Source organism: Crinia signifera, chromosome 9 (genome assembly GCF_055691185.1).
Source record: "Crinia signifera chromosome 9, ASM5569118v1, whole genome shotgun sequence".
Taxonomy (NCBI): Eukaryota; Metazoa; Chordata; class Amphibia; order Anura; family Myobatrachidae; genus Crinia; species Crinia signifera.
In genome coordinates this window covers 164,779,398-164,923,576 of record NC_139225.1, presented here as the reverse complement: position 1 = coordinate 164,923,576, position 144,179 = coordinate 164,779,398, and the positions used below count along the sequence as shown (strand labels likewise).

At 48.5% G+C, this 144,179-nt stretch overlaps 1 long non-coding RNA gene across 2 annotated transcripts; it reads left to right on the top strand.

Annotated features, from left to right (window-relative positions):
• Positions 1–26,761: 26,761 nt before the first annotated feature.
• LOC146036785 (uncharacterized) lies at positions 26,762–75,449 on the top strand. Of its 2 annotated transcripts, none has more exons than XR_014460965.1 (3): positions 26,762–26,887; positions 47,226–47,361; positions 74,371–75,449. It is a non-coding gene; the product is annotated as an uncharacterized LOC146036785 (long non-coding RNA). The 2 variants fall into 2 exon arrangements; XR_014460966.1 differs by lacking the exon at positions 26,762–26,887 and adding an exon at positions 41,351–41,444.
• The last annotated feature ends 68,730 nt before the right edge of the window (positions 75,450–144,179 follow it).

Genomic DNA, 144,179 nt, shown 5'->3' with positions numbered 1-144,179 from the left:
CGCGGATACCTGTGAAGCCCGCGAGGGGACGCGGATACCTGTGAAGCCCGCGAGGGGACGCGGATACCTGTGAAGCCCGCGAGGGGACACGGATACCTGTGAAGTATCCGCGTCCCCTCGCCACGCTTCGGGCTCGCCACACTATTCTATTCTCGACTCCACGCCGACGTGGATAGTGGGGGTATGAAAAAGTCGGAGGACGCGTAACGCCGCCGCTCGCCACGCTTCGGGTTGACGTCAATACTGGGGTGGCGTTAACAATGGAGGCACATTTTAAACCATCAGGGGGGGTTTTCCTATATATCCTATGGGCCAACCATAAAAGCGGGAACGAAATCGGATCGCATCGCATCGTTCAATATCGTGTATGTGCATTTGTGGTATCCGATGCGATCCGATTTTTATACGGAGAATAGCATGGTGCGCTATTAACGTAGTGGGCGCCCAGATAGGAAACAAGTACCGGAAACACCGAATTCAGTTCTGCACAATCCATTTATCCGGGACTCTCCCAAATTAGGGGGTTTGCAAACCTTACAGACCCCCAACTGTGTTCTACACCCTGTATATCCATTCCTCCATCAGCAGATACATGACCCCACTACCAGGCTGACAACATACAGTATTGCTTCCTAAGTGTCAGATACATGATTCTGTTCTGTATATATTATAGGGCTGCAATGTCTAGGTCGGCCACTAACAGTTTACAGTGACTAGGTTGACACCTAAGAATGGTCGACATACTGTAGGTAACAAAAAGGCCGACTCATGGTAATGCAGATGCTGATTGGTAAATTCCCCCGAGATGTCAGAAGAATCTGTCCTAGTATTGGTCACATGGTTATTGTGGCTCAGCTTTGTGATGTCACCAGTTATTCCAGAAATGTGCAGAAATCCCTACACAGTAGGGAACGGTAAGGGGCACATCAATTAACAAATGTGTCCGGCCGCCCATAATGAGACATCCGCAATCGGGAACACAACGTTAACGATACATTGTCCACCCGATTTCCCCAGAAACATCAAATCAGGCCAAAATCGTGTAAGTGTGTACCCGGTGTGACTTCGGGGGCCTAATTCAGCACGCATCGCTAATTAGAGGCTTTACAAATCAAGCGATTTACATCTGACTGCGCAGAAAACACATTAGGGCCGAGTCACTCGCAGTAAACCGGAATCGGCCCCTGATACGACGGTCAGGGTTTGCGCTTGTATATTTGCGCAGGTGCACATCACGAATGCGAACGGCCGTTGCGATTTGCATTGTTGGAGCGGTGCAGGTCGGGGGCGTGTGGCGGCAGGCACGGGTGCCGAATGTACCCATGGGATTGTGTACCCATGGGATTGTGGGTGGGACAAGGTGTGGCAGGGCAGGCAGCTGATGTCACATGACACTTCCAGTCCGTGTCAGTCGCAGATTAGTGGCAGCCTCAGACCTACATTTGTCAGATGCAAACTCTTCACTGTTCTGGGATTTGCGCATGGATCTGCGTTCTTTCTGTCAGTCATCTGCTATATCGCTGCTTAGCGATCCATGCTGAATTACCCCCTCTGTTTCCCTGGTAATGTGCGACAATAACAGACACTACACTGTACGTAACATGTACGAGCTGTGTGGAACTGTAACCTACAGAGCAGCAGCCAGTTGTTGCCATGAGGAACCTGCGCACCCAAAGCCTCACATCACCCGTGTCAAACGCTGATAGGCACTGACATAGTAATAATATGACCTCAGGTACGCCAGATGTGCCACTGACACCCTCAGGAACGTGAGAAGACCTTCAACCCCGAGCTGTGAAGAATCTCACAAATATTCAGTGGGAATTTGTGCGAATGGAAATGTATTGACAAGTCTGATCGTTACCAGAGCGAAGATGCCATTAGCGCAGCGCATCATCTGGTTCTCATCTGAGAGTTATGAGGAACGATGATGGGAGAGATGAGGGGCTGTTACACAGAGAAGTCGCGTCCTCACCTCTCTGTGGCGCGGGGTCTCACGATGGAATCTGGCCTTCAGTGTTCCATCCGGAATTACGCCTAAAGGGTTTTTCCATCTTTACCATACCCAGAATGCACCAGGACCATGGTCAACCCAGCTCTATGTATTGGCTACACATGACGTTGCTCATGAACATCCAGCGCAGAAATAGCGACGCATGAACGGAACTCAAATCTGCAGCTTGGAGAGAGATAAAGTACCAGCCAATCACCGTAACTCACCTTCGCTCATCTCTAGCCTGTCTTTTATACTGACAAGATATCTGGCTAATAAATGTTCCATCACGGTGTATGGCTGCTGGTCATCTTAAATCGCCTTAAACGTACACATACAATGAGCCCCAGGTATTGCAGCGCAGCACAAGGGGATACTAAGCGCCTTACAGAGATTATATGGTTGTAAGTGTGGCGAGATGACCATTGGCAGTCCATGTACAGATGGAGCCGTCCTCATTAGCAATACATTTCTGGCGGCTGTCGTGCCGGCGCACGTGGACGCACGGGCATCTCACGTGCTCGCTTGTCGCACGAGCGTCTCAGATGCACACTAACCATATTGGCTGGTGATGCCCGCCAGCATGGCAAGATGAGAACTGCTGCATCTGTGCTTCGTGTTAATGCGGGCTGCTGAGGGACGGTATCTACTGTATATAAATGGGATGGAACCAAGTTCCACCACCTGTAACTACTTCTACCTCCACCACAACCCTTTACAGTAATTGCAACTGAAAGCCAGTGCCAGCAGCTTTAATAATCTGATACACCTAGGTATGCAATAAGTAGAGTAGTCCCAGTGATATGTATACCCAGGGCTTAAATTGGTCCTGGAGAGGTGATAGGACTCATTTCCCCTGCCACCGACCCCCACCCCATTAGTGCCCTACTTCCATTACTTTATAAACAAACAGTGGGCTCAGAAGGAAGGTGGTCACACAATAACAATTCAAATTACAATTAAATTTACACCACTGTAGCAGGATCATATATTCACATTACGCCCCATGTAGTGCCCCTTATTCATATTACTAACAAATATGAAAAAAATATTACTAAATATTACTAAAAAAAACATTAAGGATGACCAAAAAACCAAAGGGAAAAGATTTCCCGTCTCCAGGCCATTAAATCACTTCCGCCATATCCCACTGTCCTCAGTAATGACCCACTTCCTGCTTTACTATGTGATCTCAATCATAAGTAGTGGTGGCCATTTTGGGTGAGACAACATATCAAGTTGCCTGGAAACCCCCTCCTATTGGCAAGTATGGCACTGTTATATAATATGATCAGTAGAGCTGCCACCACACCATGCAGTGTAAGGGACAGAGCGGAGCTGCTGCACATGCCCAGTGTACCAGCTTCTTCTACCACATTTACTGTATGTGCGGATCTGAGCCCTCAAACATTGCACTGGACCAGAGAGCAGCTGCCAAGAGGAAGAGACTGGAGCCTCAACCTGAGGTGGGAGATTGTGAGCTTAGAAAGTGCAGTACTGGTTCTATTATGTTTGTGCATTTATTATGATAAGTTTAACCTCTTCCTGACCACTTATCTTATTTAAATGTGTGAAACAGCCTGTACTATAGACCATCATTCCATGCAGCATCCAGCATTTAAAAAGTAAAATTTTCAGGGCTGTTACAGCTCCCCCAGACTCCTGTACTGCCACTACCGTACGTACTCCAATGCGCTGCGTACCTCCCAACCGTCCCGATTACCGTGGGAACTTCCCAGTTTTCGGGGACGTTCCCGCATCCCTCCTGCGGCCGGCAGTGTTCTGCGGCAGGGGGAGGGGGCAGTTGGGAGCCCCCTGTCAGTTGCTGGCCAGCAGTAAATAGACACTGTGCGCATATGCACATTATCTATTCCCACAGCCAGAGGGGCTGGGGCCATGGCTAGGGGCTCACGGAGCCTCCGGGCCATGCCCCCACAGTGTCAAAACAGGGGGCGTGGCCTCACGGAATGACGTGATTATAGGCCATGACCCCTCCCAGCAAGCCATGCCCCCTAATTCCCCAAGTCCCTCCTTGCCATCCTTATTAGTTGGGAGGTATGGCGCTGCAGAGTGGGGGATTTTGGATTACATTTGGAAACCCCCCTCTAAAAATCCTGCGTTTGCCACTGAGCTCAGTGCTGAAGTTCCGGGGGTGGATAGCATGTGGAGCTACTGACGGATCACACTAACATTTTGGAGAAGGCCAGAAATCAAATCCATAGCTGCAGGGTGTGCAAAGCAGAGAAGGCCATATACAATACAATAGTATAACAATATCTTTTTAAAAAATAATTAAAAATCCAACAATAAATGTGTAAATGGAAAAACCATATAGAAGACAAATTCATTTAATTCATCATTATTTATAACAGGTTATCTTGTAGTACGTTAGCAGGTTTGAAAGAGAACTGGAAATGATAAAGAAACCAGTGTAAATGTGGCCCAGCCCCTTATTCCCCATTACCGCCCTATGACATCATCGCTCGCTACGCAGCGCCTTATCCACTCTAACGCCCTATTTAAAATCTTTTTATTTTGAATGGACATAAGATAAGAGTAACAGCAATCTGAAGCAGTAACAATACAAACCCAATACAACAACAGCAAACAGCTGGAAAATCACATGAAAGTCTATAAACAGGGTGGGATTTCCAGGGAAGAGCGGTAATCTCGGTGCAGTGGGGTAGACAGAACTTTGCAGCAGCTGTACATTATACGCCCCATATTCATTTCCCAGTGCACACTGTGTCCCCATAAGAATTTAAATAAATATGAAAGAATTTTTTTTTTTGTATACAATACAGTATGGCTAATTGGGATGTATATTACGGGAATGGATCATTTGGTCTACAACAAGATGTTAGACAAGCATTAGGTCAACACCATTAAGTCAACATGAGTTAAGGTCGACATGCACAAAGGTCGACATGACTAACGGTCGACAGGGTCATTAGGTCGACATGGGTAAGATCGACAGTGAAAAGTCGACATGTTTTTTTTATTATTTTTTTACCCTTATGTCGACACAGTAAACATAAACACTAAAACGTACCACCGCATCCCCACGCTGCGTTTGCGATGCTTCGGGTAGTGCCTGGCTGCGCTTGGCACACTACTTTATTTTACCACCATGCCCTAGTGGATGGTAGGGCATGACATGCTGCATGTCGGCACATGTCAACTAAAAAAACAGTAAAAAAAAACAGATGTCGACCTAATGACCCCGTCGACCTAATGACTCTGTCAACCTAACCCATGTCGACCTAAAGTCATGTCGATCTTACTGCATGTCGACCTAAAGTCATGTTGACCTTACTGCATGTCGACCTAGTGGTGTCAACCTACTTGGTGGTGACCCAATGACCGTATCCCTATATTACATACAGGTTTATGAGTGTCAGCTCCCGGATGCAGTACATGGTGCAGGTTACAGTAATGTCCTGATAATAACTCACATAGCAACTGAACTTGGGCTGTACAGAGGGAGGGCGGAGCCAGTGGAGCATACGCTCCGGGCGCTGTACAGATACACCCAGCTACAATCAGAGGCGTAGGGAGGGTGGAGCCAGTGGAGCATGCGCTCCAGGCGCTGTACAGATACACCCAGCTACAATCAGAGGCGTAGGGAATGCGGAGCCAGTGGAGCATACGCTACGGGCGCTGTACAGATACACCCAGCTACAATCAGAGGCGTAGGGAGGGCGAAGCCAGTGGAGCATACGCTCCGGGCGCTGTACAGATACACCCAGCTATAATCAGAGGCATAGGGATGGTGGAGCCAGTGGAGCATACGCTCCGGGCACTGTACAGATACACCCAGCTACAATCAGAGGGAAGGCGGAGCCAGTGGAGCATACGCTCCGGGCACTGTACAGATACACCCAGCTACAATCAGAGGCGTAGGGAGGGCGGAGCCAGTGGAGCATATGCTCCAGGCACTGTACAGATACACCCAGCTACAATCAGAGGCGTAGGGAGGGCGGAGCCAGTGGAGCATACGCTCCGGGCGCTGTACAGATACACCCAGCTACAATTAGAGGCGAGGCATAGGGAGGGCGGAGCCAGTGGAGCATACGCTCCGGGCGCTGTACAGATACACCCAGCTACAATCAGAGGCAGAGCGGAGCCAGTGGAGCATACGCTCTGGGCGCTGTACAGATACACCCTGCGACAATTAATTTAAAAGGTCTGTTGTAATTAATTTGTCTCTGTTCCCGGGGCAGTAACTCAGCGATCACTGGGAGAATGCTGTAATGTGCTCTGCAGCCACACAGCCATTTATTACTGTATTCCATGCCTCTACTCACTGGAGTCCAAAGCAAGATGAACTACTGTACACAGAAATACCTGTTACTACAATGGGTGTACAATGATACACCCAGCTACAATCAGAGGCGTAGGGAGGGCGGAGCCAGTGGAGCATGCGCTCCGGGCGCTGTACAGATACACCCAGCTACAATCAGAGGCGTAGGGAGGACGGAGCCAGTGGAGCATACGCTACGGGCGCTGTACAGATACACCCAGCTACAATCAGAGGCGTAGGGAGGGCGAAGCCAGTGGAGCATACGCTCCGGGCGCTGTACAGATACACCCAGCTATAATCAGAGGCATAGGGATGGCGGAGCCAGTGGAGCATACGCTCCGGGCACTGTACAGATACACCCAGCTACAATCAGAGGGAGGGCGGAGCCAGTGGAGCATACGCTCCGGGCACTGTACAGATACACCCAGCTACAATCAGAGGCGTAGGGAGGGCGGAGCCAGTGGAGCATATGCTCCAGGCACTGTACAGATACACCCAGCTACAATCAGAGGCGTAGGGAGGGTGGAGCCAGTGGAGCATACGCTCCGGGCGCTGTACAGATACACCCAGCTACAATTAGAGGCGAGGCATAGGGAGGGGGGAGCCAGTGGAGCATACGCTCCGGGCGCTGTACAGATACACCCAGCTACAATCAGAGGCAGAGGAAGGGCGGAGCCAGTGGAGCATACGCTCTGGGCGCTGTACAGATACACCCAGCGACAATTAATTTAAAAGGTCTGTTGTAATTAATTTGTCTCTGTTCCCGGGGCAGTGAGTCAGCGATCACTGGGAGAATGCTGTAATGTGCTCTGCAGCCACACAGCCATTTATTACTGTATTCCATGCCTCTACTCACTGGAGTCCAAAGCAAGATGAACTACTGTACACAGAAATACCTGTTACTACAATGCTGTATTACTTTTTAAAAGGGAAGAATACAAATAATGAATCTAGTCATTTGTCACCTAATACAATACCACAAACAAAAATGTTATCATGTCACTAGACTGGATAGGCTGCACTCTCAGTGATGTCACTTGCTCCTAGTGACTGGATAGGCTGCACCTTCAGTGATGTCACTGGTTCCTAGTGACTGGATAGGCTGCACTCTCAGTGATGTCACTGTCTGACTGCTAGTGACTGGATAGGCTGCGCTATCAGTGATGTAACTTGGCTTTATTTGAGGGAATATGGTGCACGTACATATTTTATGAGGGAAATTCGATAATTTCTCTCCGGGGCCTCCTTTTTGCCCTCTAATCTAATCTCATAAAAATTGTCACATTCAGGAGATTTACTTTACATAATACATAAAGTATCTGATGACATCTGTATGTAGCAAACTGCTACTGAATTTTCATTTCTATGACTAAAGCCAGTGAAACCATCACCCCTATTGGTAATCTGCACATGTACAAGTCCTGAAACTACAGTCACAGCATTAGGATAGGGGGGTGTCGGTTCGGTTTGCGGGGAAGTGTCATAGTGGTGCAATGGAGGATGGTCTGGTCCAGCCGCTACGACTCAAAACATGGAGGCCTGGCAACAGGCTTCACAGCTATACTGCGCAGCCAGTTGGGTTGTGCTTCGCCCAATGTGTAAAACCTCGTCTCAACCTGGTCAGTCCTGGTGCCTCTATGGGACAGCCAAAATATTTCCATCTCAGAAACTAGCATATGTGCACTGCAGTGGTGGCTCTTACCTTATTGGGGGCTGCCTCTGGCCACAGCAGGGGGGGTACCGCGATTCAGGCATCCCCCTCCCCCCGGCGCCTGTGCTTTGATGACAAGCGCCGGGACTGGTGCATGCGCAGTACAAACATATGTACTGTGCATGCGCCCAGCTTATATGGGCTGTTTGGGCAACTGCCCATGGAAGCAATCTTGGTCCCGGCGCCTGTACAATATAAGTTGCCGGCACCTGGACCAGCGCGTGCGCAGTGACGATATAGGTACTGTGCATGCGCAATCACCGTTGTTGCATGGCAGCCCGCAGAAAGGCATCCCGGAGGGAGGGAACACCACCCAATGGGACTGCCTTGGTGACTGGCAGCCCATAGGTAAAAACCGCCACTGGTGCACTGACAGAATGATGAATACTGGGGACAATGAAGAGGCAGTCCCATCCATTCCACTAGTACTGTCTTGTGATTGGACGACAATGAAGGCGGGTCCCTGGTGCTCCATTCTTTGATCATACATCAACAGAAACAAATTGAATCTATTGCTGTGAAATAAAAAAAAAACTATAAATTCTGCCTTTCTTTCAGATGTCCATCCCTTTCAATGGGGTTTCTACATGCAGAGGACACCCACTGAAAAGAGTGGACCATTTAAATGAATTGGTTAAAACAAGGTCACAATGTGCTGCCGTATATGGGAATGATTTGAAACGGAGCAATCCGCATGTAACAAAGTGCACCTTAGTGGTAATGCATGGAGGTGCAAATTGGCCGGGTGCGGAGATTAGAAAGGGGTGCATTGTGTAGTTGTGTAGTCACATTGCCCTTGGAAGTCAGACGCAGCTTGTGAACAGCCCTGTATAAAGGGCAGGTCTGTATTTAATCATGAACCAGACGATATTATTTATATACACGCAATATTTCTTAGTCAATACTGGGACCCGTCATTGTTTAAAACCAGATGTTTTGACAGGTAGAGAAAGTGGTTTGCGTTCTGAGAAATCAATAGCACCTGTCATTTGTCACACAACAGAGAACAGGTTAAATCCAAATTGGTTCAGCGTGTTCCCCAGAATGACCCGGGGCACTTACGCTGGCATTTACACCACTGCCCACGGATAAAGTCATTGAGCCTGACCTCTGACCCGCGAGGGCTTGTTCCTTAAAACTGAAATGTCAGCCTCTTACCAGAAAACATTTCCCCCTGTGGGGAAGGCTGTGCGTACGGATCGGTGATAAGGCGGCGTCGGTTACCATGTGGTTACCTTATAAGATCTATATCTCTGGGGCTTATTTACTGACGCAGCAACTACATATATGTATTACATATCCGACCACTGCAGAGGTGTCAGCCACACGACACCACTGGGTTTACTGGAAGTATTATTACACTAAAATATGGTTTAACTATTGTTACCACTGGGGGACTATAGCAACCAGCACACCCCTAATGATCTGAATGCTGGTACTTGTGGTTCTCCAGGTATTGGCATTCAGGAAAGACTTGCTGGGATCTGTAGTCCCCATGTGAAAATCTAAATTACTTTAAATTGGGATGCGGTCATTTGGTCTACAGCATTATGGTCGATAGATATTAGGTCGACACCATTAGGTCGACATTAGGTCTACATGGGTCTAGGTCGACATGGGAAATGGTCAACATGGTTCTAGGTCGAAAGATTATTAGTTTGACAGGTCATTAGTTCGACATTGTCTAGGTCGACAGTCATTAGACCGACATGAGGTTTTTCACTCTTTTTTGAGCCGACATGTGCCGACAGGCGGTATTTCATGCCCTACCATCCACTAGGACGTGGTGGGAGAATAAAATAGTGTGCCGAGCGCAGTGAGACACCGTGTCCGACGCATTGCGAGCGTAGACACTTTAAACTGTGTCCATGTCGACTGTGAAAAACAGTGAAAAACTTCATGTCGACCTTTTGACTGTCGACCTAGACAATGTCGAACTAATGACCTGTCGAACTAATTACCTTTCGACCTTTCCCCATGTCGACCTAATGACTGTCGACCATAATGCTGTAGACCAAATGATCCCAACCCCTTTAAATCTAACTTAAACTAAAAGCTATCAACCCAGCACCCTCCGCCCAGGGGGCAGGGAAGAGCCCCGTCCTTCAGTCCTGGGTACACTGGAGAGGGTGGACTTCTTTAATTGGGGTGCACCTCCCCCAGAATCTTTGGCCTTGGGTCACTAGTTGGGGGGTTTCATTCTTTGTACAGAGTGACTCTGTCACGTGTCCCCACCCCCCGCTGTGGCATTACCCTCCCCCCCCCCCCCCCCGATACTGATTTCCCCCCATATTTGTAGAACCAGTGAAGGCTGACCATTACACACATCATGTGACACAATGCCCGCTGCTCGGGGTATCCTCAATAACTGCACCCCTTACTCTGGGGACCCAATATCATTATACACCCCAAAAGCTGAGAGCGGGGGATTAATCTTCCATTATATTATTATATAAGAAGTTTTATCATTAGTATAATTCCTTTCTCTAAGATAAAACAGCATTTTCCACCTGAAATCCCGATGTTATATGACAGAGAACGCCGGATTTGGGGAGTAACTGGATTAGGATTAAGCCAAATGAAGTGTTCTCAGACCCTGCTGGAGCCTGTTCCTTTGGTCACCAAGATGCAGTAAATGTGACTCACAGATAATATATATTGTGTAATAACCGCACAAGGAACGTGAGGAACATCTCTGGGAGGGTTTAGTGCTGTGAAATGTGGATATTATTACACTGCCGGGAGATGGTATCAGTGCAATAAGCAGCGGATGCTGAGGGGTGCGCAGGATTAGGGGGCGCTAATCCACTGTGCGATCCTACAGATAGCATTGCAGAGGTCGCAGTGTGTTATCGCCATACATGGTGCTGCTGTGCTTCCATGGAAATCAGACTAATGCCGCTACTTGCAGCTTACAGGCTGATGCCTGAGATACAATGATCCGCGTGTAATAACATTACACATCCCCGTGACACATTGGGCCTTATTCTAGTTCACTCTTTGAGGCAAATTCCTTCTTAGCTGGACAAAACCATGTGCACTGCAGGGGGGCAGATGTAACAGGTGCAGAGAGATTTAGCTTTGGGTGAGTTATATTGTTTCCGTGCAGGGTAAATACTGGCTGCTTTATTTTTACACAGTAATATAGATCTCACTTTGAAGAAAAACCCCACCCAAATCTAATTCTCTCTGCACATGTTACATCTGCCCCACCTGCAGTGCACATGGTTTTGTCAAGCAAAGAAGGAATTTGCCTCTAAAGCTGTGTACACACGGGGGCAATAGGGGCTGAAATCGCTGGAAATATGGTCGCAGGCGACCATATTGCCAGTGATGGGAGTGTGCCTCCCGTTTTCAGCCTCGTTCTAATCGCTGGTCGCAGGAGCTTGCTCGCAGCTAATTACCTCTGCGGCACCGCCAGCAGAGGTTCCCTTTTATCATGGGATGAAAAGGAGAAACTGAGCAATATATCTCCCCGTGTGTACGGGGCTTGAGAGTGAACTAGAATAAGGCCCATTGTCCCACTCCTACATTACTGCACAGTGGCACCCACAACCCTTCCCAGCGCGCCTGCTCCAAGTGACTGCTTTGCCCCAGGCGCCGAAAAACCTAGTTTCAGCCCTGAATACAGGCTGCATTATTTTTACACTGCAATTTAGATTTTAGTTTCAACACAACCCACCCAAATCTAACTCTCTCTGCACATGTTACATCTACCCCATCTGCAGTGCAGCATGGTTTTGTCCATTTTGAGAACAAATTTGTACTGCGAACAGATCTGAATAAGGGCCCTTGCGCTGAGGATCACTTTTGCTTGAATGTGCATCTTCAGGGGCCTACGCACGGAGCGTGCACCAGCGATCAAGAGAGATGCGTCAGCACTGTGTCAGCGCTCTGTACTGAGCGATCTGGCAGGGTCAGCGTTCTCCGGTGAGAACACATTTACACTACATGCATTATAAATCTGGACAGGCGATAGCGTCACGTGTGGTTGCGCAGCGCTATCACTATAGCAGGGTTGCTGACTTTTGTAGTCTCCTCTCTGGGAGAAGCCCAGACAGGAGACTTTCAGTATGACTTCAGGGGGCGGTGCTTGAGTGTGTCATCATTAAGCCCCACCCCATGATGGTAAATGGCCTGATTTGCAAATCTCCTTGGAGGGGGCGGGGCCAAAATGATGCGTTATGACACTTTAGCCCTGCCCCCTCATCGGAGATCAGCAGATAGAGTTATTTAAATGCTGTGGTCAGGCAGAGGAAGCCGCGATCAGGGGGCAGAGCGGGGGTCCCCCAGATTCCAGGAGGGTTGCCCACCTTTCCGGGGGGCGGGAGGGGGACCCGATTTTCGGGACCCTCCCGGGCATTCCGGAAGGGTAGGCAACCCTGCACTATAGCCCCTACACACGGAGCGATTTTGGGTCATTTTCTAAGTGATACAGTCAGATCTAGATGATTGTAAAATGATGTAATCATTTAGGCCAGGCATGTCCAACGTTAGCCCTCCAGATGTTGTGAAACTACACATCCCAGCATGCTTTGCAATAGTTTTAGCATTCTCTAATAGCAAAACTTTGGGATGTGTAGTTTCACAACATCTGGAGGGCCAACGTTGGACATGCATGATTTAGATACTGACCCAAAATCACTCCGTATGTAGGGGCCATGAGTCGCACAAAGTAAACAATGAGATGACCGAAAACCACTTGTGGACACAACATTGATGCATCTGACACGTGACTCCGGTACATGTGTGTGTGACCGGGTCTGGTTCCGTAAGAGCTATGATGTCACAGCTGAGGGCAGGTTCTGATGTGCGTCATCTGCGACACTCTACATATATAAAACCAGTGGCACATTTTACCTATGTCGGGATTTCCGGTGCTGGTCCTTTGGCTGTGAGTCGGGATGCCAGTGTCGGTATTCTGAGTGCCGGCATCTCGATGGCCGGGATTGTAACCGCATCCTGCCTCGCTCCGCATGGTGTATTGAAGCTGTAGTGTAGGAGGACATGTATGTTATAACCAACCTTTATACTGGCTGTCAGTGCTGACGGACAAATCCCAAGCATTGGGAGTGCTCAGGAGTAATATCATGTATGTGATGCCGGGACACGTCTGGAACATGTCCCTGTGACACACACAATGCTGCTGCAACTGTATCAGTGTACCATCCAGCTCCCTGCCAGCGATACATTGTGTAACAGATCTGTGTCAGCACCGGGGGAAGAATGCAGCAAATTTCCTGTTACCAGACCCCCCCTTCGCCCCGGGTGACGCAGGCTGGGTTTAGGGAATAACACACGTCACAGAACAGCGCTCACGTATCAGACCTGCACACAACGAGGAAGCCATAACAAATCTAATAAGATGGGAGCTCTATTGAAGATGGGATGTTTCCCATAGCAACCAATCATGATACTGATTCAGGCCCTTTTTCCCCCATCTTTTGTATAAAGTATCCAGGTTCCGCTACGCCCAGGTGCCTGCTGGGTGATGTGAGGTGAGCTCAGGCTGCAGCTGACAATACAGGTGAGACATACAGTACTGCGCAGCCATCTACATGGGCTTTATCCGCCTCACATGCAGAACAGCTTCCATTACTTCCATCCCCGTCAACATTTCCAGCCAGATCTTTCCCTACGGGCGGATTCCGAGCAGCCTCCGACAACTACCTGGTGTCGTGTGTGTCGCTGCATCCAGCCGTCGGCGAATGCCGCCCACAGACACAATGAACCTTGTGGGAGACATGAAAGTGAATGTAAACAGTAAATGTAGACATTCTGCAACATAGCTAAAATATAAATTGCACCACAGGCAATTATGCAAGTTTTACTGGATACATTAAAAAGGCATTAAATGCACAGCTGTTTTAAGTGTCTTTTAAGCTGATAAATTAACTGTCTAATAAATTGTAAGATTTGTCAGCTAATAATGCTGCGTTATCTGAGGTAACATATGCCTTCCTAGTTCATGAAGCATTATTGGAAGTGCCAAGAGGAGATAATGTACATTTTACAGTGTTATGTCTTAAGTGGGACGGATCATTGGCCACGAGGAAGTGTCTTCATAAATCTCCCAGGCTTTGTTAATTGCACCCAATGAAGTGTCACTGTTATAACACAAGATGTGATAGAGAAAGCTGAACATAATGTCTTTCTGTTTTACAATTAACAGTTCACTAGGCAAATCGACCAAAAACAGCGTCATTTGTTGCACCCTTATTAACTTAATTTCCCCCACTCAAGGTCATAATTGGGAAGAGACCCGAAAACGTTGCACAGAGAGATAACCAAGGTGCGGAGCGGCAAATCTCAGCCCTAGACTGCTGTCAGACCGGCGGCAGCGATGGGACTTGTTCTGGGTGTTACATAGAGGACTTGGAAGGTAACACAGGAGGCACCCTTAGTTACAGCAAGGGGGTGATTCAGGTTGGTTTGCAACAGCAAACTCCTTCTTTAATGGCCAAAACATGTACACAGCAGGTGGGGCAGATGTAACAGGTGCAGAGATAGTTACATTTGGGTGAGTTATTTTGTTTCTGTGCAGAGTAAATATTGGCTGCTTCATTTTACAAAAAAAAAAAAAACATTTATTAGCAAGCTGCTCAATCAGATTGTGATGTCACTCAGTTGCTAAAAGGGAGGGGTAATTCTGGTTAGGAAAAAAACATCTTGTATCCCAATTGCACACTGAGTGAGAAATAACTACATAATATATATATATATATATATATATATATATATATATATATATATATATATATATTTGTAGAGGGCGGGCTGGCACTCCAACTGTGGGGGGGGGGGGCAAATACCTGGGTGCCTTCTGAAAACAGATTTGTAGACAAACAAGAGACAGGCAGCGGCACTCCAAGGGTTTTTCAAATGGTGTATTTCAAAAGGTCAGGAACCAACGTTTCGGGGTATCGAATCACCCCTTTGTCAAGGTACCTGACAAAGGGGTGATTCGATACCCCGAAACGTTGGTTCCTGACCTTTTGAAATACACCAATTGAAAAACCCTTGGAGTGCCGCTGCCTGTCTCTTGTTTATATATATATATAGATATATATCTATATATATAGATATATATATATCTATATATATATATATATATATATCTATATATATATATATATATATATATATATATATATATATATATATATATATATATATATATATTGGAAAAAGAGGATAGGGTTCAGCGACTGTATACCTCTACATAAACAGATTTAAAAAGAGAATAAAAAATATTTATTAAAAATGTGCACAGTAGCACAGCTCAGGATATAATACAAACATTGAAACATTATCATATAAAAAAATACATATTAAGATAAAAATAGCCTCTAAAACTTTTTTTTTCTTTAGAAAGATGTATAAGGAGAGTAACTTATCAAGTGGAGGAGTCAACAGGCAGTCCTGTATTATCTGATTATTATGTAGTTATTTCTCAACCAGAATTACCCCTCCCTTTTGCCACCTGAGTGACACACCTCTGATTGAGCAGCTTACCAACAAATGTGTTGTGTAGTTGAGAGAGGCATAGATGGGTCAGCATTAGGAGGGATTGCTGACACCTGAGTGCCATGTATCTAGTAGTAGTAGTACATTTATTTATAAGGCGCCACAAAGTGTCCGCAGCGCCGTACATAGCAAACAAAAAACAAATTACAAGGTAACGTACAGGGTGTGTTGAAAAATACAGTATAAATAGGGGTATAGCTGGTAGAACTAAAAGCAGCATCAGTGCTGAAGTAGGTGTGGAAATTGTCGAGGAGATTGAAGATAGAGTAGAGGAAGGGAAGAACAGGACAGGAGCACAGGTGAGGTAAAGAGGTAGGGTGAGTACGTGAGGAAGGAGGGCCCTGCTCATAAGAGTTAACAGACTAAAAGGAGGTGGGTGGACGAACGAAAAACAATAGGATAAGTAGGAATGGATGGATGGGTAGGGTAGACAGGATAGGAGGAGCGAAAGAGGTTAGGAGGAGGAGGATAGGCTAAACGGAAGAAGTGGGTTTTGAGGGAGCGCTTGAAGGAGGTAAGGGAATCAGAAAGCCTGATGGGTGGCGGGAGGTTGTTCCAGTGCAGGGGGGCAGCGCGAGAGAAGTCTTGGACACAGAAATGGGAGGAGGTGATTAGGTGAGAGGTCAGTCGGCGGCGGAGCGAAAAGGACGGGAGGGAGTGTGGATAGAGATCAGTGAAGAGGGGTAAGGAGCGGTGGAGGAGGAGAGAGCCTAGTAGGTGGTGGTGAGGAGTTTAAAGAGAACCCAGAAAGGAATGGGGAGCCAGTGAAGAGATAGACAGAGGGGGAGGCGGAGGTAGAGCGGCGGGAGAGGAAGATGAGCCTAGCAGCAGCGTTAAGAATGGATTGGAGAGGTGCGAGGCGGGTGAGAGGTAGCCCAGAGAGAAGGATGTTGCAGTAGTCAAGGCGGGAGATGACAAGAGAGTGAATGAGAATTTTGGTCGCGTCAGTGGAGAGGAATGGTCTGATGCGTGAGATGTTGCGTAGGTGAAAGCGGCAAGACTGAGAGAGCACGAATGTGAGGGGTGAAAGAGAGGGAGGAGTCAATGATGACACCGAGGCAGCGCGTTTGGTCGGTGGACGTGATCTCGGTTTCACCAATGCTGATGGAGATAGTGGGAGAAGAGGGGATGTTCGGGGGATGGAAGATTAGAAGTTCAGTTTTAGCCATGTTTAGTTTCAGGAAGCGTTGGGTCATCCAGGCTGAGACGGCCGTGAGGCATTCGGAGACCTTGGACAGGAGTGATGGGGATAGGTCGGGGGAGGAGAGATAGATTAGGGTATCATCAGCATAAAGGTGGTAATGGAAACCATAGGAGCAGATGAGGGTGCCCAGAGAGGTGGTGTAGAGGGAGCTTGGGAGGGACACTTGCCTCTCTGATAGGTTGGAGCTTGGTTGGGACACTTGCCTCTCTGATAGGTTGGAGCTTGGTTGGGACACTTGCCTCTTTGGTGTGGTGAATAGTGCACTACAGGTCCCAACTGGCCCATTTGCACCTACAGGGCACCTGTAAAAAAACTATTACAAATAATTAATAAGCACAATATTTTATTAAATACCCATTGGGAAACGGTGCTACTACCGTAAGAGAGGACCTCGTCCTAATTACAGGTCACTCGCGGGCATTGCAATGGGAATGAATAGGAGCAATCTGATTAATCACCATTACTTTTTTTCTTTTTTTAAATGAGAACCTTTTGCATTTCCCAAAGGGATATATTTAATGAAGGTTGATTTTGGAGGATTTTACAGGTACACCACCGGTTTTCCGGCATGATTGGTTCCAATGCCATGCCGGATTATCGATTTTGCCGGATTACAGAAGGATTTCTAGTTTTTACTAATTTTGCACCTTCAGTACATTTCTAAAGCAGTAAATAGTCAAATATATGCTACAGCATAATATTAATGAATGAATAAACACATTAGTGTATGCAAAACTGTTTATTACAGTGTACTACGTGCTGTATAAGCAAAACAGGTATCAGGTACATTTTGAACAAACATTAACAGTAAGTGCAGTATGAATGAAAGTCTTGCTGGGACCTTGGACGCCATATCAGCCCCACTGCTGCCTGCTGTGTCACCTGCGGGATCCTTGGAAGCTGTACCCAGTGGCACCTGTTTATGCTGTGTCTTCCGCCCATGTGCGGTACTTGCTGGGACCTTTGACGCCATATCAGCCCCACTGCTGCCTGCTGTGTAACCTGCGGGATCCTTGGAAGCTGTACCCAGTGGCACTTGCTCATGCTGTGTGTTCCGCCCATGTGCGGTACTTGCTGGGACCTTGGACGCCATATCAGCCCCACTGCTGCCTGCTGTGTCACCTGCGGGATCCTTGGAAGCTGAACCCAGTGGCACTTGCTCATGCTGTGTGTTCCGCCCATGTGCGGTACTTGCTGGGACCTTGGACGCCATATCAGCCCCACTGCTGCCTGCTGTGTCACCTGCAGTGTCCTTGGAAGCTGTACCCAGTGGCACTTGTTTATACTGTGTGTTCCGCCCATGTGCGGTACTTGCTGGGACCTTGGACGCCATATCAGCCCCACTGCTGCCTGCTGTGTCACCTGCGGGATCCTTGGAAGCTGTACCCAGTGGCACTGCTCACGCTGTGTGTTCCGCCCATGTGCGGTACTTGCTGGGACCTTGGATGCCATATCAGCCCCACTGCTGCCTGCTGTGTCACCTGCGGGATCCTTGGAAGCTGTACCCAGTGGCACTTGCTCATGCTATGTGTTCCGCCCATGTGCGGTACTTGCAGGGACCTTGGACGCCATATCAGCCCCACTGCTGCCTGCTGTGTCACCTGCGGTGTCCTTGGAAGCTGTACCCAGTGGCACTTGCTCATGCTGTGTGTTCCGCCCATGTGCGGTACTTGCTGGGACCTTAGACACCATGATGCTTCCTGTGTCACCTGCAGTGTCTGTGGAAGCTGTACCCAGTGGCACTGCTCATGCTGTGTGTTCCAACCATGTGCGGTACTTGCTGGGACCTTGGACGCCATATCAGCCCCACTGCTGCCTGCTGTGTCACCTGCGGGATCCTTGGAAGCTGTACCCAGTGGCACTTGCTCATGCTGTGTGTTCCGCCCATGTGCGGTACTTGCTGGGACCTTGGACGCCATATCAGCCCCACTGCTGCCTGCTGTGTCACCTGCGGGATCCTTGGAAGCTGTACCCAGTGGCACTTGCTCATTCTGTGTGTTCCGCCCATGTGCGGTACTTGCTTTGACCTTAGACACCATGATGCTTTCTGTGTCACCTGCAGTGTCCGTGGAAGCTGTACCCAGTGGCACCTGTTTATGCTGTCTTTATGTGCGGTACTTGCTGGGACCTTGGACGCCATATCAGCCCCACTGCTGCCTGCTGTGTCACCTGCGGGATCCTTGGAAGCTGTACCCAGTGGCACTTGCTCATGCTGTGTGTTCTGCCGATGTGCGGTACTTGCTGGGACCTTGGACGCCATATCAGCCCCACTGCTGCCTGCTGTGTCACCTGCGGGATCCTTGGAAGCTGTACCCAGTGGCACTTGCTCATGCTGTGTGTTCCGCCCATGTGCGGTACTTGCAGGGACCTTGGACGCCATATCAGCCCCACTGCTGCCTGCTGTGTCACCTGCGGTGTCCTTGGAAGCTGTACCCAGTGGCACTTGCTCATGCTGTGTGTTCCGCCCATGTGCGGTACTTGCTGGGACCTTAGACACCATGATGCTTCCTGTGTCACCTGCAGTGTCCGTGGAAGCTGTACCCAGTGGCACTGCTCATGCTGTGTGTTCCAACCATGTGCGGTACTTGCTGGGACCTTGGATGCCATATCAGCCCCACTGCTGCCTGCTGTATCACCTGCGGGATCCTTGGAAGCTGTACCCAGTGGCACTTGCTCATGCTGTGTGTTCCGCCCATGTACGGTACTTGCTGGGACCTTGGACGCCATATCAGCCCCACTGCTGCCTGCTGTGTCACCTGCAGTGTCCTTGGAAGCTGTACCCAGTGGCTCATGCTGTGTCTTCCGCAGATTTGCGGTACTTGCTTTGACCCCAGACGCCATGATGCTTCCTGTGTCACCTGCAGTGCCGCGGAAGCTGTACTTACTGACACTTGCGCCTATTGCGTATTACACCCATGCACAGAAAGTGTTCCGGATTAAAAGAGTTCCTAATCTGGACAATTTACAATTTTGCTTTGTCCGGATTAAAGGAGGTCACTAAACTCCTTTAATCCGGACAAATCAAAATTGTTCGGATTAAAAGAGGTTCCGGACCAACGGTTGCCGGAAAATTGGGGGTGTACCTGTACATGATTTTTTTTTTTTTTTATTGATGTTGATCATTTAAAAATGGCTCTTAATCAATTTTGGTTTTAATCAATTTTGGGCTTCCAGGGCCAAAACACATATTTACTGACAGAGTTTTATATAAATTTTTAAAAGTTAGTAAATGTGTGTACTAGCCTGGGAAGGCTAAAATTGATTAAGATCTATTTTTTAAATCAATTAACATTGAGAAATAATGATGGGCACCAAGGACGGTGTAATGGTTAGCATCACTGCTTCACACGCTGAGGACATGGGTACGATTCCCACCATGGCCCTAACTGTGTGGAGCTTGTATATTCTCAATGTGCCTTCGTGGATGTACTCCGGTTGCCTCCCACAATCCCAAAATATACCGGTAGGTTAATTGGCTCCTAAAAAATATATCCTTAAAATGTCTGTGTGTGTGTACATGGGGTAGGGAATATAGATTGTAAGCTCCACTGGGGCAGGGACTGATGTGACTGATCAAATATTTTCTGTACAGCGCTGCAGATTTTGAGTGCGCTATATAAGAAACTGTTAATAAATAAATAAAAATTATTAAAAATAAAATAAAAAATTGTCCAACATCGACCTTTAGTGTACCCCTTAGTCTCCTCATTAGTGACCCTGTTTGTTTCTGGGACCTTCCAGAACCTGCAGAAGAATAATGGGAGCCGGTATTGGGACTAAAGGAAAGAATGGAGCCTGCAACTGAAATTAATTCAGAATTTGGTTATGAGGAACAAACAGGATGAATATAGAGGGCGAAATTTACTAGGATGCGATTTTATTGCATTTTCTGAAATCGCACTTTTTAAAATCTCAGCATTTTTTGAAGCTAATTTGCATATTTAATGAGATGCAAATTCGCAGCAAAAAGTGCACCCCCCCACAAATCGCATCCTATAAAATGTGCGATTTTCGGGAAAACGTATTAAATGTCCCCATACTGTCAGTAATATATATATGTGTGTGTGTGTGTGTGTCTATGGCCAGTTGTATAGATACAGTGATGAATGCTTCATGCCGCTGTCACTCACTGAGGCTTATGTATGGGAGTATAATGCAGCCCCCCCCTGTTGCAGCACTTTATAATGCAGCCCCCCCCCCCCCCCCGTTGCGGCACATCAGACTGACATGTTGATGTAACCGGCCGAAGGAAAATCCTACACTCCGTCTTTTCTTCATCAGACGATAAGGTTAGAACAACAGGGATTTTTCTGGTTGTCGGAGAGGTAGGGGGAGCAGAGGAAAGGAGGAATCCTATATATAGTGCATTAATTTCCCTCTTTGAAGCCCACTGGGATTGGATTATTCCTCGGCTTTGATATGTAAATGGGCAGATTGTTTTCCTGCAGGGGACACGGGAGCCCGTCCAAGGAACACAACATATCTGCCCTGTAAGGATAGAGGCTCGCTGCCTCCAGGAGGCCCCAAACTGCTGCGAAAAAGCCAAATTTCATATTTTCTCTTACCTTAAAAAACAAGATCCCGATATTAATCCGTCCTCCTTCCAATGTAAATGTTTTTATGTTTGCTGAGTTCGTCATTAGCTCAGATAACAACCATCTAGCCGTTCCCTACGCTCCCCGCGCTCATGGTGGTTTGCCGACTCCAATATCGCCGGGTTGAAAAGTTACTCAAATGTTTTGGGATAATTTCCATATATGGGCAGCTGCCACTTACTATCGCTCCCGGCTCACTCACCGGGACGCGAATGCCGGCTTGGCGGGATCTAGAAGGGTTTCTTATTATACTTGGGAGGCGATGGTGATATATATACTACTGGCCTGGTGGAAGAAATCAGCTGCATGATCTGAACGCACCAACATTTTTCCCGTTGCTCAGTACATGAGTTTCTAAAGTAAAGTTTCCAATACGGGGATCAGAAGACATTGCAAACTCGGCCAATATAGTAACATGTAAATGCATGTTATTCTATACTGTACATTGCACAACTTCACCATTTGCAATAGGGAGACGTCCAAGTGTCCCAACGTGAGGTCCGGAACAATTTGGGGTCTTCCAGTACTTGTGAACAGACGGGCCTGGGCTCCCTAACATCTTTGTTCCTCACAAAACCTATGTCTGTCATCCACACGCAGTATTTGCTTCCACTCACAATTGCAGGATTGTCTTTGGCCTGCACACACTGCGGAATCCCCTCCCACGCACAAGAAGACTCTCCTCTAGTCTCCTTCCAGTGTTCCCTGAGTACTCACCTCTTCAGGTCTATCATATTCCAGAACTGCACACACAACCTTCATAAACCTCTCCTGTCCAATAACATCCCCGCTGTACAGTCCTCACATATCCTCTTATCACTGTCCTGACCCCAACATTGCTGGGTCACCGTATCATACAGCCCACCAAGAACCTCTGCATTCTGCAGGACTTTATGCAATAGACAACACCAATCCTTGTGTATCCACGTATATCTCCCTATAGAGCAGTGTTTCCCAACCATGGTCCTCAAGTACCCCCAACAGTGCACGTTTTCCAGGTCATTCGGCAGGTGCACTCAGTATTTAGGCACATTTGAAAAGATCCACAGGTGGAGCTAATTATATCACTTGTGATTCTGTGTGGAGACCTGCAAAACATGCACTGTTAGGGGTACTCGAGGACCAGGGTTGGGAACCACTGCTATAGAGTGTAAGCTTGTGAGCAGGGCACTTCTACCTTTTCGTCTGTAAATACAGAGTTTGTTGTATCACTGTTTCCAATTGTAAAGCGCAACGGAATCTGCTGCGCTATATAAGACACTGTAACGGAATCTGCTGCGCTATATAAGATACTGTAACGGAATCTGCTGCGCTATATAAGACACTGTAACGGAATCTGCTGCGCTATATAAGATACTGTAACGGAACCTGCTGCGCTATATAAGACACTGTAATAGTGGCATGAGGCGGCTCTGATGCATATATAGAGGCATGAGGGGGGCTCTGAGGTATATATAGGGGCATGAGGGGGCTCTGAGGCATATATAGGGGTAGGAGGCAGCTCTGAGGCATATATAGGGGCATGAGGCAGCTCTGAGGCATATATAGAGGCATGAGGGGGCTCTGAGGCATATATAGAGGCATGAGGCGGCTCTGAGGCATATATAGTGGCATGAGGGGGCTCTGAGGCATATATAGTGGCATGAGGGGGCTCTGAGGCATATATGGGGTCATGAGGGGGCTCTGAGGCATATATAGAGGCATGAGGGGGCTCTGAGGCATATATAGAGGCATGAGGGGGCTCTGAGGCATATATAGAGGCATGAGGGGGCTCTGAGGCATATATATAGTGGCATGAGAGGGCTCTGAGGCATATATAATGGCATGAGGGGGCTCTGAGGCATATATAATAGCATGAGGGGGCTCTGAGGCATATATAGGGGCATGAGGGGGCTCTGAGGCATATATAGGGGCATGAGGGGGCTCTGAGGCATATATAGGGGCATGAGTGGGCTCTGAGGCATATATATAGCGGCATGAGGGGGCTCTGAGGCATATATAGGGCATGAGACGGCTCTGAGGCATATATAGGGGCATGAGGGGGCTCAGGCATATATAGTGGCAAGAGGGGGCTCTGAGGCATATATGGGGGTATGAGGGGGCTCTGAGGCATATATAGAGGCATATATAGAGGCATGAGGGGGCTCTGAGGCATATATAGGGGCATGAGGGGGCTCTGAGGCATATATAGCGGCAGGAGGCGGCTCTGAGGCATATATAAGGCAGGAGGCGGCTCTGAGGCATATATAGGGGCATGAGGCGGCTCTGAGGCATATATAGGGGCATGAGGCGGCTCTGAGGCATATATAGAGGCATGAGAGGGCTCTGAGGCATATATAGGGCATGAGGCGGCTCTGAGGCATATATAGTGGCAAGAGGGGGCTCTGAGGCATATATGGGGGTATGAGGGGGCTCTGAGGCATATATAGGGGCATGAGGGGGCTCTGAGGCATATATAGGGCATGAGGCGGCTCTGAGGCATATATAGTGGCAAGAGGGGGCTCTGAGGCATATATAGAGGCATGAGGGGGCTCTGAGGCATATATAGAGGCATGAGGGGGCTCAGAGGCATGAGAGGGCTTGGAGGCATATATAATGGCATGAGGGGGCTCTGAGGCATATTTATAATGGCATGAGAGGGCTCGGAGGCATATATAATGGCATGAGGGGGCTCTGAGGCATATATGGGGGTATGAGGGGGCTCTGAGGCATATATAGGGCATGAGGGGGCTCTGAGGCATATATAGTGGCAAGAGGGGGCTCTGAGGCATATATAGAGGCATGCGAGGGCTTGGAGGCATATATAATGGCATGAGAGGGCTCTGAGGCATATATAGGGGCATGAGGGGGCTCTGAGGCATATATGGGGGTATGAGGGGGCTCTGAGGCATATATGGGGTATGAGGGGGCTCTGAGGCATATATAGTGGCAAGAGGGGGCTCTGAGGCATATATAGTGGCAAGAGGGGGCTCTGAGGCATATATAGAGGCATGAGAGGGCTCTGAGGCATATATAATGGCATGAGGGGGCTCTGAGGCATATAAGGGAACATGAATGGGTTCTGAGGCATATGAGGAGGCTACAAGGGGATATGAGACATATACAGAGGCATGAGGGGGCTCTGAGGCATATATAGCGGCATGAGGGGGCTCTGAGACATATAAGGGAACATGAATATGTTCTAAAGAGGCTTGAGGAGGCTTGGACACATGACAGTGCATATAAAGAGACATGAGAGGATAAAGTAGTATGAGGGGGCTATGAGCAGAACTACAACATTTGCGGTAACCCCCCCCCCCCCCATGGTACCTGCTTTTTAAAATGATAAAATAATGACAATAAACAAGCTGATGCCGCTGCTGTGGTCTGCTGTCCCAATGGGAACCGCTGATTGTGCCTGCCCCGTGATACTATTGAAAAGATCCCTCCCAAAATGGCCGTAATCTCGACTAGCATCCCTAAAAACTGTCTCCTCTTAGGGGGTGGCCATTTTGGGAGGGACATGTGGGAAGCATGTGGGATTTTCTCATGCAGCAACCTTGCTATGGGCTTCTACATGGCGCTTTGTGCCACCTATTTCAGAAACCAATAGCTGGCATTTGCCTTGGCGTAGACCCTGCTCTGACTGTGGCGTGGTGGCGGCCGGTGGTTCATAATCCAGATTATGGCAGAAAGCAATTGAAGCGACAGCTCTTGGGGCCATTGTATTATTGATCTACAATGACAGTGTAATGCATGCAGATGCGTCTTGATGAACTTGACGTGATGGAAGCAATGAACTTGCGGCGGTGGGTAATGTCTGACGCCAGGGCAGTGGAGCCCAGAAGATTGCGAGCGATTGTGGATGCTGTCGGTGTAACAATAGGCTTATTCACGATGCTGTGTGATTAATGGGGAATTATTCAGCTGGCTACCTTGTACTTGGCCTATTTTTGTGTCCAATTAGTATGCTAATAATGGTAATTATGTTCTATACTGCATGTCTCATCACCTAGAGGCTTTTTAAAATGATAAAATAATGACAATAAACAAGCTGATGCTGACACTCGCTGGTCCATTCCAATTACTTACCGAGAGCTCGCTGGGGAATCGCCGACGCTGCGTCGCTGCTTACTTTGGTGAAACTCCTCTATTCAAAGAACGTTAATAGTTTGTTGCTGTTTCTTTATTGCCGGCTATTGTGCCGCCTGTTTTCTCTGCAAACTCACAGACAAGCGGAAAATAGGCCTAATTCAGAACTGATCGCTGTGGTGCAAATGCGCACAGAGCTCGATTATCGTTAGACTGCGCATACATCTGGGTCGATGCTGGTTAGTGTTTGGGAACTCAGTGTTCGGAGATCGGCGCCATCTTACCTGGTTCCTCTGACGCCTGACTCCATCAGCTGGACTGGGGCACACGGGTACAAGGGGAACCCTCAGTTGCTAAATAGGGGGCCCTTACAAACTTTTGCTCTGGGGCCCACAATTTATGCAGATGGACAAAACCATGCTGCACTGCAGGTGGGGCAGATGTAACAAGTGCAGAGAGTAATGCTGTGTACACACGGTACAATCCAGCATGAGATTTTGACTATATAGTCAAAATCGCATGCAGATCGCAAGCAGATCGTAAGCAGATCGTATGCAGGTTTTTACCTTGCGCTCCCGATGCGCGCTCCTGTGACAGCACAAATCGAAACCCAGATAGACAGGGCAGCAATGACTATACAGTGCAGGTTGTATGAATTGTATGTAGATAGTACAGAGATAGCAAAGATTGTACAGCACTCAAATCTGAAGTCGAATAGCGAGGGAATCTCACCGTGTGTACACACCATTAGATTTGGGTGGGGTGTGTTCAAACTGAAATCTAAATTGCAGTGTAAAAATAAAGCAGCCAGTATTTACACTGCACAGAAACAATACATCCCACCCAAATATAACTCTCTCTGCACATGTTACATCTGCCCCACCAGCAGCATAGGTCAACATTGACAAAAGATTGATACAAGCAAAAGCTCAACACAAATAAAAGGTCATTTTTTTTTATTTAAACCAACTGGTTCATACTTAACCCCTTCAGTGGTGGGGTTTCTTTTAGGGAGAGCTAAAAAAAACAATAAAACACCCCACGCTGTCTCCCAGGGCCGGGCCGCTGAGCATTATGTCAGCTACTGCCCGGCCCTGCCCCCGGGAACCCGCCTCTTCCTTCAGCAACAGCAGGGGGGCGGGGAGAGGAGGCGGCATGGCCGAGCAGAGGGAGCCGGGCGGTGGCAGTGGCAACCCCGAGAATTTTTTCCGGGCTTGCTAGTCTGGGCACTAAAGCATCCCAACTGTCCCAATTTTCGTGGGACCGTCCCGTTTTTTTTTTCTTTTCGGGGGGAGGGCGGCTCATGGGAGGCAGTTGGAAGTCTATGAAATAGGTGATGGGGCAGTTGGGAGTCTATGAAAGAGGTGACTGGCCATACCCGCAACAGTGGTGATAATGGGGGGTGTGGCCTTGCAGGAGCGCTGCTGACATAGGCCATGCCCCCGGATTTCTGGCCCTCCTTCACTGTCACCAATGTTCGGAGGTATCTATGCATTATCACACATGTGCTAGCAGTATTACTGTATATATCTATCACACTTGCCTAATCACATGGTGCTCCCTGCCCCCAGAAGAGCCTCCATGTGTCTGTACCCCCTCACAGCCGAGCACAATCCTCCCGCATTTGGGAGCGAGGGCTGAGCTAACTGTGTAGGGGGAGGGCAGCTTTGTGGAGACACAATCCCCTCTCTGCCCCAGCCTCATTACCATCTGCTACGCTCCCCAGAATGCCGCACCATGCCCCCTGCCATGCTGAGCTGGCTTCCTGCCCCTGGACTGGACCATACAATCACATAGCTGTGCCAGCTTTCCCTTTATATATCTCTGTATTTCAGATTGGGAACATGGGCTCCGGTTCCCCTCTCTGCCGCTGGAATCCTCAGTGACGGCTGCATTGTAATCCGCCAGTGTCTGCTGAGCTCATGTGGAAACACACACGCTGAATGTTAATATCTCTCTGTAAGCCCCAGCGCGCCAAAGCGAAAGGTCACTTCTGGCCTACAATAAGGTCGGTAGGATTGAGCGCAGCCAGAAGGCAGACATCAGATGCCGGCCTGAATTCCTGCGTGGTAACTCCTGGCACTCGCTCAGTAAATGCCACAAATATTTAATGTGCTTTAAAAGCCAGAATGTCACTTTGGACATACTGTATGCAGATTTCGGCTGGTCCCCTGGTGAATCCCTGAGACGTGCGGCAAAGACGTTAGGAATATGGTAACTTACATAGGAGATACCCACGTACTGTATGGCCTTATTTATCAGAGAGGCACCGAGTAACCTAGTTACATTGTACAGTGCACTTATTGGGAACATGATTGTGATACAGAGACATACAGGCCGGCGAGACGCAGTGTGAGACGCTGGCGGTGCTGTAATACACAGGACAGAGGGGCCCATATCAGAGAGGCACCGAGTAACCTAGTTACATTGTACAGTGCACTTATTGGGAACATGACTGTGATACAGAGACATACAGGCTGGCGTGACGCAGTGCGAGGCGCTGGCGGTGCAGTAATGCACAGGATTCCACAGATTCGCTAAATGATTATATTAATGTATCATTGTGGGATCTGAGATAAAGATATATACTGATCTGCAATTGGTTGTAGCGATGGTAATCTGATCCAGGGTATATCCAGGACTAAGTAAAAACTGGACACGGACAACACCCCGGAACGCCGGACCGGACATCAAACTCTGCATTCCAGAGCTTGTAGTGTCCGATTTGGGGGGTCCAGTCTGGGGGGGGTCTTGTCTGGGGGGATACATATGATAGCTTTAACCAGGGACATGGGGCAGGGGAGATTACAGCCTCTGCGTGGTCCGGACCATTCCGTATTTTGCTACATACCCAGACCATACAGGGAGGGATTATTCACTCCCTCCTCTTCTCCCTGGTGACAGCTGTCACAGGCAGCTCCCCCCCCCCCAGGAGCGGCATCCCCCGACCCAGACACTACAAGCTCCGGAATTACAGAAATGGATAAATGGAGCTGTCCAGTCCGGCGTTCCAGGGTTCTGTCCGGTTCCAGTTTTTACCCATACCCAGTATATCCCCCTCTATTGCATTTGTGTATAATGCATTTGTATTGCTAGATTTGGTTAGTGTGTAACTGTCAGGAAACGCTGTGATCGTGCTGCCCACACTTGTCACTTACTGGTGGGCTGGTCTGCCCTGTGCCGCAGACCTGCCACTGGCGATGCCCATGGCTACACTCCCTGGCATGACGTCCCTGTGTCATTTCCCCAACTGGCCAGTTGTCACCCGGTGTCCACCGGACATGCCTGTCGCCATGACACCTGTCCACTGTCTGCAACAAGGGTAACATGATCCAGCTAACCTCAGGCAAAGACACTTTCTGGTTCTGTCTAAAGTGCTGCTGCAGCATGCAACCAATCAGCAACCACCAGGGGGATATAAGCAGGCCTCCCAGACTCCCCCAGGGAGTGCTGCTGCAGCATGTAACCAATCAGCAACCACCAGGGGATATAAGCAGGCCTCTCAGACTCCCCCAGGGAGTGCTGCTGCAGCATGTAACCAATCAGCAACCACCAGGGGATATGAGCAGGCCTCACAGACGCCCCCAGGGAGTGCTGCTGCAGGATGCAACCAATCAGCAACCACCAGGGGATATAAGCAGGCCTCCCAGACTCCCCCAGGGAGTGCTGCTGCAGCATGCAACCAATCAGCAACCACCAGGGGGATATAAGCAGGCCTCCCAGACTCCCCCAGGGAGTGCTGCTGCAGCATGCAACCAATCAGCAACCACCAGGGGGATATAAGCAGGCCTCCCAGACTCCTCCAGGGAGTGCTGCTGCAGCATGCAACCAATCAGCAACCACCAGGGGCATATGAGCAGGCCTCCCAGACTCCCCCAGGGAGTGCTGCTGCAGCATGCAACCCATCAGCAACCACCAGGGGGATATAAGCAGGCCTCCCAGACTCCCCCAGGGAGTGCTGCTGCAGCATGTAACCCATCAGCAATCACCAGCGGGATATAAGCAGGCCTCCCAGACTCCTCCAGGGAGTGCTGCTGCAGCATGTAACCAATCAGCAACCACCAGGGGGATATAAGCAGGCCTCTCAGACTCCTCCAGGGAGTGCTGCTGCAGCACGTAACCAATCAGCAACCACCAGGGGATATAAGCAGGCCTCCCAGACTCCCCCAGGGAGTGCTGCTGTAGCATGCAACCAATCAGCAACCACCAGCGGGATATGAGCAGGCCTCCCAGACTCCCCCAGGGAGTGCTGCTGCAGCATGCAACCAATCAGCAACCACCAGCGGGATATGAGCAGGCCTCCCAGACTCCTCCAGGGAGTGCTGCTGCGGCATGCAACCAATCAGCAACCACCAGGGGGATATAAGCAGGCCTCCCAGACTCCCCCAGGGAGTGCTGCTGCAGCATGTAACCAATCAGCAACCACCAGGGGATATAAGCAGGCCTCCCAGACTCCCCCAGGGAGTGCTGCTGTAGCATGTAACCAATCAGCAACCACCAGGGGATATAAGCAGGCCTACCAGACTCCTCCAGGGAGTGCTGCTGCAGCATGCAACCAATCAGCAACCACCAGGGGATATAAGCAGGCCTCCCAGACTCCTCCAGGGAGTGCTGCTGCAGCATGTAACCAATCAGCAACCACCAGGGGGATATAAGCAGGACTCCCAGACTCCTCCAGGGAGTGCTGCTGCAGCATGCAACCAATCGGCAACCACCAGGGGGATATAAGCAGGCCTCCCAGACTCCCCCAGGGAGTGCTGCTGCAGCATGCAACCAATCGGCAACCACCAGGGGATATAAGCAGGCCTACCAGACTCCCCCAGGGAGTGCTGCTGCGGCATGCAACCAATCAGCAACCACCAGGGGGATATAAGCAGGCCTACCAGACTCTTCCAGGGAGTGCTGTTGCGGCATGCAACCAATCAGCAACCACCAGGGGATATAAGCAGGACTCCCAGACTTCTCCAGGGAGTGCTGCTGCGGCATGCAACCAATCAGCAACTACCAGGGGGATATAAGCAGGCCTCCCAGACTCCCCCAGGGAGTGCTGCTGCGGCATGCAACCAATCAGCAACCACCAGGGGGATATAAGCAGGCCTACCAGACTCCTCCAGGGAGTGCTGCTGCAGCATGCAACCAATCAGCAACCACCAGGGGATATAAGCAGGCCTCCCAGACTCCCCCAGGGAGTGCTGCTGCAGCATGCAACCAATCAGCAACCACTAGGGGATATAAGCAGGCCTACCAGACTCCCCCAGGGAGTGCTGCTGCGGCATGCAACCAATCAGCAACCACCAGGGGGATATAAGCAGGCCTCCCAGACTCCTCCAGGGAGTGCTGCTGCAGCATGCAACCAATCAACAACCACCAGGGGGATATAAGCAGGCCTCCCAGACTCCTCCAGGGAGTGCTGCTGCAGCATGCAACCAATCAGCAACCACCAGGGGGATATAAGCAGGCCTCCCAGACTCCCCCAGGGAGTGCTGCTGCAGCATGCAACCAATCAGCAACCACCAGGGGGATATAAGCAGGCCTCCCAGACTCCCCCAGGGAGTGCTGCTGCAGCATGCAACCAATCAGCAACCACCAGGGGGATATAAGCAGGCCTCCCAGACTCCCCCAGGGAGTGCTGCTGCAGCATGCAACCAGACTCCCCCAGGGAGTGCTGCTGCAGCATGCAACCAATCACCAACCACCAGGGGATATAAGCAGACCTACCAGACTCTTCCAGGGAGTGCTGCTGCAGCATGCAACAAATCAGCAACCACCAGGGGATATAAGCAGGACTCCCAGACTCCTCCAGGGAGTGCTGCTGCGGCATGCAACCAATCAGCAACCACCAGGGGGATATAAGCAGGCCTCCCAGACTCCCCCAGGGAGTGCTGCTGCGGCATGCAACCAATCAGCAACCACCAGAGGGATATAAGCAGGCCTCCCAGACTCCCCCAGGGAGTGCTGCTGCGGCATGCAACCAATCAGCAACCACCAGGGGGATATAAGCAGGCCTCCCAGACTCCTCCAGGGCTTTGAACAATTGTTTGTTTCCAGAGAGGTCTCCTGAGACTGCTTCCAAGGCTCTTGGCTCACTACCGGTCTCCTGAATCCCTGTCCCCTGCTGCTGTATCTGTTTCCTGTCTTCCATCTGCTGCTAGATCAGGGTTGCCTACTTTAAGGCTGTCCTCTCTGTAAGAGGGCAGTCAGCTACAGGAGGTATGGGGCGGGGCTACAAAATGTCCCGCCACATCTCACAAAATGGTGAGGCTGGAGGCAGAGCTCAACAACTAAACCTTGTGTGAGGGTGTGACCATTGCGATCACATCATCGTGGCCATGCCCCCACTGTGAAATGCTGGTATTACGCGATTTGTGTCATCAGGTCCTCTAGGACCCCCCCACCGTCGGCAGAATGCGGGAGGCTGGGGGGATTGTGGGGGACTTGCCGACCGTCCAAGGGGAGGGTGGGCAAGTATGTGTTGGATTCTCCAACGTTCTCTAGCATCCCCTGAGGTCTGTTATACAGGATCACCAGCACAGGAATTCCATCGGTTCTCAGACCGACCATCGGTTCCCAAGCCGATAACCTACTAAGTTATCGGTTACCAGACAGACAACTACACTATCGGTTCCTAGACCGGCCAATGGTTCCTAATACAACCACCACCACCATCGGATCACAATCCGACCATCGTTTCCTTTGGAGCTGATAGCGTGGGAGGCCAGACTGGAGGGGAGCGAGCTGGTAGCGCGGGAGGCCAGTGAGGACAGACTGGAGGGGAGTGAGCTGGTAGTGCGGGAGACCAGTGAGGACAGACTGTAGGGGAGGGAGCTGGTAGTGCGGGAGACCAGTGAGGACAGACTGTAGGGAAGGGAGCTGGTAGTGCGGGAGACCAGTGAGGACAGACTGTAGGGGAGGGAATTGGTAGTGCGTGAGGCCAGTGAGGACAGACTGGAGAGGAGAGAGCTGGTAGTGCAGGAGGCCAGTGAGGACAGACTGGAGGCAGTGAGCTGGTAGTGTGGGAGACCAGTTAGGACAGACTGGAGGGGAGTGAGCTGGTAGTGCGGGAGACCAGTGAGGACAAACTGGAGGGGAGGGAGCTGGTAGTGCGGGAGGCCAGTGAGGACAGACTGTAGGGGAGGGAGCTGGTAGTGTGGGAGGTCAGTGAGGAAAGATTGGAGGGGAGCGAGATGGTAGCGCGAGAGGACAGACTGGAGAGGAGAGAGCTGGTAGTGCGGGAGGCCAGTGAGGACAGACTGTAGGGGAGCGAGCTGGTAGTGTGGGAGGTCAGTGAGGACAGACTGGAGAGAGCTGGTAGTGCAGGAGGGCAGTGAGGACAGACTGGAGGAGAGCGAGCTGGTAGCGCTGGAGACCAGTGAGGACAGACTGGAGGGGAGCGAGCTGGTAGCGCTGGAGACCAGTGAGGACAGACTGGAGGGGAGCGAACAGGTAGTGCGGGAGGCCAGTGAGGACAGACTGTAGGGGAGGGAGCTGGTAGTGAGGGAGACCAGTAAAGACAGACTGTAGGGGAGGGAGCTGGTAGGGTACTTGTTTCCTAGCACGGCCACAATCGCGGGCATCGTGTGCCTTAACTTTAAGGCACGCGATGCCCGAGATTTTCTTTGAAAAAAGCAGTACTCGGGTACATCGCGTCGGTCGTGTGCCTTAACAAGGCACACGACGCGACCGACGCGATGCACACGATTTCCCCATAGGCTTCAATGTTAAAATATTTTAACATTGAAACTGAGTCCATTTAACATAGGAAAAAATGGGAAAAGGCCGAATAAGGGCCATTTCTCATTGGGTATGGCACCGTCATGTGTGTAAAAAATAATGGCCCCCCATTGTGCCCGCCACCCCCACGATTGACGCGAAACCGAAGCGTGGCGAGCGCAGCGAGCCCGCGAGGGGCGGCGGTGCGCGTCCTCCGACCTTTTCATTCCCCTACTATCCACGTCGGCGTGGAGTTGAGAACAGATTAGTGTGGCGAGCGCAGCGAGCCAACGAGCCCGAAGCGTGGCGAGCGCACGCTGATACCTGTGAAGCCCGCGAAGGGACGCAGGGATCTGTGAAGGTATCAGCGTCCGCTCGCCACGCTTCGGGCTCGGTGGCTCGCTGCGCTCGCCACACTAATCTATTCTCAACTCCACGCCGACGTGGATAGTAGGGGAATGAAAAGGTCGGAGGACGCGCACCGCCGCCGCTCGCCACGCTTCGGGTTCGCGTCAATCGTGGGGGTGGCAGCCACAATGGGGGGCCATTATTTTTTACACACATGACGGGGCCATACCCAATGAGAAATGGCCCATATTGGCCCTTTTACCATTTTTTACTATGTTAAATGGACTCAGTTTCAATGTTAAAATAATTTAACATTGAAGCCTATGGACACGATGGACCCGATTTCTCCATAGGCTTCAATGTAAATTATTTTAACATTGAAGCCTATGAAGAAATCGGGTACATCGCGTCGGTCGCGTCGTGTGCGTTTTGGTATGCACCCGACGCGACCGACACGATTTTTTCCGACACGACCACCACGATAGAAATCGTGGTGGCCGTGCTAGGAAACAAGTACCGCTGGTAGTGCGGGAGACCAGTGAGGACAGACTGTAGGGGAGGGAATTGGTAGTGCGGGAGGCCAGTGAGGACAGACTGGAGGGGAGGGAGCTGGTAGTGCGGGAGACCAGTGAGCACAGACTGGAGGGGAGTGAGCTTGTAGTGCGGGAGACCAGTGAGACAGACTGGAGGGGAGTGAGCTGGTAGTGCGGGAGGCCAGTGAGGACAGACTGGAGGGGAGTGAGCTGGTAGTGTGGGAGGCCAGTGAGGACAGACTGGAGGGGAGGGAGCTGGTAGTGTGGGAGGCCAGTGAGGACAGACTGGAGGGGAGGGAGCTGGTAGTGCGGGAGGCCAGTGAGGACAGACTGGAGGGGAGCGAGCTGGTAGTGTGTGAGGACAGACTGGTGGCCAGAGAGCTGGGAGTGCGGGAGACCAGTGAGGAACGACTGTAGGGGAGGGAGCTGGTAGTGCGGGAGACCAGTGAGGACAGACTGGAGTGGAGCGAGCTGGTAGTGCGGGAGACCAGTGAGGACAGACTGTAGGGGATGGAGCTGGTAGTGTGGGAGACCAGTGAGGACAGACTGTAGGGGAGGGAGCTGGTAGTGAGGGAGACCAGTGAGGACAGACTGTAGGGGAGGGAGCTGGTAGTGTGGGAGACCAGTGAGGACAGACTGTAGGGGAGGGAGCTGGTAGTGTGGGAGACCAGTGAGGACAGACTGTAGGGGAGGGAGCTGGTAGTGTGGGAGACCAGTGAGGACAGACTTAAGGGAGGGAGCTGGTAGTGTGGGAGACCAGTGAGGACAGACTGTAGGGGAGGGAGCTGGTAGTGCGGGAGGCCAGTGAGCACAGACTGTAGGGGAGGGAACTGGTAGTGCGGGAGGCCAGTGAGCACAAACTGTAGGGGAGGGAGCTGTTAGTGCGGGAGGCCAGTGAGGACAGACTGGAGGGGAGGGAGCTGGTAGTGCGGGAGACCAGTGAGGACAGACTGGAGGGGAGGGAGCTGGTAGTGCGGGAGACCAGTGAGGACAGACTGGAGGGGAGGGAGCTGGTAGTGCGGGAGACCAGTGAGGACAGACTGGAGGGGAGGGAGCTGTTAGTGCGGGAGGCCAGTGAGGACAGACTGGAGGGGAGGGAGCTGGTAGTGCGGGAGACCAGTGAGGACAGACTGGAGGGGAGGGAGCTGGTAGTGCGGGAGACCAGTGAGGACAGACTGGAGGGGAGGGAGCTGGTAGTGCAGGAGGCCAGTGAGGACAGACTGGAGGGGAGGGAGCTGGTAGTGCGGGAGACCAGTGAGGACAGACTGGAGGGGAGGGAGCTGGTAGTGCAGGAGGCCAGACTGGAGGGGAGGGAGCTGGTAGTGCGGGAGACCAGTGAGGACAGACTGGAGTGGAGGGAGCTGGTAGTGCGGGAGACCAGTGAGGACAGACTGTAGGGGAGGGAATTGGTAGTGCGGGAGGCCAGTGAGGACAGACTGGAGGGAAGTGAGCTTGTAGTGCGGGAGACCAGTGAGGACAGACTGTAGGGGAGCGAGCTGGTAGTGCGTGAGGCCAGTGAGGACAGACTGGAGAGGAGAGAGCTGGTAGTGCAGGAGGCCAGTGAGGACAGACTGGAGGCAGTAAACTGGTAGTGTGGGAGACCAGTGAGGACAGACTGGAGGGGAGTGAGCTGGTAGTGCGGGAGACCAGTGAGGACAAACTGGAGGGGAGGGAGCTGGTAGTGCGGTAGGCCAGTGAGGACAGACTGTAGGGGAGCGAGCTGGTAGTGCGGGAGACCAGTGAGGACAGACTGTAGGGGAGGGAATTGGTAGTGCGGGAGGCCAGACTGGAGGGAAGTGAGCTTGTAGTGCGGGAGACCAGTGAGGACAGACTGTAGGGGAGCGAGCTGGTAGTGCGTGAGGCCAGTGAGGACAGACTGGAGAGGAGAGAGCTGGTAGTGCAGGAGGCCAGTGAGGACAGACTGGAGGCAGTAAACTGGTAGTGTGGGAGACCAGTGAGGACAGACTGGAGGGGAGTGAGCTGGTAGTGCGGGAGGCCAGTGAGGACAGACTGTAGGGGAGGGAGCTGGTCAGTGAGGAAAGATTGGAGGGGAGCGAGATGGTAGTGCGGGAGGCCAGTAAGGACAGACTGTAGGGGAGCGAGCTGGTAGTGTGGGAGGTCAGTGAGGACAGACTGGAGAGGAGAGAGCTGGTAGTGCGGGAGGCCAGTGAGGACAGACTGGAGGGGAGCGAGCTGGTAGCTGTAGGTCTTCTAAAATCATATTGGAGTGAACACCTCTTCACAGGTAGGGTGGGGGGCTGCACAAGAGTGTCACCCAAAAATCCGAGTTTTTCTGCGGTGACAGTAGCTTGTTACTGCATTATCCTGCAGGGACAGCTCCTATATATGAGAAGGAACTAGTCCTTGGGTGACATCATCAGGGGACTTTATGTGAAACAACGCCCCTTCTGGGGGGGGGGGGGGGGGGGGGGAACGCCCCTTTTCACAGGACCTCACCCTTTGTAACCCATAATAGTGGCCCAGTTTATATGGGCCGTAGTTTACATGATGTTACATTGTGGGGCTGTCAGTACACATTATGCCACACACCATTCCCATTATAGAAACATAGAAACATAGAATTTGACGGCAGATAAGAACCATTTGGCCCATCTAGTCTGCCCCTTTTTTACCCTTCAGGTAAACTCAACCCTTTTTAATCCTTATTTCTTTGTAAGGATATTCATATGCCTATCCCAAGCATGTTTAAATTGTTCTACTGTCTTAGCCTCTACCACCTCTGATGGGAGGCTATTCCACTTATCCACTACCCTTTCTGTGAAGTAATTCTTTCTAACATTTCCCCTGAACCTACCTCCCTCCAGCTTCAGTGCATGTCCTCGTGTTTTATTACTTGTTTTCCTTTGAAGAAAATTTCCCACCTGTACTATGTTAAAACCCTTGATATATTTGAAGATTTCTATCATGTCCCCCCTTTCCCTTCTCTGCTCCAAACTATACATGTTAAGATCTTTTAGTCTATCCAGGTAAGTTTTGTGATGTAGGCCATGCACCATTTTAGTTGCCCTTCTTTGTACACTCTCCAATGTATTTATATCCTTCTGAAGATATGGCCTCCAGAACCGGACACAGTATTCCAGATGAGGTCGTACCAATGACCTATAAAGTGGCATTATTACGTCTTTTTTTCTGCTACTGATTCCTCTCCCTATGCAACCAAGCATCTGACTAGCCTTCCTCATTGCTTTGTTACATTGCCTCCCTGCCTTTAAGTCACTTGAAATAGTGACTCCTAGATCTCTTTCCTCCTCAGTAGTTTCCATTATAGTACCCTTGATACTATATTGAGCCTTTGGGTTTTTGAGTCCCAAGTGCATAATTTTGCATTTTTTAGCATTAAACTGTAGTTGCCATTCTCTTGACCAATTCTCAAGTTTACTTAGATCATCAGTCATTTGATTTACCCCTCCTGGTGTGTCTACTCTGTTGCATATCTTTGTATCATCTGCAAAAAGGCATACTTTCCCTTCAATACCATTTGCAATGTCACTAACAAAGATATTAAAGAGCACTGGTCCAAGTACAGATCCCTGGGGTACTCCACTGGTAACATGTCCCTCCATAGAATGCACTCCATTTACGACAACTGTCTGTTTCCTATCCTGCAACCAGGTTCTTATCCATTTAATTGTTTTATAATCCAATCCCACACTTTCAAGTTTATTTAGCAGCCTGCGATGTGGGACAGTGTCAAATGCCTTACTAAAGTCTAGATATGCCACATCTACAGCCCCCCCTTCATCTAGTATTTTGGTCACGGAGTCAAAAAAGTCAATGAGACTTGTTTGGCATGATCTCCCTGCAGTAAAACCATGCTGTTTTGGATCCTGTAAGTTGTTTAATTTAAGATATTCCACTATTCTTTCTTTTAATAGTGTTTCCATTATTTTCCCTACTACTGATGTAAGGCTTACTGGTCTGTAGTTACTTGCTTCTTCTTTGCTTCCGCTTTTGTGCAGTGGAACTACATTTGCTTTTCTCCAGTCCTCTGGAACTGCACCTGTATCTAGTGACTGATTGAATAAATCTGTTAATGGCGCTACCAACACATCTTTTAGTTCTTTTAGTATCCTTGGATGCACTCCGTCTGGCCCCATTGATTTATCCACTTTCAGTCTTGAAAGTTCTGTTAGGACTTTCTCCCTAGTAAATGTACCTCCATCTACCTTATTTTTATGAATGTCCTTGCAACTTAACTGTGGTCCCTTCCCTTCTCCTTCTATAGTGAATACATACAGTGCCCCCTGTTCATATTACGTAACATTGTAATGGCCTCCACATCACTTTATAGAACATTATAATGAGCAGGTCAGATGATGTCACACATTACAGTGCACAGTGCTTACCTTTTACCAGTGGCGTAGCTACCGTACGGCAGCCACCGCGGCTTCTGCTTGGGGGATCAAGCTCCAGCGGGGCGCCGCCGGTGCTCATCAGGGCACACTGCTCAGAGCCTTACCCCTTCGCATGCCGCCGCATTCCTGCCTGGTCCGGCACCGCAGATATCCTTCTGTCGTGTAATGAAAAATTACACTGCAAAATGGCTGCCCCCATACAGCAGACATTTTTTTAGGAATGTTAGAGGAGGAGGCGACCTCCTCTAGCATCCTTAAAAACGGTCTGCTATTAGGGGGCAGCCATTTTGCCATGTCAATTTTCATAACTGCAGGAGACGGAGCCAGGAGGATATCTGCGGTGCCGGACCAGGAATGCGGCGGGATAAGGGGGTCTTAACTTTACTTAGGTGGGCGGGGGCTATGGGGGGTGGGGGGGGAGGTGGGGGGCCCAAAAATATTAGTTTATAATGTCCCATGTCAGCCGATTCAGTCTGGGCAGTGGGTTGGACCCAGCAGGGAATTGGTATGTAACTACAGTATCTCTCTCTCTATGGGCCTTATTTTGGTTCATTCTTTCTGACAAAATCCTTCTTAGATGGACAAAACCATGTGCACTGCAGGGGGGGGCAGATGTAACATGTGCAGAGAGAATTAGATTTGGGTAAGTAATTTTGTTTCTGTGCAGGGAAAATACTGACTGCTTTATTTTTACACTGCAATATAGATCTCACTTTGAAGTAAAACCCCACCCAAATCTAATTCTCTCTGCACAAGTTACACCTGCCCCACCTGCAGTGCACATGGTTTTGCCCATCTAAGAAGGATTTTGTCAGAAAGAATGAACCAAAATAAGGCCCTATGTCCGAGTCTGTCCTGCTTTGTCACAAGATCAGACAATTATACGCAGGCACTTATTGCAGCAGACCCAGCGAGTTTCAGGGAAACACAATCATTTTACTGCAATTATTGGATTGTACTATTACCATTGCAAAGCTCTCAGACAATAATTGATCCAATTCACATTTCCTAAATCAAATCTCAATAGAAATGTCAACCTGGCCCCCGAGCTGGACAGAGACGGGGGGGATGTAATCCCAGCAGTGGTGGAGCGAGAGTGGGGGTAAGGGACCGATGTCCTGGGGCAGAGGTGTGTGCAGGCTTGCCTTGCCCCCCAGACGCACACACACAATATGGCCACACACACACCCGATTGTCCACTGTTGGCTGACAGACAGTTGACACATGAAAAAGGTTGACATGTATTAGGTCAAAACAGGGCTGCCATCAGAAATTATGGGGCCCGGGACTGTAAAAAAAGGCAGGGCCCCCCAGTGTGTGTAAGTATGTATGTATGTATGTATGTATGTATGTATGTTTGTGTGTGTGTGTGTGTGTGTGTCAGAGAGAGATAGAGAAGGGAATAGGTGGAAATGGAAGAGGGAGGGTGAGAGAGAATGAATAGTTGAAATTGGTGAGTGTGTGACAGAGGGGTAGATTTATTATTGTTTCCATAGCGATCCGTACCAGCCCGTTTCCCTTCACCACTTTATCGTGGTGAATCGGCCCCGCACATCGCTTGAATCTATTATCTTTTAAATATAAGTTATGGGAGTGCGTTATCCCCACTTGCCAGGGATAGGCGTCCTCCCATAACGGCTCTGCGCTGCGTACTTCCTTGATGTACTGCGCATGCGCCGGTTTGCGTGTCTTACGCTGGGTTGTCTGCGCATGCGCAGTTATAGTTTTGGACGGCAGGGAGCAGGCACTGTTGTCCACGCCGGAGGCTTTGTCAAACAATAAAGTTTTGTGTAATAAAAAAAAAAAATGCAATGCGATTTTTTTTCTTCACCACTATATCGCATCGCATTGCATGTCCCTCAAAATCGCATGTGATCGCATGCGATTTTATAGGGTGTGCGATGCCATGACATTAGGTATACAATAATATGATTGTATGTCCCAAAAATAGATTTAACGCACCCCCCCACTATCCACACCACCCTGAAGCGTGGCGGCGGAAAACATCCTCCGACTTTTTCATTACCCCACTATCCACATCGGCGTGGAGTTGATTTCATATAGTGTGGAGAGCGCAGCGAGCCACCGAGCCCGAAGTGTGGCGAGCAGCCGCGGATTACTTTACATGTATTTCGCGTCCGCTCGCCACGCTTCGGGCTCGGTGTCTCGCCACACTATATAAAATCAACTCCACACCGACGTGGATAGTGGGGTAATAAAAAAGTTGGAGGATGGGTTCCGCTACCGCTCGCCACACTTCACAGAGCAGTGAATATATTACATAGGAAAATTGCATCGCATATCGCATGGTGCATGACGCAGAATAGCCCACTAAGCAAATAGCTTAGTCGTCGCCGTGCTAGGAAACAAGTACCAGAAAAAAAGGGATTTAGGATTACATAGCGCCTGAAAAAAATGTCGCTATGTACTGGACGTTAGAGGACACCTTCATAAATAAGGTATGAGCCGGGCGCCCACATTCAAATAACGTATAAACGTTATCCCTCCTCCCCATACCGCGGCACGCTAATCACCCGCATCATGGGTTTGATAGGTCAGGGGAAGCGCTACCAATTGATTTAGCGCACGGGGATAGTGCATATGCCCCAGTTCTACAGATCATAAATCTACCCCAGAGTGAGAAACAGAAGAGAGAGAGGGAAAGGAGAAATTGGGAGAGAGAGAGAGAGGTCATCCTGAACAAGAATATATAATACCAGTACTCACTGTGGTGGTGGGGCTGACAGGGAGATCCTCGCTGCAGTGTTTGCTTTGGATCCCTGTGACTTGCTGGCTGCTCCTCCTCCTCTCATCCGCACAGGCAGTGCACCATGATCTCCATGCACCACCGTATGTCTCCTGAGCAGCAGCATCCATTAGTCTGGTCTGCTCTGGTCCCGGACAGCAGGGGCTGCTGGGACATGTAGTTTTGTTTTAAGTGCCTGGCTGCCACCTAAAAAAAACTACATGTCCCAGCAGCCCTGCTGTCCGGGACCAGAGCAGAGTCTGGCTGCAGCAGAGCCGATGGACACACCACGGGGACAGAAATCATTCAGGGGCAGATAGATAGCTGGTAAGGAACTATTTAATATAGTTGTAGCATGATTGCCAGCACCTGTGGTGAAACACCTTTACCTAGCTCCCCACAGGTGCTGGCAATCATACATTACCAGGGAAGCCCAGGAGCAGAGCATTGTGTCCTCCTGGAGAGGGGCATGCTGGGAGGTATGGATAATGTATGATTGGCAGCACCTGTGGGGAGCTAGGTAACTGATAAGAAAGGTGTCACCACAGGTGCTGGCAATCATACATTACCAGGGAAGCCCAGGAGCAGAGCATTGTGTCCTCCTGGAGAGGGGCATGCTGGGAGGCATGGATAATGTATGATTACCAGCACCTGTGGGGAGCTAGGTAACTGATAAGAAAGGTGTCACCACAGGTGCTGGCAATCATACATTACCAGGGAAGCCCAGGAGCAGTGCATTGTGTCCTCCTGGAGAGGGGCATGCTGGGAGTATGGATAATGTATGATTGCCAGCACCTGTGGGGAGCTAGGTAACTGATAAGAAAGGTGTCACCACAGGTGCTGGCAATCATACATTACCAGGGAAGCCCAGGAGCAGTGCATTGTGTCCTCCTGGAGAGGGGCATGCTGGGAGGTATGGATAATGTATGATTGCCAGCACCTGTGGGGAGCTAGGTAACTAATAAGAAAGGTGTCACCACAGGTGATGGCAATCCTACATTACCAGGGAAGCCCAGGAGCAGTGCATTGTGTCCTCCTGGAGAGGGGCATGCTGGGAGGTATGGATAATGTATGATTGCCAGCACCTGTGGGGAGCTAGGTAACTGATAAGAAAGGTGTCACCACAGGTGCTGGCAATCATACATTACCAGGGAAGCCCAGGAGCAGAGCATTGTGTCCTCCTGGAGAGGGGCATGCTGGGAGGCATGGATAATGTATGATTACCAGCACCTGTGGGGAGCTAGGTAACTGATAAGAAAGGTGTCACCACAGGTGCTGGCAATCATACATTACCAGGGAAGCCCAGGAGCAGTGCATTGTGTCCTCCTGGAGAGGGGCATGCTGGGAGGTATGGATAATGTATGATTGCCAGCACCTGTGGGGAGCTAGGTAACTGATAAGAAAGGTGTCACCACAGGTGCTGGCAATCATACATTACCAGGGAAGCCCAGGAGCAGTGCATTGTGTCCTCCTGGAGAGGGGCATGCTGGGAGGTATGGATAATGTATGATTGCCAGCACCTGTGGGGAGCTAGGTAACTGATAAGAAAGGTGTCACCACAGGTGATGGCAATCCTACATTACCAGGGAAGCCCAGGAGCAGAGCATTGTGTCCTCCTGGAGAGGGGCATGCTGGGAGGTATGGATAATGTAGGATTGCCAGCACCTGTGGGGAGCTAGGTAACTGATAAGAAAGGTGTCACCACAGGTGATGGCAATCCTACATTACCAGGGAAGCCCAGGAGCAGAGCATTGTGTCCTCCTGGAGAGGGGCATGCTGGGAGGTATGGATAATGTAGGATTGCCAGCACCTGTGGGGAGCTAGGTAACTGATAAGAAAGGTGTCACCACAGGTGCTGGCAATCATACATTACCAGGGAAGCCCAGGAGCAGAGCATTGTGTCCTCCTGGAGAGGGCATGCTGGGAGGTATGGATAATGTATGATTGCCAGCACCTGTGGGGAGCTAGGTAACTGATAAGAAAGGTGTCACCACAGGTGCTGGCAATCATACATTACCAGGGAAGCCCAGGAGCAGTGCATTGTGTCCTCCTGGAGAGGGGCATGCTGGGAGGTATGGATAATGTATGATTGCCAGCACCTGTGGGGAGCTAGGTAACTGATAAGAAAGGTGTCACCACAGGTGCTGGCAATCATACATTACCAGGGAAGCCCAGGAGCAGAGCATTGTGTCCTCCTGGAGAGGGGCATGCTGGGAGGCATGGATAATGTATGATTACCAGCACCTGTGGGGAGCTAGGTAACTGATAAGAAAGGTGTCACCACAGGTGCTGGCAATCATACATTACCAGGGAAGCCCAGGAGCAGTGCATTGTGTCCTCCTGGAGAGGGGCATGCTGGGAGGTATGGATAATGTATGATTGCCAGCACCTGTGGGGAGCTAGGTAACTGATAAGAAAGGTGTCACCACAGGTGCTGGCAATCATACATTACCAGGGAAGCCCAGGAGCAGTGCATTGTGTCCTCCTGGAGAGGGGCATGCTGGGAGGTATGGATAATGTATGATTGCCAGCACCTGTGGGGAGCTAGGTAACTGATAAGAAAGGTGTCACCACAGGTGATGGCAATCCTACATTACCAGGGAAGCCCAGGAGCAGAGCATTGTGTCCTCCTGGAGAGGGGCATGCTGGGAGGTATGGATAATGTAGGATTGCCAGCACCTGTGGGGAGCTAGGTAACTGATAAGAAAGGTGTCACCACAGGTGATGGCAATCCTACATTACCAGGGAAGCCCAGGAGCAGAGCATTGTGTCCTCCTGGAGAGGGGCATGCTGGGAGGTATGGATAATGTAGGATTGCCAGCACCTGTGGGGAGCTAGGTAACTGATAAGAAAGGTGTCACCACAGGTGCTGGCAATCATACATTACCAGGGAAGCCCAGGAGCAGAGCATTGTGTCCTCCTGGAGAGGGGCATGCTGGGAGGTATGGATAATGTATGATTGCCAGCACCTGTGGGGAGCTAGGTAACTGATAAGAAAGGTGTCACCACAGGTGCTGGCAATCATACATTACCAGGGAAGCCCAGGAGCAGAGCATTGTGTCCTCCTGGAGAGGGACATGCTGGGAGGTATGGATAATGTAGGATTGCCAGCACCTGTGGGGAGCTAGGTAACTGATAAGAAAGGTGTCACCACAGGTGCTGGCAATCATACATTACCAGGGAAGCCCAGGAGCAGAGCATTGTGTCCTCCTTGGGGGGGGAATGCTGGGAGGTATGGATGATGTATGATTGCCAGCACCTGTGGGGAGCTAGGTAACTGATAAGAAAGGTGTCACCACAGGTGCTGGTAATCATACATTACCAGGGAAGCCCAGGAGCAGAGCATTGTGTCCTCCTGGAGAGGGACATGCTGGGAGGTATGGATAATGTATGATTGCCAGCACCTGTGGGGAGCTGGGTAACTGATAAGAAAGGTGTCACCACAGGTGCTGGTAATCATACATTACCAGGGAAGCCCAGGAACAGAGCATTGTGTCCTCCTGGAGAGGGGCATGCTGGGAGGTATGGATAATGTAGGATTGCCAGCACCTGTGGGGAGCTGGGTAACTGATAAGAAAGGTGTCACCACAGGTGCTGACAATCCTACATTACCAGGGAAGCCCAGGAGCAGAGCATTGTGTCCTGTATGGAGAGGGTCAGGTAGGGCAAGTATGGTTGTAAGACCATGTCCGGGCCCCCTTCTCTCTGTCAGGGCCCGGGACTCCAGACCCCACAGCCGGCCTGGGTCAAAAGGTCAACACACGCACATGGAAAAGGTCATCATACGTTTTTCATGATTAAAAAAAAAAAAAACATACATAACATCACAGTGGACGTGGAAGGTGAATATAACAGTAACTGTTGGTACACTAATACGGTGTCTATGTCGACCTATATCGACACTGACACGAAAAACTCATGTCGATCTTTCCATTTCGAGATTTTGCTTGTGTCAACATTTTGACCATATCAACCTAATGCATGTCAGCCTTTTTCATGTGTCGACCTTCTGCATCCACAAATAATGGTTAAAGTATTGAATGTCGACCTAACGATACAGAGCACTGAGCCACGGACATGATGCTGATGAGTCGCCTAGCAACCCCTGATTGGCAGCTAGGCGGCCAATAGCGCTATTCAGGAGGAGGAGCTGCAGGATGTAAACACACATATTGTGGCTTCTAACTTCGGGGGTTATTCTGGTGCAGCATTGCAAATCCACCAAACCCCGTCCGGCGAATGAACGCCCCCCCCCCCCCCCCCCGCAGCGCGTTTTCCCCCGCACAGGCTGCAAATGGATGTTTAGCATAAACATCCATTCGTATGCCTGCGGGTAACCTCCCACATCTTTTGATGGACGGCGACCATGGAAAGATGTGGAAGGTGCGTGCACACTGGCACAGATATGGCCGGGCAGCTGACATTCGGTGATGTCATCTGCCCTCCACCAGCTCCTGCGTCACGGCCTCATTACCATGAGAACGCCCATGGAACGCTGGCCGTTCTCAAATGGTAATGAGGCAGCCCAGCGCACCCCGCCCTTCTCCGCCCCCCACACGCCGTCATGGGTGCGTACACCCGGCGAACCGAAAGTTGGCAGCAGGTGCACGCACCATACGTCTGCACGTGCGCAGAAACCCGCATGCGCAGATGCGCGACATCGGTCACGCAGGACCGGACAAACTTTATAACCCCCTTAGTCTGTGGGTTTGCGTTGTTCGTTTTCTTGTTATGCCGAGACCCCTGGATGCTACCCCTTCATTGGATTTCCCCTTCATTGGATTTTCTTCAGGTCTGTCGGATGGAGGATACCTACCTACGTGACAAGGTAGGTAAGTATCTGTGTGAATGTGCTATGTATGTAAAAGCAGTTGTACTTTTATTGTGTGTTTGTGTTTTATTTCACTATTTGTATTGTTGTGGAACTACAAGTCCCAGCGGGCCCTTTAATGCACCGCATGCTGGGACTATGGTTCTCGAAGTCCCTGTATGCAGTGCAGGCTTGCTGGGACTTGTAGTTCCACAAAAATACACAATAGTTTATTCTATTTTTACACATTTAATCAGCCCGGTGGCCATCAGGAACAGCCCCGGACTTCAGCCTGGGCAGGTATATTCTGGAGGGGGGACCCCTTCAATAGGTTGTCCCCACTTCCCCAGGATCCCTGCCCAGGCTGACCGGTCAGAGGGTTAATGCTTTGGATGGGGGGACTTGTGCAAAAAGTCTCCCCCTGGCTGTGGCATTACCCTGCTGGCTGGTGGGCCCGGGGGTGGTTCTTGAAATACAGGGGAACCCTACTCATATCATGTCTCATTGTACCCCATATTTTGGGCACCAGGACCGGCTCTTGAGCCTGGTGCTGGTTTTATAAAATCCGGGGGACCCCTACTCAGTTTGACCTGTGATTTTATGAAACCAGGACCGGCTCTTTGAGCCCATGGGGGACCCCATTCCGTTTCGTGTTTGAATTTGTTTAATTTTATAATTTTTTTTGGACAGAACCATGCACAAATCACACTGAAAATCGCCCATCACAACCGGGTCTGTTTGTGCGGCGATAGGTATACTTTTTAATGGGATAATATCTGGATGCAAATTGAAAAATCACCACTTCAGAATGTGCAAATTCGAGGCAAAAAGTGCAATTTTTACCGCAATTCACATCCCATTAAGTTGGCGATTTCAGGAAACCTTGTGAATTCTGACATTTTTTGCCTAAAGATCGCAAAAAAAAATAACGCACCCTATTAAATGTCACCCATCGTCTCCAAGTGCGTGGAAATCCATCTCTGCCCATTCTGTAAATGGGAGCCAGGCTCAACCCTGGTAGGTTCCTGGGACGAATTGCTGGGTCACTGAACCCAGGTTTTTTTTTTTTTGTAAGATGTTATTCCACTGGGCCGTGAACCAGTTCCAAACAGGGATATTGAAGTGGCAGATTGCAATGTTGGTGATATGATTGGGACACACACGTGGAATGTCCACCTGCGGGGTGGATGTATCTGGTCACGCTAATTAGTGGTTCTGATTTAAATATCCCCAATTAAGTATTAAGGCACCCGGATGCCTTGTCACCCTGTCCCACCACCTCACTTGTCTCATTGCAGATACCAGGAGTAACCAGACAAAGGCGGTTTGCGTTGCACAAAGCATTATTGTCTCATATATGTAAATTCGGTAGAAGCCCATGAAGGATTGAGCCTCTATGAGAACTACAAAAGGAATCACTGGAACCAATTTGCGGTAACGATAATTTGCTTTCTTTCACTAAAACAATTACTTAAATGTGTAAATAGTCGGCGGCGCGGTCGTGTTGGCAGAAGTGCTGCAATTTACCAGAACGTCACTATAATAATGGCCAGAACACTTTCCACTTCTAATCGCCCCGATTATACGCCCGGCATCTGCATGTCCCTTGGAGAATGTATGAAATGAAATATTTGCTGGCTCTCCCCATATAACGCAGGTATTACACATCACATATAACGCAGGTATTAGTGTCAGCCGGCACCTTGCGCATCAAACGTCACCCAAATACATATAGTAAGAGACGGGTTCCTGTGCGTCCCCAGATAAGGGGCTGTATTACATCACACAATCACCGCAGAGGGAAAACCTCCCCAGTAATAACAGCCATACTGTATACAGACACCACAAGGGATCGCACTGGGCGTGAGGTGCGCTAGTGGCCGATTGTGTCTATCGCACGATTCCACACTGAGGTCATCTGCCCAAACCACAAGAAGATTGTTGCCCAGGAGGAGGTAAATGCTCGATGCCCAGGGGGAGTTAAATGCTCATTGCCCAGGGGGAGTTAAATGCTCATTGCCCAGGGGGAGTTAAATGATTGTTACCCAGGGGGAAGTAAATGCTTGTTGGCCAGGGGAGGGAAATGCTTGTTGCCCAAGGAGAGTTAAAACTTTTTATTATGGGGGGGGGGGGGGAATCGGCGCTGCAGGGACGCAGAGTCTCTGACTGCCTCAGAAACCCCTTGTGCCACTCCAAAGATGGCCTTTGCCACAAAGGAGACAGCGGCATGTCAGTGCCTCCGTGACAACGTCTCTCACCCCCCTCGTTAACGGGGAAAAACAATGACTGCCGTTATAGTGCTGCTGCGTTAACATGATAATAGGGCAGCATCGTGCCCAGCCCTAATATATATATATATATATATAGTCCTATGATGCCACAGACAATTGCGGAGTCTGGCAGGGATCTGCAGGGTTAGATGCCCGTTTATACCTTGCTGCCTCTTCCAGCACCATATTTGGGTCAGAGGTTTCCATCTGTGTACTACAGTAGGTGCCCATGTGGAGATTGTGCCAGGAGGGTGTGGTATAGGCTTCCGCCAGTCGGGATCCCGACAGTCATTAGCCCGATGTCGGGATCCTGACTGCCCGGACTCAGACAGCATGGTGAGTGCAACAAAACCCTTTGCGGGCTCGCTGCGCTCGCCATGCTGCGGGCACTGTGGCTTGCTACGCTCGCCACCTATTCTATTCTCCCTCTATGGGGGTCGTGGACCCCCACGAGGGAAAATAGCGGGTGGCCGTCGGGCACCTGTCTGTCGGCGTTTTGACGGGTAAATGACTGTCGGGATCCCAACTGTCGGGACCGCGTCCGGCACCCATGCCAGGAGGAGTGCAGCCACCAAAACTATTTAACATAACTTTCTCAAACAACGTCAGTAGCCCAATGTTTATGTGTTGCCTGTAATAATGGCTGTCTGCGTGGGGATCCGGTTAGCACACCAGCGTTTGGGATGCCGCCAGTCAGAATACCAACCAAAACCTGGCCGTCTTACACCATTGTAGGCCCTGGCCAAAGCCATTCACTGTAGCCCCTACACACCAATAAATAATCATAAATGACCCCTCCTGCATCCTGATTGGTGGATAGCCCCAGCCATCCACCAATCCGCACGCTGATAGCCATGCACTGTCTAACTGCAGGCTGGGAGGCAGGTAGAGAATGCTGCACTCTGATTGGTGGATAGCCCCAGCCATCCACCAATCGGCATGCTGATAGCCATGAACTGCAGGCTGAAACCTGGAATTGTGAGCCCCTGGGAAGTTGCCAGTGGGCATATTGATTATAATGGCCCTGTGCACAAAGCAATACATCTCTGAGTGTGCCCACCTATTCTGAGCGTTCTATGTTCAGGGCATGAGTCTGAGTTGAGACTAAAGTGAAAAAGACAGTAATTTTGCACTGGGACATACCGTGCTGCACTGCAGTGGGGCAGATGCATGGAGTATGTGTGAATGCAGGGTAAATGCCAGTTGCTTCTGCATTTAGCCAACAGCTGTTATTCTTACGCTGCAATTTATATCTGAGACTGGACCCAGTAAAACTCATCTCTCTGCCCGTTACTTTTGCATCTGCCCCCTGCAGCGCCACGTGGTTGTGCCAAGGTGCCCAGTTACTGCTCCCTTCTGTTTTATTTCCTGCTCAGACTTAGGGGGTTATTCTAGTTCACTCGCATAGGCACAATCACTCTCTAATGGACAAAACCATGTGCACTGCAGGTGGGGCAGATGCAACAGGTCCAGAGAGAGTTAGATGTGGGTGTTTTATTGTTTCTGTGCAGGGTAAATACTGGCTGCTTTATTTTTACCCTGTAACATAGATATCAGTTTGAAGTACAAACCCCACCCAAATCTAACTCTCTGTACATGTTACATCTGCCCCACCTGCAGTGCACATGGTTTTGTCCATTAGAGATAGATTGTGCCTTTACGAGTGAACTAGAATAACCCCCTCAGGCCGGTATGCAATTAACCCCAATTATCTTTTCCCCCCTCATCTGACTGATGATCATTATCGGCCTATCCAGTTATAGACCTCTAGATCTGTATTCATCTCATACTTGGTATCCTCCTGGAATGGCCTGGAAGCTCCCAAAAATTGGGTGGCCCTTCAAGGCCCCTCAGAAAGGTGGGCAGTTCTCCTGCTTCTTCCTTAGACCCCGCATCACCCTCGGCAGCAGAGACGAATGCAAATGTTTGTGAATCTTTGGGCAGGGGGCGGGGCAAAAATGGCTCAAATTAATTCACATAATTTTAGCCCTGCCCCCCTCTCTGTAGGGGTCCCCCGTATTTCTGAAACCAGCCCTGGGCTCTTGGACCAGTCCTGCTTCAAAAAATAAGGGGGACAAAAAATCTGGGGGTTCCCCATATTTTGAAACGAGCACCAGGCTCCAATAACCCGCGGTGTCATGCCACAGCCGGGGGACACCCTGGCCATACCATGAGCACCGAGGCTGGTCAGCCTTGGACGGGGTACCTGGGGGAGTGGGGACCCCCCCCCAATAAAGGGAGGAATAGCAGCATCTGCGTTTTCATTTGCAGCAATATGAATGGCTCTGAATCAGGCCCAATATAACGGGATAAATCTGTCGGAGGAATAGCAGCGTCTGCGTTTTCCACCAGTGATCTCTGATCGTCGCTGCTGTGAGAAGCCCCAGTCTGTTTTTGCTGCTATGAAACGCGTTCACACTCTGCCGACACCGGGGACTTGTTTGTGTACAAAGCAGAAGCTCTGCCATTTGTTTGGGGTCTCCTCCACGGCGGAGGGTCACGTCAGTTGTCTGTCCCTGAAGGAAGAGGCTGCAGATGCTGGAGCGCCGGTCGCCACTAGAGGGGGATGTTTCTGGCTGCGTCCCGGCTGTATCACAGCAAATACAACATTTCTTCTGTTTCCACAAAGATGCAAAAATAAAAAATAAAAAAGAGAAGATTTTGCCTTTTTATTATTTGGGGATTTTGTGAAGCAGATTCCTAGATGTTTCTACAGCAAAATGTGTCTTTTATCTGTATTTGTAGCGCTGTCGATACTTGGCGTACAATGAAAGGGTCAGAGCTTGTGGGGTTTGTGCAATGAATATTCATGGCTTCCTGGGAATTTCTGCGTCCGCGCAGCTGCCGGGGAGAGAGGTCACCAGTTGTGATGAGGGCATCTGTTCCCATTCGCTTAAAGGGGTGGGTGGGGGGGCTGCTTTGTTCCCTGTGGGTGTCAGGGGACCCGGGACGGCACAGTGTCCAGTGCAGCGTCAGCCCCCACATTGCTTGCTGACATCGGATTGATGCGGGAATCAGTGAGCAATAACTGGAGCAATCAGACCTCCGAGTAATGGGGTTAAACGCCAGGCGTGTACCGTAACGCTGCAGCAAGCGCGTTATTTATCTGCTAACGTCTGGTAGCGGGTGCGACTGAATGGTTGACAGTGTCTAAGTCGACAGACAATAGGTTGACACCAAAAGATTATTAGGTGCAAGGTCGACATGGAACAGATTGACTTTGACAAAAGGTGGAAGCAAGCGAAAAGTCAACAGGAAAATGGTAGACACATAAAAAGGAGGGAGGGAGTTTTTCAATGTTGACACCTGCCGACATGGATGCGGTGCCTCAGCCCTCTGTACTGTTGTAGTCGAGATGGATCATAAAACATAAAAAAAAGTCCAAAGAAAGATGAAAAATTGTGATAAACTCATGTCGACCTTTTCATTGTATCGACCATTGGCATGTCGACCGTACGTGTGTGGCAACATTTTGTCAAAGTCCACCAAGTATGTGTAAACCTTTTGTCACTGCCGACCTAGTGCACATTGATCATATGATGTTGACATATTAACTGTGAAACTGGGCACCGCCGACCTACAGGGGATTAGTAGCATTTGTTTTTGAAAAACTCTCATTTTTGGGCAGAGTTTCCAGTCGTCGCGCGTCGCCACGATGGCGTTCTACTGGGCGCCTCTAGCCGGGCCATCTGCACTGTCTGTGCGGCAGAACATAACGAGGATCTACATTAAGAGCCTAATTCTGGTTGGTTCGGTGAGCAGTGAAATTCGCTGCTTACCGAGCGTTGAAACGCCGCCCGACGTCTCTCGCATGCGTCCGCTAGCGGGAGAAATCATTCGATGGTCACCGACTATCGAATGGTTCTGTTACCTTCAGAAATAACTATAAATATAGTCTCAACGGACTTTTCATTCCTTCGGTGTGCACCGCAGAGGGGGTGGGGCACTGACGTCATGTGACATCAACCACTCACTCCCGGCAGGCATTGGCCCGTCTACCCACAAAACGCTGGGCGTTCCCCGGCTCCAGGGCAGTTGTGGCCCGTGTCTGTCCCTGGGGCTCCCTCCACACAACGAACGACCTGGTGAGTGTGTAACCGGGGTGCGCAGAAATATGCATGCACAAACTCCATCCCTCGGGGCTGGGGCTACCAGCGGTCCTGAATCGGCCCCTCTGTGTATGACGTAGCGGTTACGAAGCGAGTTCTTCTTACAGCTGTCAGGGCATCTACATTCACAGATGATATTTCTATGTAATCACGCTCCTGCTATTAATTCCTCCGTTCTCAGCGTTTCAGATGCTGGTAAGAACGGTGACATTTCCTCCATCTTACAATGCTGAAATGTCAAACATCTGCTCCATTTACATATCAGCTTCCATCAGAATCCGCCCGCTGCATTTGGTAGCCAGCTGCGAGGCTCACGCACACACGTGAAGCCCCTCTGTACCGCGCGCTCAGATGTCTCTCGCCTCCCAACATGCAGAGAGTCGTCACAATGGTCCAGCGCGGGGCGCGCCTCTCCAGCCGCGCACTCCTCAGTCAGTTATTATTACTGTCCTTTATTTATATGGCGCCTGAAGGGTTCCGCAGCGCCTGGAGTGAATGAGCAAAACAAGAAAAGCATCAGGGGTCAGGACACTGAGATAATTATTAGGGCCACAGAGACTTAGGGACCCATTAAGAGCTGCTCGTTGGCCCTGTCTCCGATGTTGGGGGACTGAGCAGCCAGCGCCTTCGGTGGAATTTTGCAAGGGGCGTTTTGGGGGGGACACCTGGCGTTTCATGGACGTGACCACACAAATGGTGGGCCAATAGAAACACTAAGAGGACCCCTGCCTGCTCCGTGTGGGCAGATGACGTCACATGACCGTCCCCAATTTGTATCTGAAAAGTATGTCCTGGCTCACCTTTGGCAGCGAGAAGCGAAAAATCATTCGCTGGAGAGCGTAGTGAGCACGTCCGAATCAGGCCCTTAGTCCGCAGTGTCCCCTTGGTCTCCCCTCGTGTGCAGTGCCGCATAGGTCTAGACTTACTCAGTGCTTTGGTGGTCCTGGGGAGAATCGGGCCTCCCTCCCCATCTCCCAGAAAATGCTGGGGTGCCAACCACAAACACCAGCGTACGGCCTACATTCACACGGCATCACATGACCCATTCCCACATCACCTATACGTAGCCGGGGGGGACAGACTGCTCCGGGTAATTATATACTTATATTACAGATATGTTTTGTGGTGGGAGGTTCAGCCTGCATGGACGCAGTACTGAGATTTACAATGTAAAGCTGTGAGTGCCACCAGGATTCAGCAACGTGCCCCCCCCCCCCACCAAGGAGAGGAAGCAATGGCCGCCCCCAGCAGATCTGTCCTGACACACAGTGCGTTATGAATAACAGGCAGGGGGAGTCATGTGCATACATAGTATTATAATACCTGCAGGGTCGCTCTGTCGGATCCGCGCCGCTGACAGGATTTAGTTCCTGCGATGAGCACGGGATTTGCCTCATACAATATCTGAGCTGATTCCCCCTCCCCCCATCTCCCCCCCCCCCCCCCCCCCCCCCCATCTATCCTATAAGCAAATAGTCTCTGCAGCCGACCAAATGCCGCGCGTGACATGTTTCCTCAGCCAAGATTAATCGGAGAAACCCAGGCGAGGCAATCCATGCTACGTGCTCCTGCTACGGCTGTAACCATGGAAGCGCCTGGATTTATTGGGTTCTGCTGCCGAACACGAATCTTATTACTGTCGCCTGCCAGGTCCCCGGCCTCTCACGTTCCGGCCTGAAATGGCGGCATCTGTCCTGCGTCTGAATAGCAGATAACAAATGAGGCCTTAGATGATAAGAGCTTCATCCGAGGCCCAGAGACAGAGTGCAGCCCTGTGGGCATCCTGGCCGCAGTCTGATGAGGATTCGCTCACCCGGGGGCCCTGTGGCCCAAATATCATCTGAGCCTCTGCTTTTATATATAGAATCTGTTCAGGATAGAGCTGGATGCACAATCCTGTCCTGTGAGATGACGGCGGCCATACAGCGTACAGCAGGAGGTATCAGACAGTTACGGTATATGGCAGAGACATGTCATGCGGTCTATTGTGAGACAGGTGAGTAATGTAGCTGGCGGGAAGCGAGCGATCGGTGCACCAGTCTGACCAGTTCTGTGCATCATCCCGTCAGATGTAGCAGAGGCCTAGTCACTAATTACTCACCATCCTCATGTATCCGTCTGCTCACTAAGGCCTACCGCTGAGAATACCCACATATACCCCCTCCATGTATACTCCTCAGGGGTCCATCCATCCGCTCCTCCGCAGGCAGCCCTGGGCATACACCTCCAACAGCCTCCCCATACCCCGCAGCCGCCCAGCTAGCACTCCACTACCAGCCTCCCTGCCATCACCCCACTACCAGCCTCCCTGCCATCACCCCACTACCAGCCTCCCTGCTACTACCCCACTACCAGCCTCCCTGCCATCACCGCACTACCAGCCTCCCTGCCATCACCGCACTACCAGCCTCCCTGCTATCACCCCACTACCAGCCTCCCTGCCATCACCCCACTACCAGCCTCCCTGCTATCACCCCACTACCAGCCTCCCTGCCATCACCCCACTACCAGCCTCCCTGCCATCACCCCACTACCAGCCTCCGTGCCATCACCCCACTAACAGCCTCCCTGCCATCACCCCACTACCAGCCTCCCTGTCATCACCCCACTACCAGCCTCCCTGCTATCACCACACTACCAGCCTCCCTGCCATCACCGCACTACCAGCCTCCCTGCCATCACCGCACTACCAGCCTCCCTGCCATCACCGCACTACCAGCCTCCCTGCCATCACCGCACTACCAGCCTCCCTCCTACTACCCCACTACCAGCCTCCCTGCCATCACCGCACTATAAGCCTCCCTGCCATTACCGCACTACCAGCCTCCCTGCTATCACCCCACTACCAGCCTCCCTGCCATCACCACACTACCAGCCTCCCTGCCATCACCACACTACCAGCCTCCCTGCCATCACCACACTACCAGCCTCCCTGCCATCACCCCACTACCAGCCTCCCTGCTATCACCCCACTACCAGCCTCCCTGCCATCACCGCACTACCAGCCTCCCTGCCATCACCCCACTACCAGCCTCCCTGCTATCACCGCACTACCAGCCTCCCTGCTATCACCCCACTCCCAGCCTCCTCCATTGCCCACCCTGTTATACCCCACCCCCTACAACCATGCTTTTGATCACACCTCCCATAAGCGCTACCCAAAAGCCTCATTGTGATAATCTCTCACTCAGCCTCCCCCTGGGAACCCAACCACCCCCTCCCCCTCCACACTCCTCCAAAAGCCTCCCAACTGGGGTATGGATCATTGGATAGACACCACTAGGTCGACATGCATGAAGGTCAACATGATTGAAGGTAGACATGGGTTAGGTCGACAGGGTCATTAGGTCGACACAAGCATTCGGTCAACATGGGGAAGGTCGACAGTCAAAAAGTTGACATGGGGATTTTCAAGTTTTTTCTCCCAAATGCCGACACAGTCGACATGGGCACTGAAACGTAGCACCGCGTCCCCTTCACATGGTTTGCTGCGCACTGTTTTATTCTCTCGCCACGCCCTAGTGTTGGCAGAGGTCGGTTCCCAAAATTGACATTTAACTGTCGACCTAATCCTTGTGTCAACCTAATGACTCTGTTGACCTTTCTGCTTGTCGACCTAATGCTTGTAGACCTAGTGACTGTATCCCCCCAACTGGCACCGTCTCTCTGAGCAGCCCCCCATCTAGCTAAGTGATGGCCTCCCTATATGCACTCCTACACCAACCTCAGTGTCGGCACTCACCATGAACCCTTTCCACAAGCATCCACCCTTGGGCACAAACCCACCATCTTCTTCCTGGTGCAATGCCACCACCTTCCCTGCAGCTTCCTTGTGAGAGCCCCGCACCACCCGCCCGTCCCGTGTGTCCTCTACCAGGGCCCTCCCAGTGGGCACCTTCTATGACCCGCATCCTATATAATATAATGGCATGGAGGGAGTAAATCACTGGGCCATTAGTTAATCACACAATGTGACATTCAGTTCTTGGCTCTTTTGTGTCTTTAATACGTCCTTGTGTCGCAGAGATGTTTTACAGCGCTCAAACTGACGGATCCATTTTAATTACACCGCGAGTGTGTCAATACACTACAAGCATCTGCATTTATTAAAATGCCCATTGATCCCCTGTTCAGCAAATGACTGAGTTATACCGGAGGCATTTTATTAGTCTCTCGCCCCCCAGGAAGCGGCGTCCGTTCACCAAATTCCTTGCACACTTTTTCCCGAATGTAACAAATGCGCAGGTTAAACTCGCACTCGTTATTTCCGACCGAGCGCGTGCGTCCAGGATGCAGAAAACCGACTCGTATCCACATTTTATTTATGCAAATATGGTTTTGTGTTGAGCTATTAATGCACCTCTGATAATAACATCTTATTAAATTAGGGATAACCTCCAGCTGTGATCCTGCCACTTTCTGCCGATGGGCAAGAAGCAGCGATTCCCCAGTGCCATCATTTCATTTCCACGCGGAGACGGGCTCGCCTGCTCGCTACCCACATGCTGCGATTGTATATTTAATTAGGCGCAAGGCGCAGCTCTGCTTTCATGTAATAGATCCGTGCCAGAATTACGCAACAACTACTTCATTTTTTCTTCAATTAATTTTGGAAAGAGATTGAAAGATCTATTTCAAGTATGACGGTAATTTGAAGGAGTGAGAGATCCAGGGAACTCGCTCGCTGTCTTGTTCCAATAATTATTAGCAAATATTCAGCTGCGCTCAGTAACCCTTTCCCCTGCGCTCCAGCTGCTGCGGGCGCTATGCCATAGTGACACTTACTATACATCATGGGAAATTACTGTAGTAATGTGCTTGCATGTGTGTGTGCATGTGTGTGCACGTGTGTGTGTATATGTGTGCATGCATGTGTGTGTGTGTGTGTGTATGTATGTATGCATTGGTGAACCTATGCTGTATGTGACTGCTCCTGCCCTTACTAATTTATTTTGGAGGATTCCATTACATCCGCTAAATTTCTTGGATTGGTTAAACCAAACTAGGAATATCTCTAATTTTTTCTGATTGCTGGAATCGTACCGGATTGTCTCTGAAACACCTGACTCCTAAAGTATTTATTGCATTGAATATCCATAGTGACTACTGATTGCAATATCTTGCCCCTGATGAAGTCATGATTTGACGAAACGCGTTGGGCCTTGTATCTGCGATTAAGAAATCTCTGAATCGAGCAAATCCTACTGAAGTTCACCAATTGTTGTATTGTGCATATTTGTGATACCCCAAAGAAGGGTTTTTTTATTGTACATAATGTATATGTGTACTTTTTATATTATATATTAAATATACAATTTTTTAAGTGACATTCATTGTTATTTAGCGCACTCTGATCCCCCCCTTTTTCTTTATGTCTATTTGATTGGGTCTTGTCTAGCAGAAGACCCTTCAGAGGTGCTGCTCTCATTCTATAAGCGCAGGAAAGGGTCTCTCCTTTTGTATATATATATATATATATATATATATATATATATATATATATATAAAAGCATGTGTGATTATATGTATATGTGTGTGCTTGTGTAGAAAATAACTACCTTTGTAAGAAGTATCAGATACTCCAGGCTGCGGCCAGTGATTGATGTTCCCATCCTTCATAGATGCTTCCATTGTGGATGTTACAGCGTATTCCTGATTAACATACGGTCACACAGTGGACCCAGCAATGCTCGCCTTCAGTGATGGATCTGCAAGGCGTAGCAAGTGAAGCACCCACCCCCAAGAGACGCCCCCGCGGATGCCATCGCAACTTGCTCAACTGCGTACTCCATTGCAACCATGACACAGATGCATGGAACATTAACTCCTTGAGTGCCTCCATGGGCGTGCACAATAGCTGAAAGAGATGCAACGCTGGGGCCATGTTTGATGCATACGAGATCACTTTCTCACGCCAAGATGTCTCAAACAATGGTCAAAACACACCAGCAATTTTTAAGACATTCCCCGTTACCTCCCTCATAGGGTGTCTTTCTGTCAATCACTCTGTGACTGATACTTCACTTGTAGTGGCTCCGCACAGCTGGCGAATGCACACTACGATGGCAACACACGTGCATATGAATAATGCCCAGTGTGGGATGAGAGAAGATTCTGATTGGGCACCAGTTGAGTTCCCTGCATTTGGGGATTTGCTCCTCAGCTGCCGAGCCGTCTCAGAAACTCGTGTCGTGTAACTAGAAGTGGAAAGTTACGCAATGAGCTGATTGATGTTCAATAAGACAAGAGTTCAATCTGCATTTCTCAGCTGCCTTTATGTAACTCATCAAGAGGAGAGGCAACAAAAATATATTAAAATAGTCTGTAATCGGTCCAAAAACATTAAATCCATTCCCAACAAATACAGTTATCATGATACAGGGTCAAACAATGTTTTCCAGCAACAATTGTGTGAAGCGCTGCTTGCCTGTGCCCAATCCGGAGGTAGTCATCACTGGGGAAGCTGCCCTGGGAGGGGGAACTTGCCTGGATGTCACTGCTGGTTCCACTGTATTAGATGATTCCCAAACAAGGTTGACCAGTCTCTTCAGCAAGAGTCCTCAGACATTGGATCGCCAGTTAGCGAGTTGCTTCTGTTGTCTGAGATTAAAGAACATAAATTAGAAAAATTTTCAAATCTGTCCAATCATTGGCCAGATCAGCTAGCCAATTGGAGCTTGCTATTGACCCTTTTGGATTTGGTGTTGCCAACAAGCCTATTGTAACTTAACGCCTCATAATCTGTTATATTAGACATTGCAATGAGGAAAGAAGACCTTGAGAAGATAGCGCATCAGAAAAGAGAGGTTTTCCGAAGGCTAACAGTGAGTTTTTCCGAAGGCTAAGAGTGAGGTTGTCCGAAAGCCAACAGTGAGGCTGTCCGAAGGCCAACAGAGAGGTTTTCCGAAGGCTAACAGTGAGGTTGTCCGAAAGCCAACAGTGAGGTTGTCCGAAGTCCAAAAGAGAGGTTGTTCGAAGGCCAACAGAGAGGCTGCCCCAAGGCCAACAGAGAGGCTGTCCCAAGGCCAACAGTGAGGTGCTTGTTGGCCTTCAGACACCTCACTGTATATTTTGTATAGGGGCACTACTAGACCCTATTTATCCTTAAGAGGCTTGCCCAGGCCATAAAAATTCTTAGGTATCTTCATGGCCCCACCACTTTTGGGCACTAGACCCAACTTACCAGAGGATATGGATACTGTATTTCACATTTGTCCTGAAGACCATCTTGGTGAAGGCACTTGAGTAATCACAATAAAAAAACAAGGTAGCGCTGAACCTTGAAAAAGTTGTCTTAGTACAACTAAACGCTTCAGTGGCTTTTTGGGACTAATCTAGAGGATTCTCTATATTTCCAGTGCTCGGCCCAGCTCTTTCACACCAAGGGAGCTTTGAATTTGGCGCGCCTGCTCACTGGATACCACCCTAAACTCTAACAGTAGGCCGGCTTTTCATCATTTTGAGAGGTCTCCATTTGGAGACAAATCTCAAACTCCTCCAGCGGCATTTACTCTGTACCGGAATCACAGGAGATAGGGGTGACATAGACCTAACCTAACATTATACCACTTCATTATGGGGGCTGCTTAAAAGTGTGCGATGAACTGAGAATTATAGGAACGAGCACTTTATCCTCTACTTGTCCCATTATTGATCTGATTTTATTGAATGTGTTTGTTTTAACTCAATATCATGCATATTAAATATAACTGCTTTCAATGTATAGTAATGATACAGCGCTACCTTATTTATCTATTGTTATATTTCTGTTTGGGGAACTGACCTTCCCCTTAGTGTAGCAGCTGGACAAAACACCTGGTTCCAAGGCGCCTGATTTTACACTCAGGAGGTAGATTTGTCATCCAGTAGAGGACAAGTCAAAAATAAACTTTCCCTGAAAATTGCAAACAATTTAAGTATTCACTTGATAGTTATCAAAACCACTCTGGAGGGGCAACAAATATGAATGCCGGTCACATATACAAAGACTCAACATGTCATGTGATGGCAGGCAGAGGGAGGGCAGACAAGGTTCATAGGATAGTTCAAATGCATCACATCATATACCATCGTGTGACTGTGGTTGCCATGGTAGCCTCATGCCATTGCATAATGTGAGTAATCAATGGACACAATTCTATTAGGAAAATGGAAAAGATATTTAAATAAGAGTGAGAGTGTAGGCAGGGAGAGTGCGGTGCAGCATGTGGAGGATCAGCCTCCCAGCAGCCGCTCACACAGTTATGGAATAAGATCCGCATTGGATAAACATAATGATATTGTGTCTGATCCTTCTCTGTAATTGGCTGATGGAATAAGAGACGGATCATCCTGTTCTTTCCTGCTGCCACATTGTATATTCTATAGATGTATATAGAGACTGTTGGTGCGGGGCTCAGGGGCTGCTCCCTGTCTGGGTGGGATTTGGGGGATATTAGGGGATAAGGTGATCTGTATGAGGTCAGACAGTGGGGTCTCCGGTGCTAGGTGTCATTACTGCGCAGTCTGTAACCTCTGTGCTTCTGTGCGGGGTGCAGCTGGGGATAACGCTTCTCTGATGCCTGTTTTGTCTTTAGGTATTACTATGCTGTTATCCTGGCTTATATTGATTTTCTATCATATCTGCTGTAACTGGGAGCTCCCGGCCTCCAGATAAAGGCTAACAGGACGTATTACAGACATAATCACCCTAATGTGTCAGGGCCTCTCCCAGGAAAACACCTCACACGGGGAAATCACTCAGTGTCACTCAGCCAGTAATGCCCCTCAGCGGGGAGATTCCTATGTGTGTACAGTATGTATGTACAGTATGTATGTGTGTGTGCAGTATGTATGTGTGTACAGTATGTATGTGTGTGTGCAGTATGTGTGTACAGTATGTATGTGTGTACAGTATGTATGTGTGTGTGTGTGTGTGTGTACAGTATGTATGTGTGTGTGCAGTATGTATGTGTGTGTGCAGTATGTATGTGTATACTCAGCCAGTAATGCCCCTCAGCGGGGAGATTCCTATGTGTGTACAGTATGTATGTTCAGTATGTATGTGTGTGTGCAGTATGTATGTGTGTGTGCAGTATGTATGTTCAGTATGTATGTGTGTGTGCAGTATGTATGTGTGTGTGCAGTATGTATGTGTGTACAGTATGTATGTGTGTACAGTACGTATGTGTGTGTGCAGTATGTATGTGTGTACAGTATGTATGTGTATGTGTGTACAGTATGTATGTGTCTGTGCAGTATGTATGTGTGTGTATGTGTGTGCAGTATGTATGTGTGTGTGTGCAGTATGTATGTGTGTACAGTATGTATGTGTATGTGTGTACAGTATGTATGTGTGTGTACAGTATGTATGTGTGTGTGCAGTATGTATGTGTGTACAGTATGTATGTATGTGTGTACAGTATGTATGTGTGTGTACAGTATGTATGTGTGTACAGTATGTATGTGTATGTGTGTACAGTATGTATGTGTGTACAGTATGTGTGTACAGAATGTATGTGTGTGTGCAGTATGTATGTGTATACAGTATGTATGTGTATGTGTGTACAGTATGTGTGTGTGTGCAGTATGTATGTGTGTGTGCAGTGTGTATGTGTGTACAGTATGTATGTGTGTACAGTATGTGTGTGTGTGTGTGTGTGTGTGTGTGCATTGTGGATGTGTGTACAGTATGTATGTGTATACTCAGCCAGTAATGCCCACTCAGTATGTATGTGTGTACAGTATGTGTGTACTGAGCAAGTAATGCCCCTCAGCGGGGAGATTCCTATGTGTGTGCAGTATGTATGTGTGTGTATGTGTGTACAGTATGTATGTGTGTGTACAGTATGTATGTGTGTGTGCAGTATGTATGTGTGAGTACAGTATGTATGTGTGTACAGTATGTATGTGTGTGTGCAGTATGTATGTGTGAGTACAGTATGTATGTGTGTACAGTATGTATGTGTGTACAGTACATATGTGTATGTGTGTACAGTATGTATGTGTGTGCAGTATGTATGTGTGTACAGTATGTATGTGTATACTCAGCCAGTAATGCCCCTCAGCGGGGAGATTCCTATGTGTGTACAGTATATATGTGTGTGTACAGTATGTATGTGTGTGTGCAGTATGTATGTGTGTACAGTACATATGTGTATGTGTGTACAGTATGTATGTGTGTGTGCAGTATGTATGTGTGTACAGTATGTATGTGTATACTCAGCCAGTAATGCCCCTCAGCGGGGAGATTCCTATGTGTGTACAGTATATATGTGTGTGTACAGTATGTATGTGTGTGTGCAGTATGTATGTGTGTACAGTATGTATGTGTGTACAGTATGTGTGTACTGAGCCAGTAATGCCCCTCAGCGGGGAGATTCCTATGTGTGTACAGTATGTATGTGTGTGTACCGTATGTATGTGTATACTCACCCAGTAATGCCCCACAGCGATGTCTCACCTGGGAGATTCCTATGTGTGTACAGTATGTGTGTACTCAGCCAGTAATGCCCCACAGCGATGTCTCACCTGGGAGATTCCTGTGTGTGTGCAGTATGTATGTGTGTGTGTGTGTACAGTATGTATGTGTATACTCACCCAGTAATGCCCCACAGCAATGTCTCACCTGGGAGATTCCTGTGTGTGTGCAGTATGTATGTGTGTACAGTATGTATGTGTGTACAGTATGTATGTGTATACTCACCCAGTAATGCCCCAAAGCAATGTCTCACCTGGGAGATTCCTGTGTGTGTACAGTATGTATGTGTGTACAGTATGTATGTGTGTACAGTATGTATGTGTATACTCACCCAGTAATGACCCACAGCGATGTCTCACCTGGAAGATTCCTGTGTGTGTGCAGTATGTATGTGTGTATGTGTGTACAGTATGTTTGTGTATACTCACCCAGTAATGCCCCACAGCAATGTCTCACCTGGGAGATTCCTGTGTGTGTGCAGTATGTATGTATGTGTGTGCAGTATGTATGTGTGTACAGTATGTATGTGTATACTCACCCCGTAATGCCCCACAGCAATGTCTCACCTGGGAGATTCCTGTGTGTGTGCAGTATGTATGTGTGTACAGTATGTATGTGTGTGTGTAGTATGTATGTGTATACTCACCCAGTAATACCCTACAGCAATGTCTCACCTGGGAGATTCCTGTGTGTGTGCAGTATGTATGTGTGTACAGTATGTATGTGTATACTCACCCAGTAATGCCCCAAAGCAATGTCTCACCTGGGAGATTCCTGTGTGTGTGCAGTATGTATGTGTGTGCAGTATGTATGTGTGTACAGTATGTATGTGTATACTCACCCAGTAATGCCCCACAGCGATGTCTCAACTGGGAGATTCCTATGTATGTATGTGTGTGTGTATGTGTGTACCGTATGTATGTGTATACTCACCCAGTAATGCCCCACAGCAATGTCTCACCTGGGAGATTCATATGTATGTATGTAGGTATGGATGTATGTATGTATGTATGTATGTATGTGTGTGTACAGTATGTATGTGTGTGTGTGTAGTATGTATGTGTATAGTCACCCAGTAATGCCCCACAGTGATGTCTCACCTGGGAGATTCCTATGTATGTATGTATGTATGTGTGTACAGTATGTTTGTGTATACTCACCCAGTAATGCCCCACAGCAATGTCTCACCTGGGAGATTCCTGTGTGTGTGCAGTATGTATGTGTGTGTGTGTGTATGTGTGTACATTATGTTTGTGTATACTCACCCAGTAATGCCCCACAGCAATGTCTCACCTGGGAGATTCCTGTGTGTGTGTGTAGTATGTATGTGTGTACAGTATGTATGTGTATACTCACTCAGTAATGCCCCACAGAAATGTCTCACCTGGGAGATTCCTGTGGTGTGCAGTATGTATGTGTGTGTGTGTGTGTGTGTGTGTGTGCAGTATGTATGTGTTTGCAGTATGTATGTGTTTACAGTATGTATGTGTATACTCAGCCAGAGATATGGAGCACAATGGCCAAAATCCTAGAGGCAATAACGGGAGGAAGTAACAAGTTGGCAAGAGAGGCAACGTACATTTGTGGAGCGGTGAGGGCCGGTGGCCAAGATGGCCTCCATCTTGTTTCCTCCCACTAGACCATGCCCCCATTGTGCGGGGACACCACATTGAAACCATGTCCTCACCTCCTGCACATTCACTGTGTTGCAGGCAGCTAGTATTATGTCTCACATTGTGTTTATGCTCCTTCTACCGATGCTTGCCTGGATCCAAAAATAGTATGAAGGGGAGGAGTGACCAGTGATGCATGGGTGGGGATATGCAGCAGGGGTGTGACCAGTGCTGCATGGGTGGGGCAAATGATGCAGGGGTGTGGCCATTGTTACATGGGTGTGAGCAGTGCCGCATGGGAGTGGTGTGGCCTGTTATGCATGGGTGTGTCCAGTGCTGCATGGGTGTGGTGTGGCCAATGTTACATGGGTGTGGTGTGTCCAGTGCTGCATGGGTGGGGCCAATGCTGCATGGGTGTGGTGTGGCCAATGTTACATGGGTGTGGTGTGGCCAATGCTGCATGGGTGTGGCCAGTGCAACAGGGGTATGGCCAGTGCCGTGTGGGTGTATACACCCCTACATGTCTCCCTGAACAAGAGCCAATAGGATATAAAAATGTTGTAAAAACACTAGAAATACAATTGTAATACTGAAAAGTAATGATTTATGTCCGACTGTAGGTAAGCAGCTGGTCATCATCAGGCTGCTATGGTGCTGGGCCTATATTTATATGGAGGCCTGGTGCTGTAGTCCCATCTGCCCTGTTGCTAATCTGTCACTGACTGTTCTACTACAGCTGGGCCTCTGCTGATCTCCCTTGTGTCATCTCTTCTGAGGCAGGGACTAGCCGACACAGTGGTGGTGAGAGGAGCAGGGTACCACGTGTAGCATTATTCTAACCTCATGTAACTTTACAGCTTTACAGCTACATTAATTGATACATTCTTACCGCTGGGAAGATATTGATTATAGCGAGTGAGCATTGGGGCTGTGGGACAGACTTTTCTTGGAATATGGAAGCGTTCAGTGTTCATTGTTTTATGTGGGATTTTTTTCTCTGAAGACAGGCCAAGAGTTATAATAAATCGACCCCTCGGTAACATATCAGATACATGTGCGGGTATTTGTCCTGTTAATAATAAAGGTCACGGTAGAGGAAATATTTTCTATTCCTGTTGGGTTTATTTCCATCTTGTATAAAAGTTCAGCACTTTCCTAGTATAAATTATTCTACAGATCGATTCCAAGCATCACAGAACCCGAGGAGAAGAGGCTAAGAGCTGGTGTGGGGCCCCCAGATGCTCACTGGGGGTAATGTCCGATACGTTACAGTGTTGCGCTCTCGCCGCACGGAAATGCCTGTATAGCGCACATGCCAAGACGCCGAACACGTTACATACAATGCTGTTTATTTAACATCAACATTCATCAAAGAGCCCAAATTGCTGTTAGTCTTGGCAAAGTCTCGGAAACTCAAACTATCATGGGAGATAGAAGTCTGTGGGTCTCTCCATTTCCAACCTGACATAGACTGTGGCCCTGGGGCCATCGTTTATTTGTTCTCCACAACGTCATTATTAATCCTCAATCACTCAGCTCAAGGAAAAGAACACAGATAAAAGAAAGACAACTTGCCACTTTCCGAGGTGTCCATACAATAATATTAAAAGACAACGCATATTGTAAAAATGTACATAAAGGGCCTCATTCAGCTTTCATGGTTTGTTCCGGATGCAAAATGACTTGTCGTTTTACTGAATCTGGCCCCAAATCATTAAACATTTGGGTTGAACAGAACATTGTGTAATAGTATTAAAAAAAAATCTGCAGAATTATTAAAAATTTTATGTTTATGGCCATTTCTATAGCACCAGCTGATTATGTTGTGCTTTACAATTGGGTGAAAGCTATAGCAGACATAGAGGTAGGAGGACCCTGCTCGCAGACAGAAAGAAATGTGATGGCACGTGCCACATATTACCGGGGGCCCAGGCTGTGCATTAGACAGGGGCTCGTGTCGAATAAATCTTTGGCTGGATTCTATGATGCATTTGTGCCATATGTGTCATAAATAATTGATACATATTGCGGTTAAATAATGTCAGAAATAACTGACACACATGCAGCTCCTCAGACCACTGGTTCGGGCTCATGGCGTTTAAAAAAACAAAAACTCGTTGGATGCTACATGGACTGTAGAGGACCGAGATACACTGGAGTAGGTGAGTATAATTAATTTTTCACAGGTACCTAATGGATTACAAAAGCAATCCATGTGTCTGCTTCTGTCACATTCACCTGCCAGACCCAGGTTTATTTTTCAGGCAGTTTTTAATAATGTTTAGGGTGCGATCTGATATCACACACTATTACATTTGCAATTTATATACTTCAATTTTTGAAGTGCGTTTTTTTTTTTTTAACACAGCAAAACGTGCGATTTTTACGGCAAATCGACCCCATTACATGTGAAGTTTGCGGAAAATATGCGATACCAAAAATCGCATCCTATTACATCCAGCCAATAATGTTGTACTGGGACACGAGAGGCCCACTAGGGAATGCAGGTAAGTGGTAATGAACAAGTAGGCAAGGCTAGGAGGCTGTAGATAAGGCAATTCCAGACATGGCTGGGTACACAGGGGTAGATTTATTAAGCTCGGTGAAGTGATAAAGTGCCTGTTTTTTATCACCGGCCAATCTGCTCCTAACTGTCATTTTTCGAACCAAGCCTGTAACTTCACAGTTGGGAGTTGATTGGTCGGTGATAAAAACCAGACACTTTAGGGTAGATTTATGAAAGTTTGATCAGGGGAATCTGCGCTATCACCGTGCGTTATTGCAGGGGATAGCGCTTCCCCTGATCTATGACACCCGCGGAGCGGGTGTCTTTCGTGCGGCGCACGTTCCGCCGCCTGCAGCTATCAACTTTGCTGTCCCTGCTGCTGGCTCTGAGCTGCGCTGGGATCTCGCGTTAGTAGTGAGATCCCGCGCACGCGCAGTCCAGCCGGCCGGGGAGAAGCAGACAGCGCATCAGTGTTAACTGACGTGCTGTCAGCTGGAGGGGACATTAGCGCTCCCCCGCTTCGGCGGCAAGATCTTAGTAGATCTTGTCGGTGTCCCCTCCTGCTTCGCCTCGCTACTGAGGCGAAGCAGGGAGTGTTATAGCGGCGCTCTTAGCGCCGCTATAATAAATCTACCCCTTTATCACTTCACCGAGCTTGATAAATCTACCTCAGAATCTGAACATCTGAATACCATGGCACCTACTGTGGGTTCTAACGTGAAATAAAATATTTACCTGGAGTTCCACAGCAAATTCTTTATATTACCTCTTACTTTTTCTATAATTTATATGTTGTTAATCATCATACTGGCTGCTGTATTACTATCACCTGACGCTGTGAGTGCTGACTGATATGAGATGCCGCTGTATTACTATCACCTGACGCTGTGAGTGCTGACTGATATAAGATGCCGCTGTAATACCACTGACGCTGTGAGTGCTGACTGATATGAGACGCCGCTGTAATACCACTGATGCTGTGAGTGCTGACTGATATGAGATGCCGCTGTATTACTATCACCTGACGCTGTGAGTGCTGACTGATATAAGATGCCGCTGTATTACTATCACCTGACGCTGTGAGTGCTGACTGATGTAAGATGCCGCTGTAATACCACTGATGCTGAAAGACTATTTCTTCTCCCTATAAAACTCTGAAACATTTCAGCAGAACCTCCGCTCAGTCTGGGGATTTGTCAGCGACGCATAATAAGTGAGTGTGTGTTGGCAGAAGTGCGATCGCTCTGTGGCTTTATGCGCCCACATGCACTTCTATAAGGCCAAGTACTCACTTTAAATGTTTGTCCTATTTTTAATGTTTGCTTTTATTTACACATAATGAGACAGCTGGAACGTTGCACAATGACTCGAAGGAGAGAAGCATAGAAGCAGTAGAATCAGGCGCAGATTGATAGTTCTACAGCAGAAGAGCAGGACAGGGCTGGTCTAGATATGGGCCTTCCCTGATCCCTACTGTAAATGCAGAGACAGTCAACTCTCCACTGTTGCTGCACTGACACTCCGGTAATACCATGACTGTCCAGCTGAGGCAGCACCATCAATCTCCCTGGGTACCAGATCTGTGCACACAGGCCACCAGCCTCCTCTGCTCTGTCCTTACTTGCTCTCCCCCACCATTTTATTAGTAGGCACTATGAGAAATGGCAACTATGAGTAACAGGCACTGTGAGTGTGAGTAATAGAGTGAGAAGCTGGCATAGTGAGTAATGGGCTCTATGAGTAGCGGGCACTGGGAGTAGTGGACACTATGAGTAGTGGTCACTGTGAGTAATGGGCACTGTGAGTAATGGGCACTATGAGTAGTGGTCACTGTGAGTAATGGGCACTATGAGTAATGTGCATTAGGAGTAGCAGGCACTATGAGTGTCGGGCACTGGGAGTAGTGGGCACTGTGAGTAGCGGGCACTATGAGTAGCGGGCACTGGGAGTAATGGTCACTATGAGTAGCAGGCACTGTGAGTAATGGGCTCTATGAGTAGCAGGCACTATGAGTAGCGGGCACTGGGAGTAATGGGCACTATGAGTAGCAGGCACTGGGAGTAGTGGGCACTATGAGTAGCGGGCACTGGGAATAAAGGGCACTATGAGTAGCGGGCACTGGGAGTAATGGGCACTATGAGTAGCGGGCACTGGGAATAATGGTCACTATGAGTAGCGGGCCCTATGAGTAACGGGCACTGTGAGTAATGGGCTCTATGAGTAGCGGGCACTGGGAGTAATGGGCACTATGAGTAGTGGTCACTGTGAATAATGGGCACTGTGAGTAATGGGCACTATGAGTAATGTGCATTAGGAGTAGCAGGCACTATGAGTGTCGGGCACTGGGAGTAGTGGGCACTGTGAGTAGCGGGCACTATGAGTAGCAGGCACTGGGAGTAATGGTCACTGTGAGTATTTGGCACTGTGAGTAATGGGCATTATGAGTAGCAGGCGCTATGAGGGTTATTCTAGTTCACTTGGAAAGGCACAATCACTCTCTAATGGACAAAACCATGTGCACTGCAGGTGAGGTTGATGTAACATGTGCAGAGAGAGTTAGATTTGGGTAGGGGGTGTACTTGAAACTGATATCTATATTGCAGTATAAAAATAAAGCAGCCAGTATTTACCCTGCACAGAAACAATAAAACACCCAAAACTAACTCTCTCTGCACATGTTACATCTGCCCCATGGTGCGCATGGTTTTGTCCATTAGAGTGTGATTGTGCCTTTCCGAGTGAACTAGAATAACCCCCTATGAGTAATGAGTAGGGTAATTGAGCACGGATCGCTAATTAGATCATTTACATATTGAGTGATTATTGAAGTACTACATTTGCTCAGTGTTCGCATCACACGTGTGTGGGCTCAGATTGCGACTGAAAATGCAAACGCTTCGCAGTCTCACTCCAGTCGCAGTTTGATTGACAGGAAGCATACTGTTCTGTGGGAGTGTTTGATAGAATGCAGGCGTGCCCCGGCGTTATCAGGGAGGGTCTGTGATGTCAGAGCCGGCCTCAGTCAGCCTGTTTCTGCCACAGAGTTGTGCGATGGTCCGAGTTACTCACATTGGCACAGACTGGGGAATTATTCCACGGTGATTGAATTGCGGATGGATTTTCTGAGAGTTTCTCTTTCTGTATTTCTTGCTCAGAGCGGGATCTCTACATGTAGTCATCTACAAATCTGCAGATCAGTGGTCACCCCCCACCCCCCTTTTGCTGGCAAAGCTGAATCAGACCCTTCATGTACATATTACGATATGAATAGTGATGACACTTCCGGGCTGTCTCGGTGGCAGATTAGTGGCAGACTCACAACTGGTCACACTTTCCACAGACTCGCAAATCATTGGCGGTTTAGTGCGGGGCATTTGTTCTCTCCTCCTGCGTGCTGCCTTCTTGCTCACAATCCATGTTGAATTAGCCCCTTAGATACTTCTGCAGCCAGTATTAGACAAGGGATCCATTACTGATAGATGATTTCATTAACCCTTTCAGTTTTGTTCAGAACATCCATTATATTATAATACACTTGTGTAGCTTGTTGGATATTCAGTGTTTCGCTTCTCTCCATATGTTTTTCCTCGTTGACTGTTATATTTTTATTTACAATGTTCCTGAGCTAATCTCTGGCGTATTTCCCCCCCCCCCCCCCCCCGATGGGCGCCTGCTATTTGTTCGCCTGCTGTCAGTCATTGCATGAATTTGCATAATTTGTCGCTGTTTAATAAAGGCGTCACCTTGCTGTGCATTAATCTGGATAGCAGATCACCTAGTGAAGCGGTGCGATATACGGATGGATAACAGGGATCGGCCCAACAAGCCTTACCAGGGCAATTCCGTACCAGGGCTGTCATTAAATATATTCACTTCAAGGTAATATTCCATCTTATTGTCTATTAATACAAGGACAATAACATAACCAGACCTGCGGGGCCGTATCCAGGGCCGGACGAGCTGTGCAATTATATAGGGTAGCTGCGGCCACAGCCTGGATGGAATAATTCCAAACTGCTATTAAATGCCCCTCCAAATATGGCCATTGCCTACTCTAGCATCCTTAAAAACTGTATGGGGCGTTAATTTGGTGCACGGGGCACAATTGTGTCAGGGTAACATAGTCTTTTCCTGCAAGCCCACGCTCACTGCAACAAGACCACACCCACTGCAACAAGACCACACCCACTGCAACAAGACCACACCCATTGCAATAAGACCACGCCCATTTGCAACGCCAAAGCCAAAATCTAATTTTGGGGCGTATGTAAATACTAAATTTTTAGAAGGGGTGGCAAGCTTTTGTGTTCACACTGGGAACCAAATTGTCTAGCAACGGCCCTGGGGGCCTGAAACAACATAAGTTGAAAGAGGGCAGCCGTCTAACAGGGCCCCGATTTCTTCATTTAAGAACTGACCATCTCTTCCTGCAAGAAAGTGTCCCCCACAGTCACATTAGTACATAGGTGGGTCAGACCTCAGAGAACGAGGTAGAGTCCAGGTGCGTACGGATAAGTGATAGGTGCAATGATAGTAGAACAAAGTCAGTGGATTGGCAGGTGCCAAATGAGACTGCGGCTGGACTGGAAGCGGAGGAGACTGGAATCGGCTGGAACCGAATGAGAACTTGAACCGGACTGGAACCAGAGGAGACTGGAATCGACTGGAACTGAATGAGAACATGAACCGGACTGGAACCGGAGGAGATTGGAATCGGCTGGAACCGAATGAGAACTTGAACCGGACTGGAACCAGAGGAGACTGGAATCGTCTGGATCCGAATGAGAACATGAACCGGACTGGAACCGGAGGAGACTGGAATCGGTTGGAAACTGAGGAGAAGCAGTTATCTGGTCTGACCGATGCTGGCCATCGATGATGAGATGAATATAGAGGAGAATACACTGCAGGTAAGTAGATCAAGGAAGATACCACTAACACAGGCACAATGGGAGTCCACCGATGATGACCGTTACCGATGGTGGTTGATATCAATAGTGACTCCCTGGGGACTGGTAGAGGAAGGTGGTACTTGAGTAGATTAGCTTGTAGGCAGATGTAGTAAGCAGTAAGTAAGGTGAATCAATGATGACCGATTGTACCGCTGAAGGTCAATGGCAGAAGCTTTAGGAATCGGCTGGAATAGAAGAAAAGGTACTTGTTTCCTAGCACGGCCACAATTGCGGGCATCGGGTGTCATTTTAAGTGGTATACGACGCGACCGACGCGATGCCCCCGATTTTCCCATTGAAATGCATTGAAAAAAATCTATATCGCGTCGTATGCGGCTAAAAAAGGCTTAAATGGTCCAGACGCGATGCCCGCGATTTTCCCATAGGTAACAATGTTAAATACCTCAATTTACCCGCGATGCCCCCGATTTCCCATAGGAATCAATGTTAAATGGCTGAATTTACCCAAATCATCATAGGGAACAATGGGAAATGGGCCAGAAAACCCAAAAAACACAGCTGAACACAGAAATGTCCCCCCAAAAGTAGTTGAAGCCACCCCACGATCAACGCGAACCCGAAGCGTGGCGAGCGCAGCGATTTTTCCTCACGATGCCCACGATCAAGATCTTTGTGGCCGTGCTAGGAAACAAATACCGAAGAAGATTACCCGTGACCACTGTGTGGAGCCAAGCTGTGCTGCAAGTTGGTAAATTGCACTAGACAGCAGGATTTCCACAGGAGCAGGTACACAGGATACAGTTATGCTGCAGACATCATTGCACTGGCAGATCGGTAGTCTGGATCCAGCATACTTATAGTGTCTACTGTCGGCTGATAGGCTGTAGTGAGGTGTGTGCACTGGAGGGAAACCCGGCGTGCAGGAGACATGGTTGCGGCCTGTAAACATGGTGTGGGAAGTGGGCATAGGGGAGTGCTGTCCAGGCCAGCTAGCAGCAGCGGAGGAATGTGCGCCCGGTTGACAGGACAGGTGCCGCTGGGTGGCTGCGGCCTGCACCGGCCAGATGCCGGATTGGCTGCTGACTGAACACTTCGCTTGAGTCTCTGGGAGTACACCTCAGAGCGATCCTGGGGGAGCACTATAGTGGTAACAAAGTGTCTCTCATACTACAACTCTCAGTAGTTCCTGCTGCAAAATGTGCGCACGTATTGCGGCAAGGATGAGAAAGGACCTGTATAGCATTTATTAATCATTAGGTTTTGGAACTGGTAATTATAATTACAGCAATGAGAAATGATCTGTCACCATGACATATTAAATACAGATATAGGATCGGGCTCCAAATAAGTGATCACTTTCTAGTTCTGGGAATGGCCGCACTACTGCGCATGATCGCTAATATGACCACACACACACAAACAGCGAATGCTGGAGAGGGATCCGAAAGATTCCTACTACAGATTTTATATATATATATATATATATATATATATATATATATGTAGTCCAGATAGGCAGCACACCTCGTAGTAACGATTACTGGCTCCGGTGCCCTCCAAAAGAACCCAAAAGGGTCAATATGTAATGTATAGCGCATGGCGGCACTCGGAAATAAACAGGCAAAAAACGCAGGTTGATGTCCAAACGTTTTCAATGTATTATATCACATCTTCATCAGGAACCCACCTGTCAGCATCCCCAGCTGTCAGCACCGACACCTGTCAGCACCCTCACCTGTCAGTACAGGTGGAGGTGCTGACAGGTGGGGGTGCTGACAGGTGGGGGTGCTGACAGGTGGAGGTGCTGACAGGTGGGGGTGCTGACAGGTAGGGGTGCTGACAGGTAGAATCATTGACAGGTGGATGTACTGATAGGTGGTGGTGCTGATAGGTGAAGGTACTGATAGGTGGGGGGGACAGGTGGAGGCTCTGACAGGTGCGGGTGGTGACAGTTGAAGGTACTCATAGGTGGGGGTGCTGACAGGTGGAGGTGCTGACAGGTGGTCTGCTAACAGATGGGCTACTGATAGGTAGAATCACTGACAATTGGGGGTGCTGACAGATGGGGTACTGAAAGGTAGAATCACTGACAATTGGGGGTGCTGACAGATGGGGTACTGAAAGGTAGAATCGTTGACAGATTGGAATGTTGACAAGTGTGGGTGCTGTCAGATGGGTGTGCTGAAAGGTGGGGTGGAATGTCACCCTACGACTCCCCTAATAATGTGTGGGTGACAGCCTGACAAATGTTGTCCCCACCCATTTCTGTGAGTAGCCTTTGCAGTCACCCCTATTGCCATATATGGAGTTTGTCCTCCCTGCCATCTCCACCACACCGGTCCCTCTCCTTTTATACTGACTGGTAACATCAATACAGAAGGAGAAAGGTCATGCTTCCAGGATGTCATTACTGCGTGCCATTCTGCCATGATATGTTGCCAATATATACTATGCCCAACCTTTTGCTAAATGTGGAAGCCTCGATTCCCCCCCCCCCCCCCCCGGTCGCCCAAAGCCAATGCAATCCCAGGATGATAAAATATTCATCATGTTATTTTTTGTTGCTTTTTCAGAAAATGAATTTGGAGCCTAATGCGGCTTCTGCAGATCTCGTCGGAATCCGGAACCCGCTGCAGAGATATTTCTTCATCTGCGCATTTCCATGTTATTTGTGTCCTGTGAATAAAGCGTCAGGGAAGCCTCTGCCGCAGTCACTAGAAGACACATATGGGGTTCTCATTGCCGTCCGCTGTTTGTATGTGGATGACCGGGGGGCAGCAGGAGACGGTCTCTCATTCATTGGCCTCTGGGGCCTGATTCACATTGACTTGCTAAGCAGCGAGCCATCTAACGCCGCCCACCAGGCGTACAAATACCTGTGGTCTCCAGCTGTGACGTCAGCCGCCTGCCTCCAAACCCTCCCCCCCCCCACCGAATGCCTCAGCAACAGAGCAAGCCACCGAAGGCGTCCGCACAGCGGCCCTGCGCATTTATCACCATATACTCATGTGCAGAGCGAAAACATCGGTCCCTGGTGCGAATATGCCGGAGACCCTCATTACTGAATCGGGCCCTTTATCTGTGGTGGGTGGGAATGCTACTTCAATTTGCACCCGGCACACTGCCTGCTGGGAAATGAGAAGCTAAGGCGGCGTTTATGGCTCCGGCGCACGGTCGTAAGTGCAAGGCCGCAGTTAATGCCGAGGCACATTCTTTCCAAACGCCATAACATAAGCACATTGTAGAGGAGCCATGAGATCTCTCCGTCCCGCAGATGTCGCTGCATCTGGCAGCAGCGCCTCTCTCGCTACATGTCAACAATAATTCACTTTAACAGCTGTCTCTTTTGACAAGCTCAGTGTCAGACTGTAAAATGAGCCGGGGTGACGGGTCTTCCCTCTCTTCTATGGTGCAAATTAACCGTTTGGAGGCAGGACACCAGCAAAATGTGTTTTCTTGTTTCTCTGTCGGATAGAATTGGATGAAGTCATTTTCTGGGCACTAAATGAACCTGGGCTGCAGCGCAGTGACTGCCGGGGCTGCGCAAATGTGTTCTCGCTTACAGGGCTGGACCCCATAAACGTTCCCTGATTGAAATCAAATCACAATATTATTTACAAAAATGTATTTTCCGCGCTCTTCTGGCAGCGACGCGTCCACTGATAGAGTCATGGTGCGCCATAGGTGGAGATTTCCATTAGCTGTAATCCCCCAGAGCTGCCGAGACCTGTAATTACAGATACCTTCACAGCGCACATCGGTAAATGTTTATAACCGAAAAATACCGTTTACAATAAATGTTATTAAAATGTCCGATTTTACGGCATCTGCAGCCTCTAAATTTATGGTCTTGCTCCTTGTAGAGCTGTGGACAAAGGACCTGATTCTGGTTCACTCGCAAAAGCAAATTCTCTCTCTAATGGACAAAACCATGCTGAACTGCAGGTGGGGCAGATGTAACATGTGCAGAGAGAGTTAGATTTGGGTGAGTTATTTTGTTTCCGTGCAGAGTAAATACTGGCTGCTTATGTTTACACTGCAATATAGATATCTTTTTGAAGCACACACCCCACCCAAATCTAGCTCTTTGCACATGTTACATCTGCCCCACCTGCAAAACAGCATGGTTTTGTCCATTAGAGAGAGAATTTGCTTTTGCGAATGAATGAGAATCAGGCCCAAAATGCGCGGCAAATTTTCCATCAGCAATTGGCTGTTGTTGAATTACAAAGCCCAGCTGATTCTCTGCTTCTGTCTCAAAGTCCAAACTTTTTTCCACATTTATTTTAAATGCTTATACAGTATATAAAATCATATGAAAGGACGGTGCTCCTGGTATACAGATAGTCAACGTTCCGGTCATATTCATGACAGTACTAGAGAGGCAGAGAGACAGGACACCTGGAAGTCATGGCTGGGTGTGCTTAGTGGTGACACCACGGTCAGTGACACCTGCCGTCAGATGTCATAGGTGCGATTTTTAGACATGTGCGATTTTATGTTGGTCCAAAATGGGCAAAATCACATGTTTACCGCAAATGTAATAATGTGCGATTTGACGTAAAAAAATGCACGTTTTGCCAGGGGCCGGCCCTGGTTTGCTAAACATGAGGGAAAAAATAACTGGGAAACCAGAATGGATCTTAGATCGGTCCTGGTTCCAAAAATATGGGGGACAAAAAGAATAGGGTGACACTTTAATGCAAGGTCCCCCGGCTGTCACCATAATTGGACAGCCCGGGATGGGGCGAGGCTGATATTTTGTGTAAAAAATAGAATTAAAAAATAACATTGGTCTGTGCTGAAGAACTACAAGTCCCAGCAAGCCTCCCCCACACTGTCATGTTGTGGGACAGTCCCACTGGGACTGTCCTACAACATGACCAATGTAAAAATAAATACACACACCCAGAACAGTACAACTTAAATAACATACATGCATCCACACATTCACACCCATAAACATACATACTCCCCTTGTCACACACTCCCCCGCAGGTTTGTCCTCCAGGGTTTTAAAAAATAGATATTTACATGAACCCCAGACTTGAAGAGCCGCATGTGTGCTCTTCACTGATACCAAGAGAAACCCCAGTGATAAATAGAGATGGAGAGCCTGTCATCTAGCCATTAGAATGTCCAGATCTCCTGAGCTGGTGCAGGATGGCAGACAGGAGCTGCACCTGATGGGGACGTGTGAGCATCCATGCGCTCACACGCCCCCATCAGCACGGCGGCGGGGAGCGGATTCCGCTTTAGTGAGATGAGCAGGGAGAGTGCGGGGGGGGGGGGGTATGGGGGAGCCGGCGGAAGGCGGCTGCAGGCTCAGACAGAACGGGGCGTGTGAGTGTCTCCTGTGTGCGTGCCCCTTTCTGTCAGATGGCCCACAGTGGCGGTTGGCAATTCTATCACCAGGAGCAGCTCCACTGAGAGCTGCTCCATCTGTAGATAGCCAAAATATGGAGAAGGAGAATATGTCTACCACCCTCTCGAGGAGGCTTCAGGTAACACCAATGCCTGGACCATCCAAGAAAATCCATCCTCTCATTACCCATATGCATAGAATGCTTTCCACCACCACTCTCCGTGCTCTCCACGTGTGATATAGAACTACTAAGCTAACTATAAAAATAGTGTTTAAATCAAATCTCCTATACCCAGTAAATGCCCCCTAAGCCCAGTCAGGGTAACTAAGCCCCAAAAGGCACGGGATGCATAAGGCTCTTAAATCGCTCCTATAAACGTTTACATTGAAAGGACACTCAAGAAAAAGTCTCCTCCTCCCCTAGACATTCCTCTCGTGGGCAACCACGATCACCGGCACTTAGCCTTCACGTAAAGCTTCCCATGAAAGGAGGGCCGGCAATGTCCCTGAACTTCAGTGGGATCCTCTGAGAATTGATCAGAGATAACCCATCTGAGCAAACATTACCCAGGCAGTCCCTTAGTGACAGCAGAACAAAGAGGTGAGTCTCTCCAACTTCACCCTCTCCCAGCCCCCAACAGCTTGTCATCTTCTAGTACAGGTTGACATCGATCGGTAGGCCTTGCCTGACCTGAGAGTTTTTCACTTGGTCACCATCAAATTAGAGCTTAAGAAAGGGAAACACCTAGGCCCAAAATCTTTCTACTCATCGAGGAGGAGTATCAAAAAGGTAACTCCCATGGCTCATCCAGGGAGAAAGGTTCTCTTTAATTAAATAAAAACCAACAATCTCTGTCTGTGCAAGGGTTAATCTCTAGGCTGCCCCAGGGGAGGCTTCCTAGAAGGGCAAACTCATCTTTCCCATCCAGAAAGCTTCATATTTGTCCTGGTTGACTCTGGAGCTTCAGAGTATTAGCAGATAAGATGTTCCACATTATGTGCCTCTGAGACAGATGACAGGACAAGTGTAACATCATCTGCATAGGCAACCACCCTCAATTGAGACACAGGGTGCATCTGCACCCCTTCTACAGTGACACTCTCAATCCTCCTCACAAAATGATCAACTGAAAGCACATATAAAATGGGGCTCAGAGGGCATCACTGGTGGACATCTGAGATAACAAAGAACGAAGGGCCTACCCAGCTATTAACCAATAGGAAGCTCTTTGCTTGATTATAAATGACACGGAACCAATCTACCACACACACAGGAAGACAATACCTTTCCAATACAGCCCACAAATACTGATGATTCACTCGGTCAAAAGCTTTGGACCGATCCATGTCCAGAGAGTATTTTCCCCATTTTTCAGCACTAAAGGTGCTACAGGCTTTCACGGTACAATGCTGAGACGGATAATGCAATAGCCCGGAAACTTCCATCAGTCGATTGCAGAGGACTTTTTTCCAGATTCTTTCTGTCCATATTGAGAAGAGTGATGGGGCACTGATTCTTAAAATAGGTAAAAAAGGCTGAGTCTTTACCTTTGGACAACAATATAAGGGCAGAATATCTTATATAGGAGCAATCCCTCACCCAGGCTCTCAATAAATACCTCTACGAGATGAGGAACCAAGATCTCAGAAACCACTTTAAAGAAATCATATTTGAATCCATCTGGGCCTGGAGACCTCTTCATAGGCAGACTGTCATAGGCCCTCATCACCCCTCACATCTCCCAACCTTCTGCAACTTCAGTAGGTAGAAACTGAGATAGCCATTACATATGACACAGATCCCATATCTCAGGACCAACTATAGGCATAATCACTGGGGTTTGTATACCTGCCCTCACAGTCTCTGCATTACCAGCTTTATTAATATTGGACAATCTAGTTTCTGTACTAAAATGAATAGCAGCAAGTGCTCTTTCAGGCAAATCCCCCAGACAGTCCACAATCTCTGCCAGCACAGGGTTTAACCTGTTCTTGTGTAATGCAGGGAGTCCCTGTTCCAGGTGTCCCACCTGCAGAAACAGGGGAGCAGCCTCATCACCTCCTTTAACTGCCAACAGTCCCACCAGACCCAAACATGTTGCCATTAGGTCCGACACCAGTGGAACAGGAACACAGAGAGCTTCAGTGTCATTCATTGCCCAAACAGACACCGTGTCCTCTTCGCTCCGTCACCCCCCAGCTGACCCACACTGTGGAAAGCGTACTCGGGGGCCATTTTTAAATGTCTCACAGCACTGTCTGAGACCATCACCATCTTAGAAGCTTTCCATTTCTGCAGCCATCTCAACCTTGGAATACCGGAACCAGACCACCGTTGCCATCAGCTCCCCAGTCTCATCACATTCCACCAAATTCAGGACCAAACTTTCATCCACCGGATTTCTGGGTAAGAACTTTAGAGCTCTTAGATGCCATTTTCTTTGCAGTGATTACTGCTGGTTCATTAAGGGGGGTTGCCAGTCCTACAGCACTAGCCACCGGGTCCTTTATGGCCACCACCAGATCAACAGCAGCTACTATTCGTTTACCAGAAGCAGCCGCTGGACCTTCCGCAGCCAATGCCAAGCCCGGAGCATCTGCTGCTGAGGTGTAGACCCCCTTCAGCGTCTGCCAGACCTACAGTAACTGTCACCGGATCACCAGTAACCTCTGCCTGACTCACATCTCAACCTACAGATCTGCCTCTGAAACTGGAGTCAAACCATATCCCTTCCAGTGTTAATAATATGTTTTTACTTCCTTCAGCAGGGCCTGGACGGCTTTCAGCATCGTGATGCATTGTCTACAGGTACCCTGTTCTCTGCCAAGTCCAGGAGCACATCACGGATAATCGGCCTCTCCCAGGTTTGGCAGGACTCTCGCTTTATGCACTTAGCACTTATCCTTGAATTCTCTGCAGCTCATTTTTCAATTCCTCCAGCACCATCTGAGCAAACTCATCTTCACTAATAGCGGATTGCTCCTGCGGACTCTCCAGTAGAATTTCAGCATTCTCACCCACCCCTTCACTGCTGGTAAGCATAGAGACGTCACCCTCAAGAGGCCAGATTCCTGCATCGGTGGGCTCCTCCAATGGTGGCACAAGTTAGGGGCCCTTTGCAGAACACGCAGTCACTAGGCCAGTCATTATCAGACACTCTGTCCCTGGCATCAGCAGCAAAGCCTCCACTGTCACTTTTCCAGGTCTTCCAGGGCCAAACCATTCGCCATGTTTAGCTAGGCCAGGACAAACCCCAGTAGCCTGGGGATCACAATCATCCTCTGCCCCAGGGGAATCCATCCTCCCCTCCAAAAACTTCCAGAGGCCTAGGAGCTCACAAGCACAGGTGTGCCCCTGGTGGAGCCCAGGCACATACACTACTGCTCTGTCCTGGTGTAACCCATGCTCATATCCTAAGTTGAGTGTCCTATGGGCCCAGCCAGTGTGATCAGCTGTGTGTGTGTGATGGACCCGGCCAGTGTGATCAGCTGTGTGCATCTGATGGAACTGGCCAGTGTGATCAGCTGTGTGTGTCTGACAGACCTGGCCGTGTGATCAGCTGTGTGTGTCTGATGGACCCGGCCAGTATGATCAGCTGTGTGTGTGTGTGATGGACCCGGCCAGTGTGATCAGCTGTGTGTGTCCTATGGACCTGGCCAGTGTGATCAGCTGAGTGTCCTATGGACCCAGCAAGTGTGATTAGCTGTGTGTGTCCGATGGACCCGGCCAGTGTGATCAGCTGTGTGTGTGTGATGGACCCGACCAATGTGATCTGTTGGGTGCGTCCGTTGGTCCCGGCCAGTGTGATGAGCTGTGTGTGTTATGGTTTCGGGTGTGCACCCGTAGCCGGGACTGCTGTTCAGGACAGCCACTGCAGAATCCTACACTACCTCTGTTGACCCCCCGGTTGGGGTGACCAGCTCCTGCAAGAACAAGGCTTCGCCTGTAGCCGCCACGTTTGAAAGGGCGAGTTAGGCCCGCCCTAGATCCGGTGCAGTCAGGTGTTAGGTACAGACTAGGAACCGGGAATCCCCCCAGGGTACAGTCAAAAAGATAATCTAACTAAAGGATCCTAACTGGAATTAAAGGAAAAAGGCAACTTGCCGTTACTAGCTAACGTGGCTAATAGCGCCAGCGACCTAGTCACCCACCAACTGCGACCACGTCGCATACACAATGTATAATACACCACACCAAAAAGCACACGACGAACAACACGCACGAACACGAAACACAGAATGAACTCCCACTGGGAGAACCCCGTAGAAAAAGAACTGAGGACACAGCAACTGCTGGAGGAGACCCCTAAACACAGAAACAGGGGTAATGGCAACAAAAAGGAGGAAATGCCCAGGAGGGCACCTTGCGATAAATAAGGAACCAGGTCCCCAGACGAGGGGAACTTACTGCACCAGGGGATGGTCTGTCAGCCGGGAGATGACCACAAGGAAGCACCAGAAGCAGACAGGCACTGAAGCTGGAATGCTGAGATCAGGCAGGTGAACAGCGTCTAGGCGGAAACTAGCTGAACCAGCACGGGACCAGGAAGAGCTGCACCTAGAGTGTCAGACAAGAGATCAGCAGACATAGAATTTGTAGAAACATAGAATGTGACGGCAGATAAGAACCACTTGGCCCATCTAGTCTGCCCCTTTTTTTAAACATGTTACCTCAAAAAATATTTGATTCTTATTTTTTTGTAAGGATATCAATATGCTTATCCCAAGCATGTTTAAATTGTACTACTGTATTTGCGTCTACCACCTCTGATGGTAGGCAATTCCACTTATCTACTACTCTTTCTGTGAAAAAATTCTTCCTCACATTTCCCCTGAATCTTCCTCCCTCTAGTTTCAGTGCATGTCCTCGTGTTCTGTTGCTCCTCTTCCTGTGAAGAATGTTTCCCACCTGTACCTTGTTAAAGCCCTTGATATATTTGAAAGTTTCTATCATGTCCCCCCCTTCCCTGCTCTAAAGTATACATATTAAGATCTTTTAGTCTTTCCTGGTACGTTTTGTGATGTAGGCCATGCACCATTTTAGTTGCTCTTCTTTGTACAGTCTCTAATGTATTTATATCCTTCTGGAGATATGGCCTCCAGAACTGAACACAATACTCTAGATGAGGTCGTACCAATGACCTATACAGTGGCATTATTACTTCTTTCTTTCTACTGCTGATACCTCTCCCTATGCAACCAAGCATCTGACTTGCCTTCTTCATTGCTTTGTTACATTGCCTACCTGCTTTCAAGTCCCCTGAAATAGTGACACTTAGATCCCTCTCTTCCTCAGTAGTTTCCATTATAAAGCCATTTATACTATATTGAGTCTTTGGATTTCTGAGACCCAAGTGCATGATTTTGCATTTTTTGGCATTAAACTGTAGTTGCCATTCTCTTGACCGGTTCTCTAATCTACCTAGATCCTCAATCATTTGTTTTACCCCTCCTGGTGTTTCTACCCTGTTGCATACCTTTGTGTCATCTGCAAAAAGGCACATTTTACCCTCAAATCCATTTGCAATATCACCAATAAAGATATTAAAAAGCACCGGTCCAAGTACAGATCCCTGGGGTACTCCACTTGTAACCTTTCCCTCCTTTGACTGTACTCCGTTTACTACAACTCTCTGTTTTCTGTCCTGCAACCAAGCTCTTATCCATTCAACTATCTTAGAATCCAATCCCAAGCTTTCAAGTTTATTTAACAGTCTGTGATGTGGGACAGTGTCAAAAGCTTTACTAAAGTCTAGATAAACTACATCTACAGCCACACCTTGATCTATTACTTTAGTCACCCAGTCAAAAAAGTCAATAAGATTTGTTTGACATGATTTTCCCCCAGTAAACCCATGCTGTTTTGGATCCTGTAAATTGCTGGTTTTGAGATATTCTACAACTCTTTGTTTTAAGAGTGTTTCCATCAATTTCCCTACTACTGATGTAAGGCTCACTGGTCGATAGTTGCTTACCTCTTCCTTGCTTCCACTTTTGTGCAGTGGGACTACATTCGCTGTTTTCCAGTCCTCTGGGATTACTCCAGTAGCTAGTGACTGGTTGAATAATTCTGTTATTGGTTTTACCAGCTCCCCTTTAAGCTCTTTTAGTATCCTTGGATGTATCCCATCTGGCCCCATTGATTTATCCACTTTCAGTTTTGAGAGTTCTGTGAGGTTTTTCTCCTCTGTAAATGTACTTGTCTCTCCCTCATTTTTTTGACTATACTTGCAACTTAACTGTGGCCCCTTCCCCTCTCTTTCAGCAGTGAATACTGAGCAGAAATAATTATTAATATTATCTGCTATTACATTGTCCCCCTCAAGAAAACTTCCACTCTCTGTCTTCAGTCTAATTATTCCACTTTTTGTTTTTCTCCTTTCACTTATATACCTAAAAAAAAGTTTCCCCCCCCTTTACCCACTGACTGGGCCATTTTCTCTTCAGCCTGTGCTTTTGCACATCTGATTACCTTCTTAGCCTCCTTCTGTCTAACAAGATACACCTCTTTGTCCTCATTCTTCTGCGTCTGCTTAAATTTCTAAAAGGCCAACTTTTTTGCTTTCACAATACTTGCTACTTCTTTTGCAAACTACACTGGCTTTCTTTTTCTTGTGTTTTTTCTAACTCTTTTGACACAAATTCTGTTGCTTTTAGAATTGCACTTTTTAATTTTTCCCACTTATCCTGCACTCCTTCCAAGTTCTTCCACTCTGCCAAAGAATCCCTTACAGAGTTTCCTATCTCTACAAAATCAGCCTTCCTAAAATCTAACACCTTTGTTTTTGTGTGCGATGAATCAGTCTCTGTCTTTATTTTGAACCATACTGCTTGATGGTCACTGGATCCCAGATTTTCACCCACATTTATGTCAGATATTCTGTCACCATTTGTAAGTATTAAGTCTAATATTGCGTCCTTACGAGTGGGCTCCCTCACCAATTGCTGGAGGGATGCTCCTTGCAAGGAATTCAGCATGTCCCTACTTCTGGTGGAACTTGCAACAGGCAGCTCCCAGTTTACATCAGGTAGATTAAAGTCTCCCATGATTATCACCTCTCCTTTTAATGCCATTTTATTGATGTCCTGCAATAGGCTCTTGTCTAGTTCCTCTTCCTGACCTGGTGGTCTGTAGATCACCCCTATACGAAGAATCGCCTTCTCCCCTGTTTCTATGGTCACCCAAAGGGCCTCCGTTTTTTCTTCAATACTTTGTATTAAGGTAGTCTTTATATATTTTTCACATATATTGCAACCCCTCCTCCAATTTTTCCCATTCTGTCCTTCCTAAATAAAGTATATCCTGGTATAGCTATGTCCCAGTCATGATTTTCATTGCACCATGTCTCTGTAATAGCCACAATATCCAGTTCATCCCTTGTCATTATTGCAATTAGTTCTGGGATTTTATTTCCTAAGCTCCTAGCATTTACACACATAGCTCTTAAAGTTGTGTTTGTGCTTCTCCTGCTGCTAGCTATGTTCATCTTTCTGCCTATATCTATTCGGTTTTAAACGGCATTATCTTCTGTTGCAGTGGATAGGCTTCCTGTTCCATTTGCCTGCAGAGACAATACCTTTAGGTTAGGGGAGCAGATTTCTTCATTCTTATTTGGTTCACTGCCCCCCTCTGCTAGTTTAAAAAGTTGCTTATGAAGCTTCCAAACTTCTCACTTAATATTCTCGTTCCCCTTGAAGATGGGTGCAGGCCATCACTTTTATATAAGGCTCTGTCTTGCCAGGTAGCTTGACTTTGACCTAAATATACAAATCTCTCCTCGTTGCACCAATTCCTTAGCCAAACATTGAAGTTTCTAATTCTCAGAGTTCTATCTTCCTCTTGGTGTACTGGCAATACTTCTGAAAAAGGTTACAGTGGTTGCCACCTGTTTTAGAGCAGTTCCTAACTTTCTAAATTCATCTTTTACGGCCATGACTTCAGCATTAACCAGGTCATTTGTGCCTAGGTGGACGATGACATCCACCTCCCCATATTTTCTTGCTGCCTTTACAATTCTTAGCATGCGTTCTTTATCTCTTGGAGCTGTGGCTCCAGGTAAGCACCTTACTTGTTTCTCTACTATAGTAGCTTTTCCCAGATGAACTCCTCTAATGATGGAATCTCCCGAAAGAAGTGCAGTCTTTTTTGGAGGTGAAATTTTCCTGGTCCTACAGTTAGTAGAGGTAGAAGTCCTCATATCTTCCTGTTCTTTATTGCCTACTTTGGTCATACATTCCAACCCTGCAAGAGCAGCATATGAGTTTTGTAGTATGACCACTTGGGGAATGTGTCTGATGCCCTCTGTCAGTCTCTGCCTTTCAGAGCCCACAGCAGTCCAGGCAGAATGTCTTCTGGGGGCTCTCTGAGGCAGTGGTGGTTGCAAGGCCTCCGTAGCTCAGCATGCAGTTTAGCTATCTCCTCCTGCAACAAATAAAATTTTTGCAGATTGGACAGCAGTCGAGTCTCCAGAATGTCTCCCTCAAAACAAATGCATTACATCCACTGCATTGCACCAGGCCAAACATTGTATCAGATGTATGGTATTAACAATAATATGTGTTTTGGCATTTGTGTTCAAACTCACCTTTTTCTGTGTTCTAACTCACCTGCTTCTGTTTCCAACTCACAAGTCACTTAAATATTCAAGCTTCACTTTAGTCTGCAAGCTTCTCTCTCAATGAGCAGACGGCTCTCAGACGGCTGGTGAGCTCCTAATGGAGCTGTAACCTGACTAAGGACCAGCATGAACTCGGAACTTCAGGAAGTAAAAGCTATCACTGGCAGAGCATTGCAGGATGCCTTATGAAGGGCTCAAGTGATTAATTACACCTGGGAGAGATCCAAGCAGCTTCCAAACTGTATTAATGAGCTCCTTACCTCACAGGCCTGTGAATAAATGAAGCTCACAGAAAATAGAGCTGTAATGGCACAGACCCACCTCTGGAGGCCACCAGAGAGCCAAATGCCAAACAAACACAAAACAGAACTGAACCATGAATCCTGGTTCCCAACAGTATGTGTGTGATGGACCTGACCGGTGTGATCAGCTGTGTGTGTCCTATGGACCCGGCCAGTGTGATCAGCTGTGTGTATCCGATGGACCTGGCCAGTGTGATCAGCTGTGTGTGTCCTATGGACCCAGCCAGTGTGATCAGCTGTGTTTGTCTGATGGACCCGGCCAGTGTAATCAGCTGTATGTGTCCGATGGACCTGGCCAGTGTGATCAGCTGTGTTTGTCTGATGGACCCGACCGGTGTGATCAGCTGTGTGCATCAGATGGACCCGGCCAGTGTGATCAGCTGTGTGTGTCCAATGGGCCCGGCCAGTGTGATCAGCTGTGCGTGTCCAATGGACCTGGCCAGTGTGATCAGCTGTGTGTGTGTCTGATGGACCCGGCCAGTGTGATCAGCTGTGTGTATCTGATGGACCTAGCCAGTGTGATCAGCTGTGTGTTTCTGATGGACCCGGCCGGTGTGATCAGCTGTGTGTGTCCTATGGACCCGGCCAGTGTGATCAGCTGTGTGTGTCTGATGGACCCGGCCAGTGTGATCAGCTGTGTGTGTCCGATGGACCGGCCAGTGTGATCAGCTATGTGTGTCTGATGGACTGGCCAATGTGATCAGCTGTGTGTGTCCGATGGACCGGCCAGTGTGATCAGCTGTGTGTGTCCGATGGACCGGCCAGTGTGATCAGCTGTGTGTGTGTCTGATGGACCCGCCAGTGTGATCAGCTGTGTGTGACTGATGAATCTGGCCAGTGTGATCAGCTGTGTGTGTCCGATGCACCGGCCAGTGTGATCAGCTGTGTGTAGGATGGACCCGGTCACTGTGATCAGCTGTGTGTGTCCGATGGACCCGGCCAGTGTGATCAGTTGTGTGTGTGTCTGATGGACCCGGACAGTGTGATCAGCTGTGTGTGTGTCTGATGGACCCGGCCAGTGTGATCAGCAGTGTGATCAGCTGTGTGTGTCCGATGGACCCGGCCAGTGTGATCAACTGTGTGTGTATCTGATGGACTCAGCCTGTGTGATCAGCTGTGTGTGTCTGATGGACCTGGCCAGTGTGATCAGCTGTGTGTGTCTGATGAATCTGGCCAGTGTGATCAGCTGTGTGTGTCCGATGGACCTGGCCAGTGTGATCAGCTGTGTGTGTCTGATGGACCCGGCCAGTGTGATCAGCTGTGTGTGTCTGATGGACCTGGCCAGTGTGATCAGCTGTGTGTGTCTGATGGACCCGGCCAGTGTGATCAGCTGTGTGTGTCTGATGGACCCGGCCAGTGTGATCAGTTGTGTGTGTGTGTGATGGACCCGGTCAGTGTGATCAGCTGTATGTGTCTGATGGACCCGGCCAGTGTGATCAGCTGTGTGTGTGTCTGATGGACCCGGCCAGTGTGATCAGCTGTATGTGTCTGATGGACCCGGCCAGTGTGATCAGCTGTGTGTGTGTCTGATGGACCTGGCCAGTGTGATCAGCTGTGTGTGTGTGTCTGATGGATCCGGCCACTGTGATCAGCTGTGTGTGTCTGATGGAACCGGCCAGTGTGATCAGCTGTGTGTCCGATGGACCCGGCCAGTGTGATCAGCTGTGTGTGTCTGATGGACCCGGCCAGTGTGATCAGCTGTGTGTGTCTGATGGACCCGGCCAGTGTGATCAGCTGTGTGTGTGTGATGGACCCGGCCAGTGTGATCAGCTGTGTGTGTGTCTGATGGACCCGGCCCGTGAGATCAGCTGTGTGTGTCTGATGGACCCCGCCAGTGTGATCCGCTGTGTGTGTCCGATGGACCCGGCTAGTGTGATCAGCTGTGTGTGTGTCTGATGGACCTGGCCAGTGTGATCAGCTGTGTGTGTCTGATGGACCCGGCCAGTGTGATCAGCTGTATGTGTCTGATGGACCCGGCCAGTGTGATCAGCTGTGTGTGTCTGATGGACCCGGCCAGTGTGATCAGTTGTGTGTGTGTGATGGACCCGGCCAGTGTGATCAGTTGTGTGTGTGTGATGGACCCGGTCAGTGTGATCAGCTGTATGTGTCTGATGGACCCGGCCAGTGTGATCAGCTGTGTGTTTCTGATGGAACCGGCCAGTGTGATCAGCTGTGTGTCCGATGGACCTGGCCAGTGTGATCAGCTGTGTGTGTCTGATGGACCCGGCCAGTGTGATCAGCTGTGTGTGTCTGATGGACCCGGCCAGTGTGATCAGCTGTGTGTGTGTGATGGACCCGGCCAGTGTGATCAGCTGTGTGTGTGTGATGGACCCGGCCAGTGTGATCAGCTGTGTGTGTGTCTGATGGACCCGGCCCGTGAGATCAGCTGTGTGTGTCTGATGGACCCCGCCAGTGTGATCAGCTGTGTGTCTGATGGACCCGGCCAGTGTGATCAGCTGTGTGTGTATCTGATGGATCCGGCCAGTGTGATCAGCTGTGTGTGTGTCTGATGGATCCGGCCAGTGTGATCAGCTGTGTGTGTGTGATGGACCCGGCCAGTGTGATCAGCTGTGTGTGTGTCTGATGGACCCGGCCCGTGAGATCAGCTGTGTGTGTCTGATGGACCCGGCCAGTGTGATCAGCTGTGTGTGTCTGATGGACCCGGCCAGTGTGATCAGCTGTGTGTGTGTCTGATGGACCCGGCCAGTGTGATCAGCTGTGTGTGTCTGATGGACCCGGCCAGTGTGATCAGCTGTGTGTGTCTGATGGATCCGGCCAGTGTGTTCAGCTGTGTGTGTGATAGACCCGGCCAGTATGATCAGCTGCGTGTGTCTGATGGACCCGGCCAGTGTGATCAGCTGTATGTGTCTGATGGACCCGGCCAGTGTGATCAGCTGTGTGTGTGTCTGATGGACCCGGCCAGTGTGATCCGCTGTGTGTGTCTGATGGACCCGGCCAGTGTGATCCGCTGTGTGTGTCCGATGGACCCGGCCAGTGTGATCAGCTGTGTGTGTGTCTGATGGACCCGGCCAGTGTGATCAGCTGTGTGTGTGTCTGATGGACCCGGCCCGTGAGATCAGCTGTGTGTGTCTGATGGACCCGGCCAGTGTGATCAGCTGTATGTGTCTGATGGACCCGGCCAGTGTGATCAGCTGTGTGTGTGTCTGATGGACCCGGCCAGTGTGATCAGCTGTGTGTGTCTGATGGACCCGGCCAGTGTGATCAGCTGTGTGTGTCTGATGGATCCGGCCAGTGTGATCAGCTGTGTGTGTGATAGACCCGGCCAGTATGATCAGCTGCGTGTGTCTGATGGACCCGGCCAGTGTGATCAGCTGTGTGTGTCTGATGGACCCGGCCAGTGTGATCCGCTGTGTGTGTCCGATGGACCCGGCCAGTGTGATCAGCTGTGTGTGTGTCTGATGGACCTGGCCAGTGTGATCAGCTGTGTGTGTGTCTGATGGACCCGGCCAGTGTGATCAGCTGTGTGCGTCTGATGGACCCGGCCAGTGTGATCAGCTGTGTGTGTGTGATGGACCCGGCCAGTGTGATCAGCTGTGTGTATGATGGACCCGGCCAGTGTGATCAGCTGTGTGTGTCTGATGGACCCAGCCAGTGTGATCAGCTGTGTGTGTCTGATGGACCTGGCCAGTGTGATCAGTTGTGTGTCTGATGGACCTGGCCAGTGTGATCAGCTGTGTGTGTCTGATGGACCCGGCCAGTGTGATCAGTTGTGTGTGTCTGATGGACCCGGCCGGTGTGATCAGCTGTGTGTGTCTTATGGACCCAGCCAGTGTGATCAGCTGTGCGTGTCCAATGGACCTGGCCAGTGTGATCAGCTGTGTGTGTGTCTGATGGACCCGGCCAGTGTGATCAGCTGTGTGTATCTGATGGACCTAGCCAGTGTGATCAGCTGTGTGTTTCTGATGGACCCGGCCGGTGTGATCAGCTGTGTGTGTCCTATGGACCCGGCCAGTGTGATCAGCTGTGTGTGTCTGATGGACCCGGCCAGTGTGATCAGCTGTGTGTGTCCGATGGACCGGCCAGTGTGATCAGCTATGTGTGTCTGATGGACTGGCCAATGTGATCAGCTGTGTGTGTCCGATGGACCGGCCAGTGTGATCAGCTGTGTGTGTCCGATGGACCGGCCAGTGTGATCAGCTGTGTGTGTGTCTGATGGACCCGCCAGTGTGATCAGCTGTGTGTGACTGATGAATCTGGCCAGTGTGATCAGCTGTGTGTGTCCGATGCACCGGCCAGTGTGATCAGCTGTGTGTAGGATGGACCCGGTCACTGTGATCAGCTGTGTGTGTCCGATGGACCCGGCCAGTGTGATCAGTTGTGTGTGTGTCTGATGGACCCGGACAGTGTGATCAGCTGTGTGTGTGTCTGATGGACCCGGCCAGTGTGATCAGCAGTGTGATCAGCTGTGTGTGTCCGATGGACCCGGCCAGTGTGATCAACTGTGTGTGTATCTGATGGACTCAGCCTGTGTGATCAGCTGTGTGTGTCTGATGGACCTGGCCAGTGTGATCAGCTGTGTGTGTCTGATGAATCTGGCCAGTGTGATCAGCTGTGTGTGTCCGATGGACCTGGCCAGTGTGATCAGCTGTGTGTGTCTGATGGACCCGGCCAGTGTGATCAGCTGTGTGTGTCTGATGGACCTGGCCAGTGTGATCAGCTGTGTGTGTCTGATGGACCCGGCCAGTGTGATCAGCTGTGTGTGTCTGATGGACCCGGCCAGTGTGATCAGTTGTGTGTGTGTGTGATGGACCCGGTCAGTGTGATCAGCTGTATGTGTCTGATGGACCCGGCCAGTGTGATCAGCTGTGTGTGTGTCTGATGGACCCGGCCAGTGTGATCAGCTGTATGTGTCTGATGGACCCGGCCAGTGTGATCAGCTGTGTGTGTGTCTGATGGACCTGGCCAGTGTGATCAGCTGTGTGTGTGTGTCTGATGGATCCGGCCACTGTGATCAGCTGTGTGTGTCTGATGGAACCGGCCAGTGTGATCAGCTGTGTGTCCGATGGACCCGGCCAGTGTGATCAGCTGTGTGTGTCTGATGGACCCGGCCAGTGTGATCAGCTGTGTGTGTCTGATGGACCCGGCCAGTGTGATCAGCTGTGTGTGTGTGATGGACCCGGCCAGTGTGATCAGCTGTGTGTGTGTCTGATGGACCCGGCCCGTGAGATCAGCTGTGTGTGTCTGATGGACCCCGCCAGTGTGATCCGCTGTGTGTGTCCGATGGACCCGGCTAGTGTGATCAGCTGTGTGTGTGTCTGATGGACCTGGCCAGTGTGATCAGCTGTGTGTGTCTGATGGACCCGGCCAGTGTGATCAGCTGTATGTGTCTGATGGACCCGGCCAGTGTGATCAGCTGTGTGTGTCTGATGGACCCGGCCAGTGTGATCAGTTGTGTGTGTGTGATGGACCCGGCCAGTGTGATCAGTTGTGTGTGTGTGATGGACCCGGTCAGTGTGATCAGCTGTATGTGTCTGATGGACCCGGCCAGTGTGATCAGCTGTGTGTTTCTGATGGAACCGGCCAGTGTGATCAGCTGTGTGTCCGATGGACCTGGCCAGTGTGATCAGCTGTGTGTGTCTGATGGACCCGGCCAGTGTGATCAGCTGTGTGTGTCTGATGGACCCGGCCAGTGTGATCAGCTGTGTGTGTGTGATGGACCCGGCCAGTGTGATCAGCTGTGTGTGTGTGATGGACCCGGCCAGTGTGATCAGCTGTGTGTGTGTCTGATGGACCCGGCCCGTGAGATCAGCTGTGTGTGTCTGATGGACCCCGCCAGTGTGATCAGCTGTGTGTCTGATGGACCCGGCCAGTGTGATCAGCTGTGTGTGTATCTGATGGATCCGGCCAGTGTGATCAGCTGTGTGTGTGTCTGATGGATCCGGCCAGTGTGATCAGCTGTGTGTGTGTGATGGACCCGGCCAGTGTGATCAGCTGTGTGTGTGTCTGATGGACCCGGCCCGTGAGATCAGCTGTGTGTGTCTGATGGACCCGGCCAGTGTGATCAGCTGTGTGTGTCTGATGGACCCGGCCAGTGTGATCAGCTGTGTGTGTGTCTGATGGACCCGGCCAGTGTGATCAGCTGTGTGTGTCTGATGGACCCGGCCAGTGTGATCAGCTGTGTGTGTCTGATGGATCCGGCCAGTGTGTTCAGCTGTGTGTGTGATAGACCCGGCCAGTATGATCAGCTGCGTGTGTCTGATGGACCCGGCCAGTGTGATCAGCTGTATGTGTCTGATGGACCCGGCCAGTGTGATCAGCTGTGTGTGTGTCTGATGGACCCGGCCAGTGTGATCCGCTGTGTGTGTCTGATGGACCCGGCCAGTGTGATCCGCTGTGTGTGTCCGATGGACCCGGCCAGTGTGATCAGCTGTGTGTGTGTCTGATGGACCCGGCCAGTGTGATCAGCTGTGTGTGTGTCTGATGGACCCGGCCCGTGAGATCAGCTGTGTGTGTCTGATGGACCCGGCCAGTGTGATCAGCTGTATGTGTCTGATGGACCCGGCCAGTGTGATCAGCTGTGTGTGTGTCTGATGGACCCGGCCAGTGTGATCAGCTGTGTGTGTCTGATGGACCCGGCCAGTGTGATCAGCTGTGTGTGTCTGATGGATCCGGCCAGTGTGATCAGCTGTGTGTGTGATAGACCCGGCCAGTATGATCAGCTGCGTGTGTCTGATGGACCCGGCCAGTGTGATCAGCTGTGTGTGTCTGATGGACCCGGCCAGTGTGATCCGCTGTGTGTGTCCGATGGACCCGGCCAGTGTGATCAGCTGTGTGTGTGTCTGATGGACCTGGCCAGTGTGATCAGCTGTGTGTGTGTCTGATGGACCCGGCCAGTGTGATCAGCTGTGTGCGTCTGATGGACCCGGCCAGTGTGATCAGCTGTGTGTGTGTGATGGACCCGGCCAGTGTGATCAGCTGTGTGTATGATGGACCCGGCCAGTGTGATCAGCTGTGTGTGTCTGATGGACCCAGCCAGTGTGATCAGCTGTGTGTGTCTGATGGACCTGGCCAGTGTGATCAGTTGTGTGTCTGATGGACCTGGCCAGTGTGATCAGCTGTGTGTGTCTGATGGACCCGGCCAGTGTGATCAGTTGTGTGTGTCTGATGGACCTGGCCAGTGTGATCAGTTGTGTGTCTGATGGACCCGGCCAGTGTGATCAGCTGTGTGTGTCTGATGTCGTCTGGATCAGTTGGTCACTAGCAAGTTGTTAGACAGTCATTAGGTCGACACCATTAGGTTGACATGCATTTCGGTCGATTTGTGTCTAGGTCGACATGCAGGAAGGTCAACATGAGTCTAGGTCGACATTGTTTAGGTCTACAGGGTCATAAGTTCCACAGGGTCATTACGATGACATGGTTTAGGTCGACAGGGTCATAAGGTCGACATGGGGTTTATCACTGCTACATGTAGGTACATACTGTATCCGATGAATGCTACATAAACCTGCCCCACATCCTGCAGCGGAGAGACTGGGGTCACACAAACCCACGGTCCCCACGAGGAGCGCGATCATCCACAAATTTACAGCCATGAGATGAACTGATGCTGGACGTCCAGAACGGGGTGTAATAATAGCCCACTGATGATGATACCATAGGTGCAAGGGGTGCAGCTGCAATGGGGCCCAGAGCTGAAGGGGGCCCATTTTTACTGTGTAAGTGATATGTTTTCCAAACATGTATCACCATCAGTTGCTACATAGGGGGCCCTTACAAACCTTTGCTATGGGGTCTACGAATATCTTGTTATGCCACTGATGATACCCTAATAAGAGGCTGCAGATTTGGGGGTGTCTGTGGCTGGTGTAACGTGTCTCCAATACTGTGTCCTTATTATGGATGTCTATGTGATAGTCAGATTATTTTGGGAACTCCTCCTAATGTACTAATCAGATATACAGTATAATGCTGAAGGCCGTCATGTGGCCGGGGCTGGCAGGGGTAAAAGATTCTCGGACCACGGGACGGTGGGGGAAAAATCAGGATTTTCCCAATTTCGCTGCATTCTGCCTTCTGCCTTCTTGTGTTTTCAATATTAGGGGGCGATCCTATTTGGTGCAGATGATTCACACCTATTCCTACATGCCCACCCTCACGGAACGTCCGGGAGACTTCTGAAAATCTTATGGCCAACGCAGCACCCCAGCAGGGTAGGAAAGACTCCCACATCCCCCACATCCCACAGACCCCACATCCCACAGACCCCTTCGGCAACTCACTTCGGTACTGACAGATGACAATTTGTTATCGGAGGACAGGCGTGCCGAGGATGACCCTCACTTAAGCCCAATGCTCTTATATGGAGCGACATCTTGGGACGATGGGCGCATTGGGCGGTGTACAGAAAGGACAGAATTCCCTTCATCTCTGTCCTTCTAGGTCATCACATGTCCAGTCAGTTTCAGGACCATTAGTTCATCTCACGGCAGTCTACCCCTGCGCGGCAGCAAGCACTACACTGCACCCTCTCTCTCATCAACCGTTTTTCATGCAGCGGCTCTATTCGAAGATGCGGCAGCTGCACGGACCGCCCCCATCTCTGGATTCATGTGCAATTCTCGGAGCACGCTAACGCACAATCCTGGATAAGCTCTCTTCTAATTAATGTTTCCAAGTTAATTTTGTACCTCGTAACGACTTCCCTTTGTACAGATGATGCACAGCGCATGCACCGCGTCCCCATGTCGCTCCGCTGAGATCGTGCCACCTAATACAATAAACTCGTCCCTCAAAGTTAAAAAATAAAAATGTTCTTATTTCCACTTAAAGGAATGATGTGTCATATATGGCAGTGATGCAGGATGACAGCCTCATTAATCATCGTTATTCAGGACACGGAACTAATTTTAAAATTAGAGCAATATGTGCCCCCCATCCCCCCTCCTTTCCCAAATTGAAATCAGATCTTTAGTTTTCTTTTTATGAGAGATTTTGATTTTTTCCTATATTTGACATTGAGGTTTTTGGCTGTTTCCAGGGCTCTATAATCTGCTGTGTGCATGAAAGGTAACTTTATACTGTCAGCTTCCATATCTCTCATGAAATTAAAACAGTTCTCTCTTTGGAGTCTCAGTCAATCAGTCTGATTTATAAGCTCCGGCTATCTCTGGAACAGCCTTTGTCGGGGTAAAAGCTTTGTACTTCGTGCCCGTCTCACACTCATTTTCTGTGCAGTCTATTTGCCTTGTTGCTGAATAAGAGCTACAGTCACTTCCTACCTCCTGACTGGATTAGGTATAATAGATTGTTAACAAGGTTTCCTGTGTGCCGGGAGCGAGGATCCTGCGACTTGCGAGGATTTTTGATTTAGGGGAAAAAGCAGAGAAATGAGGATCTGACATAATATGTGACACCCATTCATCCCTCTTCCTGTTTCGTCTCCTTCACCGGCTGCTTATTGGCACAATGGAGACAAATGGATTGATTATCGCTACTTTGAGCATGAAATGTGGCATAACCCCCAGTGTGACACAGGCAGACGAGTTTAAGGTGCTACAATGCCGTTGTGTTTTTCATCTCTGTGTATGTGTTGGGGAAGAGTGACGCCCTAGGAATTAAGTTCCACAGAATTTGAAAAAAAAAATATTTCAGAGCTCGGCTTTTATTTTGACAATGAACTAACACTCCCTTTTAAGTTATCAGTCTCTCCTGGGCTAAGTACTGTACAGCCGTACAGAACTGTGATGCTCTAATAACACAGTGACAAGCTTGGGCATATATATATATATATATATATATATATATATATATATACACACCCTTTTATAGAGCCAAGTAAACAACATGCACCTGCTGTCTAATAAGATGACCTTTAAGGCTTATGACTCAGACATATGGCTGATGAGAAATGCACAATAACAAGAGAAAGTTTGCAGTGTTTAACTATTATCTATCTATAGAAGCAAAGGACAGAGTGCGCCACTATCTTAACTCTCCACCACCAATAAAAAACTGTAATAACACTTATCACAATTTTCAACAATTTAATACATAATAAAAATTGAATATTTTAAAACTTTTTGTTTGCAGTTTGAGTCATTTTCACACGGTATATTGAAACATCCAACACGTTTCGTCACACTGACTTCATCAGGGGTGACTTTCAATATGCTGTTAGTGTATTGTATGATAATACTACACACGGAACGACTTCCACTTGACATACAGAGTGGACCTCAGATGGATCCTACTAGGATGTGCGGTTATGCAGCATCAATTTTCTTTAAAGTTTTTTTGTAAAACCAGGTTCAATCGACAGGGAGACAAAATCGCTCGTTTCCCAAGACAAGCCTTTATCCAAATGTGCTGGAGCTCACAGTCTGTCATCCACTGCAGATCTGCAGTGTTATTACAGTTTTTTATTGGTGGTGGAGAGTTAAGATAGTGGCGCACTCTGTCCTTTGCTTCTATCCATTTCCACTTTTCCCCTTCTAACAGAGGGGACAAAACAGAGTTGCTGCCAAGAAACACGTCCTAAATCAGCGCATTGAAGGGGTATCCTCTTTTTCTATTATCTATCTATGTCAACATATTTGTCATGTAGCAAATTAGAGGGTGTGGTCTTCATGCATGATGTCACAGGTGATGGCCCGATTCAAGTGTGTAGGTAAAGCAAAAATTGCAAGTACAGGAACGTTATGTCTTTAACAAACCATGTTACTGTGCAGAGGAAGCAAATATAAATGTATGTTTGAGTACAGGGTAAATACTGTCTGCTTTTGCATGTAGCCCACATGTTAGACAGCTCATACTTTACACTGCAATTTAGACCACCCAAATCTAACTCTCTCTGCACATGTTACATCTGCCCCACCTGCATTGCAGCATGGTGTTACCCAGGTGCAGTCTGAGCATTGTGTACCTGATGGAAGGCGGTTACATTGGAGGGTCGGATATTGTACATATTTTATTTTCTGAATTTGGAAAGGTCTTGAATATAAGACAAAAAGTGATGGAGAACTGGCCCCATAGCCAGGGCCGTAACTAGGGGGGGGGCTAGGGGGTCACGCGCACCGAGCGCTGGAGGGTGGGGGCGCTAGTTTGGCGTCCCGGCAGCGTGGTCCCTGGGATGAGCAGCGGGGGTCCGGGGACTGGTGGGTTAACGCCAGGTCCTAGCGGGGTCCCGGTGACTGGTGGGTTAACTCCGGCTCCTAGCGCTGCCGGACGGTGGGCGGGAGGCAGGTTTTGAAAAGACTTGCCGGACGCTGATTGGCTGAATTCAGCCAATCAGCGTCCGGCAAGTCTTTTCAAAGTCATCAGCGCCTTCCGCCGCCAGGCAAATAGCGCTAGGAGACGGAGTGAGTGAAGGCTGCCGCTACACCAGTCCCTGGACCCCTGGACGCTACACACAGGTATGTTGGCAGCGGGGGTCCAGGGACTGGTGTAGCGGCAGCTTTCACATACACAGCCGCTCGCTATTTGCCTGGCGGCGGGAAGCGCTGATGATTTTGAAAAGACTTGCCGGATTCAGCCAATCAGTGTCCGGCAAGTCTTTTCAAAATCTGCCTCCCGCCCACCGCCCGGCAGCGCTAGGATCCGGAGTTAACCTTCTCCAGTCCCCGGACCCCCGCTGCCTGACCCCAAGGCAGTGATTTATTTATTTTTTGTGGGGGGGGCGTCCAAATGACTGCCGACCCGGGCGCCGAAACACCTAGTTTCGGCCCTGCCATAGCTTAGTGGGGATGCACGGGGCACCGCGAGGCAGGGGGCGCTGTTCTGCAGTCAATTGTATCCACCCTCAAGTCAATTGTATCCACCCTCACTTGCAATTTCTTCTTCTGTAATCCTCCACATCACCTGCCCACCCCCATCTCCCCATAAGGTCCTCAAGCACCTTCAGTCACACACTCGTTTATTTATGACAAACAGTGAAAATAATCTCCTACTTCACCTACAGGAGCAAAAAGCTCCATGAGTACGGTGTATGACTGCAATATGAAAGGTTTCATGTTTGAATCTTTGGTATGATAATATTTTGATACGTGTTCTTGAAATGAAGGAGGTTGTGACTGGAGATCTTCGGTATGACTGCTAAGAAATATGTGAACCATTAGAGATGTGCCCCCCCCCCCCCCCCCCCACCCACACACTTTAATCCCTGGGCAGTGGGAAAATGGGGGGGGGGAAGGGGCACCATGTCAAAAATGCTGCATTTTGGTGAGAAATTCGGCACCTAATTGGCCGCTAGGCGTCCAACAGCATCATTCGGAGGAAATGTGCTGAAGATGAAACTTCAGCGCCTCTCCATCAGTGCGATGGTTATGGGGACACTGGCGGTTTGTTATTTTCTGAAGACCCCAGGGACTACGGCAGACCCAAGAGGACCGATCTTCTTGGAGGACCTGGGTAAGTAAAATTTACTTCCACGGGTCCCCCAAATAATTACTAAGGACCCTGGACCAAGGATCACCAGACCCAGTATCGCCGGACCAAGTATCGCCGGACCCCGGACGAGCAGCCCTTCGGACCCAGTTTTAAAAAAAAACAGTCTGGCTCTTTGAGCCTGGTGCTGGCTACGGCCGTGGAAATACGCCAGGAAAAGTCTATTTTCATGGCGTATTTGGCCGGCAATTATCATCAGTTTGCCTATAATTAGCGGGCATATTTTAATATGGCCATTTAGTACATTAGGAATCATCTTTTGAATGGGGATTCCTATTCGTATTTCCCGATGGCGTATACATTCGTATTTGTAAACACAAATACGAATGTGCCATAAATATGAATACGAATATGCGTATTTTTGGCATAGTAAATGCCAAAAAAATACGAATACGCCTAAAAAAATGTGTATTTACTATGAAAATACGAATTTTTAGGGCATATTTGCCTTAGTAAATTTACCCCTAAGTACACGTTGTCCTGGCAGCTTTTTAAAAGGTGATTTGCTCTGTGGCTTTGTCAGTGGATGCAGTGAATCGCATTAGTGCTTACTTCAACATACTCATAAACAGGGCATAAAGTGGTCATGCAGAGGGAGGGGAACTAATTTCTCTATGTCATCTAATTACCCGCCCTCCGCTCCCCCCATTAGGCAGAGACAGGGCCAGTGGTAAGGTTTTTGGCATCCCCCTGCAAACTAGAAGGCTTTTATGTGAGAATTACTGTGCAAAATGTTCCACCTCACCATCAGAGGTGGTGGAACTCAGATCCACCTCGTTCCCCCTCACTTTAACTCCTGCTCATTAGGACCTCACAAGTGCTTCAACCAGTATCTGCACCGTTATGTACACATTGTGATTTATGAAGATATTCTGCCACATGGATCCAGGCCCCATGCACCTAGCGAGGACTGAGAAATTCATGGAGACATACTGTACTGCAAGACTTATCCCACCGGTGCATAGCTGCCTACCCTCCTGCATTCTGCAGGAGACTCCCTGACATAGCAGTAATCTCCCTCATTAGTCTAGCAATCTCCCTCATGTCACCTAGCCCACATTACACTGTTACATCATAGTTACCTCCCCTCCTGCATTCTGCAGGAGACTCCCTGACATAGCAGCAATCTCCCTCTCTCCCTCATTAGTCTAGAAATCTCCCTCATGTCACCTAGCCCACATTACACTGTTACATCATAGTTACCTCCCCTTCTGCATCCTGCAGGAGACTCCCTGACATAGCAGCAATCTCCCTCTCTCTCTCATTAGTCTAGCAATCTCCCTCATGTCACCTAGCCCACATTACACTGTTACATCATAGTTACCTCCCCTCCTGCATTCTGCAGGATACTCCCTGACATAGCAGCAATCTCCCTCTCTCCCTCATTAGTCTAGCAATCTCCCTCATGTCACCTAGCCCACATAACACTGTTACATCATAGTTACCTCCCCTCCTGCATTCTGCAGGAGACTCCCTGACATAGCAGAAATCTTCCTCTCTCCCTCATTAGTCTAGCAATCTCCCTCATGTCACCTAGCCCACATTACACTGTTACATCATAGTTACCTCCCCTCCTGCATTCTGCAGGAGACTCCCTGAAATAGCAGCAATCTCCCTCATTAGTCTAGCAATCTCCCTCATGTCACCTAGCCCACATTACACTGTTACATCATAGTTACCTCCCCTCCTGCATTCTGCAGGAGACTCCCTGAAATAGCAGCAATCTCCCTCATTAGTCTAGCAATCTCCCTCATTTCACACAGACCACATTACACTGTTACATTCACCCAGCACTTTACCAACTATAGTAGCTCTTACGTACTGCTTTGGGGCTCATCTACATTTCGATATACTGTAAGTCATTTAAAAAGATTCCTCTCAGATGTAGCAGTACCCACCCACGTTCACCAACTCTTTTCACAATCTCTCCATTTATGGAACTAGACACGCCCTTTGGGTGCAGTATGATACGCCTCCTCAATGTAAAATTATATTACCAACTATAATCTCCCTGAAACTAGTTTTTAAAAGTAGGCAAGTATGCACCAGTGGTGACAGATTTGGTAACAACGTACACCTAATGGACTGTACTCTGCTCATAAAAAGTTTTTATTCATATTTTGGGACTAAGAGGGTTATTCAGATCTGATTGCACTGCTGCGAATTCCCAGGCTTGGCAATTATAGACAGACTATGCATATGTATGATTTTAGCACGCACGTGCGATTCCACCCTGCACATTTGTTTTTATTGCTGGCCGTATGCAAGTTGCAAGTTGATTGATATGGAACCGGCGTTTGGGGGTGTTAACCGGCTGTGTCAGAAAATGCAGACACGGGCATTTGAGAAGATACATCTGGTCCCAAATCTGCACTAATAATAATAATAAGGGTGAAATTTTATAGGATGAGAGATTCAGAAAGTGAGAGATTTGAGATTTTTAAAGCGGCAATCATTTACACTGCAACATCACACTGGTTTTGCAGTGTAAATGATTGCCGCTTTTAAAAAAACTGGAGATTTCTTACCAAATCTCTCATCTTCCCTTAAGTGTAAAAGCCACCGCTTAGTACATGCCCCCCAGTGTCAGTAACTTTGTGACTCTATACACCGTTCCCTGTGCACCGCGACGCCGCAGCAGTGCGATGTGAGCGCCATCTTAATGTTTCTTCTTCCATTCTGCAAAAGATCATATTTAAGTAAATGAGGTTATGGAGAGCAGACAATGTTTTGGCAGAGAAAGTAAAAAATAGAGCGAAGCATATATCAAATGTGTAGGACATAAAAGTGTCAGAAAATCGTGTATTATATCCGTAATTTATTACTGACCTTCAGCACTGCCGTGTTACTTTCCAACATCTGACACCACTTTCTAAAGTAAGAGAAGCTGAAGGTGACACGAGAAGTTGGGGAAATAAACAGGATAGTAAATCTCATCAGAGGACCTTCCCAATATCATAGTTACATGTAAATTACAGCAACAGTCTCTGCATTACAGCTAATTCTAGCAGGCACTAGAACTTTGTGGACCCCCATATCAAATCTTGAAAGCCCCCCCCCCTTCACCACCAATGTCACCACAGTGCTCATTAGGGGAGCAGGATAGAGAGATAGTGTCAAGGAAAGAGAGGGAGGGAGAGAGACAATGTCAGGGAGGGAGGATGGGAGGGAGAGGGTGTTAGGGAAAGAGGGAGGGAGAGAGACAGTGTCAGGGAGAGAGTAAGGGAGGGAGAGGGTGTTAGGGAAAGAGGGATTGAGAGAGACAGTGTCAGGGAGAGAGTAAGGGAGGGAGAGGGTGTTAGGGAAAGAGGGAGGGAGAGAGACAGTGTCAGGGAGAGAGTAAGGGAGGGAGAGGGTGTTAGGGAAAGAAAGGGAGGGACAGAGACAGTGGGGGTTATTCTGGTTCGGACGTTATGAACGTACACCGGCGGATCTGGGTTTTTTTTGTTCTGCGCATGCGTACCTTCCGCAATGTACAGGCGCGGCGACTTCACAACGCTCACGGACGGGTCTTTCCGTGCGAAAAAACCTGTCCGCAAGAGTACAGTCATTGAGGACGGCATAGGGGCGTGTTGAAGGGAGCGGCCAAAATAATGAGGGAAACTGGACGTTGCTACAACCGTTCGATCGGCGAAAGCACCGTGCATTTCGGACAGAAAACAGGCGTCCGCCAACGATAGCTCAGGAACCACCCCTACAGATACCGTATGAGAGCGGACGCCTGGGTCTGCTAATTAACGCTGATTACTACTCAAACTCAGACACCTGAATGTATTAAGCAATGCTGCAGCCTATTAAGTCCAAACCATTATTTCACTACCTGCAAGCCACACACAGAACTCAAACACATTGGAAGCTTATGTTTCTATACTTCTCGACATTTAAAGGTTTGTTTCATTTTAGCTAAGATTAATTTAAGCCCTGTTAACATATGTCAAGATAGTTAGTTTATAACCATTTACACACATTCAGTAAGTGTTAATATACTTTAAACAGCAGGACACTCAATCTACACAAGTCGACATGTGTCAACCTTTTCACTCACATAGTTTTTTTACAAGGATGTTTCAGCAATGTCCTAAGGCCATGGCCACTAGTTTGCACACAATCTTTGTATTGTAGCCAAAATACATAACTGTACCACTTTCATATCTGCTATGAATTGGATGTAGCACACTCTGGATGAAAGATGCCACCAATCACATTATTGCAATCCCATCTCTCTAAAAAAGGATCCTAACATCTGCTTATGACACAGATAACTCATATTTTAACAAATATTTTATCATGTTTGCACACAAACAATTTTATCATGCTTGGTCGACTCACACATCTTTAACATACCTGTACCAAGACCTGACTGGTTTTTTGTGGAGGACACATATGCATTCCTACACAAATGCCCCTTGTTTGTCTACCTCACCCACTCCATGAGGAAATCATTGTTCTGGACCTGCTTTTACCTACTAATGTAGGAGCTACCTCACCTGCACAGAAACTGCTTTCTCACCTATTAAGTTGCTCTGCACATGTGCTGACACAAACTAATTTACTGGTAAATGGTGGATATGAACATGTGAATGGCCATGGAGAGGGTTAGACATGGGAAACTTCAACAACACTTCACTTAATGCACCAAAAGACCAAGGTCAGTAAGTACACATAAATGTATTATTTGGTTGACACAAGAAATTAAACATACAACACATGGTTTTTAATTGTGAAACAGAATTTATTTGCTGTTAAGCATCACAGCTTTTTTTTAAATTTAATTATATAAATAATAACATAAATAATATAATTACAAAAATAACAATCTGACAGAACAAGAAGTTACATATCTACAAACATGTGTTACCCAGCAACTGCAATGGTGAAATAAATGTGGTCACCAGAATACGACCTGCAACACCCAGGGAGAATACTAAGCAGGATACACAACAGCAAAAATAAACCCTGCATTTCAAGAGGTCAAATTAAACAGATTACTGCCCTCGGCACGAGAATGGATAGATTTAGAACTCAGGAATTGGATCCCCAGTGCAAATGAAAACATTTGGGGTCCAAACACAGAGGAAGTGACTCAGGTGTCATTATTTTGGCCCTTTTTTCCCCTTCTTGGATGGGGACAGGGGCCTTGGGGACAGAAGCCTCACGCCGTCTTTGGCCAGTGGACACAGGAGGGTCAGCAGATGTCGAAGGTTGTGGAGCAGCTTGGAGTGGGGCAGCAGATGGGGTGTCGTCCCTTTGGGACCTGGCGGTGGTGACCAGCTCCGCCAGAATGTCATTGTGGCAGCTGAGTTGTTGTGCAATGCTTTGCATGCCAGAATGTCATTCTGGCGGTTGAAGGCCTCAAACTGCTGCCTGTTTGTGTCCTTCCAATCCGCCAGGAACTCCCCAAACTGCTGCGGACGGGCCGCAGCCTCCACCCCTTGCTGCTCGATCCTATCCAGAATCTCAACCCTCCTGGCATCCCATGTGGCTGGGGGGCTTGTGTTGGTGGAGGCTGTTCCACTTGCTCCACTTGTGGCTCTGAAGGGGAAGATGCTGCCGGTTCCTCAGGAGTATCTGCTGGGTCTAGGAGAAAAATTTAAAACAATGTCACCATCACATACACAAACAATATCTCTTACCACAAACAATGCATTACTGTAAATTACCGTCAAAAGCAGCAGCAAAGACCTCCACCGGGTGCTCACTATCCATATTGGATATCCCCCTGACCTCGGCCACATCAACCACATCCAACGACTCCAGCTCCAGGGGGGTATATTCCAAACTGGTTGGCATAGGACCCCTCCTGGTGGACATGCTGTGTTTGTACCGGTCAGTCATCTTCCTCTTCAGTACAGTTTTGAAGTCTGTCCACCTACAAAATAAAAAAAAAATTCATCAGGAGATATGTGCACCACTGTGCTAGTGAACATCATTACTACGTTACATTTCCTACTGTGGGTGATATGTTTTCTTTTCTGCCTACGTTTGCCACACACACATTTATGTCACCATTATGAGGCATTACAGTGTCTCATATCACTCATTAGTCCGCTAAATGCACATACATATCTCACTATGCTGAAATGAGAGCAGCCATGGCCAAAGTGTGATCCTCCAGCTGTTGTGAAACTACACATCCCACCATAGCTTGCCAGTGTTGATATTATGGAGTAATTAAACTATGGGAAGGCATGCTGGGATGTGTAGTTTCTCAACAGCTACATGTGAACAGTTTGGACATCCTTATTTCATTTGCATCATATGGAACATGTTACTACAAGTCTTTTTCAAAAACACACTTGCTGTTGTCCCATCACATACTTCACATGAGCAGAACTGTGCCCATAACCTCACATCACACCAATGGTGCATGTTTCATATATAAATGTGGGTTATTAGACATGGTTGTGTTCACATGTGACATTGAAGTGTAGCACTATCTACAAACACACCTTTCTATTATTCTCAAAACATACATGTAACATATGTACACACATATGACATTATCAGGGGGAGAAACACACTTGCCTTTTCTTCACTGACACCAAATCCCTTTCCACTCTTGACACCTTGTTCACTTCCTTTGTGATCTTCTCCCAAATCTTTAGCCTTGCACTGGCAACCGGCCTCCTGGGAGCTATTTCTATCCATTCTCGTGCTCGGGGGACTAAAACTCTCAATTCTGCCTCTACAAATGCAGGGTTTCTCTTTTTGCTGGTGGTATCCTGCTCAGTACTCGGCCTAGATGGTGCAGATCGTTTTCTGGTGGCCCCAGTTCTCTCACCATGCACCTGCTGGGTCACACCTGTTTGGAGAGATGCAACCTCTTGTTCTGGCTGGTTGATTGGCCCTTGTTGAGCTGGTGCAGTTGTAACAGTGCCTGTTAGTGAGGGGCCCCCTTGCTCTTGGGCCCTCCTTCTCCGCTCCTGTACCCTCTGTCTCACACTTTCAAGCAGGGATTCAGCTCTTGCTCTCTATAGGGCATCCTCAGCTGCAGAATCATCTGAGCTTGACATGTTTGCAGCAAATATGGGCCGCATCTGACTGGATATTTATATGGTAAACTCCCGCCTTGAACAAGGGGCGTATATTTTTCACCGCAATGTAGTAGCTAATTTCGGCCGATAATTACCGCCGATAATTACCACGTAAATTGCGCAGGTCTCAATGCACCTGAGCATTCACCTGTACATGAACATACGCAGGTTGTTGACCATTGTGTGCTACATGGTTAAATGTGTGCACATGTCATTCCAATGATCAGTGTTTTCAGGTGGTCTCTGTTGGAGTACATGTATGCTTTCTTAAACAAATTTTAAAACATACCAACGTTACAATGCTTTCCTTACATTTGTTATGTGTATTAATGATTCACACAGCAACATGTTGTATGTGCATTGTTATAAGCATATGTATTAGTACATGGTTGCGTGTATAATTTTTCGCACACTGTATATACAGTACGTGTCTACCTACATTGAATGCATAATGTATGTTCTGGTGTGCATATCGGAACGGCCCGCGAAAGTTTTCATTAGCATACATATTGTTAATGTAAGATGGATTAATAAAGTTAACAATAAAAAAACTAGGTTTTAGACCAATCAGCAACCACCAAAAGTTATATATGTACCTGCAATTAATAACTGCACCATTGCCAATATGTCTTTCACACGGGCTGCCCCATTTTCAAGGGAGGAACTGCTGGCCTTGGTCTATGTAATGGACCGTCGCCTGGGGGCCAGGGACCCTTATGTCTCCAATATGGAGAAGCGCCGGGTGTATAACACTGCCCGACGCTTAATTTACGCCAGGACCCACGTCCAGAGAAGCCTGAGGCAGGTGGAGAGGCGCTGGTCGGACCTGCGCCGCCAGCAGCCAGTGCTTCTATGCACACTTCGGCGGCATATTAGCCGATGTAAGTATATATTTATTCACAAATATGTATGCGTTTTTTTGCAATGGTTTCAGGAATTACTTTTAAAATGTGCATGAGTATGTGGGTGTATAAGGGTGTATGTGGGTGTATAGGGGTGTATGTGGGTGTGTAGGGGTGTATATGTATAAGGTCTGATTTTGTGCGTAGCAGATCTTAAAATTATCAAGAAAATTTTTAAAACAAAATGTAAATGTATCATTTATATGACCATGACTAATGTAATTTTTTCTTTCACTCCTTTTCATGAAACGCAACATTCAATATCGATACCATCAACATGAACATTTCAGCACGCGCAAGGGCATGCATGAGGGCCAGAGAGGAGGCCCAGCGGCAGGAGGCCCAGCTGCAGGAGGCCCAGCTGCAGGAGGAGGATTTGGAGGAGACCACCTTGGGGCCTGCTGGTACCCACACCATATCCCCCTCCACTTCCACCAGCCAGTCTCCCACCCCAGCCACTCACCCACCCCCAGCCAGTCTCCCACCCCCAGCCAGTCTCCTACCCCCAGCCAGTCACCCACCCCCAGCCAGTCTCCCACCCCCAGCCAGTCTCCCACCCCCAGCCACTCACCCCCACCCAGCCAGACTCCCACCCCCAGCCACTCACCCACCCCCAGCCAGGCTTCTGCTGGAGAACAGGATGGCAGAAGTAGCCGTAAGTAAACAATGTGCCAAATGATTTCATACACATTTCGACCCATAAACAATCACAACACCCACATATGTGTATCCAACATCATCATTAGTTGCAACATATCAATGCAGTGAGAGCCATAGCTGTGGCCTGTCCTCCTCCAGGAACAAAGGTCCCCTTGGTGTATTTTCAGAGTGTGCCCACGCCTCACCCCTTGAGTAATTGACATAACAGTACATCCAATGACATATCATACAGTAGCGTTGTTGAAGTTATGTGGGACCAGGTGTTGTGTAACTACACTTCCCAGCATGATGTGCAACATTAATTTAGAGATTGGTTTGTTAATAGTGTGTGAGGCCATGCGGATGCATGCTTTTCACAAAAAGCTGTAGGCCTATAATTTGTACAGCAATGTTGAAATTTTTAACAATGTCATTACCCTTAAATAGCACAGGTTAATTGTGAGGTTTGAGGTGATTCCACCAGCACAAACCTCCCAATTGTGATGCAGCATACATTCATCCAAGAAGGAGGGAATTATTTAATGTTATGTAATATGTACAGTATGTGTGTGTCAACAGAATAGCATTTAGTACCGTGTTTACAGCAGACCCATCTTCAATGTAGTTGAAAAATGTATGTGGCCTTCACACTTAACTCACAACTTATTATTATGTTAAAATACAACAAACATTTGTGTATATTATATATTAAATCTAATGTTTTTTTTCCCTTCACTACAGACACTGAACAGCACCAGGAAGATGTTGAAACCGTGATGAGGGAATTATTCCTAACCCTCTTTTATTTAAATATTCTTTTCTCCAGACTGGAGGCCCTTCTTTAATTTTTTTACCCCCCTTACAAAATGTTGTCACAAATAAAAGTTTATGTACAGTTAGAAGTTGCCTGTGTTTTTAATCATAAATATTTTATAGGGTTTGTAAGGGCAGGTACATACAGATGTGTAAGGTAAGTTATATTTGTAATTTGAGGTGAGGGGTAACAATTGATGTGTGAATGTGTGTGTTTTTGAGTTAAATAACACATAGTGAAAATGCATGAATGTTTAATGTTGTTAGATTAAAACATCACACATAACATCAGGGTAGGTATACATATTAAAAAATCGGATCAAACTAATTATGGACATAATTTAGTACATACACACAAACAACACCATGACTTCATTTAAAAATAACAGCAATGTGGGGACACATAGTGATTAAAATGCAACATTAGAACATAATAAATATACATGTAAGGAGGGTTAAAATGTTGTTTTATTAGGCTGTTCATTAAGGTAGACAATTGAGTTAATAGAAAACAATAATTGAATAACAATTAGAATAATTCATTTAATTGTCTTAATTATAGTGGAAAGGCTAGATTAGCAGGGCCATATATGTGAAGGGTATGTCAGCGTGCACGGACGTACGCTCACTCTCACGATCGGTGACATACGCTGAGTTTTCCATTGAAAACAATAGAGACCCGTCCGTGCACGGTGGCGTACGCTCAGATAGCCACAAGATGTCGGTGTGACAGCGGAGGAGACCCGTCCGTATACGTTGGCGTACGCTCTGTTGTACGCCAGTTATCGGTGTCTGAGGCGATCCGTCCGTGTACGGTGGCGTACGCTCAATTTTACGCCACTCCCCTTTGCCGGTCTTTGTGACCGTCCGTATGCGGTTGTTTTGTGGGTGGACTTTCGCTCACCGCCCGCGTACGGGAAACATACGGTGATGCGGAACGTACGTACGTTTGGCCGCCCGAACCAGAATAAGCCCCAGTGTCAGGGAGAGAGGATGGGAGGGAGATGGTGTTAGAGAAAGGGAGGGAGGGAGAGAGACAGTGTCAGGGAGAGAGAAAGGGAGAGATAGTGTCAGGGTGAGAGGGCAGAGCTATAACTAGACATTTTGGTGTCCTACGCCAGAAAGAGAATTGGTGCCCCCTCTTCCCCATATGTAAAATAACAAAAGTATGCACCAAAGGTAGGCGTCAAAAATATATGGCTTCATTAGAAAGGGGCGTGGTTGCAAAATTATACCAATTCAAGTTTTGCTGCACAGTAGCCTCCTTTATTCAAATTACGCCACACAGTAGTGCCCACATTACACAATATGCCAGGTAGAGCCTCTCATATACATTATGCCCAGTAGAGAGCCCCCATTACACATTATGCCAGGTAGAGCCTCTCATATACATTATGCCCAGTAGAGAGCCCCCATTACACATTATGCCAGGTAGAGCTCTTAGTACACTTTATGCCAGACAGAGCGCCAGGTACACATTACTCCTGGTAGAGCTCTTAGTACACATTATGCCAGACAGAGCGCCAGGAACACATTACTCCAGGTAGAGCCCCCATAACACATTATGCCAGTTAGAGGCCACTCATACACAAAATGCCAGGTAGAGACGCATTATACAAAATATGCCAATTAAAACCCCTTTTACACATTACACCAGGTAAAGCCAATTATACACAATACGTCAGATAGAGATTGTGATGGCGAGGATGAGGGACTGGGCCATGAATACTGCACAATACAGATACACCCCCAGTATAACACTTATCCGGCCCTGTTATAGGGTCACTGATCTCTCCTATATGTGTACACTGTGGTGGCCGGCGAGGATGAGGGACTGGGCCATGAATACTGCACAATACAGATACACCCCCAGTATAACACTTATCCGGCCCTGTTCTAAGGTCACTGATCTCTCCTATATGTGTATACTGTGGTGGCCGGCGAGGATGAGGGACTGGGCCATGGATACTGCACAATACAGATACACCCCCAGTATAACACTTATCCGGCCCTGTTATAGGGTCACTGATCTCTCCTATATGTGTATACTGTGGTGGCCGGCGAGGACGAGGGACTGGGCCATGAATACTGCACAATACAGAGACACCTCCAGTATAACACTAATCCGGCCTTGTTATAGGGTCACTGATCTCTCCTGTGTGTGTACACTGTGGTGGCCGGCGAGGGTGAGGTACTGGGCCATGAATACTGCACAATACAGATACACCTCCAGTATAACACTAATCCGGCACTGTTATAGGGTCACTGATCTCTCCTATATGTGTATACTGTGGTGGCTGGCGAGGATGAGGGACTGGGCCATTTATACTGCACAATACAGATACACCCCCAGTATAACACTAATCCGGCCCTGTTATAGGGTCACTGATCTCTCCTGTATGTGTATACTGTGGTGGCTGGCGAGGATGAGGGACTGGGCCATGAATACTGCACAATACAGATACACCCACAGTATAACACTAATCCGGCCCTGTTATAGGGTAACTGATCTCTCCTGTATGTGTATACTGTGGGGGCCGGCGAGGATGAGGGACTGGGCCATGAATACTGCACAATACAGATACACCCCCAGTATAACACTAATCCGGCCCTGTTATAGGGTCACTGATCTCTCCTGTATGTGTACACTGTGGTGGCTGGCGAGGATGAGGGACTGGGCCATTTATACTGCACAATACAGATACACCTCCAGTATAAGACTTATCCGGCCCTGTTATAGGGTCACTGATCTCTCCTGTGTGTGTATACTGTGGTGGCTGGCAAGGATGAGGGACTGGGCCATGAATACTGCACAATACAGATACACCCCCAGTATAACACTAATCCGGCCCTGTTATAGGGTCACTGATCTCTCCTGTATGTGTACACTGTGGTGGCCGGCGAGGATGAGGGACTGGGCCATGAATACTGCACAATACAGATACACCCCCAGTATAACACTAATCCGGCCCTGTTATAGGGTCACTGATCTCTCCTGTATGTGTACACTGTGGTGGCCGGCGAGGATGAGGGACTGGGCCATGAATACTGCACAATACAGATACACCCCCAGTATAACACTAATCCGGCCTTGTTATAGGGTCACTGATCTCTCCTGTGTGTGTATACTGTGGTGGCTGGCGAGGATGAGGGACTGGGCCATTTATACTGCACAATACAGATACACCCCCAGTATAACACTAATCCGGCCCTGTTATAGGGTCACTGATCTTTCCTATAACTTGCGCTTTATATTTACATTTCTAGGAGTATAACACCCAACATCTCGAGCATTCCGTGTACAATATCAGGTCGCAGGAATTGTCTCTGGGGAGCATCGGAAGAGCTTTGGATACGTAGCAGCGATACAGATCTTCCCGAGTACTCGCTGACAGTTTGTTTCGTTGTGTGAATAATTGCCAGAGATTCTGTAAATGTGATAAAGGCCAAAGCGTTTTCCCTTTGCTACTGGTTATGATCCATGTTTTCAGTTGTTACAGCTGTCTCCTCTTGGCATTAATGTTTCCTTACGCTGATTAAACTTACATCCGGGAAAGCAGACAAAATATTGGAGAACGAGTCGGGATGCTGATCCCTTCTGTGTGACAGCATCATACGTCTTGTATTCTGGCGTTATATAGGACGATGGCTGAATGCAGATGAAATAACATAATTATATTTTGTCTTTATGTACATGGAAATGAATTCCCAGCCATCAGCCTGAATACAAACAGAAGATTCATCTGAATACCGCAGTGGGGACGGTTGGGTCTGTGGCGGATTCCGTGGCGTTACAATGTCAGCCGCAGATCTTCACGGGAGTATAATGGGAGCCGCTGTGTACGTCTGGGGGAACGTTTCTGACAGCTGAAACAGACTAATCCTCAGTAATAAAAGTGCCTGAAGGTCAGTACAAGCTCGTCACACATTACATCCAATTACAGAAGCTTTGGTGAAAAATAATTCAGTAGAGATTTTTGGAGCCTTCGCGTAATGCGCTGTTACCTGGAGCGCTGGGTAATTGTAGATTCACGTGATGTTTTCTTTGGTTGGCTGACGTGTCTGGAAGTGGGAGGGGCTGTGTTGTTTCTCAGGTACAGGTGTGGGAGGAGCATATATATGGATGACCGGTAGTTAGGATGCCGGCGGTCAGAATTATTATGTTGGCATCCCGAAGGAGAGAAACCCAACAGGGGTCAGGTAAGTATACTTACCCACCCCCTGCCCACGTTCCAGACAATACCTTACCCCTTCCGCCACAGCCTAACCTTAACTCACCCAGCTAGTGCCTAACATGAGCCCCTTTACTTCACTGCCTAAACCTAACCCCCTCCACCCCATAGCCTAACCCCACCCCCTTGTAGCTGCCTTAACCTAACTCTACCTCCCCGTAGCCTAACCCTAACCTTCCCCTCCCCACAACCTAACCCTAAGTCCCAACCATTATTATTGGCTACATACAATCCCCTTCCCTAACCTGACCCTAACCTGCCCTGCATACTCACCAATCAGTAGGCCAGATGTCGTTATTCCAGTGTCCGCATCCTAAATCATTCGAAGCTTTGGTGCCAGTGTTCTGAAGGCATTCGAGATACCGAGGTCCATATACTGAAACCAGAATCCTGCTGTCACACCAGGGGGCTGAGTCGACGAGACTGAGACCTCTGGTGGGGACCTGGACCGGTACCTGAACCGGGGAGGTTGGAGAGGACCCTTGCACATGGACTGCGCGACAGTGCACCCGGAGCCAATAAGTAGTCAGAGGTAAAATACAACCGAGTTTATTTAGCAGATGGTTGTAATATAACAGGCAGTAAAGTATGCAGGGATAATGACACAGTTCATGCAGATTGCAATACTTTACAGATAGATGAGAAATGGTATCGATAGTGGAACATCGGATCCGGATATCGGATGTGGAAACTGTGGGTCCGGAATGACGGACGGAAGGTCTGGAAGCTTGACTGTGGGTCCGGAATGACGGACGGAAGCTTGAGCTGGAGATCCGGAATATCGGACTACAGGTGATGTGGGAACATCGATGGTTGGTGATGATGCTGGAGCATCGAAGGACCAGAGTCCCGGAGCTAGGCTTGGTCGCTGGGCTGTAGAGGCAGGATCACAGGCGATGGAATAACCTGGACTTCACAGGAGATGGAATAACCTGAAATACACTGCAGCATGGAAGACAACACCAGCAGAGAATACACTTGCACGGAGACAAGGACAGCTGACCATACACAGGAGACAACTGAAGCACTAGCAATGGTTCTGAGAGCTCCCAGCATACTTATCCCCACTGGGTGGCCAGGATTGGCCGAGGAAGTATGACAGGGAGATCAGAACCAACAGGATTGGACAGCACAGACATGTGACTGGGAAGAACATGGCAGCCCCCATGTCTGCTATGGCGGGAAAGTGTGTTTGTGCACACCATGCTGGATACTGGGAGCAATGGCGGCGGACAGGTGGATTGCCGTGCACTGGGGACTGTCACTGGGAGACAGGAGGCCGGCAGACATGACGTCTGGACCGCAAGCTGAACCTGCGGAGGCACTTAGCCGGTAAGAAAGTCTGTCTGACAGCTCGGATCGTGACAGCACCCCCCCCTTTAAGGGTGGCCCCAGGACACCTTTTAGGCTTGCGGGGAAACTTGGAGTGGAACGCCCAGATGAGTCTGGGAGCATGGACATCGATGGCATTGGTCCATGATCGCTCTTCGGGGCCGTAGCCCTTCCAATCGATCAGATATTGCAGACGACCATATCGGATGCGAGAGTCCAAGATTTTACTGACCTCATATTCTGTTCCACGCTGGGTGCAAACCTTAGGAGCCTTGGGGAGCTTGGAATGAAAGCGATTCAGAACCAGCGGCTTGAGCAGCGAAATGTGGAATGTAGCTGGCACTTTCAAATAGGGCGGCAACTTGAGCTTGTAAGCTACAGGATTGACGACTCGCTCAACTGGGAGCGAACTTCATCGATGGCACTCTCAATCGGAGATTCTTGGTTGACAACCAGACACGATCTCCTGGACGGAGGGCTGGCACAGCTCTGCGTTTTCTGTCGGCAAATTTTTTGTAGCTGCTTGAAGCCTTCAGGAGTGAAGAACGAATGAGCTTCCAGGATTTGACGAATTGCCGGATGGTCGTGTCGACCGCTGAAACAGAGGACACAGGTTGCAGAGTGAAGTCAGGAACTCGAGGTGAAACCCATAGTTGGCAAGAAATGGAGTGACATTTGATGAAGAATGATATTGGTTGTTATGGCAGAACTCTGCCCATGGAAGGAGTTGAGCCCAGTCATCTTGGGAAGAAGAGACATATGTGCGGAGAAATGCTTCAAGGTCCTGATTCACCCTCTCCGTTTGGCCATTTGTTTGAGGGTGATAGGCTGTGGAAAACTTTAGCTTGATTTGAAGCAGGGAGCACAGGCTTTGCCAGAATTTGGCTACGAATTGGACTCCTCTATCGGAGATGATTTCAAGAGGCAGTCCATGAAGCTTGAATATCTCTTTGATAAAGAGCTGGGACAGCTTGGAAGCTGATGGAAGACCGGTGAGGGGAACAAAGTGAGCCATTTTGGTGAACCGGTCAACAAGTCCTGTACATCCTGTTTGAGGGACGGCCACCAGTAGGACCTGGCGATAAACTCGTAAGTTTTCTGAATGCCTGCATGGCCAGCGAATTTTGAAGAATGCGCCCAACAAAGCAACTTCTTTCTTAGAGCTGGCTTTACAAATCTTTTCCCTGTAGGGGGCGTGAGATTAGAAACTCCCGTTGCGGAGAAGGCCACTGGATCAATAATGAAGTGTTGATGTGTGGACTTAGACTCACTATCTTGCTCCCATGAGCGGGAAAGGGCATCAGCTTTTCGGTTTTGTGTCCCTGGACAGAATGACAGCTTGAAACGAAACCTGGAAAAGAAAAGTGTCCATCTGGCTTGACGGGGGTTTAAACATTGAGCAGACTTGAGATACAGAAGATTATTGTGGTCTGTGATAATTGTGATCTCATGGACAGCGCCCTCTAGAAGATATCTCCATTCTTCTAATGCCAACTTGATGGCGAGAAGCTCTTGGTCACCGATGGCATAATTACGCTCTGCAGGCAGGAACTTACGGGAGTAGAACCCACAGGGATGAAGACGTCCATCGGGCGCTTTCTGCGAGAGGACTGCCCCAACACCCACGGAGGAGGCATCAACCTCGAGAATAAAGGGCAAGGTGGTATCAGGTTGTCTTAAAACAGGAGCTGAAGTGAACCTCTGCTTCAACAGATGGAAGGCTTCGATGGCTTCTGCCGGCCACTTCGCTGGATTAGACCCCTTTTTCGTTAAGCCAGTGATGGGAGTCACAATAGAAGAGAAGTTACGAATGAATTTTCTGTAATAATTGGCAAAACCCAGGAGACGTTGAATACCTTTCAGCGAAGAGGGAATTGGCCAATCTTGAATGGCCTGCAGTTTTCCTGGGTCCATTTGAAGACCAGAACCGGAGACAATGTACCCTAGGAAGGGTATAGACTTCACCTCGAAGACACACTTCTCCAGTTTACAGTAGAGATGATTTGCTCGCAGCCGGGACAGGACCTCTTTGACCCAATAACGATGTTCTGTGATGTTATTGGCGTAGATTAAAATGTCATCGAGATATACAACTACATGTCGATACAGAATGTCCCGAAAAATCTCATTGACATAGTGCTGGAACACGGCTTGGGCATTGCTGAGCCCGAAGGGCATGACGAGGTACTCATAGTGGCCGTCTCTGGTATTAAACGCCGTCTTCCATTTGTCACCCTCTCGTATGCGGATGAGATTATATGCACCCCTCAGGTCGAGTTTCGTGAAGATGGTTGCACCGCTGACACGGTCAAACAGCTCGGTAATGAGGGGTAACGGATATCGGTTCTTTACTGTGATGTCATTGAGGTCGCGATAATCAATGCACGGACGTAGGCCTCCATCCTTCTTCTTTACGAAGAAGAATCCTGCGCCAGCAGGAGAAGTTGAAGGACGGATGAATCCCTTAGCCAGATTTTCCTTGATGTAATCGGTCATGGCTTGAGTCTCTGGAAGAGAGAGAGGATAGGTTCTACCTCTGGGTGGTTCTTTGCCTGGGATGAGGTCTATAGGGCAATCCCACGGTCTGTGAGGAGGTAGGACATCAGCGCCAGACTTGCTGAATACATCGGAGTACTCTTGGTAGGGAAGAGGCGGAAGGTCTGCTGCATCGGCTGAAGAATGATGAGCTGGGAGTACCTTTTGGAGACAGGTACCGGAGCAGGAAGGATCCCAGGAAAGGATTTCAGATGTCTTCCAATCCAGACGAGGATTGTGAAGACGAAGCCAGGGTAAACCCAGAACCAGAGCATGAGTGGCTCAGGGTAAAACCAGGAAGGACAAAAGTTCAGTGTGCAGGACTCCCACTTTCACTGTAAGTGGCAAAGTTCTGCTGGAGACTGTCGCATCAGGAATCCTACTGCCATCAACAGCAGTAAGGAAGACAGTCTTGGGAAGACTTTCAGTGGGCAACCCCCACTTGCGGACCAGTTCTGCAGTAACAAAGTTGCCAGCGGCACCGGAATCAAGAAGTGCGGAGACAGTCTTGAAATGCTGACCAACTTGTAGGGAAACTGGAAGGATGCAATCAGTTGCTGATGGAGAGGACTTAATTACTCCTAGCCTTCCCTCTCCTTGACGGGCTAGGAGGAGGAGTTTTCCTGACGCTTTGGGCATGCAGAAATTTGCAGGATCGGCACAATACAGACAGAGCTGTGCCAACCGACGACGTCGACGTTCTCCTGGAAAAAAAACGGAAACGGTTTATCTCCATTGGTTCTTCTTTGGAATGGACCGCAGGAGCAGTAGATAAAGAAGGCGGAGGAGTTCAGTGGAGGCAGATGCTGATCGCCCAGGCTCATCGAAGATACGCCGGAATGTTGACACGAAGTCCTTGTAGTTGGACAGGATGGCATCAGATCTTTCCCATAAGGGAGACGCCCATTCTAACGCTGCTCCACACAGGAGGGAGATGATGTAGGCGATCTTGACCCTTTCAGTAGGGAAGTTGCTGGGTTGCAGCTCAAAGTGAATCTCACACTGATTGAGAAAACCTCGGCAGGTCTTGGGGTTCCCATCATACTTGGTGGGGACAGACAGATGAAGGCGAGGTGCAGCAGCCATTACAGGAGGATGAACTGGACTTGGAAGTTCTCTGACAGGCTCAGGGCCACTGAGAGTGGTCTGTAGCTTATCCAGCCGGGAAGACAGATCTTGCAGACAATGAATCACTTGGCTCTGCGCAGCCTCTTGCTGATCCAAGCGAACAGCCAGTTGCTGTACAGGGCTGGATGATGATGCTTGGCTTGCGGCTGGATCCATTTGGCTAGTGCTTACTGTCACACCAGGGGGCTGAGTCGACGAGACTGAGACCTCTGGTGGGGACCTGGACCTGTACCTGAACCTGGGAGGTTGGAGAGGACCCTTGCGCATGGACTGCGCGACAGTGCACCCGGAGCCAATAAGTAGTCAGAGGTAAAATACAACCGAGTTTATTCAGCAGATGGTTGTAATATAACAGGCAGTAAAGTATGCAGGGATAATGACACAGTTCATGCAGATTGCAATACTTTACAGATAGATGAGAAATGGTATCGATGGTGGAACATCAGATCCGGATATCGGATGTGGAAACTGTGGGTCCGGAATGACGGACGGAAGGTCTGGAAGCTTGACTGTGGGTCCGGAATGACGGACGGAAGCTTGAGCTGGAGATCCGGAATATCGGACTACAGGTGATGTGGGAACATCGATGGTTGGTGATGATGCTGGAGCATCGAAGGACCAGAGTCCCGGAGCTAGGCTTGGTCGCTGGGCTGTAGAGGCAGGATCACAGGCGATGGAATAACCTGGACTTCACAGGAGATGGAATAACCTGGAATACACTGCAGCATGGAAGACAACACCAGCAGAGAATACACTTGCACGGAGACAAGGACAGCTGACCATACACAGGAGACAACTGAAGCACTAGCAATGGTTCTGAGAGCTCCCAGCATACTTATCCCCACTGGGTGGCCAGGATTGGCCGAGGAAGTATGACAGGGAGATCAGAACCAACAGGATTGGACAGCACAGACATGTGACTGGAAAGAACATGGCAGCCCCCATGTCTGCTATGGCGGGAAAGTGTGTTTGTGCACACCATGCTGGATACTGGGAGCAATGGCGGCGGACAGGTGGATTGCCATGCACTGGGGACTGTCACTGGGAGACAGGAGGCCGGCAGACATGACGTCTGGACCGCAAGCTGAACCTGCGGAGGCACTTAGCCGGTAAGAAAGTCTGTCTGACAGCTCGGATCGTGACCTGACCTGCAGAACATCCCTCCCGGTGAGATAAGGAAAGATCCTGAGGCTTCGGCTGTAGAGGGTTAATGGATTGGGACAAGATGTTCATGAAGACAGAGACTGAGGGTAAATTAACAGTACTAAGGTGGGATGTTTCCCTTAGCAACCAATCAGATTATATCTAGTATCTTCTAGAAGGTGCTAAATAAGAAAGATCTGATTGGTTGCTATTGGCAACATTCCATGTTCAATAGCTCTCCCATCTTAGCAAATGTACCCCTTGGTGTGGATTGGGCAAGTTCTGACATATCACATGGGACTGGAGGAACAGAACATGGGGTGAGACCAGACAGCAGTCAGTGTGGTTCTCCATTGGAGAAGGTGATGGGGTGGTAGTGGTCAGATATATTGGGGGAGTGGTCATAGTGTGGGTGGTGCATTGGGCGGAGTAAGCTGAGGGAAAGGGATAATGAGCAGATCCGGTACCATGTGGTGGCCACAGGAGGCGGAGACATACGGTACAGCGAGTTAGAGGAGGGCACTATTGCAGTATAGGCAAAGTTATGCTAATGTTGCTGATGAGTTATACTCCTTTCACACAGTACCTCAGACCCGGGTAATTGCCAGTTTGGTGACGTGTCAACCCGGATTCAGGTGCGGTGTGAAAGAACCAAAGCTTATAACCCGGGTCAACCAACTCTGCAATTTGACCTGGGATAACCAGGGTCACGGGTTTAATGTGAAAGCGCCGGACTCAGCATTGCAATGTGACATGGGTAGTATTGTCTAGTGACACACCCATCCGCTATGGCTCTAACCCACCGCAGTGACCAGATGCTGGCATACCCCTGTATGCCCGCTGATGAAAGCCACCAGCCAAGAATGCACATTGGAACTGCTTGGATCTCTGTGTGTTCTGCTCATACAGACCCCTCCTCTCTGCACACTGCAGCGCCTTCTAGTGCTCAGACTCCAGTGCGCATGCACAGAACTCCAGGACACTGGTTTGGTGGACAGCAGAGCTGCCAGTGGGTCCACGTGTACAGTGTGGGCACCCCGGACACATATATATATATTATTACATTATATCATTATTATTGTTACGAACCCACCGGTCGCCTGCTCCGATACGTCAATCTGAGCAGCTCCGGCCGTGACTGGGGTTCGCTCTGGACACTCGGGTCCTTTCCTTGAGCTACACTGCCATTAGCCAAAACCGCTTTGAAACTGCGCAAGGAGCGGCTTGGCTCGCACCTGACCACACAATGCAATATAAAAATGGTAACACGCTCTCCGTGGACTTACAGGATCTTAAGAACACAGTAATAGAACTGAGAATTATATGATTTATTCCTAGAAATACTACAGAGCGTTAGTGATAAAAATGGTTACAAGATATTACAATGATTTTAAAAGTACACACAAGATTAAATGCAAATCAGAAATAAAAGGGGATAAAAGAAATGACAGAACCGTATCTTACACGTAAATACACATTCTGGCGTGGTGGGTCTCCACAAGAAACAAGCGATCGCTTCCAGCTCGATACTGCGCCCCAAGAAGTACAACAGTCTATAGGGAAAAGTGTTTAGTTATACTTGCAGGCTCCCTCATCCCTCCCACCCTTGGGATTTGACTCTTTCCATGCTGATCACTTGTTCCTGGATAAATGAAGAATTGGTCCACTGCTGTGAAGTAGATTTTATACATTCTTCAAGTGATAAGAGGTAATTTAGTGGAGGGGCAGAGCACCTTTGGCCTGTTGGCCGGACATTATTGCTCTTCCCCCCAATCTGGTTCATGAGGGGTCTCCGATCTTATCTGACATCCTAACTTCAGAGGAGTCCACAGATGGTTACCCTCCCTGGGTCACCAATAGTTTACACACATACTACATGACATGTCCTGATCTCCCACATAATAATCACAGGAGACATAACTTTACAAACAATATCAGACATACATTGATCGAACAGATAATCATAACAGGAGGCATACTTTAATTTGATCGATCACCTGATCTGATCGTTACAATTATATTTATTGTATCTCAGTTCTCTTACTGTATTCATCACTGCCATCTATGGGCGGTATTCAATGAGCCTGATTCGCCATGTTTTTATGGCGATTTTGTGCTGTAATGCGAATTTCTGACTAAAACGGTGAATCACCCTATTCAATGACCAGATGGCGAATACATTTCAAGGTTTTTTTCGCCATGATTCACCGAGTAGCAATCGCTATCTTTTTATGGTGAAGTGGAATGTGAACTTTTAAAATAAAGTGTTTTGTTTTTTACATTTGGTGTAAAAAAATCAGGAATTTTATTCTGAGGAGGGGCATGCTATTTTTATTCATGTGCTGTACACAGACCAGCCAGCAGGGGGCCAGGAGCCAGCCGCTCATTAGATATTCATATATTCACTTCACCCGATCATTACATATTCATGATCGGGTGTAGTGAATATACTCGGTCCCCTGCTGGCACCCCCGGGGGGCAGCCTGTGCTGCCTGGCACCCGGGGAGCCCACCTCCCCCCCACAAACGTTCTGGGGCAGGCAGGGAGACTTCCATCTCTCTGCCTGCCACCGTCCTCAGGATCCCTGCGGCGTTCGCCTCAGGAGCTCATATTCGCCGGTCAGGGGCAGCGAGCCCCTGACTCGTTGAATACCGGAGCCGGCGAGGCTCCGGAATGCAGCGAGCAGTGGCGAATGTGCAGCGAATCCTAAACAGGATTCGCTGCACGTCGCCGGTATTCACATTGAATACCGCCCTATATCTAGTAGGTACAGGGGGTGCAGCTAGTATTGGACCCGGGCATCCCCTATGGGGCATGGGCCCTTCTCTTGCAGCTGCTATGAACTGAACTTGTAGCTGAATTTTCTGTAATACTGCACTATGGTCATTGTTATGAGTTACAATATTACCTTAGTGATTTATTTCATCTATTACCAGTTATTTATACACAGTAGCGCACACACATATATTCTGCAGCGCTGTACAGAGTATAGTTGAACAGTCCCTGCCCCAGTGGAGCTTACAATCTATATTCCCTACCACATGTACATGCACACACAGACATTCTAGGGTTAATTTTGTTGGAAGCCAATCAACCTACCTGTATATTTTTGGAATGTGGGAGGAAACCGGAGTACCCGGAGGAAACCCACGCAAGTACGGGGAGAATATACAAACTCTGCACAGTTAGAGCTATGGTGGGAATCGAACCTGTGACCTTTAAGTAATGTGTTGGTCATTGGCTTGTCAACCTTATACTTGTGTCAACTTTTTGTCAACGTCAACCTAGTGAATGTTGACCTTTTCATGTGTCGACCTATAGACTGTTGACCAATAGTAGTCGACCTATTTACTGTTGACGTAGACACTGTCTACCTATGAATCAGTCCCATCTATGGGGGTTATTCTAGTCCATTCTTTCTGACAAAATCCTTCTTAGATGAACAAAAACATGTGCACTGCAGGTGGGGCAGATGTTACTTGTGCAGAGAGAATTAGATTTGGGTGGGGTTTTTCTTCAAAGTGAGATCTATATTGCAGTGTAAAATCATGCAGTCAGTATTTTCCCTGCACAGAAACAAAATAACTCACCCAAATCTAATTCTTTCTGCACATGTTACATCTGCCCCCCTGCAGTGCACATGGTTTTGTCCATCTAAGAAGGATTTTGTCAGAAAGAATGAACTAGAATAAACCCCTATATACCAGTGTGTGGCTATATTTATATTGCGCTCTCAGTGATATATACCACTCTCTGTTGGGCGTAGTAATATAAAGCTGCTATTATATAGCTCTAGGCCGTTTGGCTAACGTTTTGCTTTATAATCGAGGCGCTGTAGACGGGTTTGTAAAGGTCGCGGCTGCGGCGACCTGTTCTCAGAAATCTCCCTTTTCTCTGCTTTATGTGAGAAATGAATGGTTTTCTGACTGTCTCATCAAAATCAGAAATATGACATAAATTTGCAAAAAAGAAAATATCTGATTCTAGAGCTACAAAGAACGCATGAAGGACGACATTGCGTCGCAGTCAGCAGATTATCGAAGATTAGGGGATTGTGATATGGAAATTAAAAGAGATAAGAAATAGCAGAAATTGATTACAAACCAAGTTATGGAAAGTCCTTCAGATTTGAGCCGTAGTGATCTAGGAGACTCACGGTAGCCAGGGTGGGGTATACTAGACAGCGAACAGGTACTATAAAGGGGGGGGGGGGCACTAGAAAGTTTTTTGGCAGGGGGAGCACAAAATGAGTAGTTAGGCTACTGTCTCAAACCTCTATAGATATATAGACAGACCGATAGATACTGTAGATAGAGGGTGCAGGGGTTAGGGTTACAGTCAAGCTGCAAGGAGGGAGGGTTAGGGTTAGGCTGTAAGCGGGGTCTGTGTGGGCGCCGGCACCCGCTCGACGCACTGACATGCTGCTGCCTGCCGCTGCCCACTGACTGAGCACTGGAGGCGACTCAGCCGCAGCGTGGGTGGGGCCATGGCAGAGATGACAAATCCCCCCACTGATTCAATTGACTGTACCCAGAGCCGGCTATTGACTACTGTGTACAGGATGGGGGCGTGGATGGGAGGGCAGATGGGCATGCTAGGGGGGCCTGGGATGCGTCAGAGCCAAAGGAAGCAGCAGTGTCTGCTGGTCTCTCTTCCTCTCTCCTGCTTCAGCTTCTCCATTATGCATGTGACATCATACGTGGGTCTATGTACAGTGCGCTGATGAGGAGTTACCCAGGTCTGTGTACAGTGTGCTGATCAGGACTTACGCGGGTCTGTGTACAGTGCACTGATGAGGAGTTACCCGGGTCTGCATACAGTGCGCCGATGAGGAGTTACCCGGGTCTGTGTACAGTGCGCTGATGAGGAGTTACCCGGGTCTGCATACAGTGCGCTGATGAGGAGTTACCCGGGTCTGTGTACAGTGCACTGATGAGGAGTTACCCGGGTCTGTGTACAGTGCGCCGATGAGGAGTTACCCGGGTCTGTGTACAGTACGCTGATGAGGAGTTACCCGGGTCTGCGTACAGTGCGCCGATGAGGAGTTACCCGGGTCTGTGTACAGTACGCTGATGAGGAGTTACACGGGTCTGTGTACAGTGCACTGATGAGGAGTTACCTGGGTCTGCGTACAGTGCGCCGATGAGGAGTTACCCGGGTCTGTGTACAGTACGCTGATGAGGAGTTACACGGGTCTGCGTACAGTGCACTGATGAGGAGTTACGCGGGTCTGCGTACAGTGCGCTGATGAGGAGTTACGTGGGTCTGCGTACAGTGCGCTGATGAGGAGTTATGCGGGTCTGTGTACAGTGCTCCGGTGAGGAATTACGCGGGTCTGTGTGCAGTGTGCTGATGAGGAATTACGCGGGTTTGTGTACAGTGCGCTGATGAGGAGTTATGCGGGTCTGTGTACAGTGCACTGATGAGGAGTTACGCGGGTCTGCGTGCAGTGCGCTGATGAGGAATTACGCGGGTCTGTGTACAGTGTGCTGATGAGGACTTACGCGGGTCTGTGTAAAGTGCGCTGATGAGGATTTATGCAGGTCTGTGTACAGTGCGCTGATGAGGAGTTACGCGGGTCTGTGTACAGTGCGCTGATGAGGAGTTACTCGGGTCTGTGTACAGTGCGCTGATGAGGAGTTACTCGTGTCTGCGCACAGTACGCTGATGAGGAGTTACGCAGGTCTGCGTACAGTGCGCCAATGAGGAGTTACCCGAGTCTGTGTACAGTGCGCTGATGAGGAGTTATGCGGGTCTGTGTACAGTGCTCTGGTGAGGAGTTATGCGGGTCTGTGTACATTGCGCCGATGAGGAGTTACCCGAGTCTGTGTACAGTGCGCTGATGAGGAGTTACTCGGGTCTGTGTACAGTGCGCTGATGAGAAGTTACGCGGGTCTGTGTACAGTGCGCTGATAAGGATTTACACGGGTCTGTGTACAGTGCGCTGATGAGGAGTTACACGGGTCTGCGTACAGTGCGCTAATGAGGAGTTACGCGGGTCTGCGTACAGTGCGCTGATGAGAAGTTACACAGGTCTGCGTACAGTGCGCTGATGAGGAGTTATGTGGGTCTGTGTACAGTGCGCTGATGAGGAGTTATGCGGGTCTGTGTACAGTGCTCTGGTGAGGAGTTACGCGGGTCTGTGTGCAGTGTGCTGATGAGGAATTACGCTGGTTTGTGTACAGTGCGCTGATGAGGAGTTATGTGGGTCTGTGTACAGTGCACTGATGATGAGTTACGCGGGTCTGTGTACAGTGCTCTGGTGAGGAGTTACGTGGGTCTGTGTGCAGTGTGCTGATGAGGAATTACGCTGGTTTGTGTACAGTGCACTGATGAGGAGTTACGCGGGTCTGTGTAAAGTGCGCTGATGAGGAGTTACGCGGGTCTGTGTACAGTGCGCTGATGAGGAGTTACTCGGGTCTGCGTTCAGTGCGCTGATGAGGAGTTACGTGGGTCTGTGTACAGTGCGCTGATGAGGAGTTATGCTGGTCTGCATACAGTGCGCTGATGAGGAGTTACAGTATGCTGGTCTGCATACAGTGCGCTGATGAGGAGTTACGCAGGTCTGCGTACAGTGCGCTGATGAGGAGTTACGCGGGTCTGTGTACAGTGCGCTGATGAGGAGTTATGCTGGTCTGCGTACAGTGCGCCACCGGATTTGATTCATTTTGTAATGATAATTTCTGGTCAGTTCTGCTTGTACCCAGCTGCGCTTAGTGCTCCATCAGGCTCCAGCCCTGGGGATCCCGCACGTCCCCTCGGCCGAGCTTCTCCCCACCCTGCACAGATCACTCAGGTAAAGCCTGTGGCCATCCCAGTAATGTATATTAATTCTGGTCCTCCAAATCAATAGCAGATCAATGGTACAAGCTTTAGCCGCCACAGTAATTACTCTAACAATGCTGCGACGCGCTGTCCCTACCCCCGCACCCACCCCAACTGCGCCCCAGAGAGCAGTAATAGGCTGTAAATCCCAGAACATCAACATTTACTACAGTGTCAAATAAAGTGTCCACGAGATGCCGACGCAAAAGTGGAAGGTAAAGAAAGATGAACACTGTCGGCACTTTGCACCCGGCTCCACCACTAACTCTGACTAAATATTACCTTTATTTTACTAATTCATAAAAGATATAAAACTGATCCACACACTGGGACTATAAAGTCATTGTAAGGTCTATAGATGGATACACACTGGGGCACATAATAATGCAGGATATAGTGTAACAATATTATCCTGTATATTGTCTAGTGCAGGGGTGGCCAACCAGTCAGAGGTAAAGAGCTGAAAAATATCGGTAGTCAAGCTAAAGAGCCGACATCATGCGCGCGCCGAAGGCGCATGCGCCAAAAAAAGGGGCGTAGTCTATTTTGACCCCTTTGGGTGGGTGTGATACAAATATGCCTCGAATACTGTAGTGCCATATATACATATGCCCCCAATAGTGCCAGATACACATATGCCCCCCATGGTGCCAGGTATGCACCACACGGTGCCGGGTATGCCCCTAGGGTACATAAAGCTGGTATGCCCCCACAGTGCCACAAACTGCTATGCCCCCACAGTGCCACAAACTGCTATGCCCCCACAGTGCAAATTTCCCAGCAGCAGCACTCACCATTGACTGCTACTGCAGTCGGGCGGGGAGAGGACAGTCTGGTGTCCCCCTGCAGTCCTCCTGTCATGTCACCGATGGGAGGAGAGCACAGCACACTGCGCGTCTCCTTCCCCCTCACTTCCCTGTGACTGGGCCGTCCACCAATCAAAGCTTGCTGGCCGGCTCCTGATAGGCTGCTGGCCCATGAGCTCTGATTGGTGGACGACCCAGTCACAAGTATGCACAGTAAGGGGTAGGAGAGATGCGCGATGCGCGCTCTCCTCCCCTCAGAAGGGATTCAGGGAACCGGCAGCAGGGGCGACTGGGACGGACGGTGGGCGGCGGGCAGCAGTGGGAGCAGGAGCCGCACTTTACAAGGGGGAGAGCCGCATGAGGCTCAAGAGCCACGGGTTGGCCACCACTGGTCTAGTGTGTACACCCCATCAGATTCAGTACCAATGGTCGTTAGGGATGTCCTCAGGTCTCTGTACAGGCAGGAGCACAGAGGATATCGCTATGGCGACTGCACTGCTCCGATGTCAACATGGCGAACTTCAAGGAATCTTTATTTTTACTCGCACAGGCACAATCACTCTCTAATGGACAAAACCATGTGCACTGCGGGTGGGGCAGATCCAACTTGTGCAGAGAGAGTTAGATTTGGGTGTTTTATTGTTTCTGTGCAGGGTAAATACTGGCTGCTTTATTTTTACACTGCGATATATATATCAGTTTGAAGTACACCCCCCACCAAAATCTAACTCTCTCTGCACATGTTACATCTGCCCCACCTGCAGGGCACATGGTTTTGACCATTAGAGAGTGATTATGCCTTTCAAAGTGAACCAGAATAACCCCCATTGTGTCTGAAGCAAAAAGATATAAGAAGTCCGCTCCAAAGGAAAAACGTTAAGGATAATTCATCTCTGCATTTACTGTTCATTCCTGGAAATTCATTTATAACAATTTTTGGTACTTGTTTCCTAGCACGGCGCCCAGATTTTCTATTATAGGAAAATCGCATTGCATCGTATGGGCCATTATAGTGGCATGCGATGTGATGCGATGTGATGCGATTTTTTCATGTTTTTTTTTTTAACACCACTATATCGCATCGCATTGCATCGCATTTCCCGCAAAATCGCATGCGATTTTATAGGGTGTGCAATGCCATGACATTAGGTATACTATAATATGATTGTATGTCCCAAAAATAGATTTAGCGCACACCCCCCGACTATCCACGCCACCCCGAAGCGTGGCGAGCGCAGCGGAACGCGTCCTGCAACTTTTTCATTACCCCATTATCCACGTCGGCGTGGAGTTGATTTTATATAGTGTGGCGAGTGCACGCGCATTAATTTACTTGTATTCCGCGTCCCCTCGCGGGGCTCGCTGCGCTCTCCACGCTTCTGACTCAGTGGCTTGCAGTGCTCGCCACACTATATCAAATCAACTTCAACGCTTCGGGGTGGCATGGATAGTGGGGGGGGTGCGTTACACCTATTTTTGGGACATACAATCATATTATTGTATACCATCACACACCCTATAAAATCACCAGGATCGCATGCAATTTTGCGGCAGATGCGATGCGACGGCCCGGGGCTGAGAGAGCAGTGAATAACTTATATAGGAAAATCGCATTGCATCGTATGGCCCATGTGATGCGATTTCACTACGCAGAATAGCCCACTAAGCAAATAGCTTAGTGGGCGCCGTGCTAGGAAACAAGTACCCAGTTTTTTTACATATTGTCAAAATAAGGGAGTTGAAAGTCTGCATGGAAAATTCTATGACCACGTGGCTTTCTCCTCGTGGCCACGTGAGACGAGGGTTGGGGACCACCAAGCTCTGTTATATGGAACGCCATAGATATTTCTGCCACCCTAGTGACTTTTATAACGGCTTCCCTGGATGGTGAATTATACTGTTCCATATATAGTTTTACATGACTCTTCCCTATAGTAGAAGGGGAAGCGGTCATCTATTAGAATGAACTTAGGTCTACAGTCATTAGGTCGACCCCACTAGGTCGACTGGCAGGAAGGTCAACATGGGCCAAGGTCGACCTATATTATGGCCGCAGATGGCCAAATTCAGGGCAGGCGCTGCCGTCATGTGACATCAGCAGGCAAAGACACCCTTCCTACCAGCCCTGGAGCGAATGGCCCGGCGACACAGGCACAAACCCCAAACATCTGGGACAGGGCCAAGTTTGTCACGTCATGAACTGGGCTGAATCAGCCCCAGTATTATAAGGCTTGCCCTGCAGAGCGAGTACAATGATGTGGAAGCTACGGTGCTGTATATACATTTATATATATATATACATATATAAACTTGCTTGTAGGACTCTGATGAGAACACATGCACCTATACCACAGGAATCTTTTAAAACATTTATTCTGAAAAAATATCTGTTAGGAGACAAGTTCCCTACTACGAGTTAGAGGATATACAGAGGCCATTACCTGATTCAATCAGAATTTGGATTGCCCTTTGAACCTTGTACGGGGGAATAACCCAGTCGAACAGGGGAACATCTCATCCCCCATGTAAAGGGTTCTCCACATCCATTGTTATAAAGACCCTACCAAGGCAAACATTATCGTGATCTTAAATCCATCACAGGAAATCGACCCAGTACAGAAGGGTTCATTCACTTTACTAGATGGTCAGTCAATAAATCGTCTTATTAGAAGAACCTTAACCGAATATATAAAAGATTTGTTTAAATACTAATACCCCTGATGAAGTCTCACTAAACGAGACGAAACGCGTTGGGTTACATTTCATCCACAATCTTCTGAAAAATACCTCTGTGAAAAGACCTTCACTCGTAAAAGTATTTTAAAAGCTTTTTTAATAAATGCTATATGTTTTAAAAACTGTTATTTGTGTGTATATTCTAAAGTGAAAGAGAGACAGGACATATTGTAAGGGCGCCAAGTAACACTATTGTGGGTATATCTGGATTGGGGAGCCCCACTAGTAGGGGGCCTAGTGCTACTGGCGACCATTGTTTAAACTGTTATAATTAGCGCGATATAGGAGATTTTGTTTCTTATATAATTATATATATATATATATATTGTGGAAGTCTAGGTACACACACGCCATTTTGTGATAGTATGGCCGCCATTTTGGTTCGCAGAGTTGCGCAAATAAAGTTTCCATACCCGAGTATGTGTGACAATGTGGACCAGAAGGGTAGACATACTATCACATATAAATTCATAATAACACACTTACACGAAATGAAATATAGTTAAAAGGTTTAGAACGCCACACATAGCTTAGTTAGCCCTGCACACACCTGTCTATATCGTGTTTAGTACCGTTCCGTTCAGCTCATTATGCGGAGTATTCCGGTCATTGCGAATATTTCGCAATGTACACTGTCCGATAGTTATGGATTAAATCCATATTCCAGAGACAGTTTCTGTTGTAAGTAGTTAACAAAGGAAACTAGATAAAACCGGTTCTTATCCTTGCTGACGCCGAAACCACCGAACAAAGGACTCTTAAAGTTCACTCCCCTGCACCTGGTCAGACCAGGTACAGCGTCTAACCTCCAATCACAGTGGACCGGACATATGATCTCTGACCAATGAGAATGGCCTTTGACCTCCCCTTTCTGACCCTATAAGATAGGCGACCCGGAGCAGGCTCGGTCACTTCGGCACAACTACCTTCCCTGGACCTTCCTACCGGACTATCGCTCATTCCTGAACGATAGTGAGCTCTGACCGGACTGCGCTTCGCATACTAGAGTGAGACGGGTAACGGTTGCATTTTTCACGGTATTTATCCTTGTAGTATTGTTGGCTGATTGTGTCTTGTATTATTGTATTCTTTCCCCTTAGCAGAGTTTGTTAGTATTCATTGTTAGTATATTGTATCACTTGTTATACCTGTTTATTTCTTATTTCTGTAACCCCCTTTTGTCCATTAGGGACTTTAATACAACCTTTTTATGGAGTTCTAACCTCCTTACTTCTATTCAGTGGTCGTGTCTGGTTATTCGCATAATAGCGATACGGTATATTGCGGACTCTGTCCTTTAAAGTATATTCGCAGAATTAGAGACAAAGTCCTGCGAAGAGATCTCTTATCAAGGTATTGGTTCTTAACTGTATAACATACAATTAATAGGTACGCTACGCTGCGCTACGTTTTGTTCGCACGTAGTTAGGTATAAAGGGTAAGCCAGTTGCGGACACATTACGTAACCTGCGCTTTTCACATATTGTATCTCTGGTCATAGTTTAATCACCATTAACAATTGGGGGCACGTCCGTCCGCTCCACATTCCAGAACTCAGTACCAGGCGTGCGACCCGACCTATACCAGCAAAAGGGTGGAAGTATTATCCATTGCTGGATAGGCCAGGTCCGCGGCGGTGCGGGGTTCGGGAAGTGCTAGCGCTGAACCCGGAGTACAATAGGTGAAAGCCACGTGTTTTAAAGTATATCATACCTAAGTGTTTAGTAAACTGTACTTCTGCCTGCCACAAGTAGTTTAACGGGGTATAGTGTCTTGGGTTGCTTGTTTATTACAGTATATGTACCACGTGCGATAAAGTTCGCACACGTGGAATCTGTGTTTATTATAGTACATAGAGGATCCCCTCTGTGCAAAAACTATAATTGTTTATTGTTAGCTACCGCAAAAACAGGGACTCCGCCACGTGGCGACAAGTCCTGGGCCTTTTTGCAGTAACGTAAAGCGTCTATTGTGTATTACGCAAGGTGCGCGCGCACGTGCCCACATCGGGAAAGTTTCGCATCTTTGTACGTGGTTTACGGATTAGGTGCGGGATTTATTTCGCATCTTGATACGTAACTCTCGGACAGAGTTAAGGGATTTATTCCACATTTAGGCGCAATTACTGCGTATATCGAAACCCGAGCGCAACCTTGCAAATACACTATAGAACACGTGGGTGGCCGATTCATCGGCGGCCTGTGAACAAGCGCACGTACACACGTGGCTGTTCATTGGTACTGCACACGCAGCACACATAGGAAGAAGTGAACAGTATTTAAACCACTAGCTTTATTTAAACAGTATAGTAATATACTGCGAATGAAGCGGTGATTAAGAAAAGAAAATAAGGTTTTCTTTTTGTTCATTTTCTCATAAGCAAGCAACTCAAGCATTATTTTAATAGATTCCTATAGTTTATTATAAGGGATTTATACCTGCATAAGAATCTAGTGAAAAGCTACCAGCCTGGGAAAATTTTCTGTACAGAAATATTTCACAAATTAGCATAAGACCAAGGTGTAACTAGCGCCCAGTGTGAAAAATAACTGAGGCGAACGGGTGTGTGACGGCACGACTCAGCGCAGTGTAGTCCAGTGTAGGACAGTCCAGTTAGGACCCGGGTTCACGTGACGACGTGCCCATAGGAACTGCCCCTTCAGTGGAATTAATTCCGCTAGGAGGGTACAAGAAGATATATCGGAACGCACTTGTTTCCGATTAGCTACTTTAGAAATCCGATTTTTGGGGGTATAGGAAAGCAAGTTTGTTATACCCTGGAAAAATTGTGCCGCATCAAGCAAGTTGGCTAGAAGTTCGCTGCTAGTTGAAAGACTTGGTGATTGAGTATCATACCTCGTATCCTTCGCACCTGCTTGACTGTGGGATGTTCTAGGAAGCTGTAGAAGTGAGTGTTTGGGGAGCTCTCAGATAATTAATAACCCACCGATATCTATTAAGCTGTGAACGTTTATTCCTGTAACTATGGGTAATAACGGGTCACGCTGTGATAACGTGCAAGATAGGGAGGAAGCAAGCCGGCCAAGAGGATCGGCGGCTTTTATTATGTGCAGGAAGCACGGTGAACTCGCAGTTGTTTACCAAAATAAATGGAGAAAAATGACACAAGGCAGCAAGTTAGAATTTCCCAGTGTTGGTAGCTTCGATCCAGAAATCTTATCGGCAGTAAAAGATGAAATATGCCTACTCTCCAGTCGTAAGGAGAGAGTGAAGCATATAAATATTCTTAAATTGTGGCAGAAGGAAGGACAGGAACAATGGGGAACCAGAGGTCTGGCAATACCTGATGCAATCAGCCACAATAAAAATGCAAATGCAACCGCTGCCACACTAGAATCAGCTCCCCCACCCCCATATGTGCCGAAGGGGTTAATGTCTCATAAGAAAGACCTAAGTAATCATGTACCTGTTACTAACTTGTACCCTGTTTTATCCCCTTACAAGGAAACCCGAGAGGAAAACGAGCAGCTGTTGGCACTGGCCGTCTCTCATGCAATTAATATGATTGAGGGAAAAGCTCAACCCGCTGTTGAGGCCCCAGCACAGGAGGAGGAGACGGCTGATGCCAACAGCATAGTATTGGACTCAGGTAATGATGCACCACACAGCACAGACACAAATGACTCCCAAGCAGGTCCCAGTAATGCGAATGTGGTACAAACATACCCTGTACGCACACTGGAGGTTCCCTATGGTAAGGCAGACAGAGAGGGTGTGATACCTACCAGGAAGATGACCATGCTAAACCCATGGACACGGTTAGAGCTGCGGTCCATCATTACAGACTTCCCTGATCCTAGGAAAGATCTGGCAATATGCCGGAAATTTGTAAGGGATCTGGGAAACTCTGATGAGCCCACCAACAAGGATTGGAGAATCATGTTGAGGGCCTGTCTCCCCACTCACATTGACATCCCGAAATTCATTCAGGATAGTGGATTGAAAGTGGACAAGGAGATAAATGATGAGATCAACCAGGAGAATATACGCCTGATTAACTTACAGTTGGGAGTATATTTTCCTGCGGCAGTAGAATATAGCAAGATTTTCACCATCAAACAGAAAGATGGCGAAACTGCTGCTGATTATTTTACAAAAGCCTTACTGGAGGTATCAAAGTACACTGGTGTCTCCGAGCCTAAGGACGACCCCCACCTGAGGGAGATGATTGTCTCTGTGCTGGTGGAAGGGCTTAGGGAAAACCTGAGAGCCAGAGTCCAAACCTCTTTCCCAAATTGGCGTGGAATGACAGTGGATGCCCTACGGGAATCTGCTGTGGACCACGACCGCAACATTAAGAAGCACAGGGAACTGCAAACTGACAAACTGATGATGGTTAGCATCCAAGCCCTTACTAATGCCCCAAACAAAGCTGCATACCAACAACGAAACACCAGGGAAACAGGTAGAAAGCCAATTATCTGTTACAACTGCAATAGGGAAGGTCATTACTCAGCTCATTGTAGGTCAGGAAACCCCAGGAGTTATCAGACACATAAGCGAGAATGGGAATCTCACAAAGGTGAGACACGGAGATACCCAGCCCCTAGACAATGGGAGGAGACAGACAGGTCACGCAACATGCCTCCTCCCCATCTGATGGCTGACACTGTGCTAAGGGCAACCCAGGTCAGACCATAGGAAACAGGTCATACCTGTATCCTACAGCCAGTTAGACTAACTCAACACCTTGGAGAGGAACCTCAGGTGAAGGTTGATATAGCTGGAGTAAGGCAAACCTTTTTGGTTGATACAGGGGCGGCCAGATCTGTTCTCAACACTCCTCTTCACTTGGGTTTCACTAACCAATCAGTAGCAGCAATTGGGGTAACAGGAAAAATACAACATTACCCACTGACGAAACCAGCGGAGGTTACAATTGGGCCTCTGCATACCAAACACTCTTTTCTGTTGGCTGCAGCGGCCCCGACTAACCTCCTGGGTAGAGATTTACTTTGCAAAATGGGATGTGTCATCTATTGCACCCCCGATGGGGTATTTCTGGACACTCCTAGAAATCTTACACAAGAAGTGCAAGACATGCTGGATAGTCCTCAGAGGCTAATGTTGTGTTCCACTGTTGTAGAATCAAATCCATCTAGGGTAGCTGAAATTACAGCACAAATACCGAGTTCCCTTTGGACTAAAGATGGACAGGATGCTGGGCTGATGGCAAATGTAGCTCCAATAGAAATCCGCTTAAAAGAAGGCAGGATAGCCCCAAAAATACCGCAATACCCTTTAAAACCTGAAGTTGAGCTGGGAATATTTCCAGTGATCCAACGATTGCTCCAGCAGGAAATCCTAGTTAGAACTTCCAGCACGGCCAATAGTCCCATTTTTCCTGTGAAAAAGAGCGGGGGGAGGGGCTACAGACTAGTGCAGGATTTGAGAGGGGTAAACAAGGTAGTTGAGAGCCAATTCCCCGTAGTGCCAAACCCAGCTGTCATCCTCATGCAAATCCCACCTCACTGTACCCATTTCACAGTCATTGACTTGTGTTCAGCATTTTTCTCCGTCCCTTTGCATCCTGACAGCCAGTATCTGTTCGCCTTTACTTACAGAGGAGTACAGTATACCTGGACACGACTCCCCCAAGGGTTCATAGACAGCCCCAGCATCTTCTCCCAGGCCTTGCATGATTGTCTGCAATCCTTTCAACCCATGAGCGGTTCGATACTGATACAATATGTCGACGACTTATTGTTGTGTTCTGAGTCACTGGAGTCATCAGTGGATGACACTAAACAGCTACTGATGCATCTCTCAGAGACAGGACATAAAGTATCAAAGGATAAGCTGCAATTATGCCAGACCAGGGTTAAGTATCTGGGTCACTGCCTTACCCAAGGGCTGAGACACCTCACCGACGACAGAATCCAAGCGATTCAGAACATGGTACTGCCACAGACCCAACATCAGATCCGTACGTTCTTAGGCATGTGTGGATACTGTCGCAATTGGATCCCAGGATTCTCTATTCTGGCATTACCACTGCAAGAGATGGTTTCCTCAACTAAGCCTGAGCGGGTCTCTCATACTGAGGAATCTGAGCTGGCTTTCGAGGAACTAAAGGTGAGCCTAACAAAGGCCCCAGCACTGGGAATGCCAGATTATGGGAAACCCTTTGAACTGTACGGAACTGAATCAGGTGGGTGTGCGGCAGGAGTACTTGTACAAAAACATGGTGATGCCAACCGACCAATAGCGTACTACAGTGGCCAGCTGGACACAGTAGCACGCTCACTCCCAACTTGCTTACGAAGTGTGGCTGCAATAGCACAACTAGTAAGTAAGAGTGAGGACGTAGTGCTGGGACACGATTTAACTGTTCATGCTCCCCATGCTGTCTCTGCTCTCCTAAATTCTGCCCAAACACGTCATGTGTCCTCAGCACGGTTCACTAAGTGGGAACTGGCGCTGATGGCCCCAGTAAATATTACCATCAAAAGATGCAACACATTAAACCCAGCCACATTTCTTCCTCATGTGCCCTCCAAGGCACAAAGGGTGGAGGGTGATGGAAATGTTGCTGAATATGGTAAAGCAGAGTTTAGTGAGAGTGAGGACAAACATGATTGCATGACCTACCTGAATCAGACCTTCACAGCACGTCCTGACATAAGCGACAGCCCATTAAGTGAGGTAGACATAACCTTATTCACAGATGGTAGCTGTCATAGACAGACGGAGACGGGAGAGCTTTGCACAGGCTACGCGGTAGCAGATGGAGAAGGTATTGTGGAAGCTGAACCCTTAGGACCACCTCACTCAGCGCAAGTAGCGGAACTGGTGGCACTGACCAGAGCATGTGAACTGGCTAAAGGGAAATCAGTGAACATATATACCGACTCCAGATATGCTTTCGGAGTAGTCCATGATTTTGGAGCCCTATGGCGCCTCCGAAATTTCATTACGGCGGCTGGCACACCAGTGGCGCATGCGACGTACATTAGGAGACTTCTGGGAGCTATCCAGCTTCCAGACAGAGTGGCTGTTATCAAGTGCAAAGCTCACACATCAGAGAAAGACCCGGTGTCACTTGGTAACAGCCGCGCTGATGAGGCAGCGAAAAGGGCCGCATGCCCTGTAAATATTTTTACCCATCCCACCAACCTTTGTACACTGAACATGGTATCCACATCCAAACTGATAGACATGCAGAATTTGTGTTCCCCACAGGAAAGAGCAGTATGGAAGTCGAAGGGATGTGGCCAAGAGTCCACCGGACTTTGGAGAGATGGACACGGGAAACCAGTGGCCCCCAGAGCATACCTTCCTAGTCTAGCCGAGGCGGCCCATGGGCTGACACATCTTGGGAAGGAAGGTATGTGCAAGCTGGTAAAGGCCTACTGGTGTGCACCAGGGTTCGCTTCTCAAGCAGGTAGAGTGGCAATGTCATGCCTCACCTGTTTGAGGAAGAACGTTGGAAAAGCCATCCCAACAGAGCCATCCCACATCCCTCCTACAGAAGGCCCTTTCCAGGTAATACAAATCGACTTCATACAGTTACCACCCTGTAGAAATTTGAAATATGTATTGGTTTGTGTTGACATGTTTTCCAGCTGGGTGGAGGCTTTCCCCGCTGCCTCCAACACCGCTACCTTTACAGCAAAGAAAATATGTCAGGAGTTTGTCTGTAGATATGGTATCCCAAAGGTCATTGAGAGTGACAGAGGCACTCATTTCACAGGAGAGGTCTTCCAAATCATGTGTAAACTCCTGGGGATTAATAGTAAACTTCATACTCCATATCGTCCCCAGGCGAGCGCCAAAGTTGAGAGAATGAATGGTACTATTAAGAACAAATTGGGTAAAGTTATGGCTGAAACAGGGTTGTTATGGCCAGAGGCACTGCCTATTGTGTTGTATAGCATTAGGACCACTCCCAGGACTCCGCTCAACCTGTCCCCCTTCGAGATACTGTTTGGTCGGCAGCCACACATCATGATAGACCCACAGGATGATCTAAAATGTAATAATGAGCTAACTGTACAGTATATCCTAAAGCTAAACAAACAGCTAAGGGAGCAACAAAAGCAGCTGAATTTTCTGAACCCTGATATGCCTACCGAGAATTGTCATAATCTTAAACCAGGAGACTTTGTTATGATCCGAAATTTCTTACGCTCAGGTTGTTTGATAGACCGTTGGGAAGGACCGTACCAAGTTTTGTTGACCAGCACTACATCGATTAAAGTCGCAGAGAGAGAGACTTGGATACATTCGTCCCACTGCAAGAAAGCCAGTAACCCAGAATCCCAGTGTGCAGAGAGCGAGAGAGAAGAAGTGTCGCTAGAAGCATTGTTTCGGGAACACTGAGAAGCAGCCAAGGTCGAGCAACCTGAGCGAACAAAGGTCTAAGAGCAGAGCAAAATAAAAGTCTCCTGGGTAGAGATGATGGAAGGACTCCAAGCAAAAGGTTCACAGTTATGCATATATGTCTTTGTTTTCTTTCTGTGTTCTTTCTTTCATCCAAAAATACTTGGTGGCTGCCACATTCTAGAGCGATCGGAGCGGAGTCCTGACAGTGTAATAATGGACCCAGATATGGGTGAGGTAGAATCCCTAAACCAGCTTGACACTTTGCCCATGACAGGAGAAGGTAAAAGGTATGAGGAAAACGTAGTTCAAGGGCTATGTGATGATTTATTGTCTGGTGAGTACTGTGTCTGTAGGTATTGTCAACCTAAAATGGAAGAAGGATGCATCCAGCGATGTCAGTCGACCAGTAAGGCAACTACCGGCCAACATCCTTTGAGTGATTACCACTCATTAGTGGGTAAGGTTTTAAACCAAACAGAATGCTGGGTGTGTTCTCAAGTATTACATAAAAGGAGTAGTGTAGGCCTAGTCCCATACCCGCTTAATATTTCAGAGATAAGCGTATTAAATAAGGGGAGGCCATTGGATAAGAGATACCTGTATACCAGGTCCCCTAGTCTTAGATTACACCCATACCAAGTGGATAAATCCCTGGTATGTATGAACTTCTCAAGTTCCAGAACAATTGGTACTTGGGAAGTGACATGGCAAAACCAGACAATAACTTACTCCCAGCGTCCAGATGGAGAGCCCATAGATAAAGAATTATTATTAAAAATCCGAACCAGTGGAAGACACTATAAATATGTTTACACGGTGAAGAAAAGTAAAATGATGGCCGGCAGAGTATCAGCCGGCTACTGTAATATGACCCTACAGCCAGAAACATGTGAGGAACGAGTCAGGGAGCAGGGGACGGGGATGTTCTTATGGATAATGTGTGACAAGATAATGAAATACTCTGTCCCTTATTTTCTCCCTGACGATGTTTATTATATTTGTGGTAGAAGGGCGTACAAATGGCTCTCCATGAACTACGTTGGTATTTGTTATCTAGGCAGAGTGTTACCGGAAGTGATGACCCTCACACACGATGAGATGATGAACGTACACAGAGGTATTTCTCCTCCTTACACTCATACCCATTATGACCAAATCCATAAAAGGGATTTAACAATAAGAAAAGAACCCCTAGCTTCTGAAATGATACACGAGTCGTTCGGTATCCAATTCCTCATTGCATTAGATATCACCCATACCGCCAGAGGAGTTATCAATTTTAAGTATATACAAGCATTAGCAAGCTTGGTAGATAACATCACTGAGATTTATGATAACACCTTTAGATACACTGGGAAGGAGTTACAAGCGTATAAAAGAGAGCTAGTTCAACATCGAATGGTGTTGAACTATCTGACAGCTATGACAGGAGGATATTGTGTCACCCTCTCTACACAGTTTGGGGTAAAATGTTGTACATATATCACCAACAATACTGAAGACCCAGAAGAAATCATCGATCACCGGATGGATGAGATTCTTCAGCTTAAATGGGAATTTAGAAGGGAACATAATATCAGCCTGGCAGAAATAGGTAACAAAGTTAGCGAATGGACCTCCTGGTTGAATCCAATGCACTGGTTCTCTGGTCTAGGAGAATGGGCGCAGGGGATCATAGCTAGCATAGGAAAACTCCTTCTCTGTATCGGTGGTGCCATCATAGTCTTTGTGCTATTGTTCAAATGTTTAAAGGTGGTGACCCGGGGAAAGGCAAAACGTACCGAAATCATGAGTGTAAGAACGAGAGATACAGAGGAAGACCAGGGTTTGGTATATGACCCTAAAATCGAAACCACCTCCCTTTAAAGAAACCATATTTGTGAACGTGTATATGTTGTAACCACCCCTGTTTTTATTTTTATCCCAAAATTGTACATTATCCTTCGTGACCCTGAGTAGATTGTTCGATAAATGCGGCCCATCGTTTATCCATGATCCTGGATCGGCCGAGAGCAGATGGTTTACTCCCCTTATATGTTCATTTCATGTATCCCAATTTCTCTGTTTGGATTATGAATTTCTGTATTGTCGTGTGAAATGTTTTGTAATGTAACAGTTTTATATTTACTGTTAAAGGGTGGACTGTGGAAGTCTAGGTACACACACGCCATTTTGTGATAGTATGGCCGCCATTTTGGTTCGCAGAGTTGCGCAAATAAAGTTTCCATACCCGAGTATGTGTGACAATGTGGACCAGAAGGGTAGACATACTATCACATATAAATTCATAATAACACACTTACACGAAATGAAATATAGTTAAAAGGTTTAGAACGCCACACATAGCTTAGTTAGCCCTGCACACACCTGTCTATATCGTGTTTAGTACCGTTCCGTTCAGCTCATTATGCGGAGTATTCCGGTCATTGCGAATATTTCGCAATGTACACTGTCCGATAGTTATGGATTAAATCCATATTCCAGAGACAGTTTCTGTTGTAAGTAGTTAACAAAGGAAACTAGATAAAACCGGTTCTTATCCTTGCTGACGCCGAAACCACCGAACAAAGGACTCTTAAAGTTCACTCCCCTGCACCTGGTCAGACCAGGTACAGCGTCTAACCTCCAATCACAGTGGACCGGACATATGATCTCTGACCAATGAGAATGGCCTTTGACCTCCCCTTTCTGACCCTATAAGATAGGCGACCCGGAGCAGGCTCGGTCACTTCGGCACAACTACCTTCCCTGGACCTTCCTACCGGACTATCGCTCATTCCTGAACGATAGTGAGCTCTGACTGGACTGCGCTTCGCATACTAGAGTGAGACGGGTAACGGTTGCATTTTTCACGGTATTTATCCTTGTAGTATTGTTGGCTGATTGTGTCTTGTATTATTGTATTCTTTCCCCTTAGCAGAGTTTGTTAGTATTCATTGTTAGTATATTGTATCACTTGTTATACCTGTTTATTTCTTATTTCTGTAACCCCCTTTTGTCCATTAGGGACTTTAATACAACCTTTTTATGGAGTTCTAACCTCCTTACTTCTATTCAGTGGTCGTGTCTGGTTATTCGCATAATAGCGATACGGTATATTGCGGACTCTGTCCTTTAAAGTATATTCGCAGAATTAGAGACAAAGTCCTGCGAAGAGATCTCTTATCAAGGTATTGGTTCTTAACTGTATAACATACAATTAATAGGTACGCTACGCTGCGCTACGTTTTGTTCGCACGTAGTTAGGTATAAAGGGTAAGCCAGTTGCGGACACATTACGTAACCTGCGCTTTTCACATATTGTATCTCTGGTCATAGTTTAATCACCATTAACATATATATATATATATATATATATATATATATATATATATATATATATATATATATATATATATAGTACTGTCCGGTTCATTTCCACTCTCCCTAAAAGTGACTAAATAAATATGAATACAGGGGTCCTGGATCAAAGGTGTACAGTGTGTAGGTCGGCGGTCAATGGGTCAACACCAAAAGGTCAACAGGCACAAGGTCGACATTGGCAAAAGGTTGACACAAGCAAAACATCGACGAAATAGGTAGACATAATAAAAAGCCAACATGAGTTTTTCCAAGTTGTTTGTGTCCATGTCAACATCTGTCCACATGGGGATACGGTCACTAGGTCTACAACAACAAGGGTGACAAGCCCATGCTGGGGACGTGCAGCTGCCCGCCCTGTCCGTGCACAGGACACACACACAAAACAATGACACCTGAGAGTGTCTTAGTTTTGCATGTACTCAACACATTATTCGATGGTCGGCGACTGTGGGTGATGGGCCACTCAGGGGTTATTCTAGTTCACTCTTTCTGACAAAATCCTTCTTAGATGGACAAAACCATGTGCACTGCAGGTGGGGCAGATGTTACTTGTGCAGAGAGAATTAGATTTGGGTGGGGTTTTACTTCAAAGTTAGATCTATATTGCAGTGTAACAATAAAGCAGTCAGTATTTTACCTGCACAGAAACAAAATAACTCACCTAAATCTAATTCTGCACATTTTACATCTGCCCCCCTGCAGTGCACATGGTATTATCCATCTAAGAAGGATTTTGTCAGAAAGAGTGAACTCGAATAAGGCCCTCAGTGCTGCGAACTTCACAACGCTACGTGTCAACCAGAATCCCCCCATCGTCCTTTGCTCCCATATATTACCAGATATTTGTTCCCACCAGACAGATTGGACAGATAAATCTGTAGGTGTGTACCCAGCTTAAGCTCTCTGCACATGTTACATCTACCCCACCTGCAGTGCACATGGTTTTGTCCGTTTCGAGAACAAATACATTCATTAGTTACTGCACGGGTCCGTCTCAGGGCGCTGATGTCAGAAAGGGGGCGGAGTTGAGTGGCTGCGTCTCATCAGGGGGTGGGGGAGAAGGCAGCGCTTGGCGCACTGCCTCCTCCCTATAGTGTGATAGTATAGTGTTTACACTGCCCAACAACCCGGGTCAGACACAACATTAACCCTTCTTTTAGCCCGGGTCGAAATGCCAGGAATGCCGGTAGCAACCTGGGTCGGATCATGCTGCACTGCACGGGGGCAGATGTAACATGTGCAGATACTTTACCTCTCTCCACATGATCTCTCTCCAAGGCTTAGTACATAGACGCCTTTACTGGAACAAATCCTGGAAAAAGCTGCAACATTGTGTTTCCTGTGTATTTCACAAGCGACCCCCCAGGTACTGGAATCACACGATGCTCTGATGTCCAATAAGACGTCATATACACCGGCCCCTTGGCCGCGCAGTTTGGCTCTCGCTCTGGAACAATGTTAGGCTGCAGTAATGTATCCGTGTGACAATCTGACATCCGTAGACTGATGGGTGACGTCCCCCCGCCGTATACTGCGATCACATTACCCGCAATGCGAACAACAACAATCTCGCTCCAGGTACTGAGAGAACTGGAACCGGTAATGTCATCATTTGGGCCAGAAAAACAAACAGGTTCCTGTGTCCGGGCCAGAACCCCCAGAATTTGGCAGATTGGGAGAAAATAGTGAACTCAGGAGACTTAATATTCTCACGTCTCAATGTTCTAATCAGTCTGCTCGTAATAAATCCGTGTATTGGCGTCAGCCTGCCAACCCAGTACCACGTCGCTGTAACCATTTAGGGGCGATGCATCAACCTTTGGCGAGAGATAAAGTGGCGAGAGGTATGGTATCAACCAATCAGCTCATAACTGTCATTTTGCCATCACAGCCTGACTTGCCGCTACTTTATCTCTCTCCACGCTTTGATATATCTCCCCTTATGCAGTAACAAATACTGTAGTACGGTAGCGGCGTAAGGCATCGGGGGCCTCTTATGGATGGAGGACTTGGGACCAGAAATCTCCTAAAATGGGGTCATCATAATTAAGGAGCCAAAATGTTTTACATGGGGGGACAGAAGACCAACTAACAGGGGCTGTTCTCCCTTTGGGGGGGGGGGGGGGGGCGGGGGTGGCAGGCCGCACTCGCCTGTACGCAACCTAGGGAACAGCTCTGAATTAGGCCCCAGTGCCGCACCAGAAACAAGCGGGGACTGGTAAATCCCTATAAATGAGAATATTTGCAGCGTGTTACAAATAAACCAATGTGGAATCAGAGATGGGACAAATTAATTCACCTACATTTGATGAGTTTAGACCTGGCGTCCCGGAAAAATGTCATGAGTTTCCTGTAATTAAGGACAGCCTGATCTCCGGGGAGCCCGTTCCCCATTGGTCGTTAATAACTTAGTGAAGAGCCTGATGATTAATCACCTCGTTGTGACAGGACAGAAAAAAAGCCTGACAGTTGCCAACAGTGCAGAGACAAGCAGGCGTTCAGCGCTGTGTGTGTGTGTGTGTATGTGTGTGTGTGTGTATATATATATATATATTTCCATGTGTGTTTATGTATAAATAAAAGCAACCCAGATGGAATATAGCATGTCAGTGTATAAGTAGATACATCATTCTCTATATGAAGTTAGTGCTTATCAGTGTGCAGGGCTGTCATCAGAAACTTCAAGGCTTGGGACTACAAAAATGGGCAGGTTCCAACCAGCTGGCACACCATCAGTATTTAGAATTTGCCGCTGCCCATGAGTACCTGATTAGCAACGCTGGTGAAGAACTCTCTGGGAAATGCCACAGAGAACTTGCCAGGAACACAGAGGTGCTGCCGTCTTCTTGGAGATACAGTACAAGCATGACCAATAGAGGAATTACCAGGAACACGAAGGTGCTGCCATCTTCCAGGAGATACAGTACAAGCATGACCAATAGAGGAATCACCAGCAACACGGAGGTGCTGCCGTCCTCCAGGAGACACAAGCGTGACTAATAGAGGAATCACCAGGAACACGGAGGTGCTGCCGTCTTCCAGGAGATATAAGCATGACCAATAGAGGAATCACCAGGAACACGGAGGTGCTGCCGTCTTCCAGGAGATATAAGCATGACCAATAGAGGAATCTCCAGGAACACGGAGGTGCTGCCATCTTCCAGGAGATACAAGCATGACCAATAGAGGAATCACCAGGAACACGGAGGTGCTGCCGTCCTCCAGGAGACACAAGCGTGACTAATAGAGGAATCACCAGGAACACGGAGGTGCTGCCGTCTTCCAGGAGATACAAGCATGACCAATAGAGGAATCACTAGGAACACGGAGGTGCTGCCGTCTTCCAGGAGATACAAGCGTGACCAATAGAGGAATCACTAGGAACATGGAGGTGCTGCCATCTTCCAGGAGATACAAGCGTGACCAATAGAGGAATCACCAGGAACACGGAGGTGCTGCCATCTTCTTGGAGATACAAGCATGACCAATAGAGGAATTACCAAGAACACGGACGTGCTGCCATCTTCCAGGAGATGCAAGCATGACCAATACAGGAATCTCCAGGACCCAAAGAGGTGCCACCATCTTCCAGGAGATACAGTACAAGTATGACCAATAGAGGAATCACCAGGAAACTGGAGGCAGCACATTTTCCCCAAGACATGGACACACAGTGCAAGAGTTTCTTCTGGCCCTGTGCCATACTTGCCTACCCTCCCGTAATGGCCAGGGGGCTTTTGAAAATTGGGTCACCCTTCTGGCCCCCGAGAAGGTTGGCGAGTCTCCCACATGCTCCCCAAAGCCCTTGCAACCCACGGAGCCGCTGAATCACATACTGTAATACTACTTTCAGACCGC